This window comes from Hemibagrus wyckioides, linkage group LG02, assembly GCF_019097595.1.
Source record: "Hemibagrus wyckioides isolate EC202008001 linkage group LG02, SWU_Hwy_1.0, whole genome shotgun sequence".
In the NCBI taxonomy this organism is placed as follows: Eukaryota; Metazoa; Chordata; class Actinopteri; order Siluriformes; family Bagridae; genus Hemibagrus; species Hemibagrus wyckioides.
In genome coordinates, this window is record NC_080711.1 from 20,911,626 (window position 1) to 21,055,804 (window position 144,179).

At 37.4% G+C, this 144,179-nt stretch overlaps 2 pseudogenes and 16 gene segments (V, D, J or C); all 18 read left to right on the forward strand.

Annotated features, from left to right (window-relative positions):
* The first annotated feature begins 1,185 nt into the window (after positions 1-1,185).
* On the forward strand, positions 1,186-2,498 carry LOC131342777 (immunoglobulin heavy variable 3-74-like). The segment is given in 2 exon segments: positions 1,186-1,651; positions 1,744-2,498. Coding segments are annotated over 2 exon segments (363 nt in total).
* Positions 2,499-4,595: 2,097 nt separating this feature from the next.
* On the forward strand, positions 4,596-5,047 carry LOC131343171 (Ig heavy chain V region 914-like). The segment is given in 2 exon segments: positions 4,596-4,641; positions 4,731-5,047. Coding segments are annotated over 2 exon segments (363 nt in total).
* Positions 5,048-30,486: 25,439 nt separating this feature from the next.
* LOC131364174 (Ig heavy chain V region 5A-like) lies at positions 30,487-31,702 on the forward strand. The segment is given in 3 exon segments: positions 30,487-30,598; positions 30,692-30,983; positions 31,675-31,702. Coding segments are annotated over 3 exon segments (420 nt in total).
* Positions 31,703-31,813: 111 nt separating this feature from the next.
* Positions 31,814-33,096, forward strand: LOC131364181 (Ig heavy chain V region 914-like). The segment is given in 3 exon segments: positions 31,814-31,856; positions 31,966-32,295; positions 32,981-33,096. Coding segments are annotated over 3 exon segments (489 nt in total).
* Positions 33,097-33,929: 833 nt separating this feature from the next.
* LOC131364189 (immunoglobulin heavy variable 1-69-2-like) lies at positions 33,930-34,437 on the forward strand. The segment is given in 2 exon segments: positions 33,930-33,981; positions 34,073-34,437. Coding segments are annotated over 2 exon segments (417 nt in total).
* A 4,276-nt stretch (positions 34,438-38,713) lies between these two features.
* LOC131364200 (immunoglobulin heavy variable 3-23-like) lies at positions 38,714-41,202 on the forward strand. The segment is given in 4 exon segments: positions 38,714-38,825; positions 38,919-39,212; positions 39,501-39,611; positions 41,174-41,202. Coding segments are annotated over 4 exon segments (534 nt in total).
* A 966-nt stretch (positions 41,203-42,168) lies between these two features.
* Positions 42,169-42,733, forward strand: LOC131364210 (Ig heavy chain V region 914-like). The segment is given in 2 exon segments: positions 42,169-42,244; positions 42,366-42,733. Coding segments are annotated over 2 exon segments (411 nt in total).
* Positions 42,734-43,648: 915 nt separating this feature from the next.
* Positions 43,649-46,297, forward strand: LOC131342432 (Ig heavy chain V region 914-like). The segment is given in 2 exon segments: positions 43,649-43,691; positions 45,899-46,297. Coding segments are annotated over 2 exon segments (396 nt in total).
* A 5,770-nt stretch (positions 46,298-52,067) lies between these two features.
* On the forward strand, positions 52,068-52,676 carry LOC131342404 (Ig heavy chain V region 914-like; annotated as a pseudogene).
* A 6,009-nt stretch (positions 52,677-58,685) lies between these two features.
* LOC131364225 (immunoglobulin heavy variable 4-39-like) lies at positions 58,686-59,137 on the forward strand. The segment is given in 2 exon segments: positions 58,686-58,728; positions 58,812-59,137. Coding segments are annotated over 2 exon segments (369 nt in total).
* Positions 59,138-67,909: 8,772 nt separating this feature from the next.
* LOC131366130 (Ig heavy chain V region PJ14-like) lies at positions 67,910-68,349 on the forward strand (annotated as a pseudogene).
* A 10,180-nt stretch (positions 68,350-78,529) lies between these two features.
* LOC131371108 (Ig heavy chain V region 914-like) lies at positions 78,530-78,981 on the forward strand. The segment is given in 2 exon segments: positions 78,530-78,575; positions 78,665-78,981. Coding segments are annotated over 2 exon segments (363 nt in total).
* Positions 78,982-81,100: 2,119 nt separating this feature from the next.
* Positions 81,101-81,523, forward strand: LOC131363459 (Ig heavy chain V region 914-like; the record flags this gene model as incomplete). The annotated part of the segment is given in 2 exon segments: positions 81,101-81,140; positions 81,225-81,523. Coding segments are annotated over 2 exon segments (339 nt in total), but the record flags the coding sequence as incomplete, so codon positions are not given.
* A 5,857-nt stretch (positions 81,524-87,380) lies between these two features.
* On the forward strand, positions 87,381-88,002 carry LOC131344548 (immunoglobulin heavy variable 1-69-2-like). The segment is given in 2 exon segments: positions 87,381-87,530; positions 87,624-88,002. Coding segments are annotated over 2 exon segments (408 nt in total).
* A 1,091-nt stretch (positions 88,003-89,093) lies between these two features.
* On the forward strand, positions 89,094-89,609 carry LOC131367792 (immunoglobulin heavy variable 3-7-like). The segment is given in 2 exon segments: positions 89,094-89,199; positions 89,296-89,609. Coding segments are annotated over 2 exon segments (366 nt in total).
* Positions 89,610-105,323: 15,714 nt separating this feature from the next.
* Positions 105,324-105,848, forward strand: LOC131364241 (immunoglobulin heavy variable 5-10-1-like). The segment is given in 2 exon segments: positions 105,324-105,433; positions 105,532-105,848. Coding segments are annotated over 2 exon segments (360 nt in total).
* An 18,553-nt stretch (positions 105,849-124,401) lies between these two features.
* On the forward strand, positions 124,402-124,866 carry LOC131364256 (Ig heavy chain V region 914-like). The segment is given in 2 exon segments: positions 124,402-124,441; positions 124,547-124,866. Coding segments are annotated over 2 exon segments (360 nt in total).
* Positions 124,867-139,744: 14,878 nt separating this feature from the next.
* Positions 139,745-140,662, forward strand: LOC131367804 (Ig heavy chain V region 914-like). The segment is given in 2 exon segments: positions 139,745-139,790; positions 139,880-140,662. Coding segments are annotated over 2 exon segments (363 nt in total).
* Positions 140,663-144,179: the final 3,517 nt, after the last annotated feature.

Genomic DNA, 144,179 nt, shown 5'->3' on the forward strand with positions numbered 1-144,179 from the left:
AAAGAGTCCTAGAGTCATTAATTACATTGAATTAAGCTGCAGGTGACTGGCCACTACAAGGACATCAGTAGTGTTTAAAACCCATTGTCCATTTGCACAGTGGAGAGATTATGCTGGCTGTTTACAGAGTGTACTGACTTTAACAAGTGTAGTTATTTGTTTGCTTTTTAATTGAAGATCAGACATTTTACAGTTCATGCAGATGCCCTTATAATTCCAGAAGGTTGACAAACTTAAATACATTTATGAATATTATTTGCATTACAGTTTAATGATTGTTATACAAACAGGATGCACCTGTTCTTTTAGCTGCCCTGCTGCCTGTGGTTTCTTACAGTGAAACTACCATAAAATGATTTACAAAAGAAATATGAAAAACAAATTCATATATTTATATCATTTGTTTATTTTATTTAATTGCATCATTTTAATTTATTTTATTTAATTGCCTAGAACTAATTCTTATTACCTGTTCCAGCTTAGTCTTTTGAAAGTGACCTACAGCTCTGGAAAAAAGACACCACTACAAAATAATCAGTTTCTTATGTTTTTTTCTTACAGGGTCATGTATTGGTAAGATGAACAGGTTTGTTTCATTTTTTGTGAACTGCTGACAATATTTCTCCTAAATTCAAAATATAACTATTGTTATTTAGAGTGTATATTTAAAGGAAATGGCAACATATCAAAATAACTCATGCAGTATTTGCAGAGCTTTAATAACTCAAATAAAACAAAATGCAAATAATTTGTAAAAAAAAAAAGTGTTAATGCTTTGGCTAAATAACATTAAGAAATCAGAATTTGGTGGAATATCCCTGATTTGCATGCGTTTTGGCTCCATGCTCTCCACCAGTTTCTCACATTGCTGTTGGGGAACTTTATACCACTCTTTTTTTGCAAAAAAGCAAACAGCTCAGCTTTGCTTGATGGTTTATGACCATCCATCTTCCTCTTGATGACATTCCAGAGGTTTTCAGTAGGGTTCAAGGCAGTGGTATCTTATTTTTTTCAAGGGCTGTATAACAGATTAGGGGTTCTTAATAAGTAACTAAAGACAAATGCAGGTTATTAATGGCTGGAACAAGGCAACATGACACCCCACTGAGAGGAGGGGAGGGAACTCAATGCACCATCTCCTTCAGATGCACATGAATATATTAAACATGGAAACTCAGTCATTCATGGTCACCAGTTCACCAAATAACCCCATTAATATTGTCTTAGCTTCCCCATGGCTGGCTAACCCATTATTCCTTGGAAAAAAAGGTGAGGTTGTGTCTTAGAACCCAGCCTGCTTAAACCTTATCTGTCTCTTTCTTCTCAAGCCAATCATGTAGAAGGCCCTAAAACCCAGAACAAAGTGAAGATTTCAACACTTCACTTTCAAGACTGACCTCACAGAAGTTTTCAGTCAAGTCACTGTACCAAAGTTACCACCTCACTGACCCTGGAACTGCTCCAATGAGCTTCTGACAGAGAATGCTTATCAACGTCAATGGTTTCTGGCATCATGATGCAAATCCAGATTGCTGAGTGTCACTGCAGTATTTATGTGAAGCTGAGCCAAGTGGAGCAATTGAGTCTCATCAACACTCACCATGAATGAAGATCCCACTCTCTTTATTCCTGCTACTAATCAGCCTCATTGGTGAGTTTCTTAATTAACCTTTGATTAAGTTGTTTATTTGCAGGTATCTGTATTAAATATTGATTAATCTAATATTTTCCTTACTCTACTAGGTGTGAAATGTCAAAGTCTTGAGTCATTACAAACAACCATGCAGAAGAAACCTGGCGACACGCTGAGTCTCTCCTGCAGAGGATCTGGATTCACTTTTAGCAGCTACCAAATGCACTGGATCAGACAGCAGGCAAACAAACCACTGGTGTGGATGGGGTACATCTATACTGATGGCAGTAAAACTGGATATAGTACATCTTTTGAAGGGAGAACAGAAATCACCAGAGATAATTCCAACAGCATGGTGTATCTGAAACTCTCTGGGGTGACAGCAGAAGACACAGCTGTGTATTACTGTGCCCGAAGAGCACTGTAGCAGAAATGTGAGGAAACACTGTACAAAAACACTAGCATTGCTGCTGATTCATTTCATCTGGCCAATAGGTTTCAGAGACCAAACCATCTCTTCTATTTAAATAATGAATCTCCAGAGCAGCATTGTTTAAATAAGGGTTTATGATTTCCTCATTTATTTCATATAGATAATAAATGTTGCATAAATGCTTTTTCATGGAAGGATAATAAAAATGATCATTTAAAAATTAGATAAAAAATGTTTAGATTATTCATTTATTTCTTATTACTTTTAGTAATTATGACAGAATGCAAACATTTAGTAGTCTTTCATTAACATCAAATGCATTTTGTACTTTTGTCTTCCACTAAAACCTGAAGAGAACTGAATTTCTACAAATAGCTCAATAATGAAACTATGGGGTTTGATATGTGGCTTGATCTGGGGCTATCTCAGATATCTCTCACACACACATTTGTGGGTTTCAAGGCAGTGATGCAATTACTTCTCCATTGCAAGTTTCCTTAGAAAATTTTCATTGTGTCTTTAATTTAAACAATTTCAATATTAACATTGAAAAACTCTATTCAAACTATCAAACAGTAAGCAGCACTCTTATGTCTCTCCTGAAGCATCACACACTTCAATTTAATAAATATCATCAAACACTGAATCTCTTATAGTCAAATTCTCACAGAGGACCAACAAATGGAAAAAAATACGATAAATAAATAGTTTCAGTCACTGATTACTGAACATATCCAACACTACTGAAAACAAATCAGCAGTGGTGGGCCGTCAGGGTCAGCAAGTCCTTCTCTGCTGGCCTAAACAGCAGTGATCTGAATCACTGACTTGCATTTTAATATATTTAATATATTTTTCCATGAATGTGTATTAAATTATTCCCAATAGTCTATTCTCTACATTTCAGAGCTTTTCTCTTGGTTGCGCTGCTTCCAGTAGTGTATATTTATGATAAGAATATTTATCCAATCATATTTCAGCCAGTGGCTGACATCATGTGTTCCCAGAATGAAAATCTGCCTTAAGGCCTTCAGAATTAATAGTGCAGGCGCCTGGAGCTTAAAATAAGTGGCAATGAAATTGTTACGTTAACCAATCAGATTTTGAGTTGGCGTCACTGGGGCCATCTAGCAGGCATACGTTTACGTCAGCAATTTCCCGTCCTTTGATTGGATAATTGGAGTAGTCAGAGGCAGCGACCCGCCCATATACATTGTTTCTATATTCACTGTGTCTCATTTCGGATGCTGCGTCCTCCGGAGATTGCAGTTTGCTGCTTAAGGCATCAAGAATGTCTTTTTTGAGAAAAGTAACCGTAATAAAATTGACTATTCCTTGTGAGGTGTGAAATACTGTAGACTAATTTCTTTTTTACTTTGCTATTTAACAGTTCATTAGTATCTATTGCTGTGGCATCCAGGAGCGATTCTAGAATTTTCATTTAAGGGGGGCTGTAGGGTATAATAGTATTCCAGTATACAGCATTCCACTGTATTGCATAGATGTGTATCACATTTGAGTACTGAATAAGCCTGATCACACACACATACACACACACACTCACACACACATACACACACACACTTGTCCTCTGATCCTCGCTCTGCGACGCCGCGGTCTGCAAATGGAACGAGCTGAAAGACGGGGAAGAGCCGAAGTCTTTCGCCGTTTCATATGAAGTTTAAAGGGGACTGAGGCAATCAAGAATTTGTGTACAGTTTATGGAGAATCGCTGAATTTTAGGAGGGCTGAGTAGAAATGTTAGGGGGGCTAAAGCTCCCCTAAAATGGGCTAGCGATGTCCATGGTGGCGTCATAATGATGGTATAGAGGTGGATTAATTCAGGAAGGACACCAGTGAAGGCCTAGGTGTGAGATGCACGGCCCGCCACTGCAAATCAGTAATCAAATAAAAAAAAACATCAGTCAAGTTTTCAAGCACAACAAAGTGGAGAGCTTTGCTATTTGTGGATTCTCAATAACAAATTGTCTTATTAACTTCAAGAAAGAGAAAAGAGAGAGTCTAGTGAAGAAGCAACTGTATATAGCTGCTATAACATAAGTGATAATGGGAAATTAAATGTTTTACAGACATTTCACAATATAATAGAATATAATTATGAACAAAATAAATGTACAACATATTGTTCAGCACTTAATACAACTGGGATATTATAATTAAAGTAAAAACGCTGATTTAGGTTGTATTGTGAAAAAAAATAATAACTTCAAGGTGTGAGCTCTGACATCACGGCACTGTCACTGATCATTTTCTTGTAACAGCACACACCAAACTTTTTTTATCCCTTCTTTCTGTTATCTTATTTATACTATATTATGTGGTTTCCATACTTTTAGGTATTTAAAATAAGAAAGATTAGAAATGTTTAAGAAAAGCTTTTCTCCTATAAAAGAATTCAAAATCTTTTTAGCCTAAGATAAGGAGTGTCTCTATGCAAATGTCCTTCCCTGTTATATATTTAAGCAACAAAGACCAACAGCTTTTACTTCTTCTGCTTCAACACACACCATGATCTCTACATCCCTACTGCTGCTGCTGCTGGCAGCCGTACACTGTAAGTGTTTTTACATTTGACATGTAATACAGTTTTGATTCCTTAAAGCTTTTCACTTTTACATCATTAAAATAAGTTTTCTTTAACAGGTGTTCACTGTGTTGAGCTGATCCAGACCGGATCCAGAGTATTAACTCCTGGTCAGTCACTGACTCTGACCTGTAAAGTGTCTGGATATTCATTAACTGATAGCAGCTACTGTACAGGCTGGATACGACAACCTGCAGGAAAAACTCTGGAGTGGATCGGACGTATATGTTCTAGCGGTGGCACTGGCTACAGTGAGAAACTGAAAAGCAGGTTTCAGGTTTCCAGAGACACGTCCAGCAGCACAGTGACATTAACAGGACAGAACATGCAGACTGAAGACACAGCTGTGTATTACTGCGCTCGTGATCCACAGTGAGACAAATAAACAACATCCCTGTACAAAAACTCCTCATCCAGTGTTCATTATAACAGAATGTCCACAAGACACAACACTGATCTATAGAAGTCTTAATATAAAAACAATAATCCCACAAATGAGATCAAAGAGTTAGTAATGTTGTCAGTAATGTTGATTTAAAACCAATATTATCTCTAATATTGCTGCACATCATAAACACTAATATAATTATATCACTATCCTGAACTCTATATACTGTAGTGTCTTTGGCTAACAGTAATCACCTAAACAAATTAGAATTAGTGTGATCATGTGTAAAAGCATTTTGACATGACTTTTGAGATGTACAATTCTTCCATTATGATAATAATCCTCAAAGATAAATTTAGTATTTAATAAAAATAATAATATATAAATAATAAATACTATTTCCACTTTCCACATACGATCAACATGTCCTCCATCAGATGAATCTCTTATGAATTAAATATAGCTTTAAGGCCTGTGATGGTTGCTCTCTCTTTACTCACACACATCCACCCAACATTTTGAGGTTTAAAGGCTCAAATCCACAGCCTCTGGATTTGACTTTGGTGCCTCTTAGATGTCTTGGATCAGACAGGCACCTGGAAAAGGACTGGAATTGATTGCAAAAGGGATTCCAGTTTTGGGATGCTTCACCATCTCCAGAGACAACAGTAAGAAGCAGGTGTATCTCAGGATAAACAGCAAGAGGACAGAAAACACTGCAGTTTATTTTTGTAACCATGTACCACAGTGATACTTGCCCTTAGACATCAGGACAAAAACACATACTTGCTTTAGTCACATGACAAACCCACATTTTCAAAAGCAGTGGATTCATGGAAGTCAACAAGCCAAATGTTTACAGTGTCTTTGACTTACATGCTGACTTTTACTGGACTGCTGTGAACATTGTCTGGACTGTGATACAATACTTTTGTAAGATTATTTAATTCATGTCTGAATATACACAATACCACAGCACCATAATACACATGGGTTTGAAATTGACATTGATATTAAATTCTTTAAGTCTGTAATGAGCTTCTGTCAGTATTGAAGTTCTCCTTTCATACTGTTTTGAAGTGTGAGACCTATGCAAGTAGTTGTTCACAAAACTAAGAAAGAGAGCTCAATGTCATTATCAATGAGACTTATACTGATCTCTATGACTCGCCTCTGTGTTAAGAAGATCATCTGAAACAAGCAATATTTCCTGAATTTTTTTATTATATGGAGACTAATAAAAAGTATATGTAAAAAAACACTCTATCTTATGCAATTACAGTATATTGATCTGACTAAGACATTTAATAAGAAGATAAATGTTGAGGTCAGAAGGTAAACATTGTGACAATAATAAAAGGCACCAGGCTGATCTGAGGAGGTTTTTGTACAGGCCCTGCAGTTTTCTGTATCATTGTGTTATGGTAGCGCACACAATAATACACAGCTGTGTCTTCCATCTGCAGATTCTGACCATGGAGAGTCACCGTGTTACTGGAGGTGTCCTGTGCGATGCTGAACCTGTCTTTCAGTGACTCTGTGTACCCTGTGCTTCCACTGCTACAAATGACTCCAATCCACTGTATATTTTTCCCAGTGGCATGTCGAATCCATGACAATGGTCAAAGCCTGTCCATGCTGGACATTCACATGATCTGGCTGAGCAAAATTGATTGTGCCAAAAACAACTGCAATAAAAAATGTAAAAAGTACATATTAATCAAATTTCTCTAAAAAATCTCAAGAACAATTACACAAAGTACAACGATAGATGCTTTAAACAAATGTGTGAACTTACAAGATGCAGATATGCACAGCACCAGGAAATAAACAAGCAGCATGTTTGCTCTTGAGGCTGTACTGGTGGGATCTGCTCTTTGGTCATCAGGCTTTATTGAGGTGTAGTCAGGGACAGAGTTTATATAATGTTAGCGCACGCAAAATGGCTCTTTTCCTGTTTTGGTGTACAGGTTGAAGGGGCTGCTGGATATAGCTGTGATATTTCCTAATGTAATAGGTAGACTGTTTTTTTTTTACCTTAAACATCATGTGTATTATACAATAATTAGAATCAGGAATTTATTTAACATCAAAATATAACATTTAGATATCTGGTAGCATTTCGTTTGCATTTATCGAGAAGCCAAAATGCCAATGATCTTATGTTCATCATAATTTGTTGTCAAAGTTTGTAATTAGTTATAAATTCTTTTCATAGAGCATTTTTAGTTATTGTTAGCTAAGCAGGTGTGTTGTATTTCTGTTAAAATTATACAATGTCTGTAAAATCAGATTTACATTTTTTTTTTCAACGAAACCCTCATTCCAGGATACAGTATAAATTATTATTAAATTATAATTCTCTACTTGTTTGTTTTTATGCCTCTAGATGTCAGTCTTTGTAAAGAAGCCCTTCTCAGTATATTTTAACACATTCAGCATCTCTCTCTTTAAACACTCTAATCATTCTCCAGCTTCATTTAACTCAAATAACAGATAATTGCTTTTTTGGGACTCTGCAAAAGTGATCTATATTTAACAACAATATTCAGTTTATTTTATAAATTCTACAGTTATACTCACTTTTTGGGGTTTTATAAAATATTTAGAAAATAAATGATAAATGAGCAGGATCAGGAAAGTTTGTGTATTTATGCTTAGCATAGTGCAATAATAATTCAATACAAGCAGCAGGAGTGTTAGGGCACACTAGAAAATACCACAAGAATAACAGTTAATGACCTGAAAATGTGAAACATACAGTAAGCTTCGTCTCGGCTGTTCCTCTGTGAATGTTTTTATATCTCTAGTGGGCGTGTCATGCAAATGAAATCCTGCATTTGAACCATTTATGCTGAAACATTCAGCCCAACAACATACCAGCAGTTTGTGTTCATTTACAGCAGCAGGAATCATTTTAATTCTTTGAGATGGGACTAGGCAGTGTTCTGAGTTACTTTACTCTAGCAATGTTTATTCATTGTTAGTATTATTATTTATTTCATATAGAGAATCATTTTAAGGATTTTTCATATTTGCTTTTTTAACATGAACACAAATGTTTGTATGTTCTTGCAGATTCTTGCAGTCAGACACTGATCGAGTCTGATCCAGTGATCATCAAACCTGATCAGTCTCATAAACTGACCTGCACAGCCTCTGGATTAGACATTAGTGGCTATTACCTGGCTTGGATCAGACAGGCGCCTGGAAAAGGACTGGAATGGGTTGCAAGCATCTACAGTAGTAGCATATATTACTCCAGTGCAGTTCAGGGCCGCTTCACCATCTCCAGAGACGACAGTAAGAAGCAGGTGTATCTGCAGATGAACAGCATGAGGACAGAAGACACTGCAGTTTATTACTGCGCCCGACACACAGTGATACTTCCCCTTAGACATCACTACAAAAACACATACTTGCTATAGTCACATGACAAACCCACATTTTCATTTTCATGGAGGTCAAACAATCTAAATGTTTAATCTAAATGAGTCAGTTTACTGGATTACTGGATTGTTGTGAACATTGTCGGGACATTTACACTGATGCAAAGTTCCATACTTCAATTCAGAATTCATGCAATAAAAATATAAGCAACACACACAACAGTGTAGCTTTCCTGCATCCTTCAGGAGTCTGTGTAATGAGATCCAGTCAGTATAAATATTTTCCCTACATGCTGTTTAAACACAGAAATATTTCACAATATGACAGAGTGAGAACTATGTAAACAGTTTAGAGTTTAAAAGTCATTTACATCATGAGTTTAACTTTACTTATCCAGTTTTAAATAAATATAAAGTAACGTAAGCACCAAAGAACATTTTTCACTGTGATTATTAAAAGCTGTAGAACACCATCATAACAATATGTAAATGAATATGCAAAATCTTCCCCTTACAGCTACATATAGAGAAATATCAGCCACGGTCACTGTGGGCTAATAGCATTATATCATTATAAAATAACATTACCTAGTTCTACTCTCTTCCAGATTCTTATGGACAGTCCCTGACTTCCTCTGCTTCTGTGGTGAAGAGACCTGGAGAGTCGGTCACTCTGTCCTGTACTGTCTCTGGATTCTCAATGAGCTACTACATGAACTGGATCCGTCAGAAACCAGGACAAGGACTGGAGTGGATCGGATACATTGACAGTGGCACTAGCACTGGATTCGCTCAGTCACTGCAGGGCCAGTTCTCCATCACTAAAGACACCAGTAAAAACATGCTGTACCTAGAAGTGAAGAGTCTGAAAGCTGAAGACACGGCAGTTTATTACTGTGCACGAGACTCACACTGACACAACAGACTCCAGAGCTGTAAAAAAACTTACACAAGCACGTCCTCATGAGCTGTAAATATTCCCTCAGCAGGAAGCTGCACCCCAGAGACATTTATTATGCAGAACAACATCCATTCACACTCAGCACTCAGATCTTTCTCTCTATTCCAATCTTGTTTTTTTTTAGTAGTTATTAATATTAATAATAATAATCCCCATTGTAATCTATCACATTTACATGGACAATGCTCTAGGACAATGATTCTGATGACTAGTTGTGACTATATACTGTACTATTCATGATTTTATTCCTCCTATTTGTGATACCAGCTGCAGGAACACTACAGGTCAGTGGTTAATTTCCTGAATTTAGAAACACAGAGTCTGTTCAGCAGCACAGAACCTGACAAGAGATCACATGAAATGTACATGTTTTCTGCAGCATCATTACTACAAACTCCTAAATATAAAAATCATCTGTAGGGGGCAGCAGCACACTTGTTTTCAAGAAGGACTCCTGAAACTATGAAATCTAACAGCTGAAGGATGTTTATGCAAATTCACCCTATTATATAAAAAATCAGCCTCTTGCTCACCTGAAGTTTGTGTCACATGACTATATCAAAGATCTTTATCATGGAGCTGAGGGTCACTCAGTACCAGTGGCGGACCATCAGGGCCAGCAAACAGCAGTGATCTGATTCACTGACTTGCATGTTAATATATTTAATATATTTTTCCATGAATGTGTATTAAATTATTCCCAATAGTCTATTCTCTACATTTCATAGCTTTTCTCTTGGTTGCGCTGCTTCCAGTAGTGTATATTTATGATAAGAGTATTTATCCAATCATATTTCAGCCAGTGGCTGACATCATGTGTTGCCCAGCTCTAAGGCCTTCAGAATCAATAGTGCAGGCGCCCGTAGATTAAAATGAGTGGCAATGAAACTGCTCCATTAACCAATCAGATTTCGAGTTGGCGTCACGGGGTCATCTAGCAGGCATACGATTACGTCAGCAATTTCATGTCTTGTGATTGGATAATTGGAGTTGTCAGAGGCGGCGAACCACATAAACTAAATAAAATATATATATTTTATCTCACAATGGCTGACAGAGGAGAAGAAATCGATTTGGTCACGGACATCCTTACAAATACATTTTCAAGGCGGACATTTTAAGAAAATCCTTTTGATTCTTCAAAATAGTTGGTAAGCTTTTTCAGGAACCATTTATGCTTTTGGGTTTTCTTTTTTTCTGGGTTTTCAGTTTGCCTTCATTCCAGATCCCCGGGGTGGACTGTGGTTTTGTTTTTTTTTTGCTGCAGTGAAAGGAAACTTGTGAGACTGAATTGTGTTAATGTGTTTTTTTTGCTATATGTAATGTAATTTTATTCATGTTCTCTACAAGAGCCTGTGACACAGCGCACTGTTATACAGTGTTTCTATATTCACTGTGTCTCATTTCAGATGCTGCGTCCTCCGGAGATTGCAGTTTGCTGCATACGGCATCAAGAATGACTTTTTTGAGAAAAGTAACCCTAATAAAATTGACTATTCCTTGTGAGGTGTGAAATACTGTAGACTAATTTCTTTTTTACTTTGTTATTTAATAGTTGATTAGTATCTATAGTGATGCTATGAAGGTGGATTAATTCAGTTAGGACACCAGTGAAGGCCTAGGTCTGAAATGCACGGCCCGCCACTGTTTATATCAATGTTGTGCATGAAAGGGTTAAGAATTCTCTCCAATTCTGCATTATCCTCAGAGGGAATTTGGGGCATTTTAATGGAATTAAAAAAAGAATCAAGTTCAGAACAGTTATAATCAATTTCAGACGAATACAGGGCTGTATAGAATTGTTCAAAGACCGAAATGATTTCCAACTCATCTTTGGTGATCCTGCCATCATCCCTACGAATAGATGTTATAGTATTTGTAGTTAAGTACTGTCTTATTTGTTGAGCAAGAATTTTCCCACATTTGTCCGAAAGTTTCTATAATTTAGAGCGAGATTGGAGCAAAAGTCTTTCTGTCTGTTCAGATGTTATTAGATCACTCTCTGTCTGTAGCTTTGTTCTTTCCTTTAACATTCAAAGGTCCAAATCTGAATTTTCATCAATGTCCAAGTTCTGGAACAATTGGTTACCATAAAACTTGGTTTTAAAAAGCATGCATAACATGCATAACAAATCAACACTATTATTGAAAAAAGTGCCTTTTGCGTTCAAAATACATTAATAACAAATGGCAAAACAAATAATTTAAAGTGTTCACATTTGTTATGAACAAAACACAACAAGAGGCAGGCTAAAAATAACATAATAGAGAGCAGTCTAATGTGAGAAAAGGCTCTGTCTGTCTTCCATCAGCTGCCTAAACCATGGCACAAAAGGAGTGGTTACTAGACGGGGACACTGGCCTAAATATTAGTCAAGCTGCTGCGGTATGAATTCTTCACAACATTCATTACTGAGAATACAGACTCGCACTGATAGGTCGACCCAGAGTTCAGTCTGCAGAGATGCCATGCTTGCCCATGGGAAGATGCTCTCGTTTCTTTTGACAACTCCTCAACATTCTTGTCCAGGAATGGAGATGGAATGCAGAGCAGCACTAGTCTGCCTACACTGAAGCCCTCAAAGCGCTCCCTGAAATTTTCAGCTAGCTTCTCCAAAAAGGAAAGATGGTGATGATGGTGATTGCCATTAGTCTGCTGGAGAAGAGTTGGAAAGTGGATATGTGGCCATGTGATGTCACTCTTAAAGATCTCCAGCCGCCTTTCAGAGGAGAGTCCTGCTGCCATCAGATCACACATGTTGCCTTTGCCCTGGAGCCTCTGATTCAGTTCATTTAGCTGAGATGTTATGTCCACTAAAAAGGCCACAAGCTCTATGCTATCATCATTCCTCAGAAAATCCAAGTAAAGGCTGGCTTTGACAAATCCATGTCCAAAACTTTCCTGATGACCCAAACCTCTCCAAGACTCTTCCCTTACTCAGCCACCTGACATTGTTATGGAGGAGTAAGTGATTATAAGCAGCATTTACCTGGTAAGAGAAAGAAAAAATAAATAAATAAATAAACAAACAAACAAATAAATACGAGATCTTTTGTGTTGCAGAAATATTCATAAAGTGAACACAAACACCTTGTAAATGCTGTAAATGTAAATGGTTTAAGTCTGGTGAAAGTAGATTTTGTTAATACTAGAACTGTTCTACTGTAAGTAGAACTTCTAACTTCCAAATGCATATAATAACATTTTCTCCTACATTTTATTGACAATTGAAAATGATTATATGCATAAAAATTCATAATGTCTGTGTTTTGTTTCGTAGTGGCGTGTGACATTTCCACTCTTCACAACTCCAACTGTCTCATTACAAATCAAACAGAACGGTTTTGTGTTGGATTTGGGCAAAATGAATGCATACCTCTCTGTCCAATTACCTTTGAAAACTCTATTTTCTTCATCAACTTTTCTTTTCCTGGAAACTGACATCCTCACCCATCCAATCACTCACTGTGGTGAAGTGTCACCCGATTACGTCAAACGTCATACACACACTAGATGTCATGACAACAATGTCAAAAACAAAACTTTTAATATCTTGCCTTCGCTTTCATTTTGGAACATCTTTAAAAAGACATTAAAAAACTAAACAGATGATTTACAAGTCTGACATGCGTTTATCAAAGTAGGAAATCCACACTTTTATTCACCAGAGTCCAGACTTTGAGAAGTGATGTAGGGTGTTTTTGAAGACCGATCCATAGTGGGGTGGAGCACACAGTTAAAATCCCCTCCTGGGATTAGTTTAGGTGAAGTCAAATTAGAAAAACTAGTTAAGAAATTTTTTTTAAATAATACATAGTCCCTATTAGGGACATAAATATTGTCTAATATCAGGGGAACATTATATAATGAACCTGTTGCTATTACAAATCTACCCCCCACCCAGCCCCACCCCCCCTATCTTTTGAACATTACTTACACAGAATGGTGTGTTTTCTCTTATAAGAATCACAGTCCCTCTGGATCTCTGTACATTTGCCCCACCCAAGATTTTTGTAGTTTATAATGATCAGCTGGTATTGAACACACCTTAAATACTGTACCAGATGATGGTAGCTATGTAGAAACTAATGAATTATTACTGTTTAATGTTTACAAAATAAACAGTTTAATTGTATTGTGTGTGTGTGTGTGTGTGTGTGTGTTTAATTTCAGAGAAAAAAGAATAATTATATTTATTTGGACATTTATCAAAAGAAAATTAATACTTAAAAATATCCAACAGAAAACAATATAATAAAATCTACTTATTTAATTCACAACAGGAAATTCTACAGACATTTAAGATTTCCTTCATATGTGGATGAAAGTGATGTTTCTGTCTGTAAAAATTTGACTACTTAATTAGTTTAATTAAATATAATTTATGATATATTATGAATCATATATTATGATTTATATTAAATATAATTAAATATTTTATTTATTAATTTATTTTTATTGAGGTTTATTTGAAAAGGGACCATGTACAATTATAAACATAAATGTGTCCATTTAATGCACCGAATTTAGCCAAAAGGCTAATTTTCATCCGAAAAGATCTAGTAGATCTTAAAAAATCTGCAGAGCGGATGTGTACAAAAACACGAAGTATGGGAGGGGCCAAACCATTTAGAATTTTATATACCATACACAAATTTGTAAAAAGCCTAAAATTATCGAAACTCAAAAAATTATATTTCTCCAAAACCCTACAGTGGTGATACTGGTTAGGCTTTTTGTCCAAAGTTTTTAAAGTCTGTTTATAAAGAGATCTTAAAGGTTTAATAACTGTTTCTCCTGCTTGACCCCAACATGTCGCACAATATGACAAATGAGAAAAAATTGTAGCATGCATGAGAGTCGTAGCTACGTCAGTGGGAAGACATTGTCTAATTTGTCTGAAATTTATCAAGTTATATTTTATAGTCCTCACCATTTTCTTTACATGCTTTTTGAAACTAAGCTTTGAATCCAACGTTAAACCAAGATAATTAAACTCTGACAATTTTCTCCATTTATAGAGATCTACATATCTACAATACTTGATATCTTCATGAAGGTTATGTTTAGTGGTAAGTACATTTTACTTGATACTCCTAAGTGAGTTGTACTTGTTATTCCAGCAGAAATATTTACTTAAAAAGTGCTAGTGCACATCGCTATGAGGATTTTTTCAAGTAAACCCTAAAAGGTTTTTGTTAAGTGTATGAACAGGGTACTGTGATTAGTAATTAGTAATTAGTAATGCTCTAAATTCCCCAGTCTACCTTATCCCACTGATTCTTAAGATGTTTTATAAACATACTTAACATGATTTGTAGGTTTATTATTATTTATATATTGTATTCGACTTTAACACTTTTGCTCATTATTGAAGACAATATGAAATATGTTCAAATTTGAGATAAATGTATACTATAGATGTATATTCTCTCCTGTGGGTTGGACATTTAAAATATCCATATTTTTTAACCTATAATACAAGATCAAGTTCATTTCTGGCTATTACTCATTTGCTGGATTGAACGGTTGCCACACATGAATACAAAAACGACAGAAAAATCATCCTAGGCCAAAAATGAAAATGAAAGGTGCAGTCGCATATGCAATATGATTGTACAATGGGATTTGACTATTGTTTACCAGCTCTTCTATGTGGAATTAAGTTACATTAAACGTGCAGCTATCTTTTTGGGAAGCTGAGCTCACTCTTGTTGTTTGAAATACACAATATTGCCAAAAGTTTTGGGACACCCAAATGATTGTCTTTAGGTGTCTTTCTAATCGCTTTAGAACTTACAAAGAGAGTGTGTGTGGAAAATGAATGACTTTAACCGGTACAGAGGACAAACAGGATCAAATCTCCTGTGTAGTTTAGCTAACAGAGCTAGTCGAAAGCTAAGGCGCTAACATTAGCCGGCGAAGGAGCATGTCCAGGAGATGCTGAAGGCCATGAAGGGAGTCTGAGCAACACTCCTCTAACACACACACACACACCTCTCTATCTCAGCCAGCTTAGAGTGATCAGGACATTTTAGGAAATCTATTGTTGGCTATTCAGTGGTCATTAGAATATAAAACTAAGATTAAACTCTGCACTTTTGCCCATTCATTTGTAGAACTGCTTTTGCTCTCCATTTTGTTTGATGATAGATTACTTGTAACTAATTTATAAGATTAAGCAACCCCCAAAATTTGAATAAAGTAATAAATGTCCTGGTCATACTTTAAACACATCTCTTTTCTTTCCCTTTCTTTCTCTCTCTACTTGCTCAAGACCTCCACTCTCCATTGTTATGAAGCTAAGACATTACAGCTCCATTATATCAGTGTCTCATTAAACCAGGCTGCTTCATCCACACAGTTTGATAAACTACATATTAAATAAATAATAATTTGTGAATGTATATCTTTTTACATTTTCAGGAAATGCTTCATGTCTTCCTAACGCCTAAACACTTACATCTAAATCAAAGCACTTCAAATTAAAATTTTTATTTGTCACATACAGAACGATACACAGTGATACGCAGTGAAATGATTACACAACTGTTTGCCTTTGAAAAAAGTAAAAGGAGATAAGGAAGCAAAATGCCAATTGAAGAGATAAAATATAAGATATAAAAATATAAAATATAAAAAAAAAATATTTTACAATAAAATAAAAATAAAATAAAGTATAAATATGTAAAAATATATAAAAATGTAAAAAGTATAACTGTATAAAGAAACTGTATAACACAGTGAGACAGAATAGTGGATTCCTCTTACAAAAACCTTATGAGACATGTTACACACATCCTCTCAATGCAACTAATAAATCATCTCAGTCACACTTTCACTTTTTTATTTTTTAAATAAAAAAGAAAACATTATTGAAAGACTGTTCATTCTAAACCATTATTAAACCTTTAATTTTACAGGATTTTTAACCAACAGTTGAATCAGTGTTTACTGAGTGGATTCAGGAATAATACAGCATGTTTCCAGCAGTGTGTTGTGTTTAACACACAGTCTGTTCTCACAGTGTGAGGTGCAATAATTGAAACAACTGAAGGAGGCAGCAGAGTTTAACAAATAAAGTGAAAAAAGTGAATCCACAACTTGTATTCTGTATGAGAATCATTCACTATCACTCATTATCAGACAAATATTCATTTATTTTTCATAGTTTAGGATTATTTGTGTTACATATTTCCTGAGACAGCATTTTATACAAACAGAATAAAAATTCATTCTATCTTCCTTTATCCCTCAAATGATTAATTGTTTCAGTGAAATGTTTACAGGTTAGATTTGTGTTTATGTGAGACATTGAAGGCTAAGACATGTTAGAGAAATGCTAAGAAATTCACTCAAAGTCTTCTGGATGAAGGACTTTGCCCCTTGTCGTTTCTTCAAAAAGGAAAGAGAAAAAAGAGAAGCAGATGCTTTAAATTATTCTATCATTCACAAAAATTTAACAACAGACAGGTTGTTTGCATGAGCTCCTGACTGAATGAATTAATGATTTGTGACCTGAATAAGACACACAGATGAAAAATGACAGTTTCTGAACAGACCAGAATGTTCTTCTGGGTGTTACAGTGATACACAGTGATGGATTAAAAAGTCATGAGATCTAATGAGTAAAGAGCAGTGATGAACCTGACAGCATGAAACACACCCAGAGTCTTACAGGAAGCTTTTTCTCATCTCAGCTGTTCCTCTGTGAATGTTTTTATATCTCTAGTGGGCGTGTCATGCAAATGAAATCCTGTATTTGAACCATTTATGCTGAAACATTCAGCCCAACAACATACCAGCAGTTTGTGTTCATTTACAGCAGCAGGAATCATTTTAATTCTTTAAGATGGGACTAGGCAGTGTTTTGAGTTACTTTACTCTAGCAATCTTCATTCAATGTTAGTATTATTATTTTAAATATAGTGAAACGTTTTATGGATTTTTTTATACTTTTTTTTTTTTTTAATTTTAACACCTATCTTTGTGTGTTCTTGCAGATTCCTGCAGTCAGACACTGATCGAGTCTGATCCAGTGATCATCAAACCTGATCAGTCTCATAAACTGACCTGCACAGCCTCTGGATTTAACTTTGGTAGCTACGACATGGTTTGGGTCAGACAGGCGCCTGGAAAAGGACTGGAATGGGTTGCATACATCTCAAATGGTGGTGGTAGCAAATATTACTCCAGTGCAGTTCAGGGCCGCTTCACCATCTCCAGAGACAACAGTAAGATGCAGGTGTATCTGCAGATGAACAGCATGAGGACAGAAGACACTGCAGTTTATTACTGCGCCCGTGACACACAGTGATACTTCCCCTTAGACATCAGTACAAAAACACATACTTGCTATAGTCACATGACAAACCCACATTTTCAGAAGCTGTGGATTCATGGAGGTCAAAGAACCAAAATATTTTGATTCTCTTTGACTTACCTGTTACCACTTGCTGATTTTTACTGGATTGTTCTAAATATTCCCTTAATATACATTAACTAATATTAATTTCCAAATTGATTGATTAGTTAAACCAATAGATTTACTATTTTTACCACTGATACTGTATCTGAGTGCTTTCTGTCTTTTTTAAACTGATAAAAATGCTCCACTTCTGAATTCCTACTTTATGTTTTTTTTGTTGCTCCATGTCGGATGCTTTTTATTGACAGCCAGAAGATTATAAACTTTTTCTCATGAATAACTCATTCTAGTTATTGATCATTTGAAAAGAGGAATTTTGTGCCTCTAGAGGGCAGTCTGTACAAACTCAACCACACAATCATTACATAAAGTGTCTTAGTACCCTGTGTTGATCTATTGTCTAATTTTATACAAATAAATGCCTGATTAAACCTTTATACGAAATGTGAATTTCTCTGCATACTTTAGTTTTTTCTTTCATTTAGAGAAAGTATTATTAAAAATGATCTAAAGTAAAGTGGATAATTACGGCTTCTCCGATTCTAATAAATAGCGAGAGTGAAACATTTAGTTGTTGCTTTTCTACACAGAACCTTATAATCATCCACACATCTATACAGTGAGCAGCATGTGGTTGTGGATTGAACACCTCCATAGTGGTCATGGACACTCCCTATTCAAATAGAGTCGTGTATAAACAGCATGTTCTTGACTGCTCTAGTTTCCAGTGAGCTCTGTGATAGATAACACTCCCATACACTTTAAATCTGGGTGAAGCAGAACTCAGAGAAGGATGATTTAGGACAGTGTATTTTACTGGTACTCATTTCATGTAAGTTTATGTTTTTTTTTTCTGTTGTGACTAATAGCATTATATCATTATAAAATAACATTACCTAGTTCTACTCTTCTCTTCCAGATCCTTATGGACAGTCCCTGACCTCCTCTGCTTCTGTGGTGAAGAGACCTGGAGAGTCAGTCACTCTGTCCTGTACTGTCTCTGGATTCTCAATGAGCAGCTACTACATGAACTGGATCCGTCAGAAACCAGGACAAGGACTGGAGTGGATCAGATACATTGACACTGGCACTGTATATATATATATATATATTTTATCATATTCACTTTTTCCTTTCTCTAAAAAAACTCTAATCATTCTCCAGTTTCATTTAACTCATTTAATTTAATTTAATTTAAATTCTACAATTATACTCACTTTTTGTGGTTTTATAGAGGATTTAAATATCTGGCAATGAAAAATAAGTAGGATCAGGAAGGTTCATGTAGCAGGAGTGTTAGGGCATGCTAGCAAATACTACAAAAATAGAAGTTAATGACATGACAGTAAGCTTTTTCTCTGTATGGCTATTTTGGTGTGAAACTTTTTTCACAATCTCTAGTGGGCGTGTCATGCAAACAAAATCCTGCATTTGAACCATTTATGCTGAAACATTCAGCCCAACATCATACCAGCAGTTTGTGTTCATTTACAGCAGAAGCTTTTTTTTCCTTGCTTTGAGATGGGACTAGGCAGAGTATTCAGTTACTTTACTCTAGCAATCTTCATTCAATGTTAGTTTCATTATTTACATTTTATTATTTGTTGCATACTTTTATCAAAAATATCTTCTTTTATTATTTTTTTATATAACTTAATACCTATTTTTTTGTATTATTTTATTTCAGATTCCTGCAGTCAGACACTGATCGAGTCTGATCCAGTGATCATCAAACCTGATCAGTCTCATAAACTGACCTGCACAGCCTCTGGATTTGACTTCAGTAGCTACTGGATGGCTTGGATCAGACAGGCGCCTGGAAAAGGACTGGAATGGGTTGCAATTATCTCATGTGAATACCTCTCTGTCCAATTACCTTTGAAAACTCTATTTTCTTCTTCAACTTTTCTTTTCCTGGAAACTGACATCCTCACCCATCCAATCGCTCACTGTGGTGAAGTGTCACCCGATTACGTCAAACGTCATACACACACTAGATGTCATGACAACAATGTCACGCAGGAAAACTTTTAATATCTTGCCTTCGCTTTCATTTTGGAACATCTTTAAAAAGACATTAAAAAAAACTAAACAGATGATTTACAAGTCTGACATCCGTTTATCAAAGTAGGACATCCACACTTTTATTCACCAGAGTCCAGACTTTGAGAAGTGATGTAGTGTTTTTGAAGACTGATCCATAGTGGGGTGGAGCACACAGTTAAAATCCCCTCCTGGGATTAGTTTAGGTGAAGTCAAATTGGAAAAACTGGTTAAGAAATTTTTTAAAAATAATACATAGTCCATAGACATACAGTGAAGGAAAAAAATTATTTGATCCCCTGCTGATGTTGTACGTTTGCCCACTGACAAAGAAATGATCAGTCTGTAATTTTAATGGTAGGTTTATCTGAACAGTGAGAGACAGAATAACAACAAAAAAATCCAGAAAAACACATTTCAGAAAAGTTCTACATTGATTTGCATTTTAATAAGTGAAATACGTATTTGATCCCCTATCAATCAGAAAGATTTCTGGCTCCCAGGTGTCTTTTATACAGGTAATGAGCTGAGATTACAGTAGGAGCACTCTCAGGGAGTGCTCTTAATCTCAGCTTGTTTACTGTATGAAAGACACCTGTCCACAGAAGGAAGCAATCAATCTGATTCCAAACTCTCCATCATGGTCTAGACCAAAGAGCTGTCCATAGATGTCAGGGACAAGATTGTAGACCTACACAAGGCTGGAATGAGCTAGAAGACCATCGCCAAGCAGCTTGGTGAGAAGGTGACAACAGTTGGTGGTGCGATTATTCCCAAATGGAAGAAACACAAAAGGACTGTCAATCTTCCTCGGTCTGGGGCTCCATGCAAGATCTCACCTCATGGAGTTTCAATGATCATGAGAACGGCGAGGAATCAGCCCAGAATTATGCTGGAGGATTTTATCAATGATCTCAAGGCAGCTGGGACCATAGTCACCAAGAAAACAATTGGTAACACACTACGCTGTGAAAGACTGAAATCCAGTAGCGCCCGCAAGGTCCCCCTGCTGAAGAAAGCACATGTACAGGCTCATCTGAGGTTTGCCAGTAAACATCTGAATGATTCAGAGGAGAACTGGGTGAAAGTGTTGTGGTCAAATGAGACCAAAATCTAGCTCTTTGGCATGAACTCAACTCGCCGTGTTTGGAGGAGGAGGAATGCTGCCTATGACCCCAAGTACACCATCCCCAGGTGACAGGACAACTGCACCGCATCAAAGGGACGATGGACGGGGCCATGTACCGTTAAATCTTGGATGAGAACCTCCTTCCCTCAGCCAGGGCAATGAAAATGGGTCGTGGATTGATATTCCAGCCTGACAATGACCCAAAACACACGGCCCAGGCAACAAAGGAGTGGCTCAAAAAGAAGCACATTAAGGTCCTGTAGTGGCCTAGCCAGTCTCCAGACCTTAATCCCATAGAAAATCTGTGGAGGGAGCTGAAGGGTCAGCCACAAAACCTTAATGACTTGGAGAGGATCTGCAAAGAGGAGTGGGCCCAAATTCCTTGAGATGTGAGATGTGTGTAAACCTGGTGGCCAACTACAAGAAATGTCTGACGTCTGTGATTGCCACCAAGTACTAAGTCATGCTTTGCAAAGGGGTCAAATACTTATTTCACTCAATAAAATGTAAATCAATGTATAACTTTTCTGAAATGTGTTTTTCTGGATTTTTTGTTTTTATTCTGTCTCTCACTGTTCAGATAAACCTACCATTAAAATTACAGACTGATCATTTCTTTGTCAGTGGGCAAACGTACAAAATCAGCAGGGGGTCAAATAATTTTTTCCCTCACTGTATTCATTTTTCTGCAAATGTAGAGGGGTTTGAATGACTGCCATTCAAGTGGTTGCCTCAAACTCAGTGGAACTGGAGTTTTGCTTCGCATTTTAGAGCCTGAAATAGAATTCTGATTGAACTGTGAAAATTGAATTACTGATGTGTGTGGAAGTTTATATAAAGACCAGTTGAAGGCAATTATTTCAGTTGTCCACTACATATTGTTACTGTTGGGCCAGTTACAATTAATGTTCATCTACATGGAGTGACTAAAAAGAAATTAGAGAAATTGGAGAACATGGAGAAAACTCAAGACTGGTTAAGTATAGAATCATCTTACTGTGAGTGGAACACTTTCAGGCATAACCACTATTAAATCATGTATTGGAATTGATAAAATGGTGAAAAATTCTTGAAAATAACTCCAGTTTATGTGGAGGCAAGAAATCACATTTCAAAAATTCATTTTCAAAATACATTTGAAGAATCATTGTCTTCTTTCTTGTACTCCTTATAGATACCTGTTGTTTGAAAGATTTCTGAAGAGAGTATCCCTCAAGCCTTCTCAAGTCCCTGTGTGGCATGTATTGTACATGTTATGGACAATGAGAGCTGTTTTTGTTTTGATGTTTTGTTTTGTTTGCTTTCTATCATGGTTTTGATATAAAAACTTTTTATTTTGCAATTTACCCTTTTCTATTAAAGTTTTGAAAAAAAAAAAAACATTTGTTTCTATCATTTGTGTTGTACTGTATTCTAATAAGGAAATAAAGAATTTGCTCTAATCTCAGTTAATCAGTTTCTTATTCTTGCTTGACTACATGCTGGACTATTACAATGCACTGTTTTCTCAGCCATTACCTATACCTATTTTACTTTTGTCAGATTCATTAGTGTGTATATGCATTTAGTTACTGTGACATCACTAAATAGGTGTGGCCTGATCAACAACATGCCAGGAAGTGTCAGTCTGGAGATCACTGCAGTCTTTAAAAAAAACATGCGTTGGTGTAATGACAAAAGTTAACTAAATTTCTTTTTAAAATTACAGAGTTTGAATGTAGAAATAGACATACAACACATACACATACAAATGAGTTTTACTGTAAAATGAAGGCGGGAAATGTTAAAATGTTATTATGGGCATAAACATTTAATATAATAAGCTACCTGTTTAATTACAATTTATTATTGTAATTTTACGTAAATTGCTATGTAATTTAAGATAACAGAAAAAATACAGTTAAAATAATACAGTATTTTTTGTAAAAAAAAAAAAAGAGAATTACTGTATTTTTTCATTAATGGTATAATCCGTAAAATTGTAGTCAATTTGTTAATTTAAAGATAATATTGGTCATTTTACTGGTTTTTGAACATAATTTTAAATAACGGGAAACTATTGTAAAAAAATTAGAGTTATTTTCTGTAAAATTAGGATTATTTTTTTTTTTTTCAGTGTAAGCTTTTTGAAACTAATTCAAACTTTAAACCAAGATAATTAAACTCTGTGACAATTTCTATCTTTTCTCCATTTATAGAGATCTACATATCTACAATACTTGATATCTTCATGAAGGTTATGTTTAGTGGTAAGTACATTTTACTTCATACTCCTAAGTGAGTTGTACTTGTTATTCCAGCAGAAATATTTACTTAAAAAGTGCTAGTGCACATCGCTATGAGGATTTTTTCAAGTAAACCCTAAAAGGTTTTTGTTAAGTGTATGAACAGGGTACTGTGATTAGTAATTAGTAATTAGTAATGCTCTAAATTCCCCAGTCTACCTTATCCCACTGATTCTTAAGATGTTTTATAAACATAATTAACATGATTTGTAGGTTTATTATTATTTATATATTGTATTTGACTTTAAAACTTTTGCTCATTATTGAAGACAATATGAAATATGTTCAAATTTGAGATAAATGTATACTATAGATGTATATTCTCTCCTGTGGGTTGGACATTTAAAATATCCATATTTTTTAACCTATAATACAAGATCAAGTTCATTTCTGGCTATTACTCATTTGCTGGATTGAACGGTTGCCACACAAGAATACAAAAACGACAGAAAATCATCCTAGGCCAAAAATGAAAATGAAAGGTGCAGTCGTATATGAAATATGATTGTACAATGGGATTTGACTATTGTTTACCAGCTCTTCTGTGTGGAATTAAGTTACATTAAACGTGCAGCTATCTTTTTGGGAAGCTGAGCTCACTCTTGTTGTTTGAAATACACAATATTGCCAAAAGTTTTGGGACACCCCTTCAAACGATTGCGTTTAGGTGTTGTTTTTTAGTGGTTGGGCTCAGGCCTCTGAGAAATCTCACAGCTAAAATAATTAAGGAGATAAATCCTGTTGTAATTAAAACCAAGCTGTTAAGAGAAAAACTAAAAACAGCGGGAGTTACAACATGATTTCATGAGGGTCGACCATATACTGCATATAAAACCTCCGCTGGTTCCCAACAGAACGTCGACCCTTCCAACATGGCGGAGGAATTGACGTGTCTGTATACAAATCACAGCGGCGCCCTCTACTGCCTCCTGATATAAGTGAATATGACAAGCTGTTATAACAGGAAAGTGTATTTATTAACCATTTATTATCAGATTTAATTGAAACATAATCATCATGCATTATAACCTTAATTAATGCTTAAATAAAATATTAAGAATATAACACGCCATGTTGATGTTTTTTGAAAGTCCCGCCCCTTTTTGTGGTTTTCATTTAAATGTCCAGAGCGCGTGCTTGCGTCATCTAGAAGGCTTTTAAAAGAGATTTCAAAAGAAAACGACGGAGACAGCGACACTGCGGATTACCTGGAGATATTTCAAGGATAAACAGCAGATTTTCTTGGAGAGAAATGATGGATTTAGGTAAGTATCTTCCCTTCCTAGGTAGATGGACAGGCCGGGGCCTGGCCTGCGCCGCCGGGATGCTCGCGCTCACCTCCTCGGGATACTGCGCGTATCGCTGGCTGAAGAGGAGCAGCGATCTTCAAGCTGCTGAACTTCAAGCTGCTCACGGTGAGAAAAGCTCACTTTTTACTTAGTCTGTGTGTTTCTAATCGCTTTAGAACTTACAAAGAGAGTGTGTGTGGAAAATGAATGACTTTCATCGGTACAGAGGACAAACAGGATCAAATCTCCTGTGTAGTTTAGCTAACAGAGCTAGCCGAAAGCTAAGGCGCTAACATTAGCCGGCGATGCTACATGGCTCATATCAATAGCATTTTAAAGTATAAAAGTGATTATTTTGTGGATTAAAACATTTCGAGGAACCACATCATGACTTTTAGACTTTTAGAAATAGTCTTGAAGTTTTAGAAAAATAATCAAGTACAGGGCGGAGTCACGAAGCCTGACATGAAGCGGAGTTACTGTTAGCACCGGGATTATTATTATTATTATTATTACTATTATTATTATTATTATTATTATTATTATTATTATTATCGTTGAAGTGTTTTATTTCTCTTCTTGGTCTCGGCATTGTTTCTTCTGATGTGTTAATAGTTAGAGTGAATGTTGTGGTAATGAGTGAGTTCCTGTTAGCGCATCATTGTAGCAGCTGTAAAGAGTCAGTCCCTCACCAACTCGCCTTTTTATTTCCCTTCCTCTTCAATAAGACTCGTTTCTCCTTACTGATCACTAATATAACACTCTGATTAAAGACATGAAGGGGATGAGAGAGTGTCTTCTTGAAATATTTTCTTTCCTACATGAATGTCAGCTTCCACTGATGAAATTTGTCATCTCCGTGACATACTGATGTGGTTAAATGTGTCAAATGTTTTCCAGGATCTGTTGTTGATGATATGGAGGAAGCCGAGACCACCGAGGTATGTGTCAGGAAAAAAGGACTAGGATTAATATATTATATACTACAATATCAAATATATTAGTTTTTCATTTTTAACTGGTGTGTGTGTGTGTGTGTGTGTATTAAGGTCACTGATCCAAGCGTCCAGCTCCTTTGCTCTGAACACGACCCTCAGATGTCAGCTGATGCCCTGGTAATTTTATATTTCTGTTATTTTTAGTGTATTCTTTAGGTGCTTTTGGTTGAAACAGCAAATTTTAATCTTTGTGCTTTATTCAGGTCACTGAGATAAATATCCAGCTCCGGAGCACCAGCCTTGACCCTCAGAAGTCGGCTGTCATTCTGGTAATTTTATATTTCAGACATTTTTCAGTGAAATGTTTCTCGACCTTTTTGTTTTTGTTTTTGTTTGGCCTTGTCACTGTCCATGCTTGTAAATCCAAATATGAAGTAATTCTCGCTGGATAATCCTCCTCTTGGGAATTTCTTTTAAAGACGACGCTTGTAGCCACTCAGAATGTTTGAGTTAGTTTACAGTAATTTACATTTAACTCTCACATGCAGTGAACTCTATGAACTCATATCTCATGATATGAACCATTTAATCAGCTTGTATCACTTTTTTATTCGTGAAGTTACAGTAGTCACAGAGGTATGTGTCAGTAAAAAGTAGTACAGATAAAATACTATGTACAACAATTTAAAATATATTAGCTGTTCATTTCTAACAGGTGTGTGTGTGTGTGTGTGCACTGTATTAATGTCACAACTTCCTTCACTTCTGAGATTTTGCACAGAAGTTATGTGTAGAATTATGTGTCAGTTGAATTGTTTCTGTTAACATAATAATGAATAATTCCTAATAGACTCCTAAGTCATTACTAATCCAAGCCTTTGTACTGGAACATTTCTGTTTGTGAAGTGAAGGCTGTTTATATTTAATTCATTTCTGAAGATGTGCTTGCATTACATGTAGTCAAACATTAGGCATATCCAGTATGATAATAAATCATATTAATGACATGTGAATTAATTATGTACAATACTTTTTATGTACAGAACCCAGCAAATACTGAGGCACCTGCTCCTCAGTGTCCTCTTCTGGAGAGCATCATTACACCATGGGGTATGTTAGAATCCACCATTTCCAAAAATGTTGCTGTAATGTGTTGCTAGTGAATGTATAACTTGGTAAAAAATGTACTGTGGATTTTCTTATTTCAGCTTGATATGAATGATTGTCTGTCTGTTTAACAGCGGTGTTTGGGTCACTGTACACTCCGGGAGAGCTGCTGGGTGAAGGAGGCTTCGGGACAGTCTGTGCAGGAGTATGTAATGCTGATGGCAAGCAGGTCATATGACTGCACATGACATCTACAGGTCATTTACACTTAGTAACAAAATGCAGGAATTGTAAAGCATTAAAAATGATCAATGTCCCTGAGGTACAATCACAGGGTTAAGCAATAACACTTGCCTGATTATTTGGGGCAAAGGAAAACGCTATGTCAGAACAGCAGAATGAAAAAACATAGTTTTTGCAGGGAACTGTTTAGTAACTGAACAATGTAATTGATATCACTGTGATTTATTTTAATGTTTAATCTTCACCAAATGCTGAAAATTGGTCTAATTTTTCCCAGAATAGGAGTATGAGGCTAAGCAAGTCTGAAGCCTTATTCCCCAATGAAATAGTTTCATTTTATTTCTGATCATAACTGTGTACAAATTATGAATTGTATATGCTCTGTTCATGTTTTACAATAAGAATGTTCATGTGTTTTATATCTGAACAGGTTGCACTCAAATATGTGGGGAAAACTCCAGACGATAGATTCATCACCATTGTAAGTAAACTTCTACTTCTGAGATTCTGCAGAGAAGACATAGGGTCCAAATAACAACCACCTGATAGATCAAATGATGTGTCCATTTACTCAGTCCTACTAAAATAATCCTAAACAATTTACCTTCAAATTAGAGTTCACATTTAGATTGTATTCCCTATCATCCATAATCGATATCTGAATCATTACCAGTTCAACCCTTCGTATTGTATCATGTCTGATCCAGTAGTTTAGAAGAATTCACTCCAGTCCAGGGCTAACTAGTAAACAGTAGTGGCAGAAACACTGCTTAGATTCATGATACTGCGTTATTTACATGAGTCTCTGATTTACAGAATTATATTCCTTACTAAATCCATTTCAGATGCTACGAATCTGACACGACAGAAAGGCATTACAGAGGGTGATCAAGCTGATCCGGAAAATCCCAGGGACAGATCTCCCCTCACTGCATGACATCTACAATAAAAGGAAATGGGCTTGAAACATCATCAAGGACACCACCCATCCCATCCACAATTTCCTCACCTTAATGAAGTCTAGCAAGCGGTACCGGAGCACTGCGGCCAGAACATCCAGACTCCAGAACAGTTTATATCACCAGACCATTAGATTGATAAATAGTCCAAACCCACTGCCACTTCCACCTGTATCATCAGGGTCAGTTCAGTCTGTTCAGTGGCACTCTGCACTTTACCTGCTGAACCATCATGCACTCATAACGGATAATCATGGACAATTTAAACACTAGACTTTACACGGACACTTTATCACCACAAAGTAAGAATTTCATTGTACCAGTACATATGACAATAAAGCTCTTGAATTGAATTGATTAGTATCGTCATCTGTAACATTACAATCAATAGAATGAATTAAATGAGACGTAATTACAAGAACACAGTTTAGTTTAGTAAAATTTCCCTGGTGACAATGCTGTATGTTCTCTTTAATAAAAGTGAAAAAATGTAATGTAGGGGCCTTTGGGGGGAAAAAATTAGTATGCTTTCTAGTTAAGGTACAGAAAAATCATTTGTGTTTAGAAAAACAGTGCCTGCAGAAGGTGCCTTAAAAAATCTGAGCAAATTGGATCTTTTATATTAAGCATTCCCATGTGGAATGAAAAAGTATTCAACAAAACATTCTGAGGTTATTCATTCATTCATTTATTAAATAAAATACTTTGTGCTTATTAATAATTAATATCCATTATTAAAGTGACGCAAATGACTAAGTTACAAGAACTCTCAACTCTTGCTTGCATGTACACCAGTTATTAAACACAGCCACTAAGCTGAACTGATGAACTGTAAAAATGTGACAGCGTTTTCATCCTCAGCTCCTCCAAAACCAGCCTGTGGATGTCCAAAATACAGACCTGAGTCTGTTGGTTAAAAGGATGTGCAAAGGATGTCTTTTTGTTCTGCAGCATTCAGACTCTCTAAAGACCAAGTGATACCATTTCTGATCACCCATTATATCTGTACTTTTATACTGTAAGTTTGGCTTCAACAATGTTCATTTTCTGGTTCTCTAAATGACTAAATAAATTGCAGCTAAATTTCTCCATCTGCAGGCTTTATGTGTTCAGGAGTCCACAAGAGAACAAATGTCTGTGCTCTCATCAATAGAGAACCAAAACTACTGGAATTAGAGGTGTAAGGATATATATATATATACTGTAAATAAAAATATTGCTTAATCCACTTAATCCATTGCTTAAATATAATTGCTTAATATCATGAGACAATAATCATGATAATGTATTCAGTCACTCGTTCATCTTTTAGGAAGTGTGTTATTCGGGTCAGAGCGCTGGATCCAGAGTCCATTTCAGGAACACTGAGTGTACAGCCTGGACATGTTACACATGCCCTTTTAAACTGTGATTTATATGCTTTATTTATATGTTTCTTATATAGCTGTAGTTTTTGTTCTTAGCATTGCACTAGTAACTTCTGGTCAGTTATCACATTACCCTGTGTATACTGACTATATGTAAGATATACAGTGTGCAGTCTACAACCTGTCTTTATGTTACTGTCTCTATTTCTGCTGAATATCTATCTATCTATCTATCTATCTATCTATCTATCTATCTATCTATCTATCTATCTATCTATCTATCTATCTATCTATCTATCTATCTATCTATCTATCTATCTATCTATCTATCTATCACACCTAGGGGCAATTTAGTCACCTGTTTGATTCCTGATTCAATTTCTTGAAGAAGATCATTTTAAACTTTTGAATAAGAAAGAAGAAGAAGTACAGAGAATAGTTTCACTGTTGAGTTGTTGATAGATATTAGATTTTACATTTTCACAAGATCTGCAGGTGGCGCTAGAGCTTAACAAATATACTGTTACATTGTAGGTTTTTTTAAAGTGGTCATAAGTAGGTTGTAGGTGTTTTTTAAAGTGTTCTGTCAGACAATGAAAACTGAGACTCTTATAGTCTAATTCCCAAAGAGGACCAAAAAGGGAAATAATAACATTCACAGAAAAATTGTCAACTTCTAATCAGTGATTATTAAATACATACATTTCACAGAAGTTCCACAACATTAACTGTTAACTATAAACAAACAAAATGTTCACTGTATTCTTCTTTAATTAATAAATAAATCGTAACCGTTCACAGACTGCTGCTTTATAAGAGAAATTGTGATTATAATAATTAATGGTATTGAATATTGGAAAATAATTGTCTTCATGTTTGTAGCAGTAACTCCCTGACACAGTTCAGCCAAAGTATGCAGAACTACACAATGTCATTTTTTCTTTCTACTTCACACAATTAATCACCTTGACAAATTAGAATGTGTGATCATGTGTAATGCTCTCACACTTTCTCAAATATTGTTTAAATTAAAAATGTGAGAAGTGTGAGGGCATTTTTTCATGACTTCAGAGAGGTAGATTTTTTTCTATTACCATAATCCCAGTATCATCAATCATAGAAAATAGTTGTCAAAGTTGTCAAATCCGTGATGTCTGTTTCTACATATGATCCACTTATCCTCCATCAGATGAATCTCCTCCTCATGATTTAAATACATTCAGATACATTCTCCTCCCATCATCAGCAGATAAGCAAATCCAAGCATCAGAGCTGGATCTCACTCTATTTATATGATGTGATGGTGTCTGTTAAACTTTGGAGAACAGAGAAGACTCCAGTACAAACAACACACACCATGTTCTCTACATCTCTACTGCTCCTGCTGGCAGCTGCTTCTTGTGAGTGCTTTATCAAATTCATTCATTTACGAGATGAAGAATAAAGGTGCAGCAGATATTGTGTGAGATATCACCATGTGTTTTCCTCCACAGATGTACATGGTGAGGAACTGACTCAGCCTGCTTCCATGACAGTCCAGCCAGGCCAGAGTCTCTCCATCCACTGCAAGGTTTCATATTCAGTTACGAGCTATGCTACAGCTTGGATCCGACAACCTGCAGGAAAAGCTCTGGAGTGGATTGGAATCATCTATACTGGTGGGGGTACAGATTACAGTGACATACTGAAAAATAAGTTCAGCATCTCCAGAGACACTTCTACTAACACAATAACAATTGGAGGACAGAACATGCAGACTGAAGACACAGCTGTGTATTACTGCGCTCGTCACACACAGTGAGACAGAATAGTGGATTCCTCTTACAAAAACCTTATGAGACATGTTACACACATCCTCTCAATGCAACTAATAAATCATCTCAGTCACACATTCACTTTCTTCTATTGTAATAAAGTTGTAATAGTTTGCAGTGTTTTAAAACACAGTCACACAAAGTTATTTTTAAATAAAAAATAAAATATTAATGAAAGAGTTTATTATCAAACTTTTTTCAAAGAGTTTATAAAACTTTATTATCAGTTTATTCTGAACTATTATTAATCCCTTCATTTACAGGATTTTTAACCAACAGTTGAATCAGTGTTTACTGAGTGGATTCAGGAATAATACAGCATGTTTCCAGCAGTGTGTTGTGTTTAACACACAGTCTGTTCTCACAGTGTGAGGTGCAATAATTGAAACAACTGAAGGAGGCAGCAGAGTTTAACAAATAAAGTGAAAAAAGTGAATCCACAAACTGTATTCTGTATGAGACTCATTCACTATCATTCATTATCAGACAAACATCTGATTATTTTTCACAAATTAGGATTATTGAAATGAAAGCAAAATGATAATTAAATGGTGATAAAATTTTCTTTCCTTTGCAAGTGGGCTCAAAATATATTCTGGTTACATTTGTTAAATCATTTACTTGTTCTTTTGTTTACACAATTTGCTGAAAAATCTTTAAAGAAATTATGAAGACTGCCATAATAACTAGGAAAAAATACATAACCCATTCTGCATGCAAATTTCCCAGTTCCCAGGCAGATATAAATACACTGCATGTACATGGCAGCCTCTGTGTTTAGTTGCGTACAGCAGAGGAATCATGAGCTGGTCTTTTCTTCTTCTTTTGATATCCTTTGTTCCTTGTGAGTAAACATGTCTCTCACATCGTACTCAGATAAATATAGATATTAAATATAAATATAGATATGATAAATATTTCAGTCTGTGTTGAGTCCACTCTCCTCTTTTCAGATGTGTGTTGCATCAGTCTGACCTCGTCTCCTGATGAGGTTAAATCTCCCGGAGCCTCCGTGAAGTTGTCCTGTCAGATTTCTGGCTATGCCCTCACTGACTATGGAACAGTCTGGATCAAGCAAGCTCCAGGAAAAGCCTTCGAGTGGATCGGGATCATATGGGGTGGTGGAAGCATAGACTATGGAGCTTCCTTTAAAACTCGTTTCAGCATCTCCAGAGACACAAGCAACAATGTGCTTTACTTACATATCAGCAGCCTGGTGTCAGAGGACACGGCTGTTTACTACTGTGCAAAGACAGACACAGCTGTACAGCTCAGTGCTAGAGGTGTACAAAAACATCATCATCAATAAAAATGCAAGGATGATCAAATTAATAAGTAATACATTATTCTCTTTAATATTATTATTAATTTTATATAATTAATGTTTCTATACCTCTAGAAGTCAACACTGCAATATATTATACACACCTAACATTTTTTCTTTATTTTATTTTATTTTGTGCTTAATATAAAGATGTATGGAAATAATATTTGGTGTCTCATGAATTATTACATTGGCAAGATTAACTAAACTAAGCAACACGTCATGTCAGTTTTCATCCACTCCAAAACCTAATAAATAAAAATATACAAATACATTTTTATAAAATTAAAAGAGTCACACACCACTTGACACATTTCCCTCAGTAATTACACTGATTAGTGCATCTTTATCTTGAGTCTCAGGATTTATTGCCTCTATAGTGGTCATGGACACGCCCTATTCAAATAGATTCAGGTATAAACAGCATGTTCGTGGATGGTCTGGTCATCAGTGTGCTCTTTGATAACACTTATACATTTTAAAATTGTGTGTATGCGAACTGTGAGAATGATTTTAGGATACTGTATTTTATTTGCGCTAATATCATGTACGTTTCACATGATCCTCACTAGGAAATTTAAATATTTCTCAGTACTGTTTCTCTCAGCAATATAACATTTAATTCATAACTCCCTTCTTTTCAGATTCTTATGGACAGTCCCTGACCTCATCTGCTTCTGTGGTGAAGAAACCAGGAGAATCGGTCACTCTGTCCTGCACCATGTCTGGACTCTCCCTTAGCTGGCTGCACTGGATCTGACAGAAACCAGGACAAGGACTGGAATGGATCGGGTACATTGACAGTGGCACTGGCACTGGCACTACATTCGCTCAGTCACTGCAGGGCCAGTTCTCCATCACTAAAGACACCAGTAAAAACATGCTGTACCTAGAAGTGAAGAGTCTGAAAGCTGAAGACACGGCAGTTTATTACTGTGCACGAGACTCACACTGACACAACAGACTCCAGAGCTGTACAAAAACTTACACAAGCACGTCCTCATGAGCTGTAAATATTCCCTCAGCAGGAAGCTGCACCCCAGAGACATTTATTATAAAGAACATCATCCATTCACACTCAGCACTCAGATCTTCCTCTTTATTCCAATCTTTTTTAGCAGTTATTAATATTAATAATGCCCATGTTATGTATCACATTTACATTATGATGTCTTTACTTATTTGACTCGAGGCAAATCAGCTCTAGGACAATGATTCTGATGACTAGTTGTGACTATATACTGTACTATTCATGCTTTTACTCTTACTTACTTATTTGTGATGCCAGCTGCAGGAACACTACATGTAAATGGTTAATTCCTGAATTTAGAAACACAGAGTCTGTTTAGCAGCACAGAATCTGACGAGAGATTAAACGGAATGTACATGTTTTCTGCAGCATCATTACTACAAACTCCTAAATATAAAAGTCATCTGTAGGGGGCAGCAGCACATTTGTTTTCAAGAAGGATTTATGAAACTATGAAATCTAACAGCTGAAGGATGTTTATGCAAATTCATCCTGCTATATAAAAAATCAGCCTCTTGCTCACCAGACGTTTGTGTCACACGACTGAATCAAAGAGCTTGATGATGGAGCTGAGGGTCACTCAATACTACATCTTTGTTATAATGTTAACCAGAGGTACCTGAGACTTCTTTACTGTATATTTCTTCCCTCAGAATATCTTTCCTGTGTTGATGATGATCTTTGATTGTTATGTTTTATCTGCTAGGTGTCAGCAGTGATGAGATCAGACTGGACCAGTCTCCTGCTGTGGTAAAGAGACCTGGAGAAACTGTGAAGATCTCTTGTAAGATACATGGCTTTGATATGACTGAGTACTACATGCACTGGATATGACAGAAACCAGGGGAAGCTCTGGAATGGCTTGGCCGGATGAATGCTGGTAATAATCAAGCAATATATGCAGAGTCTGTGAAGAACCAGCTCACCTTAACAGAAGACGTCTCAACAAGCACACAGTACTTAGAGGCCAAGAGTCTGAGGACAGAGGACACTGCAGTTTATTACTGCGCCCGAAGAGCCACAGTGACTGGAGCTGAGGAAGCAGCTGTACTAAAACCAGACACACATTAAAACTGAACTAACTGAAGTTTGTTTGTAATTCATACACTGATGAAAACAGTCTGCATCTATTTCCTGCTCTAATTATCCATAGATGTATCTGGATATAACCCTAAAATGGGTGTGGCTTAATGTAGAATTTTTTTCTCACTTCTACTGAACTAAAACGTTCTTTTCTTTAGAATTCAAAACACATGACCTAGAACCTTCTCAGCTACTTCTCTCTGGATGCACCAGTTAAAGATCCTTTCAGGTCGTTGTGTCAACCTTCTCTTTTTCTGTGTTTTAGAATGGTTCAGTGTCATTTATTGTGATGGGGATATTTATCAGAATCATTCATTTAAAGACAAGTTTGTCATCTCTCGAGACACTGTGACCTTATGGGGACAGAACATGCAGACTGAAGACACAGCTGTGTATTACTGCACTCGTTACACACAGAGACACGACAAGCTGCAGTGCTGCACAAAAACCTCATCACTATTCACTTCTTTAATTAAATAAAAACTACATTTTACCTAGTAACTAATCCCCACATTACAAAGCCTAATGCTTAAATGCTTATTTAACCAATAACTAATACAAAAGTTTACTCACTGTAAAAAATAAAATGTTGAGAAAAAATTAAAAAACAAGGCAACTTGCTGCAGTAAGACCTTTGAGTTGTCTTAACAACTATTTTATAGTTCTACTGAGTAACAATACTTTGTTTAGCCAACCTAAATTTCTTTTCTCATGCAATGTTGATTGTCTTATTTTGCTAATAAAGACATTTTTGTCGCAGCGACTGAAACAACAATTACTGTTCTTGAGTCAATTTATTTATTTCGCTGTTTACTGGATGAAATTTTTTCAAAAAAATAAGGTATTACTAGTTGGCATATTATCCTTTTAAAAATTATTTTAAGTCTACTTACAAATGACAAACATGAACTTATTACTTATTTCAGTTGGAAGCAACAAATAAACAACCTTTTTTTTTATCATGCAACGAGTACACAATCAGGGTATCTGCAGGTTTCTAAGAGTTAGATTTAAGACATTTTAAGACCTTTTTAATACCATGCAGTATGAAAGACGAATAAAGTAGAAATAAAATAAAACATCACACAATAAAGCCAATTACCTTAACACACAGTTTATTGATATACAGAAAGAGTAAAACAAAAATAAATTGCAAAACATTGCCTTTATACTGACTAATCATTGACTGCCTGAGCCTATAAAGATTTTAAACAAACACTGCACAGCAGTAACATGAGGCATGTACACTGAACGTCATTAACCTGAACATTTGGTTTTTACTGCATTGATCTCAGTTCTTTGCCCTTTGTCTCCAACTCTGTCTCAATTTGCTGTAATTCACTTGTTTTTTCTTTATATCTCTTCCTCAGTGTGTTTACAATTAGCACACAATTAGCAATTAACACACAATTAGCTGTGTGCCAAACTGCTCATGATGCTCCAGTTGCAGGAGTTCTAAAAACCTCCAATTGAAATTTGGTCCTCACAGATCTGTTTATAACAAACAATTCAATCATATTAACAGTAATTAAATTTTCTGTAATTAATACTGAGTATATATTACATACTGTGATCTTATCTCATTACCTGTTCTTGGAAGAAGAGTGCAGGCTACCTCTCCTGAACCTCTACAACTATTGGCTGCTCTTGGACCATTTCTTTTCTTCTAAGGGAAAAGTTAGTTTCTCTGCATGACAGATGATTTTTAAGGTGAATGAAAAACCTTTTCTCAGTACAAATCTTTCGGAATTCACATTCTCTCGGTGTCAGTGTTGTGGTGTGATTTAGAAACTCTAAGTGGGATCTTAAAGAACCTGCAGTATTAAAGGCACAAACACACTCTGTATAAAGGCAAGGCCAGTTGGAAAGATGCAGCTGATAGTGCTTCAGAAGAACATCTTCGCTTGAAGTGCTGAATTTGCAGTTTTTACACTGCATTAAGTCTTTAGATCATTCTGCAAAATAGAAAATAATCAGTTAATCTAATATTGTTAAATCACAACCTTATATTAATTAAAATTATTACAAAAATATAGTTAAAAATCCATGCATTTAAAAGCTTAGATCATTTTTCAAGTTCATGCCCCGATATTTTAAATGATACATGAACCTTTACAGACCAAACATGTACATGGGAGCAGACAATGACAAAGAAATGTCTGTTAAAGTTTTTTTTTAAGAATAAATAAATATATATAAATAAATATATATATATATATATATATATATATATATATATATATATATATATATATATATATATATATATATAACTAACAATTAAAGACTTGATTTGCTTAAAGGAAACTATCTAAAATATCCACCTTTCAAATATATACCTTTCATGAGCTAATCCATGTCTAACCAGTGACTAAGTATCAAAAATGTTTGGCTTCAAGTCGTTTTAGTATTTACATCCAACGTTTTTAACTTTAAACGGTAAAGAAACGCTGTTTCAGTGATATTTTTCACTGCACCGTCATATGAGTTTGGACTTAAAAACCAGAGGCGGCTGGTCAATAGGGGGCGCCGGGGCACCGCCCCCTTAAAGTTAGCCAGAGAAGAATGCTGCTTTAACACAATAACAATAATTATATATTTTAATAACGAAATAAAATCAGTTAGTCGTACTATTCCACTGTTAGTCATATTATTAATAATTTAAAATAAAAAAATCAAACTGTATTTCGTTCGTGTGTGTGTGTGTGTGTGTGTGTGTGCGCACGCGCACGGCACCGGACACACGAGTGTGTAAGTAGGTTTCAAACTTTTGAAAAGGCTGAGCTCTGATTGTCATGTTTCATATTGTCCCCGCCCACTTTTGTTGTTAGCGAATCAATATTGTTTTTATATATTTGGCCTCATGTGATTGGACCATTCTCAACGAGTCTCATTACCGCTCAACAGATATTGACAGTACTAACGAGGCAGGTACTGAGTAACGTGGAAGCAGGCGAGAAAAAAATTCGGTTATATCTTTACACAAGACTCTCGGATGAAGAAAAGAAAAGAATCACGCAGGTTGGACCACATCGACTCAATTTGTAAATTCAGCAGCAGTCAGATGTTCACGGTCGAGCTTACACACTGTCAATGGAAAAGAGACTAGTGATTGAGATGACTGACTTTTAACCAGAAGGTCATTGAGAAATTTGCAAGCCAGAAAGAAAGAAAAGCAAAGTTTATGAATACTGTCTGGACATCTCATTCAAACTTTCATCTAAGTCTATTGGAATAATTTGCAGCATTTTAAAACACACTCACACAAAGTCATTTTTAAATAAAAACAGAAAACATTATTTAAAAAGTGTTCATTTTGAACCATTATTAATCCCATCATAACCAATATTTGAAATCAGTGTTTAATGAGTGTATTGGGAAATATCTGAAGGAGGCAGCAGAGCTCAACAAATTAAGTAGAAAAAAGGTGAATCCACAAACTGCATTCTGTATTCAGTATCACTCATTATCACACAAATATCTGTTTGCATAATTTATGATCTGGGTTGTTAAACACAGGTTGGACAAATGAAAACACTATCATTTATGTGACTACATCATCCTTTGGTTGTGAGGTTTCTCAGTAACATGACAAGATGTGTTTCATAATGCTGTTATAACACAAGTTTCCACATTAAACATAACTATTAATGAATAAAAATAAAAATTTCTTGTTCTTATTTTGCAAACAGGTCTTTTGTGCCTCTAGAGGGCAGTCTGTACAAACTCAACCATCTCAATGTGTTTCCATCTGTACATTTGGGCAATCTCTCTTTTCACATTCTGTTATGACTCCAGCATATGACACTCAGATTAAACTCAATTACATAAAGTCTCTTACTGACTTGTTTTGTATTGATCAGTAAATAAGGTTCTTAGTTATAGAAACACTGATTTCTGTGGAAAATTCATATGAAGTCAAACAAGCGAGACAATCGATTGTCTAATTTTATACAAATAAACACTTCATAAACTTTTAATTAATTTATAGCTTACACATGTCAATTTTCATAATCCCAGGATCCTCAAGCATACAGTACATAATAATTCTTATGATATATTTAATATTTATTCCTTGTTGCCTATTTCACTGAGACTTTGAGAGGAAATTAAAGTATTTGATGAAGCTTCTATTCCATTATAATCTCACATATCCTCCATCAGATGAATCTCCTCCTCATGATTTAAATACATTTCAGATACATTCTCCTCCCATCATCAGCAGATAAACAAATCCAAGCGTCAGAGCTGGATCTCACTCTATTTATATGATGTGATGGTGTCTGTTAAACTTTGGAGAACAGAGAAGACTCCAGTACAAACAACACACACCATGTTCTCTACATCTCTACTGCTCCTGCTGGCAGCTGCTTCTTGTGAGTGCTTTATCAAATTCATTCATTTACTAGATGAAGAATAAAGCTGCAGCATATATTGTGTGAGATATCACCATGTGTTTTCCTCCACAGATGTACATGGTGAGGAACTGACTCAGCCTGCTTCCATGACAGTCCAGCCAGGCCAGAGTCTCTCCATCCACTGCAAGGTTTCATATTCAGTTACAAGCTATGCTACAGCTTGGATCCGACAACCTGCAGGAAAAGCTCTGGAGTGGGTCTCACTTATGGGTTATAGTGGTAACACTTACTACAGTGAGAAACTGAAAAGCAGGTTTCAGGTTTCCAGAGACACGTCCAGCAACACAGTGACATTAACAGGACAGAACATGCAGACTGAAGACACAGCTGTGTATTACTGCGCTCGTGATCCACAGTGAGACAGATAAACAACATCCCTGTACAAAAACTCCTCATCCAGTGTTCATTACAATAGAATGTCCACAATACTGATCTATCCAATTCTCACAAATAATAATAATAATAATAATAATAATAATAAGTAGAAGAAAAAGAAATCACACAGATGAGATCAAAGAGTTTTAAATTAATACATTTTTTAAAAATATTTATATTGCTTTAACATTTCCACTCAGCTCCCCTAAAAATTCTGCAATTCTCCATAAACTATAGACAAATTGGTGATCTTCTCAGTCCCCTTCAAATTTCATATGGAAACTCCGGCAGTCTTGGGCTCCTCCCCGTCTTTCAGCACGTTCTTCAATCCGCAGACTGCGGCATCACAGAGTGAGGATCAGAGGACAAGTGTGTGTGTGTGTGTGAGAGAGAGAGAGAGAGAGAGAGAGAGAGAGAGAGAGAGATCAGGAAGACTCATATTTGGCTTGTTCAATACTCAAAGTTGATACTTAATACTCAAAGACACATCTATGCAATACAGTGGAATACTGCAATTAGTTTACCATTCTACTCTGTTAGTCAAACCTTTATTTTATTTTACTTTTTTATTTATTTTTTACTATTATACTATCATTGGGGGCTGAGCCCCCCTAAAATGGAAATCCTAGAATTGCCCCTGAACATTGCTGTAAATAATAAGCATTTTTATAATCAAATCAACAGTCTCCTGCGGTGGTAAAGAGACCTGGATCTCTTGTAAGATAAGTGGATATTCAATTATTATCATTTTCATGTATTTAACCTAGATTCTGATTTATTTGAGTGAACTAGAAATAGATCAGTTTTCATTCTGACCATCACAGGAACTGTTAATTACATCACAAAACATCCATGGTTAATACAGTAATAATAAGAAAAAACTGAATTATTTTCCACATTAAATTGATATTGAGACAAAACAGTGTGTGAGTGTGATTAACAGCTGCAGAGCTGCACTCAACACAGCCTCTCTGGAATGTTTATGCAAATCTGCATCTCCTCTTGTAATATTAGAGACAACAATAAAGAGCAGGTGTATCTGCAGATGACCAGCATGAGGACAGAAAACACTGCTACACACCACAATGATACTTCCGCTTGAACATTAATGCAAAAACACATACTTACTACAATCAATACAATAAAAACAATAAATAATATTGATGACAATCCTGTCTGCAGCACAGGAGCATCATGGACAATTTGACAGTCGGTATCTGATTACAAACTGAATTGATTAGGCTCATGTTCATTTCACTTTAACGCACAGCTATCAATATCTGACATTCACTGTGAGAGGAAATCACACTTATAGCAAGGTTTTACAAATCTTCAGACAGACTGACTGTTTGTTGAATTCACTCCTTACCCAAGATTTTTACAGGAACATAACTGAACCTGTATTACACATTCATTATAAACAGTTTCATGCATGGTTTCTTAACACTGATGTTAACTGCACCGTCACTGATGTTTCTGCAAAAATGTTTAAAAATTCATTTGAACAGTTGTGCAAATTATGTTCCATTTTTCCTGACAGTCAAACTGAAAAAGTTTACTCAACCTTTGGTCTTGAACTGTATATTGTATATTTAACCTGCACACACATTAGAAATGTTTAAACATTATACTTTTCTTTAAGCTTTAAGGCCTGTGTTGGTCGCTCTTTCTTTATTCACACAACATCTACCCAACATTTTGAGGCTTAAAGGACTGAGGGTGTGTCATAAATATGAGAACATGTTCTCCTGGGATTTACATCAAAGTCATAAACTCTAACTACAGCATTGTTATGAAGCTAAGACATTACAGCTCCATTATATCAGTGTCTCATTAAACCAGGCTGCTTCATCCACACTGGTTGATCAACTACATTAAATAAATAGTAAGTAACTAATATTTTGTGAATGTGTATGTTTTTACATTTGCAGGCAATGCCTCATGTCTTCTGAAAGCCTAAACACTTACATGCAAATCAAACCCCTTTATAAATGATTAGAGGTGTTCTCAGGAGAAGTGAGGTTCTGGGTTCAGGTTCTGCTCAAACCATGTTCTTTACACTTCTACTCCTGCTGTTAACAGCTACATCTGGTAAGTGTGTGGAGAATTTTGGAGAGATGCAGATCATTGTGTACATTTTTCCTGTTGATAGATTTCACCTGAATAATTGCATGATTGTTGTTCACAGGTATTAAATGTATTGAACTGGTAAAGTCTGCAGTCATGCTGGTTAAGCCTGGAGAATCATTTTCAGTCCCCTATCAGATCAAGTGATACTTCCAGTGTCTCATTAGTGTCTCATCAGTGTCTCATTAAACCAGGCTGCTTCATCCACACAGCTTGATCAATTACATAGTAAATAAATAGTAAGTAACTAATAATTTGTGAATGTGTATGTTTTTACATATTCGGGAAATGCCTCATGTCTTCCTAAAGCCTAAACACTTACATGCAAATCAAAGCAGTTAACTGGACTGCAAAGTTATAAGTGTTTTATAGAAACTATTCACTTCATGCAGTTGTGGTAGTTTCATGTAAATGTGTGCAATACGTGTCATAATTATATAATAATTATTATACTATTAATTTTTATAATTATATAAGTATTAAAAGGATTAATAGAAAACACTGCATCCTAAAGAGTATTATAGCAGAAAATATTGATTTCAAATCTGTGAATCTGGAGACTCTATATATGCTTTGGTTCGATCAGGTGTGTATAGAGTAGGGAAAACTCCAAACTGTTGAATAAAGTGAACAGAGACAACAAGTCCTCTTCTGTGCATGTGAATAAAAGAGTATGACGCTTATGATTAAAACATAATGTGAGAAATTTGCATGTTAGTCTGAGTCTCCTCCCTTTTTCACATCAAGTCTGAAGAACAGAGACATAATAAAAAGCTCTGTGAACTGTGGAGATCCAAGATCAGTAGCCGTAGCTGGTGGAAATCCAATCACCATGAGCTCCATCTGTCTCCTGCTGTTTCTGACAGCTGTGTCCTGTAAGTGCAGTTCTCACTCACTGAAATGACTTTTCTGTTTCATTCTGCATCTCTTACAGATATGAAAAAGTATTGACTGTGTTATAAAATACAGCATTTGATCTTGTGTTGCTCTTTACAGGTGTGGATTCAGTTGAATTTACTCAGTCAGATAATATAGTGGTACGACCTGGAGAGGTGTTTACCATCTCCTGTAAATTCTCTGGGTTTTCAATATCCAGCTACTGTCCGAATTGGATTCGACAAACACCATCCAAGACTTTGGAACATATTGGATATGTGTGTAGCAGCAGCTCGAATGTAAAGGACTCACTCAAGAACAAAATCAGTTTCTCTGCAGACGTCTCCAGCAGCACAGTGTTTTTAAAGGGACAAAACTTTCAGACGGAGGACACAGCTGTGTATTACTGCACACGAGAGCCACAGTCATTCAGAGTACTGGTGCAGCTGTACAAAAACCAGGGTCATACTGTGTGGAGCTCTCTTTAGTCTGCATTTAGACATATCCTACAAATAACATTGGACAAAGACCTGACTGAATATTGAATATTGTATTTTAGACCTTTGTGTGGTTGCTTAATTTAACAGGAAATAAAATAAAATTGATGAATTTCTGTATATCCAAACACATACAGTATAGATCCTGCACAAGTGATAATAACATTCTACTTAACTCACAGTCATTCTACTAAATTTAAGTTTGTAGTTTATTTATAATAAATGGCCTGTAATAGATTCTATATTCTTATTTCTGGTATAAATAAATATGAAAACTACAGATTTTCCTTTCCTGAAGTATATTTCTCTTTTGCATGTCTCTCAACTTCAATTAAAGTTTTAGATTTTCAAGGTTTTATTCTGTTTATGGTGCAGAAGATAATCGCAGACAATCGCAGACATTTGACATCCAGTATCAGATTACATACTGATCTGACCATATAAGAGTTTATCCAGATCACTAAACATACATGTGATAAATATTCTAATTTAAAACTTTACAGTATATGCTGTATTTTGTAGAAATCTATTCCATCCTAATCACATTATATACAGTTTGAGAGCATATAATGGATGGATGCATAAACAAAAAAAGCATGAACATTGTGGGAAGAAGAGAATGTTCCATATACAAAATATTGTTCTTAGTTAGGTTTATAAAGTTTATAAGGAAGACTTGTCATCTTTATAAGAGTTTTTCTCCCAATTCTAAACCCACACATACAGTACTTCATGAGATGAATCTCCTCCTGATGATTTAAATACATTTCAGATACATTCTCCTCCCATCATCAGCAGATAAGCAAATCCAAGCATCAGAGCTGGATCTCACTCTATTTATATGATGTGATGGTGTCTGTTAAACTTTGGAGAACAGAGAAGACTCCAGTACAAACAACACACACCATGTTCTCTACATCTCTACTGCTCCTGCTGGCAGCTGCTTCTTGTGAGTGCTTTATCAAATTCATTCATTTATTAGATGAAGAATAAAGGTGCAGCAGATATTGTGTGAGATATCACCATGTGTTTTCCTCCACAGATGTACATGGTGTGGAACTGACTCAGCCTGCTTCCATGACAGTCCAGCCAGGCCAGAGTCTCTCCATCCACTGCAAGGTTTCATATTCAGTTACAAGCGATGAAACAGCTTGGATCCGACAACCTGCAGGAAAAGCTCTGGAGTGGATTGGAATCATCTATAGTGGTGGGAGTACAGCTTACAGTGACAAACTGAAAAATAAGTTCAGCATCTCCAGAGACACTTCTACTAACACAATAACAATTGGAGGACAGAACATGCAGACTGAAGACACAGCTGTGTATTACTGCGCTCGTGAACCACAGTGAGACAGAATAGTGGATTCCTCTTACAAAAACCTTATGAGACATGTTACACACATCCTCTCAATGCAACTAATAAATCATCTCAGTCACACTTTCACTTTCTTTCACTGGAATAAAATTGTAATAATTTTCAGCATTTTAAAACAGTCATACAAAGTTGCATAAAAAAGAAAACATTATTGAAAGAGTTTTCATATTACAGGATTTTTAACCAACAGTTGGAATCAGTGTTTACTGAGTAGATTCAGGAATAATACAGCATGTTTCCAGCAGTGTGTTGTGTTTAACACACAGTCTGTTCTCACAATGTGAGGTGCAATAATTGAAACAACTGAAGGAGGCAGCAGAGTTTAACAAATAAAGTGAAAAAAGTGAATCCACAAACTGTATTCTGTATGAGACTCATTCACTATCACTCATTATCAGACAAATATCTGATTATTTTTCACAAATTAGGATTATTACATATTACCTGAGATTTACACCTACTCTGTAGCATTTTTTTTGCATGTGTGAAATGTTTACAGTTTATATTTATGTGTATAGTGAGTGCAGCCGTGTGAACTCGGTTACCCAGAATTCTCCGGGCTCATTAATTTGGATTGCCTGCACCTGCCCGGAAGGATAATTAAAGGCAGCCACTTGTCACATCCCCTTGTACAGGGGTGACTTGTATCGTATGTTGATATGCATTTGTTTAAAACTGGAACTGAAAACAAAAGCTGAAAGAAAGTGAAGGAATGAAGGGGGAAGAAGATTTTAGGCATGGCCAGGAAAAGAGAAAGAAAACAAGACAAAGAATTAATTGGAAAGTTTTCAAAATTACACAAAAACACTCAAACCCTTCTCTAAAGCTTGATCTTACCTGTATATTCTGAACTGTCCTGTAACAATGACAGCATGTCCCGATGTGTTTTACTCCTTTATCACAGCATTTTGAAAATAATGACATTTTTACGAATTCAATACAACATTTTGTACTTTTAATATTAAAGTAATATTATGAAACAACCACAAAACAAATTGGTTTCTTTTATCAGTTGTGCTCAGTGTCAGTGTCTGTTTCAGGAAGGGGCTTTAGCGGGCCATGTGCTCCAAGACGAGTTACTGTGACACAACAACCCAAATTTTAACCTGTTTATGTTCAGTGATGGACAGATATAACTGTCCACGACAGCCACACTGACACAAAAGACTTCAGAAACGTATACAAGCACATCCTCCTGAGCTGTAAATATTCCCTCAGCAGGGACCTGCACCCCAGAGACATTTATTAGATATTTTAGTTCTCAGTTTCTTTTCATCTTTTCTCAAACTTAACTAACTCTCAATAGTTCTCATTCAAAAATTCTCATCCATTTTCTTATAATTATCTCTGGCTGGTGATTAAGGCTGAAGACAAAAATGAAAGCAAAATGATAATAAATGGTGATAAACTTTTCTTTCCTTTGCAAGTGGGCTCAATATATTCTGGTTACATTTGTTAAATCATTTATTTGTTCATTTGTTTACACAATTTGATGAAAAATGTTTAAAGAAATTATGTACTATAGGAAGACTGCCATAATAACTAGGAAAAAAAACATAAAATTCATGCAAATTTCCCAGTTCCCAGGCAGATATAAATACACTGCATGTACATGGCAGCCTCTGTGTTTAGTTGCGTACAGCAGAGGAATCATGAGCTGGTCTTTTCTTCTTCTTCTGATATCTTTTGTTCCTTGTGAGTAAACATGTCTCTAACATCATACTCAGCTTTTTATATGATAAATATTTCAGTCTGTGTTGAGTCCACTCTCCTCTTTTCAGATGTGTGTTGCATCAGTCTGACCTCGTCTCCTGATGAGGCTAAATCTCCCGGAGCCTCCGTGAAGTTGTCCTGTCAGATTTCTGGCTATGCCCTCACTGACTATGGAACAGTCTGGATCAAGCAAGCTCCAGGAAAAGGCTTAGAGTGGATCGGGACCATATGGGGTGGTGGAAGCATAAACTATGGAGCTTCCTTTAAAACTCGTTTCAGCATCTCCAGAGACACGAGCAACAATGTGCTTTACTTAGATATCAGCAGCCTGGTGTCAGAGGACACGGCTGTTTACTACTGTGCAAAGACAGACACAGCTGTACAGCTCAGTGCTAGAGGTGTACAAAAACATCATCAATAAAAATGCAAGGATGATCAAATTAACAAGTAATACATTATAATGGGGAAAAACCCTCTCTTTCACCAAAACTCAGTCAAACAGATGTAAAGCCTCTAGAAGTCAACACTGCAATATATTATACACACCTAACATTTTTACTGTGTTTTATTTTGTGCTTAATATAAAGATGTTATGTATCTATATGAAGATGTTATGTATGTAAATAATATTTGGTGTCTCATGGATTATTACATTGGCAAGATTAACTAAACTAAGCAACACGTCATGTCAGTTTTCATCCACTCCAAAACCTAATAAATAAAAATATATAAACACATTTTTACAAAATTAAAAGAGTCACACACCACTTGACACATTTCCCTCAGTAATTCCACTGATTAGTGCATCTTTATCTTGAGTCTCAGGATTTATTGCCTCTATACTGGTCATGGACACGCCCTATTCAAATAGATTCAGGTATAAACAGCATGTTCGTGGATGGTCTGGTCATCAGTGTGCTCTTTGATAACACTTATACATTTTAAAATTGTGTGTATGTGAACTGTGAGAATGATTTTAGGATACTGTATTTTATTTGCGCTAATATCATGTACGTTTCACATGATCCTCACTAGGAAATTTAAATATTTTCTCAATACTGTTTCTCTCAGCAATATAACATTTAATTCATAACTCCCTTCTTTTCAGATTCTTATGGACAGTCCCTGACCTCATCTGCTTCTGTGGTGAAGAAACCAGGAGAATCGGTCACTCTGTCCTGCACCGTGTCTGGACTCTCCCTTAGCTGGTTGCACTGGATCCAAAACCAGGACATGGACTGCAGTGGATCCACTGGCCCCTCGTCTAGCGTAAATGCTCCCTGGCCCATGCAGGTCGTCTAGCACGCAGACCACGCTGATGTAAACGGTTTCGAATGGTCTGACGTGACACTTGGTTGCCTCTCACCTCCCTTAAATGTGCCTGGAGTTGAGTGACATTCATCATCTGGTTTCGCAGGGCACTGTTCACAATGAAGCGGTCATCAGCGTGGGATGTGGCCAAAGGACGTCCACTTCTATGACTTTCTGTGACTCTTCCAGTCAACAGTTGGACATGTGCATTCAAAAGTGTAGAGAAGGTCAAATTAAGTTCACCTGTAAAGGTTATAGTGCATTTTAGGTGCATCCTGAAATTTCACCCGAAAGCTGAATATCCTTAAGTTTTTGTGAGTAGTGTATGTGTGATGGTGGTGGCACTAATCTCAAAGACAAAATGAAGCGCAGGATCCAATTGTGCAAGTTGTTGAAGTGGATATTGGTATCAGTTGTAGAAGCTCCACACACTCAGCTCAGTACAAAACACAAAAATGAGAAACAAAAAAAGAGAAAACATTTTTATTATAATAGTTTTTGCACCTGTTGATGGCAGCAGCTCACTTCTACTGAAAACTCATCAACTTGATTTTACAGGAAACTTTTTCTGGAACAAGAAAAGACATGGGTTTTATCTAAAAAAAAAAAAAAAACTAGGAGCAGAGGAATCCTCTAAATAACAACAGCAATAACACACACAATATATCAGTTTGAACGATTTATGTAGACATAAAGAGCCTTTGAATTGATAACCTATACAGACGGTGCCTTAAAAAAATCTGAGCAAATTGGATCATTTATATTAAGCATTCCCATGTGGAATAAACGGTTAATCATTCACTGATCTATTCATTAAATAAAATACTTTCTGTTTATTAATAATTAAATAATTAATTAATTAATAATTAAATTTTCTATTTCTATTAATATTAATATTCAAAGTGACGCAAAAGTTACAAGAACTCTCATCTCTTACTTGCATGTACACCAGTTATTAAACACAGCCACTAAGCTGAACTGGCAAACTGTAAAAGGTGACAGCGTTTTTTTCCTCGGCTCCTCCAAAACCAGCCTGTGGATGTCCAGATTACAGATCTGACTCTATTGGTTAAGAAGATGTCGATGCAAATCTTATTTGCTCTGCAAAAAAATCAATATTATTTGCTCTGCATAAAAATCAGCTTGTTGCTCAGCCGAAGCTCAAGTGAATTACAGAACCATCACCAAGTTTGATTATGGGGCTCAGAATCATTCAGCAGAGCATTTTTATACTCCTCTTAACACAAGGTATCTGAGACTTACTCATACATTTTCCACTCAGTGTAAGATTTAATGCATTAATAATTACTTTTGATAGTTTTATACGGCAGGTTTTTGCAGTGATGAGATCAGACTGGACCAGTCTCCTGCTGTGGTAAAGAGACCTGGAGAAACTGTGAAGATCTCTTGTAAGATAAGTGGATATTCTATATTACTGTGCCCAAGAAGCCACAGTGACTGCATCTGAGGAAGCAGCTGTACTAAAACCAGACACACATTTTCACACAGTGCTTATTTTGAACAAGTCACATGTACTGTTATCATTTATCTATTATGTCCTAAGGTTATTGAAAAGCTCAGTTAGAGTTTGTTTACAACTGATTATATTACAATCCAGAAATAAATAAATGTGTATTATTCTTACCTACCATTCAGACTCTCTAAAGACAAAGTGATACAATTTCTGATCACCCATTATATCTGTACTTTTATACTGTAAGTTTAAATTTAACAATGTTCATATTCTGGTTCTCTAAATGACTCTAAATAATTTGCAGATAAATTTCTCCCTCTGCATCTGCAGGTTTTATGTGTTCAGGAGTCCACATGAGATCAAATGTCTCAGCTCTCATAAATAGAGAACCAAAACTACAGGAATTAGAGGTGTAAGGATATATATATACTGTAAATAAAAATATAATTGCTTAGTATCATGAGACAATAATCATGATTATATATTCACTCGTTCATATTTTAGGAACTGTGTTATTCGGGTCAGAGTGCTGGAGCCAGAGTCCATTTCAGGAACACTGAGTGTACAGCCTGGACATGTTACACATTCACACACTCATTCACACCTAGGGGCAATTTAGAGAAGACAAGTCACCTGTTTGATTACTGAATCAATTTCTTGAAGTAAATCATTTTAGTCTTTTGAATAATAAGAAGTATAGAAAACAGTTTCACTGTTGAGTTGTTGATGGATATTAGATTTCAGCTTTGTCTTCTGCTCACTAGAGATTACAATTCTTCTTTTTTAAAACACCTGATCTAGAATCTTCTCAGCTATTTCTCTCTGGATTCATCAGTTAAAGCCTCTAGAGGGCAGACTATACCAGAATGAACATCATGTTCTATTGAACGGTTTGATTATAATGTTAAATGTAGTTCATACTGTTCAGAAAACACTGCAGTATTTCACCACGTCAGAGTCAAATTTGACATGAGAATAATTTGTGTTAATGTAATTCTCTAGAGTGCAGCTTACACATGACTGATAACGACATAAAGGATTGTTTATCTAATTATTATTATTTTCATGTATTATGGCAGAGATTTTCAACCTGACCATCACAGAAACCAATAATTACAACACATATCATTAGTAATAATATCAAACAAATGAACCAATTTCCTTTATTAAATCCATTATTAAACATTAAACTGATATTGAGGCAAAACAGGGTGTGAGTGTGATTAACAGCTGCAATCAACACAGCCTCTCTGGAATGTTTATGCAAATCTGCATCTCCTCTTGTAATATTAGCAGCGTGCTGATCTAGAGAGGAAACACTTCTCATTAGTCTTCCTTCAACACAAACATGTTAGCTTCAGCTCCACTGCTGCTGCTGGCTCTCGCCCCCTGTGAGTGTTTGGATTGAAGCTTTATTTCATCTGATCCTTTCAGTTCGACATGTCAACCTTTTCTTTTTCTCTTTTCACAGATGTGTTCTGTGCTACTGAGCTCATCCAGCCAGACTCACTGCTTATAAAGCCAGGAGAGACTTTAACCATCACCTGTAAAGTGTCTGGAGCTTCTATCACTGATAGCAGCAGCCACTATGGAACAGCTTGGATTCGACAACCTGCAGGAAAAGCTTTAGAATGGATCAATTTAATTTATTATGATGGTGATATTCGTCAAAAAGATTCACTTAAAGAAGTTTGTCATCTCTCGAGACACTTCCAGTAACACTGTGACCTTACGGGGACAGAACATGCAGACTGAAGACACAGCTGTGTATTACTGCGCTCGTTACACACAGTGAGACGACAAGCTGCAGTGCTGCACAAAAACCTCATCACTATTCACTTCTTTAATTAAACAAACATTTACCTAGTAACAAATTCCCACATTACAAACACTTACAGTCTAAACACTCAGCTAATAATTTAACAAAAACTAATACAAAAGTTTACTCAGTTCATTGTTATGAAGAATATGTTGCTGTTTGAAATGAAAAGCGTCTGAATGTCCAGTTAACATTCCACCTGTTTCACATGTTTGAAAGCAGTTTTTACTTCATATAACTAAGTTCAAATGATACTCACAATAATTCCTCCAATAATGTTCAGTTAATAAACACACATGCTACTGTATCCCATCACTCTGTCCTTGATTATTTTCATATAGTAACATCATGCCTCCATGTGTTTTATTCCTTACCTATTGTCACTGAGGTCTTCTGCTTCTGCTGTATTTTTAGATAAAGGTGAAATTATTCTCAATACAGGACTGTTACTGATTTCTGATGCATAGAGAGGACAGTCTTTGTGAACGAAACCATCTTTAACTGCTCATTATTACACACTCAGCTTCAGTTACAATGATACACAGTGATGGACTAAAAATACATGAGATGTAAAGAGCAGTGATGAACCTGACAGCATGAAACACACCCAGAGTCTTACAGGAAGCTTTTTCTCATCTCAGCTGTTCCTCTGTGAATGTTTTTATATCTCTAGTGGGTGTGTCATGCAAATGAAGTCCTGCATTTGAACCATTTATGCTGAAACATTCAGCCCAACAACATACCAGCAGTTTGTGTTCATTTACAGCAGCAGGAATCATTTTAATTCTTTGAGATGGGACTAGGCAGTGTTTTGAGTTACTTTACTCTAGCAATCTTCATTCAATGTTAGTATTATTACATTATTTTAAAAAAAAAAATCTTTTTCTTTCATTCTTTTTTTAACGTTAATGTCTCCTATTCTTTTTCAGATTCCTGCAGTCAGACACTGATCCAGGGAACATCAAACCTGATCAGTCTCAAACTGACCTGCACAGCCTCTGGATTAGACATTAGTGGCTATTACATCTCTTGGCTCAGACAGGTGCCTGGAAAAGGACTGGAACTTGTTGCATATATCTCAAGTGGCAGTAGTCACATTACTCTAGCGCTGTTAAGGGACACTTCACCATCTCCAGAGACAACAGTAAGAAGCAGGTGTATCTGCAGATGAACAGCATGAGGACAGAAGACACTGCAGTTTATTACTGCACTTGATACACAGTGACACTTTACCCTTAGACATCAGTACAAAAACACATCCTTGCTACAGTCACATGACAAACCCACATTTTCATCGAGAATTCATCAAGGTCAAAGAACCAAACTATTTACAGTGTCTCTGACTGACACACACACACCAGTGTGACTTTAGAACTATGGAAACATTTTAAAATCATATGTTGAAAGTCATTTACCTACTATACACTAAACATTTAACTTAAATATTCATTCTTAAACAAATGCAAACTAATTTAAAAACAGAAGACCATTTCCACTGTGATTATTAAAACCTGCACAACACCATCATATGTAAATGAATATACAAAATGTTCCCCTTACAGCTCCATCTAGAGAAATATCAGCCACGGTCACTGTGGGCTCTGGAGAGTTTAGCACTGCTTTTAGATAAAAGATGTTCCTTCCAGTTCTGCTGCTGCTGGCAGCTTCATCCTGTGAGTTTCACTTCAGTAATGAACTCAGCTGCTAGTAAATTACTGCAGTTATAACCTACTGTACATACATTTTTACTGAAATTGTGACATCTCTTTTTTCAGATGTGGAATGTGCAGTAGAGCTCACTCAGGACACCTCAGTGATGTTAAAGCCTGGAGATTCTTTAACCCTCAGCTGTAAAGTATCCGGTTACTCAGTTACTGATAACAGCTACACCACAGGTTGGATTCGACAACCTGCAGGGAAAACTCTGGAATGGATAAATGACATTTGGGGGGGTGGAAGCATTATTCATAAAGAGTCTCTAAAAAGCAGGTTCAGTATTTCTAAAGATGCCTCCAGCAGCACGGTGACTGAGAGGACAGAACATGCAGACTGAAGACACAGCTGTGTATTACTGTGCACGGAGACCACACTGATGCATTTCCAAGACAAGTGTCATTACAAAAACACATGTAGTGTAATCATACACTGAGCTCATGTTTTCATAATCTATGTATTTGTACAAAAAACATTAAGACTGAAAAACATTCTCACCAGTTCACAATTAAACAGCATTTACTTATAAATTTAACTTAAGACCAAATTTAATTTTACACCAAAGAACATTTTAATAAGTATGTGAATTTATTAACTTCACATATACAGTATTTTTGGAAGAGGTTTAATTTTTCTCTTCAGATGACAGAGTTGGACACAGTAAACAACAACCTCCATCATAAAGACATGGTTATAAATGACTTAAATGACCACTGATTCATTTGATTAGCTGTTAGCCCTCAAAAGTGTCAGCTCACATAAGTTAAGGACTCCTAAGCATTTATTTACTGAAGTCAGATGTAAAGCACTGTGCTTTGTTTGTGAAATACAGATTGCTGTTTTTATAAATTACATTTTGAATTGTGACAATGCAACTAAACATGCAGAGAAACAAGAGCTTGACTGATGCAGATCAGCGATAGTGCGGTCAGTTAAAGGGCGGCCATAATCTAGCCCTTGTTTGCCATCATCTAAACCCTGTTTGCTATAATTTTCTGGAAAGAAAAATCAAAATGCAGACTTAAATATAATATAGTTCAGCTATACAGTGAGCAGTGTGTGGTTGTGGATTGAACACCTCCATAGTGGTCATGGACACTCCCTATTCAAATAGAGTCGTGTATAAACAGCATGTTCTTGGCTGCTCTAGTTTCCAGTGAGCTCTGTGATAGATAACACTCCCATACACTTTAAATCTGGGTGAAACAGAACTCAGAGAAGGATGATTTTAGGACAGTATTTTATTGATACTCATTTCATGTAAGTTTGTTTTTTCATGTGACGATTACTAGCATTAGAATCATTACAAGATAACATTACCTAGTTGTGCTCTTTTCTTCCAGATTCCTATGTACAGTCCCTGACGTCCTCAGCTTCTGTGGTAAAGAAACCTGGAGAGTCGGTCACTGTCATGTACTGTGTCTGGATTCTCAATGAGCAGCTACTACATGCACTGGATCCGTCAGAAACCAGGACAAGGACTGGAGTGGATCGGATACATTGACACTGGCTCTGGCACTACATTCGCTCAGTCACTGCAGGGCCAGTTCTCCATCACTAAAGACACCAGTAAAAACATGCTGTACCTAGAAGTGAAGAGTCTGAAAGCTGAAGACACGGCAGTTTATTACTGTGCACGAGACTCACACTGACAACAGACTCCAGAGCTGTACAAAAACTTACACAAGCACGTCCTCATGAGCTGTAAATATTCCCTCAGCAGGAAGCTGCACCCCAGAGACATTTATTATGAAGAATATCTTTTCACACTCAGATCTTCCTCTTTATTTCAATTTTTCTAGCAGTTATTAATTAATAATCCCCATGTTATACATCACATTATGATGTCTTTACTTATTTGACTCGAGGCAAATCAGCTCTAGGACAATGATTCTGATGACTAGTTGTGACTATATACTGTACTATTCATGCTTTTACTCCTCCTATAAGTGATACCAGCTGCAGGAACACTACAGGTCAATGGTTAATTCCTGAATTTAGAAACACAGAGTCTGTTCAGCAGCACAGAACCTGACAAGAGATCACATGAAATGTAACATGCATTCTGCAGCATCTCTACTACAAACTCCTAAATATAAAAATCATCTGTAGGGGGCAGCAGCACACTTGTTTTCAAGTAGGATTCATGATACTATGAAATCTAACAGCTGAAGGATGTTTATGCAAATTTACCCTGCTATCGGTTTCTTGCTCACCAGAAGTTTGTCACACACGACTGAATCAAAGAATTTGATGGAGCTGAGGGTCACTCAGTACCACATCTTTGTAATAATGATAACCAAAAGTACCTGAAACTTCTTTGTCTTTCTCTGTTGAGCTATATGTCCCACTCCCGAGCTCCAAGTGTTCCAAGTTCCAGTGTGACCACTGGCTCTACCCCTGGTCTGAGTCTCATCGCTTGGTGGTGCTCACTGTGGATGCTGTGGATGGATCTGCGTGGACAGCCTGTGACCAGGAGACAGCCGTGGACAGAGCCACCTGGGGACTTTCACACAGTCACGGATCTGCCGTTACATCTGTCAGGTTGCGACAAATATACCTGCGGCAACTGATGTAGAATTAATACAGCTCATTAACACTAAACTCTAAATATACATACAACTAGCAACAATTAAGCACATTATGTGACTTAGTCCGACATAAAAACATGTTGTCCACAGATATTAACCAAAACCTTAACTTAATCTGCTACATTTTAGCACTTTACTACAGAACCCATTTGCAACATACCTGCCTCGCTCATGTCCAAAGCTGTTCCGAGTGAGGGTGGGAATTAATTAAACAATTATGCAGGCTGAAACTCTCTTCCCAGTTGATCTAAGGAGGAGACGACATCACCGCCGAGGCAAGCGAGGAAGAGTGCTGGTAAGACTAAAATCTTACCCGAGATCGTCCTCATCGCTCTGCCCTCTAACACAGCTTCCAGGTGGATTGATACAGTGGGAGAAATTCATTCACCCCTCATCCCTAGGCTGTAGCTATCGTTGTCTTTAGCCTGTGCTGAGTGACTCGGATGCGCTTCCGCTGTGACTACAAAAGTGGTACAGCAACCGTGAGTCGTGAGTATGTGAGCTTTGAGCTGTTAGTTTCTGTCATTAATGATTCTTCTTGCTCTCATTTACCGGCCGCCTAAATATTCCTCCGATTTCATTCAGGAGTTTGTTGATTTTTGATCTAATGTAACTATAAATTATGATAAACTGATTATCTGTGGGGATTTTAATATTCTTGTATGCTGTCCGAATAATAGCTTTTCTGTTGATTTTAATAATTTATTGGACTCTTTCAACCTTACTGTAAGGGAAGCACTCGGTAGGCAGAGAGAAAATCAAAAGCCACTTCATTAAGACAACGCAGGCAGAAGGTAGAACGTAACTCAGGCAAAGACAAAACTAATGCAGCCAGGCAAAATGTGCCGTTTCGCAAAGGCAAGAAACTGACTTACGGCGCATACGTCTAACAGTCTTAATGCTCGCCGCTGACCACTGGCGGGTGAGGGCTTTAAATAGACGCCGGGAAGATTGGGTGCAGGTGGCACGCTTAATAGTCAGGTGACTGAGAGCGGGAAAGTGCTGCTGGGGCTGGCATGCCTGTTACACTAACTCAGTCTGTTAAAGTGCCAACATACGTAATGGGACACACCTTAGACCTAGTGACGTCGGTGTGGGGATGTGGGTGATTCCTGCTTTTCGGACCATTTCCCAGTTCTGTTCGATGTCATTTCTCACTTTGGCACAGTACCAGGATGCCGTAAAAACAGCAAAATCTGAGTATTTGTCGACAATGATCAACTGTAACTGTCACCGCCCACAAGTTCTTTTCAATTTAAAGAAGTTCTGTAATTCATCCTCAACTAACTCGTCCTGCCATGATTTCCAAAGATTCTCGTGAACATTTATGAAATATTTTGTTGACAAAATAGCATCAGTGAGAAAGGGCCTCATAGGACAGGTCCCTGAGAGCTCCAAGGCTCCTCTGTACTCAGCTGTTTTTGAACATTTCGATCTCGTTTCTCTCTCCACTCTCTCTGACATTGTTTCCTCCTTAAGGCCGACATCATCCCCTTTAGATGTTTTACTGTCCAGACTAATAAAAGAGGTTTATCGTTGCATGGATCCTTGCCTTGTAGGCTTTTTAATGATTGTCTTAGGTTGGGTGATGTGCCTGATGCTTTTAAACATGCTATTGTCACTACACTCTTAAAAAAAACCCATCTTGATAACCTCTAAATAACCCCATCTACAGTAAATAACCTGGTTGGAATCCGGGGTTCAGGGCTTCATTGGTTCAGGTCTTACACTTCAAACAGGAGTTTTTCTGTGAGATGGGGTGACATATAATCTTTGAGCATCCCTCAACTCTATGGTGTACCTCAGGGATCGATACTTGGCCCGGTGTTGTTCTCTCTATATATGCTACCTCTTGGTAATATCATCAGGAAATACAATATTTCATTTCACTTCTATGCTGATGACATCCAATTATGTTCCTTTAAAACCAGATTCACTTAGTGCAGTCCAGTCCTTGCCCAGCTGTTTATCTGACATTAAATATTAGCTGGTTAGTAATTTTCTAAGTCTTAATGAGAATAAGTATGAATGAATGCATATTATTTGGTTCGCATGAGCAGTCTGCAATCTTAACCTTTCACAACCTGGGTGTCATATTTGACAACAATTTGCATTTTGTGAAGCAAGTAACCTCAGTTGTCAAAACAAGCTTCTTCACACTTTTATAAGCTCCAGATTGGATTACTGTAACGCTCTTTATTTACACATTACCTAGCCTTCATCGCCTACAACTGGTTCAGAATGCTGCAGCACGGCTTTTAACTGGTACCAATAAGCGTGCACACATCACCCCGGTCCTTTCTTCTCTCCACTGGCTCCCAGTACCTTACAGAATTCAATATAAAATCTTGAATCGTGGGGCGACTGCTTTCTCTGTGGCAGCTCCTAATCTTTGGAATTCCCTCCCTCCTGCTCTTACTTCTGAAAGGGATTTCTTGAACTTCAAATCTAAACTAAAGACATATTTATTCACCAAAGCCTTTGTTTTGTAGTAGAGGGTCTACTTAGTCTCCTGTTTCCTGCTTTTTAGTGCTTTCTTTTTATTTACTACTTTTGTTATCTGAAAATTTATTACTATAATTTGTAATTTGCACTTTGTTCAGCACATGGTAGTTGTTAGGTACTATATAATACATTTTGAATTGAATTGATTTGGAATGTACACCAGTTATTAAACACAGCCACTAAGCTCCTCAGCTCATGCAAAATCAGCCTGTGGATGTCCAAAATACAGACCTGAGTCTATTGGTTAAAAGGATGTCTATTTGTTCTGCATAAAAATCAGCTTCTTGCTCAGCTGAAGCTCTTAATCACCTAAGAAAATTACAGAACTATCACCAGGTTTTGGGGCTCAGTGTCATTCAGCAGTGCATTTTATACTCCTTTTAACACAAGGTATCTGAGACTTACTCATACACCCACTCAGTGTAAGATTTAATGCATTAATGACTATTTTTTATCATTCTATATGGCAGGTGCTGAGATGAGACTGGACCAGTCTTCTGCTGTGGTGAAGAGACCTGGAGAAACTGTGAAGATCTCTTGTATGATAAGTGGATATACAATGACAAGCCGCAATCTTTGCTGCAGCATTCAGACTGTGATACCATTTCTGATCACCCATTATATCTGTACTTTTATACTGTAAGTTTGGCTTTAACAGCTTCAACAATGTTCATATTTGGGTTCTCTAAATGACTCTAAATAAATTGCAGCTAAATTTCTCCGTCTGCATCTGCAGGTTTTATGTGTTCAGGAGTCCACAAGAGAACAAATGTCTGTGTTCTCATAAATAGAGAACCAAAACTACTGGAATTAGAGGTGTAAGGATATATATACTGTAAATAATAATCTAATTGCTTGATATGAGACAATCATGATAATGTATTCAGTCACTTGTTCAGCTTTAGGAAGTTTTTTGGTTCTGAACATCATGTTCTGTTGAACGGTTTGATTATAATGTTTGATTATAATGTTAAATGTAGTTCATGCTGTTCAGAAAACACTGCAATATTTCACCATGGGAGAGTTAAATTTGACCTGAGAATCATTTCTGTGTTAATGTTATTCTATAGAGTGCAGCCTACACATGACTGATAATGACAAAGGATTGTTTTTCTAATTATTATTTTCATGTATTATGGCACAGATTCAGATTAATTTGAATGAACTGGAAATAGATCAGTTTTCATTCTGACCATCACAGGAACTGTTAATTACATCACAAAACATCCATATCATTAATAATACAAAGAAAAAACTGAATTATTTTCCACATTAAATTGATATTGTTTAAACCAGGGTGTGAGTGTGATTAACAGCTGCAGAGCTGCACTCAACACAGCCTCTCTGGAATGTTTATGCAAATCTGCATCTCCTCTTGTAATATTAGCAGCGTGCTGATCTAGAGAGGAAACATTTCTCATTAGTCTTCCTTCAACACAAACATGTTAGCTTCAGCTCCACTGCTGCTGCTGGCTCTCGCCCCCTGTGAGTGTTTGGATTGAAGCTTTATTATTTCATCTGATCCTTTCAGTTCGACATGTCAACCTTTTCTTTTTCTCTTTTCACAGATGTGTTCTGTGCTACTGAGCTCATCCAGCCAGACTCACTGCTTATAAAGCCAGGAGAGACTTTAACCATCACCTGTAAAGTGTCTGGAGCTTCTATCACTGATAGCAGCAGCCACTATGGAACAGCTTGGATTCGACAACCTGCAGGAAAAGCTTTAGAATGGATCAACAACATTTTCTATGATGGAAATATTGAGAAGAAAGATTCACTTAAAGACAAGTTTGTTGTCTCTCGAGACACTTCCAGTAACACTGTGACCTTACGGGGACAGAACATGCAGACTGAAGACACAGCTGTGTATTACTGCACTCGTTACACACAGTGACACGACAAGCTGCAGTGCTGCACAAAAACCTCATCACTATTCATTTCTTTAATTAAATAACATTTTACCAAGTAACTAATCCTCACCTTACAAACACTTACAGTCTAAACTTTACAGTCTAAACTAAGTTTAGATGATAATTAAACAAAAAACAAATACAAGTTTACTCAATTCATAACACTATGTAACAATTTTTGTTCCTGGGTAGTGAATGACATTTTCCAATTACAGCTTCATGGAAAATAATAATAATAATAATAATAAAAATAGCCATTAAGCCCCTTGAAGTTTGGGTTTGGGCTTTTAAGAGAACGAAAACCTCAAAATTAGCCCATTAGCCCAAGTTACAGAAATTAATAGAAAATTCTGGAATATTCTGTCCAGAACATTCCAAATAATCTAGAAAGTTCTTGAAAAATCTAAATTGCTCTAAAAAAATGTTCAAAGTTCTAGAATATTCCAGAAAAAGGAAATTTCTTGTTTATTCCAAGAACTTCCTCAATGGATGATTCTAGAAAAATGGGTGGCTATCAGAAACATTCCATAGAGTTTTACCTCATTATAAAGGTAGTTATAGTACATTTAAAATTTCATTGCAATTCAAGAGGTTTTTTGGAAAGTATAATTTAGCTCTTCACATGTTTAGAGAAATATGAGAATTTGAGAATCCCATTGCCCAGGGTTCAAACCAAAACTTTCATGGCTAAGATAGGATTTTTCTCATTATGGGTTACAAAGAATGGGGAAATAACACTTATTTCCCAGGAACAAGAAATAAGTAAAAAATTTGTTACATAGTGTAATTATTATGAATATGTTGCTGTTAGAAATGAAAAGCGTTTGAATGTCCAGTTAACATTCCACCTGTTTCACATGTTTGGAAGCAGTTTATACTTCACATAACTGAGTTCAAATGATACTCACAATAATTCCTCCAATAATGTTGAGTCAATAAACAACACGACACAGAGAACCTGATCACTCTCATAAACTGACCTGCACAACCTCTGAAATTAATTTTGGTGCCTCTTGGATCAGACAGGCTCCTGGAAAAGGGCTGGAATGGATTGCAACTATAACATGACAGTGGTAGCAAATATTACTCCAGTGCAGTTCAGGGCCGGGTCACCATCTCCAGAGACAACAGTAAAGAGCAGGTGTATCTGCAGATGACCAGCATGAGGACAGAAGACACTGCTACACACCACAATGATACTTCCATTAGACATCAATTCAAAAACACATATTTACTACAATCACATGACAAACCCACTTTTTCAGAAGCAGTGGATACATGGAGGTGAAAGAAAGAAAATATTTCAGTTCTCTTTGACTTACATGTTACCACTTGTTACAATTTATTCACAAATGTTGTGAACATTGTCTGGGTATCTCAGTCACACTTTCATTTTCTTCCATTGGAATGAAGTCATAGTAGTTTGCAGCATTTTAAACACAGTCACACAGTCATTTTTAAATAAAAAAGAAAACATTATTAAAAGATTTTATAGTTTATTCTGAACTATAATTAATCCCCAATATTTCAAATCAGTGTTTACTGAGTGGATTCAGGAATAATACAGCATGTTTCCAGCAGTGTGTTGTGTTTAACACACAGTCTGTTCTCACAGTGTGAGGTACAATAATTGAAACAACTGAAGGAGGCAGCAGAGTTTAACAAATAAAGTGGAAATAGTGAATCCACAAACTGCATTCTGTATGAGACTCATTCACTATCACTCATTATCAGACAAGTATTGATTTATCTTTCATAATTTAGGATAATTTGTGCTACATATTACCATATTTACACTAGATATGAAGTATTTTATAAAAACAGAATAAAAAAATACATTCTATCCTCCTCTGTTCATCATGATGTGAAACCTCTGCTAGATTTGAGTTTTACAGATTAATTGATTATGTGAATGCTTTAATTTCTTTTGCAGGTGTTAAATGTTGACATTTCATATTATGGGTTTATTTGAAACATTGAAGGCCAAAACATATTAGAGAAATCCTGTCAAAGTCTACTGGATAAAGGGTTTTGCTCCTTTTGGAATATTGAAAACAAAAAAAAAAAAAAAAAAGAGAAGCAGATGCTTATTCCATCATTCACAAAGATTTAATAACAGACATGTTGTTGGCATGAGATCCTGACTAAATGAATCAGTGATAATTTGTGACCTGAATTATTTCTTTAATTAATTTCAGTTTCTATTAGACAGTTGTCATTTATATACAAAATTTAACTTACCTATTTAGTTTTAAATATATATAACTTAAATAAAAAACTTAATAAAAAGTAACTTAAGCACCAAAGAACATTGTAATTATTTTCAATGTGATTATTAAAACCTGTAGAACACCATCATAATATGTAAGTGAATATGCAAAATGTTTCCCTTACAGCTACATATAGAGAAATATCAGCCACTGTCACTGAGAGTTTAGCACTGCTTTTAGATAAAATGTTCCGTCCAGTTCTGCTGCTGCTGGCAGCTTCATCCTGTGAGTTTCACTTCAGTAATGAGCTCAGAGCTGACATTTGTTCAGGATCAGTATGCTTAATTCGTGTATTCACAGTTGAGAACTTTTACAACAAATTACTGTTTAAAAAAAGAGACAGATTGTAAACCTGTTTACGGTAAACTACTGTAAAATAAATACTGTAAACCTAATTACAGTCTCAGATAAAAACCACAACCATATATCATTATGGTATTTTATTGTAAAGTTCAAATTTACAGTAAATTACTGGCAGCTGTGGATGCTGGAATTTTACCATAAAAACACAGTACAACACAATGCATTACAGTTGGTTTGCTTAGATTTTACTGTCAACAACTTATGATAAATTACTAAGTGAATAAGGTCCACTGTAAACCAAGGCACAAATATTGTCAGACTAAAGCAAGACATGTACATATTCAGTGTTGTAAACAGTTTAAATTGATCAAATACCTTGTCCAATACTCACAAATTAGTAATGAAATCTTGAAAAAACAGCACATGTCCATATGATGGATAATCCATGGTGAAAAACATTATGTATCAGGGCTTACTTGCCCTGGCTGAACAAGAGGAATAAGTCTCCGAGTCCAGACTTGTGTGAAGACGTGGGATAGACTTGGACATGACAGTCAAGAAACTGGAAGCTACAGCATGTACGGTCACTAGTTCAGCTTGAGGACTTGCATGTTGTCCACTGTGGGCTAACATGATCCTCTCTGCAGACAGAAAACATACACAAAGCAAAGGTTAGATTGATGCAGTGTTTGAGCATGATGCCTATACAGAGAAACAGCCTTAGTTGTCCAATAAGTGGTGCAAATATGTTCAACTTTGCTCCAATGAATTATACATTAACGAAGGCAATATTTATTATAGTTTTACAGGTCATTTTTATAACTGATGGTCTCAAGGAGAAAGTTCTCATTTCATAAACATTTCATACAAGTCATCATAAGCATTTATTTTGTCTGTTGACATGAAGTCTAAACACAGTTGCCTCCACTGAAGCAATCAATAATCGAATTTACTCCAAACACTGACCAGTAACCTGTCAAATGTACAACCATTTTATCCTGGACAAGACCAGCATCTGATCAAAAGGGATGATTTGGAGAACAGGAAAGAGATTGATGAGGTCTATTTCAAGAACAACTGCTGGCAGATGAGAGCAACAAAGACAGTAAGAAATATATTGCCTTAATTGAAAGTAAAATCATCAAGCATATCGATGTAGGGTGTAAACTACAATCAAATAACTATATTAAATAAATAAATGGCTAATCAAGTGCCTCACCTGGTAGAACACGTACCTCATACTGTACTGTTATTCAGGCAGTCAAGCATCAGTTCCAGCTCAGGCCCTTTGCTGCAAATCATCCCATCTCTCTCCACTGTGTTTTTACTGCCACTGGCCAAAAAAAACAAAAATGCCAAAAAAAATAAATAAATGGTTTGCTTCTTGTATAAAGAGTTTAGAATCTCACCATGTTCCTGGTCATCACAGCGGGCAGCACGTTGTTTCCTCCAACTCTATAACCGCTCAGGAGTTTAAATGTATACATGAAATGTTGCAGAAATGAAATGCTTCAAATTCTTTTTATTTTAACAACTTCTTTAAAATAAAAAAACAAAACTATGTTCCGTTGACGTGTGTGTGCGCGCGACACCGGACAAACGAGTGTTTTGGTCCGTGAAATTTTGAAAAGCACGTGACTTGAGGCTGCGCTCCGATTGGCTTGTTTTAAATCGTCCTTGAACACTCCCAGTGTCGTTAGCGAATCAAGTTTGTTTTTATATATTTGGCCTCTCATGTGATTGGAGCATTCTCAACGAGTCTCATTAGTACTCAGCAGATTGTTAACAGCCGCCACTGATTGTGATTCTTCTCCATTCACCGGGTGGGAAACAACTTCAACTAGCACTTTAAAAGATAATAGAGCATTTCACCTAACACTTCCTTAAATGAACTCAGGCTTTAATGGGCATTAAACGATAGATATCTACAAGATATGTTTGTAACCATCTCCAAAACACTTAAATCAACAATGTGGTTCATTTCTGTGAAGCCTTCAATGAAGTACAAGTTGCAGCAATAAAAATAAACCTGGGCAAAATCAGACCCAAATAAACACAAAACAACCACAAACACCCAAACAATTACAGCCTATAATCATTTTCATTGGATATAGCACATTAATTATCAGATTCAACCCATATTTAAACATATTTTAATTTAAAATCAACCTAATTTAACAAACACATTCCATATTTTTAACATCTTGTTTCTGTAGAAATGAAGGTATATTTTTGCTGAATGGGGAAAGGTTTTATATCATAAATTTAAATAAACATATCAGCAAAATCTGTAATTTAGACAGAGTAATACCTTTGATTTTAGGGTAATTACTTGTTTATGAAGTTACAGCACTTTACCGTTAATTTTACCAAAATTTTCTATTTTCACAGTAACAATGTGTATTTTTTACATATTAGGACAGTAAAAATGAAAGTACATACTGTTTCTTTTTTTACGGTAATCTGATGTATGTACTACGGTGATATACTATTTTTGACTTTACAGTCTTTTACCGTTGCTATTTCACAGTATTTTACTGTAATTTTCACATACATTTTTTACAGTGTGGGAGCTACTTTAAACTATTTAAATGACGATTTAAAAAAATATATTGTGGAATTAAGTTACATTAAACGTGCAACTTTCTTTTTGGGAAGCTGACCTCACTCTTGTATGAAATACACAATATTGCCAAAAGTTCTGGGACACCCCTTCAAATGGTTTTGGTGTTGTTTTTTAGTGGTTGGGCTCAGGCCTGTAAGAAGTCTGACAGCTAAAATAACTAAGTAGATAAATCCTGCTGTAATTAAAACCAAGCTGTTAAAGGAAAAACTAATCTAAAAACAGAGCGAGTTACAGCATAATTTTATGAGGGTCGACCATATACTGCATATAAAACCTCTGCTGGTTTCCAACAGAACGTCGACCTTTCCAACATGGCGGAGGAATTGACGTGTCTGTATAATATCACAGCGGCGCCCTCTACTGCCTCCTGATATAAGTGAATATGACAAGCTGTTATGACAGGAAAGTGTATTTATTAACCATTTATTATCAGATTTTATTGAAACATAATCATCATGCATTATAGCCTTAATTAATGCTTAAATAGAATATTAAGAAATGTATATAAAAAATATAACGCGCCATGTTGTTGTTTTTTGAAAGTCCCGCGCCTTTTGTGGTTTTCATTTAAAAGTCCAGAGCGCGTGCTTGCGTCATCTAGAAGGCTTTTAAAAGAGATTTCAAAAGAAAACGACGGAGACAGCGACACTGCGGATTACCTGGAGATATTTCAAGGATAAACAGCAGATTTTCTTGGAGAGAAATGATGGATTTAGGTAAGTATCTTCCCTTCCTAGGTAGATGGACAGGCCGGGGCCTGGCCTGCGCCGCCGGGATGCTCGCGCTCACCTCCGCGGGATACTGCGCGTATCGCTGGCTGAAGAGGAGCAGCGATCTTCAAGCTGCTGAACTTCAAGCTGCTCACGGTGAGAAAAGCTCACTTTTTACTCAGTCTGTGTGTTTCTAATCGCTTTAGAACTTACAAAGAGAGTGTGTGTGGAAAATGAATGACTTTAATCGGTACAGAGGACAAACAGGATCAAATCTCCTGTGTAGTTTAGCTAACAGAGCTAGTCGAAAGCTAAGGCGCGTGACTGAGCTAACATTAGCCGGCGATGCTACATGGCTCATATCAAGAGCATTTTAAAGTATAAAAGTGATAATTGTGTGGATTAAAACATTTCGAGGCACAACATCATGACTTTTAGAAATAGTCTTGAAGTTCTAGGAAAATAATCAAGTACAGGGCGGAGTCACGAAGCCTGACATGAAGCGGAGTTACTGTTAGCACCGGGATTATTATTATTATTATTATTATTATTATTATTATTATTATTATTATTGTTCTCGTTGAAGTGTTTTATTTCTCTTCTTGGTCTCGGCATTGTTTCTTCTGATGTGTTAATAGTTAGAGTGAATGTTGTGGTAATGAGTGAGTTCCTGTTAGCGCATCATTGTAGCAGCTGTAAAGAGTCAGTCCCTCACCAACTCGCCTTTTTATTTCCCTTCCTCTTCAATAAGACTCGTTTCTCCTTACTGATCACTAATATAACACTCTGATTAAAGACATGAAGGGGATGAGAGAGTGTCTTCTTGAAATATTTTCTTTCCTACATGAATGTCAGTTTCCACTGATGAAATTTGTCATCTCCGTGACATACTGATGTGGTTAAATGTGTCAAATGTTTTCCAGGATCTGTTGTTGATGATGTGGAGGAAGCCGAGACCACCGAGGTATGTGTCAGGAAAAAAGGACTAGGATTAATATATTATATACTACAATATCAAATATATTAGTTTTTCATTTTTAACTTGTGTGTGTGTATTAAGGTCACTGATCCAAGCGTCCAGCTCCTTTGCTCTGAACACGACCCTCAGATGTCAGCTGATGCCCTGGTAATTTTATATTTGTTATTTTTAAAACAATAAAGTGCAATAAAAACACCAAGGCTGACGCTCTTTCCCGGATGTACTCACCGGACCCCCCAACCAGAGGAACATGAACCAGTACTCCCACCAGACTTATTTGTATGTCCCATCCTTTGGGTGCTGGATGAGGACATTCGTGCCACCACCACCGCAGAACCTGCTCTGCTGGGAGGTCCAGAAGACAAAACGTATGTTCCACCATCACTTCGTCTTGCTCTCCTGGACTTGGTACACGCTTCACCAGGCTCTGGCCATCCAGGCAGACAGCGCACCGTCTCACTCCTCCAAAACAGGTATTGGTGGCCAAACATGATCAGTGACATTAACCGGTTCATGAAAGGATGCTCCGTTTGCGCCGTCATTTCCAAGCCGTGCCATCTACCGGAAGGGAAACTCATGCCACTCCCGATTCCCCACCGACCATGGTCTCACCTAGGAGTTGACTTCATCAGCGATCTACCCAAATCAGACGGCTTCACCACCATCCTCGTTGTGGTAGATCGGTTCTCTAAGGCATGCAAGCTCATACCCGTTAAGGGCCTCCCCACAGCCATGGAGACAGCTAAAGCCCTCTTCCACCAAGTGTTCAAACATTTTGGCATCCCTGAGGACATTGTTTCGGACAGAGGGCCCCAATTCACCTCCAGGGTGTGGCGTGGGTTCCTAAAACAGCTAGGGGTATCAGTGAGCTTATCTTCAGGTTACCATCTGCAATCTAACGGCCAAACAGAGAGAAAGATCCAAGAGATTGGGCACTAGGGTTAGAGAGCATACCTCAGAGCGTACTGCCGTGACCACCAACATGATTGGAACCAATACCTGCCGGGCGATCGAGTCTGGCTTTTACGCAGGACCTCCGCCTCAAACTCCCATGTAGAAAGCTTAGTCCCCGCTACATCGGTCCCTTCGATGTCTGGAGGCGTATTAATGACGTCTTGTATGAGCTCGTCCTCCCTGCGCGCTACCGGATCTCTCCCACGTTCCATGTTTCTCTTCTCAAACCTTATTCTAACCCTGTTCTCTCTCCTCCCACAGAGCCCGAGATCTCGTCGCCGCCCGAGATCGACGCAGACAGCTCTGTCTACCAGGTCCGAGAGGTTATGAACTCCAGGCAACGTGGCGGCTGTCTGCAATATCTAATCGACTGGGAGGGGTATGGTCCCGAGGAAAGATCTTGGGTGGACCGAGGGAACATCCTCGATCCAGTGCTGCTCGCCGAGTTCCATCAGCACTGCCCAGATCCACCCGCTCCCAGAGGCCGCGTTCGCCCCCGTCGTTGCTCTTGGATGTCTGGAGACGCCCGTGGGGGGGTACGGTCATGGGCACTCCAACCTCAACCACGCTCCCGTGCTCACAATCACCTGACTTTTAATCACCTCAACCTGCACTCTATCTCACAGCACATATTTAAAGCACTTACTCGCCGAGGACAGCGGCGAGTATTAACACTATTTAGTAGTGACGTGCGTGTTTCAGTTCTGTCTGCCTGCGTCTCCTGTTGCCTGTTATGTTACCTGCCTACCTATTTGCCTGAGTTTATGTTTGTGTTTCGTTTCTTCCTCTGCAACCTCAGTTATTTAAAGAAATAAAGAGGAGATTTTGTATTCTCTCTGCCTCCCGAGTCTGTGGATACAATATTTAAGCAACAAAGACCAAGAGCTTTTACTTCTTCTGCTTCAACACACACCATGATCTCTACATCCCTACTGCTGCTGCTGCTGGCAGCCGTACACTGTAAGTGTTTTTACATTTGACATGGAATACTGTTTTGGTTCCTTAAAGCTTTTGCTTTTACATCATTAAAATAACTTTTCTTTAACAGGTGTTCACTGTGTTGAGCTGATCCAGACCGGATCCACAGTATTAACTCCTGATCAGTCACTGACTCTGACCTGTAAAGTGTCTGGATATTCATTAACTGATAGCTACTGTACAGACTGGATACGACAACCTGCAGGAAAAACTCTGGAGTGGGTCGGATGTATATGTGGTAGCGGTAACATTTACTACAGTGAGAAAAAACATTTACTACAGTGAGAAAAGTAGGTTTCAGGTTTCCAGAGACACGTCCAGCAGCACAGTGACATTAACAGGACAGAACATGCAGACTGAAGACACAGCTGTGTATTACTGCGCTCGTGAACCACAGTGAGACAAATAAACAACATCCCTGTACAAAAACTCCTCATCCAGTGTTCATTATAACAGAATGTCCAAAAGACACAACACTGATCTATCCAAGTCAAAATAACACAAAATATACCACAAATGAGAAGAAAGTGTTTCAATCTAGTTATTTTTTAGTCAATAGTGTTGATTTAAAACCATAATATTTTATCTGTAATATTGCTCCACATCATGAACACTATTATAGTCATATCACTATCCAGAACTTTATCTAGTGTAGTGTCTTTGACTAACAATAATCACCTTGACAAATTAGAATGTGTGATCATGTGTAATGCTCTCACACTTTCTCACATATTGTTTAAATTAAAAATGTGTGAGAAAGTGTGATGGCATTTTTTCATGACTTCAGAGAGGTAGATTTTTTCTATTATCATGATCCCAGTATCATCAATCATAGAAAATAATTGTCAAAGTTGTCAAATCCTAATCACATTATATACAGATTGAGAGCATATAATGGATGGATGGATAAAAAAAAGCATGAAGATTGTGGGAAGAAGAAAATGTTCCAAATATAAAATCTTGTTTTGAGGTAGGTTTATAAAAAAGTCTTCTTTGTAAGAATTTTTCTCCCCACTATAAATCCCCCACTGAGTGCTTTCTTCTTTTTTTTTTTTTTTTAATTAACATCAAGAAAATGATCTTTTTCTCATAGATTCTAGGTCTGGATCATTTGGAAACAGGTATTTTGTGCCTCTAGAGGGCAGTCTGTACAAACACAACCATCTCAATCTGTTTCCATCTGTAGATCTCTCTTCACATTCTGCTCTGAATGCATCCAGCATCATGACACTCAAATTATACTCAATTGCATAAAGTATCTTAGCGACCTGTGTTGTGTTGATCTGGAAATAAAGCTCTTTTATTATGGAAAACCTGATTTCATGGAAAATTCTTGAGTGAAACATTGCTTGTCTATACAAATAAACATGATTACATTTTTTATTTAGAGCTTACACATATAATTGATCATAATCCCAGGATCCTGAAGCATGCATAATTATGAAAAATTTACATAGTTGGCTTCACTGAGACTAGAAAAAGATAGTATTTGATGAAGAGGCTTCTGTTCCATTATAAACCCACATATCCTCCATCAGATGAATCTCCTCCTCATGATTTAAATACATTTCAGATACATTCTCCTCCCATCATCAGCAGATAAGCAAATCCAAGCATCAGAGCTGGATCTCACTCTATTTATATGATGTGATGGTGTCTGTTAAACATTGGAGAACAGAGAAGACTCCAGTACAAACAACACACACCATGTTCTCTACATCTCTACTGCTCCTGCTGGCAGCTGCTTCTTGTGAGTGCTTTATCAAATTCATTCATTTACTAGATGAAGAATAAAGGTGCAGCAGATATTGTGTGAGATATCACCATGTGTTTTCCTCCACAGATGTACATGGTGTGGAACTGACTCAGCCTGCTTCCATGACAGTCCAGCCAGGCCAGAGTCTCTCCATCCACTGCAAGGTTTCATATTCAGTTACAAGCTATGAAACAGCTTGGATCCGACAACCTGCAGGAAAAGCTCTGGAGTGGATTGGACTCATCGATAGTGGTGGGAGTACAGCTTACAGTGACAAACTGAAAAATAAGTTCAGCATCTCCAGAGACACTTCTACTAACACAATAACAATTGGAGGACAGAACATGCAGACTGAAGACACAGCTGTGTATTACTGCGCTGGTTACACACAGTGAGACAGAATAGTGGATTCCTCTTACAAAAACCTTATGAGACATGTTACACACATCCTCTCAATGCAACTAATAAATCATCTCAGTCACACTTTCACTTTCTTCCACTGGAATGAAGTCAGAATCGTTGGTAGTGTTTTAAATCAGTCGTACAAACACATTTTTAAATAAAAAATAAAACATTACTGAAAGAATGTTGATTCTGAACTACTATTAATCCTTTCATTTTACAGGATTATAAACAAAAAGTTGGAATCAGTGTTTAATGAGTTGATTCAATAATAATACAGTCTGTTCTCACAGTGTGAGGTGCAGTAATTGAAACAACTGAAGGAGGCGGCAGAGCTCAACAAATAAAGTTTAAAAAAAGTGAATACACAAACTATATTCTGTATGAGACTATCACTCATTATCAAATATCAAACACTCATTATAAATATTTGTGTTGAATATTACCAAATTTACACCTGATATGTAGTATTTTATAAAAAAAAGAATAAAAATGCATTATATCCTATGTTATCCTCAGTCATTATCGTGGTGATGTGAAACCTCTGGTAGGTTTGAGTTTCACTGATTAATTCATTAAGGGAATGCTTTAATTTCTTTAGCAGGTGTGAAATGTTTACATTTCATATAATAGGTTTATGTGAAATACTGAAGGCTAAAACATATTAGAGAAATCCTCTCAAAGTCTACTGGATTAAGGGTTTTGCTCCTTGTGGTTTATTCAAAAAGGATACGTAAAAAAGAGAAGCAGATGCTTTATTCCATCATTCACACAAAATTCAATTTTTTTTATTTATTTATTTATTTATTTTTCGATTTAACAACAGACAGGTTGTTGACATGAGCTCCTGACTAAATGAGTTAGTGATTTGTGACCTCAATTATTTCTTTAATTAAATTCAGTTTCTATTAGACACAGAGATGAAAAATGACAGTTTCTGAACAAACCAGAATGTTCTTCTGGGTGTTACAGTGATACACAGTGATGGACTAAAAAGACATGAGATCTAATGAGTAAAGAGCAGTGATGAACCTGACAGCATGAAACACACCCAGAGTCTTACAGGAAGCTTTTTCTCGTCTCAGCTGTTCCTCTGTGAATGTTTTTATATCTCTAGTGGGCGTGTCATGCAAATGAAATCCTGCATTTGAACCATTTATACTGAAACATTCAGCCCAACAACATACCAGCAGTTTGTGTTCATTTACAGCAGCAGGAATCATTTTAATTCTATGAGATGGGACTAGGCAGTGTTCTGAGTTACTTTACTCTAGCAATCTTCATTCAATGTTAGTATTATTATTTATTTATTATAGAGAAACATAAGGATTTTTCTTACTTGCTTTTTTAACATAAACACATATTTGTGTGTTCTTACAGATTCCTGCAGTCAGACACTGATCCAGTCTGATCCAGTGATCATCAAACCTGATCAGTCTCATAAACTGACCTGCACAGCCTCTGGATTAGACTTTAGTAGCTACTGGATGGCTTGGATCAGACAGGCGCCTGGAAAAGGACTGGAATTTGTTGCAAGCATCTACGATAGTAGTAACATATATTACTCCAGTGCAGTTCAGGGCCGCTTCACCATCTCCAGAGACGACAGTAAGAAGCAGGTGTATCTGCAGATGAACAGCATGAGGACAGAAGACACTGCAGTTTATTACTGTGCCCGTGACACACAGTGATACTTCCCCTTAGACATCAGTACAAAAACACATACTTGCTATAGTCACATGACAAACCCACATTTTCAGATTCATGGAGGTCAAAGAATGAAACTGTTTACTGTGTCTCTGACTTATGTTACCACTTGCTGACTTTTGCTGACTGGATTGTTGTGAACATTGTCTGGACATTTATACTGATGTCAGATTACTTAATTCACTTAAAAATAAACATATCAACACACACAACAGTGTGACTTTCCTACACTCCTTCAGGAGTCTGTGTAATGAGATTCAATCAGTATGAAATTTTTCACAATGTATTTTTTTCAAACACAGAAATATTTCACAGTGTAACAGAGTCAGAACCACGGAAACATTTCAAAATCAGAGGATGAAAGTCATTTACATACTATACACTAACATTTTACTTAAATATTCGGTCTTAAATGAATACAAAATAATTTAAACACCAAAGAACATTTTTAACTGTCAATATTAAAATGTGTTAAAGATCAGCATGACAATATCTACAGTGAGGGAAAAAATTATTTGATCCCCTGCTGATTTTGTACGTTTGCCCACTGACAAAGAAATGATCAGTCTGTAATTTTAATGGTTTATCTGAACAGTGAGAGACAGAATAACAACAAAAAAATCCAGAAAAACACATTTCAAAAAAAGTTATACATTGATTTACATTTTATTGAGTGAAATAAGTATTTGACCCCTTTGCAAAACATGACTTAGTTCTTGGTGGCAAACCCTTGTTGGCAATCACAGACGTCAGACATTTCTTGTAGTTGGCCACCAGGTTTACACACATCTCACATCTCAAGGAATTTGGGCCCACTCCTCTTTGCAGATCCTCTCCAAGTCATTAAGGTTTTGTGGCTGACCCTTCAGCTCCCTCCACAGATTTTCTATGGGATTAAGGTCTGGAGACTGGCTAGGCCACTACAGGACCTTAATGTGCTTCTTTTTGAGCCACTACTTTGTTGCCTTGGCCGTGTGTTCTGGGTCATTGTCAGGCTGGAATATCCATCCACGACCCATTTTCAATGCCCTGGCTGAGGGAAGGAGGTTCTCATCCAAGATTTAACGGTACATGGCCCCGTCCATTGTCCCTTTGATGCGATGCAGTTGTCCTGTCACCTGGGGATGGTGTACTTGGGGTCATAGGCAGCATTCCTCCTCCTCCAAACACAGCGAGTTGAGTTGATGCCAAAGAGCTGGATTTTGGTCTCATTTGACCACAACACTTTCACCCAGTTCTCCTCTGAATCATTCAGCTGTTCACTGGCAAACTTCAGATGAGCCTGTACATGTGCTTTCTTCAGCAGGGGGACCTTGCGGGCGCTACAGGATTTCAGTCTTTCACGGTGTAGTGTGTTACCAATTGTTTACTTGGTGACTATGGTCCCAGCTGCCTTGAGATCATTGATAAAATCCTCCAGTGTAATTCTGGGCTGATTCCTCACCGTTCTCATGATCATTGAAACTCCATGAGGTGAGATCTTGCATGGAGCCCCAGACCGAGGAAGATTGACAGTCCTTTTGTGTTTCTTCCATTTGGGAATAATCGCACCACCAACTGTTGTCACCTTCTCACCAAGCTGCTTGGCGATGGTCTTGTAGCTCATTCCAGCCTTGTGTAGGACAGCTCTTTGGTCTTGGCCATGATGGAGAGTTTGGAATCAGATTGATTGCTTCCTTCTGTGGACAGGTGACTTTCATACAGTAAACAAGCTGAGATTAAGAGCACTCCCCGAGAGTGCTCCTACTGTAATCTCAGCTCGTTACCTGTATAAAAGACACCTGGGAGCCAGAAATCTTTCTGATTGATAGGGGATCAAATACTTATTTCACTCATTAAAATGCAAATCAATGTAGAACTTTTCTGAAATGCATTTTTCTGGATTTTTTTTGTTGTTGTTATTCTGCCTCTCACTGTTCGGATAAACCTACCATTAAAATTACAGACTGATCATTTCTTTGTCAGTGGGCAAACGTACAAAATCAGCAGGGGATCAAATAATTCCCTCACTGTATGTATATATATATATATATATATATATATATATATATATATATATATATATATATATATATATATACACTATATTGCCAAAAGTATTCTCTCACCTGCCTTGACTTGCATATGAACTTAAGTGACATCCCATTCCTAATCCAAAAGGTTCAATATGATGTCGGTCCACCCTTTGCAGCTATAACAGCTTCAACTCTCCTGGGGAGGCTGTCCACAAGGTTTAGGAGTGTGTTTATGGGAATTTTTGACCATTCTTCCAGAAGCGCATTTGTGAGGTCACACACTGATGTTGGACGAGAAGGCCTGGCTCTCAGTCTCCGCTCTAATTTATCCCAAAGGTGTTCTATCGGGTTGAGGTCAGGACTCTGTGCAGGCCAGTCAAGTTCATCCACACCAGACTCTGTCATGTTGGAAGAGGAAGGGGCCAGCTCCAAACTGTTCCCACAAAGTTGGGAGCATGGAATTGTCCAAAATGTCTTGGTATGCTGAAGCATTCAGAGTTCCTTTCACTGGAACTAAGGGGCCAAGCCCAGCTCCTGAAAAACAACCCCACACCATAATCCCCCCTCCACCAAACTTTACACTTGGCACAATGCAGTCAGACAAGTACCGTTCTCCTGGCAACCGCCAAACCCAGACTCGTCTATCAGATTGCCAGATGGAGAAGCGCGATTCGTCACTCCAGAGAACGCGTCTCCACTGCTCTAGAGTCCAGTGGCGGCGTGCTTTACACCACTGCATCCGACGCTTTGCATTGCACTTGGTGATGTATGGCTTGGATGCAGCTGCTCGGCCATGGAAACCCATTCCATGAAGCTCTCTGTGCACTGTTCTTGAGCTCATCTGAAGGCCACATGAAGTTTGGAGGTCTGTAGCGATTGACTCTGCAGAAAGTTGGCGACCTCTTCGCACTATGCGCCTCAGCATCCGCTGACCCCGCTCCGTCAGTTTACGTGGCCTACCACTTCGTGGCTGAGTTGCTGTCGTTCCCAAACACTTCCACGTTCTTATAATACAGCTGAGAGTTGACTGTGGAATATTTAGGAGTGAGGAAATTTCACGACTGGATTTGTTGCACAGGTGGCATCCTATCATAGTTCCACGCTGGAATTCACTGAGCTCCTGAGAGCGACCCATTCTTTCACAAATGTTTGTAAAAACAGTCTGCATGCCTAGGTGCTTGATTTTATACACCTGTGGCCATGGAAGTGATTGGAACACCTGATTCTGATTATTTGGATGGGTGAGCGAATACTTTTGGCAATATAGTGTATATATATACACACACACAACATACCAGCAGTTTGTGTTCATTTACAGCAGCAGGAATCATTTTAATTCTTTGAGATGGGACTAGGCAGTGTTTTGTGTTACTTTACTCTAGCAATCTTCACTCATAGTATCATTTATTACATTATTTAAAAAAAAAACATTTTTCTTTTGGTCTTTTTTTAAAGTTAATATCCCCTATTCTTTTACAGATTCCTGCAGTCAGACACTGATCCTGTGACCATCAAACCTGATCCGTCTCATAAACTGACCTGCACAGCCTCTGGATTTGACTTTAGTAGGTATGACATGTTTTGGAACAGACAGCTTGCTATAGTCACATGAGAAGCTCACATTGTCTGGGCATTCATCCTGATGGAATATATTTAATTCCCTGAATATATGTAATATATATTTCATAAATTCACAATGTCACAGACAGATAACTATGGAAGCTGTTGTTTACAAAGCTAGGAAATTGAGCTTACATTGACTATCACTGAATGCATCCAGCATCATGACACTCAGATTAAACTGAATTACATAAAGCATCTTAGCAACCTGTGTTGTGTGAATAACTCTCTCTTTTTTTTTGGAAAACCTGATTTCACAGAAAATTCTTAGGGAGTTGAATGAGCAAGATCAGTTGTCAAGTTTTATACAAATAATCACCTGATTAAATTCAGAACTTACACATATCAATCATCATAATCCAAAGATCCGCAAGCATACATAATTATTATTATGCTAAATCTAATGTTTTTTCCTTTTTGGCTTCACTGAGACTTTAACATTTGCTTTGGAAAAAGATAAGAGCATTTGATGAAGAGGCTTCTGCTCCATTATAAACCCACAGATCCTCCATCAGATGAATCTCCTCCTCATGATTTAAATACATTTCAGAAACATTCTCCTCCCATCATCAGCAGAGGTACGAGCTATGCTACAGGTTGGATCCGACAACCTGCAGGAAAAGCTCTGGAGTGGACTGGAATAATCCATAGTGGTGGGGATACAGCTTACAGTGACAAACTGAAAAATAAGTTCAGCATCTCCAGAGACACTTCTACTAACACAATAACAATTGGAGGACAGAACATGCAGACTGAAGACACAGCTGTGTATTACTGCGCTCGTTACACACAGTGGGACGAATGCACAACATCCCTGTACAAAAACTCCTCATCCAGTGTTCATTATAACAGAATGCCCACAAGATACATGTAATGAACGGGGACGAATCGGCTGATGGCAGAGATCAAACCCAAATCATTGCCATAAGCTCTGTCACCCACAGTAGCAGATCAGACCCAAACGCAGGGATCCAGTACGTGCACTGCTTTTATTTCACAAAACTAAATACATCTACATTAAACATAAATATGACATGGAAAATTAAATAACCGCAACAAAACATGACTATAACATAAAAGCCTAAATAACACAGTGTCCGGCCTTACAGCACACATACACCGCTACGTCAACACATATATAAACATAATGACAGAAGGACAAAGGAATATAAAGCAGCACATCAGTGGAAAACAAGGGACAGGTGAGAAAGCAGGAAAACACATTAGGAAAGGGCGTGGCACCGCCCACACAGGAATAACACAATAATAAATAAACCACTTGCCAATACCCAAGGAACTGTCCCAATATCTCTTGACTATACAACACACACAACAATAAATAAATAAATAAATAAATAAATATTGTAGTGTAGATTTTAAACCAAAATACCATCTCTAACATTACTGCACATGATAAACACTATAATAATCATATCACTAACAAGAACTTATTATAATGTAGTATATTTGGCTGAAAATAATCACATCAGCAGATTAGACAGATTAGATCAAGGTTTAGTTGCTGTTCCTCTCTGTTACAGCATCATGACTCCCACATGTTTTCTATCATGACATCATGATGCAAATCCAGATTGCTGTGTGTCCATGCAGTATTTATGTGCAGCTGAGCTGAGTGGAGCGATCGAGTCTCATCAACACTCACCATGAAGATCCCACTCTCCTTATTCCTGCTACTTATCAGCCTCATTGATGAGTTTTCATGCTGAATCTCAAATATCTTTTGCACTGTTTATTGTACACTAATATTTTCTTGTTTATGTTGCAGGTATTCAGTGTCAAAGTCTTGAGTCTATCCCCACTGGTTCAGTAATAAAAAAACCTGGAGAAACTCTGAGTCTTTCCTGTAAAGGATCTGGGTTTAACTTTGGTGGCTATGGCATGAACTGGATCAGACAACAAGCTAGAAAAGCTCTGGAATGGATTGGGGTTATCTGGTATGATGCCAGTAAAACTATATATGCCAAACACATTGAGGGACGTTTGGAAATTACCAGAGACAACTCCAAAAACATGGTGTATCTGCAGCTGACTGGTTTGAGTACACAGGACTCTGCTGTGTATTACTGTGCTAGACACCACAGTGGTACAAACATCTTAATCAGCCGTCCAAAATCCTCCCACAGATGTGGTGAAAGAGAAAAGTGCATTCAATATACAGGGCATTTTCACAAGATCTGCAGGTGGCGCTAGAGCTTAACAAATATACTGTACCATTTTATGTTTCTTTAAAGTGGTCATAAGTACAACATATTCTCATATCCTCAGTCAGAGCTAGATAGTCCATCATTTTTATGTCTTTCTGTGAGACATTGAAAACTCTTTCAAGTCAAATTCCTACAGAGAAACAAAGAGGGAAATAATAACATTTACAGAAAAATTGCCAACTTTTATCCAGTGATTACTGAATACATACATTTCACAAAAGTTCCACAACATTAATTGTAACTATAAACAAACACAGAGTTCACCATATTCTTCTTTAATTAATAAATAAATTGTAACAGTAACAGGCTGCTGCTGTATAAGAGGAATAATGATCAAAATCAATGGCATTATTTATTGGAAAATAATCATCTAAAATATAATAATCTACAATATAAAAATAATTATCTTCAGGTTTGTAGCAGTAACTCCATGACACTGTTGAACCAAAGTGAGTAGAACTACACGATGCTTAATTATTGTCACCTACATCCACCACCTTTTATGATTCCTGACATCACAACACCTGGTCCTTGATTATTTTCCTATAAAACCAAACCTCCAAGTGTTTTAATCCTTACTGAATATGCTGATATGAAGAGTGTATTCTCTTCAGATAAATTTACCTGAAAAAGTATCTTAATGTTCCAAATTTTATAGATTTATAATCACAGATAAAACATGGTCATGAGATGAGGAGGATTTCCTGTGTACAGGAATCCATCCCATTCTGACCCTAAGATAAGGAGTGTCTTTATGTAAATGTCCTTCCCTGTTATATATTTAAGCAACAAAGACAAAGAGCTTTTACTTCTTCTGCTTCAACACACACCATGATCTCTACATCCCTACTGCTGCTGCTGCTGGCAGCCGTACACTGTAAGTGTTTTTACATTTGACATGTAATACAGTTTTGATTCCTTAAAGCTTTTCACTTTTACATCATTAAAATAACTTTTCTTTAACAGGTGTTCACTGTGTTGAGCTGATCCAGACCGGATCCACAGTATTAACTCCTGGTCAGTCACTGACTCTGACCTGTAAAGTGTCTGGATATTCATTAACTGATAACAGCTACTGTACAGGCTGGATACGACAACCTGCAGGAAAAACTCTGGAGTGGATCGGATGTATATGTGGTGATGGTAACACTTACTACAGTGAGAAACTGAAAAGCAGGTTTCAGGTTTCCAGAGACACGTCCAGCAGCACAGTGACATTAACAGGACAGAACATGCAGACTGAAGACACAGCTGTGTATTACTGCGCTCGTGATCCACAGTGAGACAAATAAACAACATCCCTGTACAAAAACTCCAAGTAAACTGAAACAGTGCTAGCTCCCAACATTCTCCTTCATTAAAAGATAATTAATAATGATAACAATTCTGATTGCAGCACCAGAGCATCATGGGCAATTTGACAGTCGGTATCTGATTACAAACTGAATTGATTAGGCTCATGTTCATTTCACTCTGATGCACAGCTATCAATATCTGGCATTCACTCTGTGAGGAAATCACACTTACAGCAAGGTTTTACAAATCTTCAGGCAGACTGACTGTTTGTTGAATTCCCTTCTTACACACGATTTTTACAGGATCATATCCGAATCCAGATTACACAGTTAATAGAAACATTTCGATTTATGGTTTATTAGCACTGGGGCGAAATTTGGCTTCACCTGCATACTGTATGATGAGTTTTCACAGACAAGCACACGCATCAATTTTCATTTTCCATCATGTTTAATAAAATGTGTAATAAAATATTACAAAGAAAAATAAAAAGTAGATGCTTTATTCCATCATTCACACAAATTTCACAAGATTTAAGATTGAGATGTAATGAGTAAAGAGCAGTGATGAACCTGACAGCATGAAACACACCCAGAGTCTTACAGGAAGCTTTTTCTCATCTCAGCTGTTCCTGTGTGTTTATATCTCTAGTGGGCGTGTCATGCAAATGAAATCCTGCATTTGAACCATTTATGCTGAAACATTCAGCCCAACAACATACCAGCAGTTTGTGTTCATTTACAGCAGCAGGAATCATTTTAATTCTTTGAGATGGGACTAGGCAGTGTTTTGAGTTACTTTACTCTAGCAATCTTCATTCAATGTTAGTATTATTTATTTCATATAGGCAAAAATATTGATATATTTTTCATACTTTTATTTTTACTTTGTGTGTTCTTGCAGATTCCTGCAGTCAGACACTGATCCAGTCTGATCCAGTGATCATCAAACCTGATCAGTCTCATAAACTGACCTGCACAGCCTCTGGATTTGACTTTAGTAACTATTACATGGCTTGGATCAGACAGGCGCCTGGAAAAGGACTGGAATGGGTTGCAAGCATCTACAGTAGTAGTTACATATATTACTCCAGTGCAGTTCAGGGCCGCTTCACCATCTCCAGAGACAACAGTAAGAAGCAGGTGTATCTGCAGATGAACAGCATGAGGACAGAAGACACTGCAGTTTATTACTGCGCCCGTGACACACAGTGATACTTCCCCTTAGACATCAGTACAAAAACACTTGCTATAGTCACATGACAAACCCACATTTTCAGAAGCTGTGGATTTATGGAGGTCAAAGAACCAAAATATTTTGATTATCTCTGACTTTTCCTTAATATATCTTAACTAATATTGATTTGCAAATTGATTGATTAGTTAAACCAATAGAGTTACTATTTTTACCACTGATACTGTATCTGAGTGCTTTCTCTCTTTTTTAAACTGTACTGATAAAAATGCTCCACTTCTGAATTCCTAATATTTTTTTTTCTGTTCCAAGTGAGATGATTTTTATTGACATTTATAGTGATTATAATCTTTTTCTCATGAATAACGTATTCTAGTTATTGATCATTTGAAAAGAGGAATTTTATGCCTCTAGAGGGCAGTCTGTACAAACTCAACCACACAATCATTACATAAAGTGTCTGAGTACCCTGTGTTGATCAATAAATTCTGTTGTCTAATTGTATATTAAATGCCGGAATATTACATTAATGCCTGTTTCAAAATGTGAATTTGTATGATGTTAAGGTGTATAAACACATACTTTAGTCTTTTCTTTCATTTAGAGAAAGTATTATTAAAAATGATTTAAATTACATTTAAATACAGTGGCTTCTCCGATTCTAATAAATAGCGAGAGTGAAACATTTAGTTGTTGCTTTTCTACACAGAACCTTATAATCATCCACTCATCTATACAGTGAGCAGCATGTGGTTGTGGATTGAACACCTCCATAGTGGTCATGGACACTCCCTATTCAAATAGAGTCGTGTATAAACAGCATGTTCTTGACTGCTCTAGTTTCCAGTGAGCTCTGTGATAGATAACACTCCCATACACTTTAAATCTGGGTGAAGCAGAACTCAGAGAAGGATGATTTTAGGACAGTGTATTTTACTGGTACTCATTTCATGTAAGTTTATGTTTTTTTCTGTTGTGACTAATAGCATTATATCATTATAAAATAACATTACCTAGTTCTACTCTTTTCTTCCAGATTCTTATGGACAGTCCCTGACCTCCTCAGCTTCTGTGGTGAAGAGACCTGGAGAGTCGTTCACTCTGTCCTGTACTGTCTCTGGATTCTCAATGAGCAGCTACTACATGCACTGGATCCGTCAGAAACCAGGACAAGGACTGGAGTGGATCGGGCGTATTGAAGGTGGCACTAGCACTATATTCGCTCAGTCACTGCAGGGCCAGTTCTCCATCACTAAAGACACCAGTAAAAACATGCTGTACCTAGAAGTGAAGAGTCTGAAAGCTGAAGACACGGCAGTTTATTACTGTGCACGAGACTCACACTGACACAACAGACTCCAGAGCTGTACAAAAACTTACACAAGCACGTCCTCATGAGCTGTAAATATTCCCTCAGCAGGAAGCTGCACCCTAGTGGCAATAGCTGCTATCGTCAAGCTATATCCAAACAGATTCAAAAATAATATATATACATATACATATATATATATATATATATATATATATATATATATATATATGTATATATATAATTAATTCTTCTAATTCCATGGTCTTTCCTGATGTTTATTTCTTTCTACATTGTAAAACGATGCTGAAGGCGGCCGAAATCCACAATAATGTCCTTTGAACAGCTGATATTGAGATATGTCTGCTACTGATGCTCTGTAAAGCCTTCATAATGGCTCTAATCTGAGGTGCTGTTAATTGGTGATTTCTGAGGCTGGTAACTCTAAATGAACTTCTCCTCTGCAGCAGAGGTCAGTTTTGGTCTTGCTTTACTGGGATGGTCTTCATGTGAGCCAGTTTCATCATGGTGCTTGATGGGTTTTGCAAATGCACTTGACAATACTGTTCCTGCAAGAACTATTCCAGAACACCTGACCTTCGTGTCTTAAAATAACAACTGACTGTTTTTTGTTGTCATTACATATGGATTACTTAAGTCCAGTCATTTCATAGTTTTGAAATCTCCAGTATTGTTCTAGAATGCAGAAAATAAGTCACTAAACAAAAAACATTGAATTAAAAGGTGTGTCCAAACTTTTGACTGGTAGTGTACATCAGTAAATAAGTCGGTCAGTATGTGCAAAGAGAAGTATGTGCAAGTTGTATTTACAGCAGATAAAGTGTTAAGAAGAGTAATTAAATATTTGTGCAAAAGTCTGCATTATGTACATTGTATGTACAACAGTAACAGAGATAATAAACAGTGGATAGACAGATCGATAGATAGACAGATAGACAGATAGATAGATAGATAGATAGATAGATAGATAGATAGATAGATAGATAGATAGATAGATAGATAGATAGATAGACAGATAGGTATAATCTATGAATTAACAATATCCACATTTTAATTATATTATACAGAGAAAATGTAAATGTACAGCATGAAGCAGAACTGTAACGTGGTGAAGTGTAGTGAGACATGAGTGTCCTAGCAGTGTAGTGTAGAGTTCAGAATATTTATGGTTGTGGGGAAAAATCTGGACCTGCTGGTTCTGGTGCAGATGGTCCTGCATCTCCTCCTGGACAGGAGGAGGTTGAACAGTTTGTGACTAGAGTGGGAGGAGTCTTTGATGATTTTGTGTGCTCTGTGCAGACATCTACTGTGGTGAAGAGACTCAGTGGTAATTGGGTGTCGATGATGCATTGGGCGGTTTTCACAACCCTTTGCAGTGATTTCTTTTCATACACTGTGGAGCTGCCATTCCACACTGTGATGGAGCTTGTCAAGATGCTCTCAATAATGCAGCAGTAAAAATTGGTCAGGATCTTGGGGGATAGGTGAACTTTTTTTAATCTTCTCAGGAAGTAAGGACACTGTTGTGCCTTCCTATCCAGAGGTGAAGTGTTCAAATGCCAAGACAGATCTTCAGAGATGTGGACGCCCAGGAACTGAAAGCTGGAGACTTCAGACCCGTTGATGTAGATGGGGGAGTGTCTGCTTCTGTTAGATGTCCAGAAGTCCACAATGAGCTCTTTGGTCTTCTTGGCATTGTGGGTGAGGTTGTTCATGGAACACCATGCTGACAGGCTTTGGATCTCCTCCCTGTAGGCCAATTCCTCAGTGTTGCTGATTCGGCCAATAACTGTAGTATCATCTGCATATTTGATGAACATGTTGGAGTTATGCCATGGAACACAGTCATGGGTAAACAGGGAGTAGAGCAGTGGGCTCAGCACGCAGCCTTGTGGGATGCCGGTGTTCAGGATGAGGGTTGAGGATATGTGATTCCAACCTTACAGACTGAGGTCTATTTGTTAGGAATAAAAATATAATCATTTAATATCACAAGACAATAATCACTATAATGTATTCAGTCACTTGTTCATCTTTAGGAAGTGTTTTATTCGGGTCAGAGTGCTGGATCCAGAGTCCATCCCAGGAACACTGAGAGTACAACCTGGACATGTTACAAATTCACACACTCATTCACACCTAGGGGCAATTTAATGAAGATCACTGATCTTGATCACTGTTGGGTGTAATGCATTACTTAGTAGCAGGAGCAAGTGGCTGTTTTGGAACTATTCCAAATGGAACTATTCCAATTACTTCTCTTTTTTGGCCCAGGTAGACAAGAACATTAACGTGAAATGTAAGCTATGTCCTGGTGAAAAAACTATCGGCCCCTGTCAATACCACGAGTAATTTACTGAAGCACTTGACAAGGCAGCATCGACAAACACTTTTGAGTGATCCATGTTCATCGACAGTACAAATGTTAAGCAGGCAAAACTTGATTTTACATCAGGAGTGTAGAAAATGTCCAAAGGTGAGCTAAAAAAATGATTGCAGGCTACCAGTCAAGGTTTATAGGGATTTTAGGAAGTAATTAATAATGAGTTAAATTACTTATTGAGTAATTAAATTACTTTTCAGACAGAGTAATTAGTAAAGCATTTTAAATACAACACTGATGGTGCAATTACTAATTAATAACTTTTTTTGTAACTTATCCAACACTGCTGCTGATTCAATTTCTCAAAGAAGATCAATTTAAACTTTTGAATAATAAAGTAGATGAAGTATAGAGAATAGTTTCACTGTTGAGTTGTTGATAGATATTAGATTTCAGCTTTGCCTTCTGCTCACTAGAGATTACAATTCTTCTTCAGAATTTAAAAACACCTGATCTAGAATCTTCTCAGCTATTTCTCTCTGGATTCATCAGTTAAAGCCTCTAGAGTGCAGACTTAAATAAATTCAGAGACCTAAGAAAGTCTCTTAATGTTCCAAATTTTATAGATTTATAATCACAGATTAGAGACGTTCATGAGAAGGGGAGATTTTCACGTGTAGAGGAATCCATCCCATTTTGTCCCTAAGATAAGGAGTGTCTCTATGCAAATATCCTTCCCTGTTATATATTTAAGCAACGAAGACCAAGAGCTTTTACTTCTTCTGCTTTAACACACACCATGATCTCTACATCCCTACTGCTGCTGCTGCTGGCAGCCGTACACTGTAAGTGTTTTTACATTTGACTTTTAATACAGTTTTGGTTCCTTGAAGCTTTTCACTTTTACATCATTAAAATAACTTTTCTTTAACAGGTGTTCACTGTGTTGAGCTGATCCAGACTGGATCCACAGTATTAACTCCTGGTCAGTCACTGACTCTGACCTGTAAAGTGTCTGGATATTCATTAACTGATAGCTACTGTACATACTGGATACGACAACCTGCAGGAAAACCTCTGGAGTGGGTCGGAGGTATATGTGGTAGCGGTAACACTTACTACAGTGAGAAACTGAAAAGCAGGTTTCAGTCTTCAAGAGACACGTCCAGCAGCACAGTGACATTAACAGGACAGAACATGCAGACTGAAGACACAGCTGTGTATTACTGCGCTCGTGAACCACACAGTGAGACAAATAAACAACATCCCTGTACAAAAACTCCAAGTAAACTGAAACAGTGCTAGCTCCCAACATTCTCCTTCATTAAAAAATATATAATAATGATAGCAGTTCTGACTACAGCACCGGAGCCTCATGAACAATTTGACAGTCAGTTTCTGATTATGAACTGAATTGATTAGGCTCATGTTCATTTCACTCTGATGCACAGCTATCAATATCTGACATACACTGTGTGAGTAAATCACACTTACAGCAAGGTTTTACAAATCTTCAGACAGACTGACTGTTTGTTGAATTCACTCCTTACACACATTTTCATGCATGGTTTCTTCACACTGTGGTGTTTTGCCAGACCAGCACACACATCCATTTTATTTTCCATCACGTTTAATAACTTCCATAATGAAATAATAAATGATTACAGACAAAAATGGAAGGAAAAATGTTTCAAAATTCTAAACATTTGAACAGTTGTGCAAATTATGTTCCATTTTTATGTTACTCTCTTTTGCATGTCCCTCAACCTTGAGTAAAATTCTAGCATTTCAAGTGTTCATTCTGATTGTGGTGCAGAAGCATCACAGGCATTTTGACTTCCAATATCAGTGATCGACTGATTAGGATGATGTCCATTTCACTCTGACTATATAACTATGTTGTACCATATACAGTGAGGGAAAAATTATTTGATCCCCTGCTGATTTTGTACGTTTGCCCATTGACAAAGAAATGATCTGTAATTTTAATGGTAGGTTTATCTGAACAGTGAGAGACAGAATAACAACAAAAAAATCCAGAAAAACACATTTCAAAAAAGTTATACATTGATTTGCATTTTATTGAGTGAAATAAGTATTTGATCCCTTTGCAAAACATGACTTAGTACTTGGTGGCAAACCCTTGTTGGCAATCACAGTCGTCAGACATTTCTTGTAGTTGGCCACCAGGTTTTTGCACACATCTCACATCTCAAGGAATTTGGGCCCACTCCTCTTTGCATCCACGACCCATTTTCAATGCCCTGGCTGAGGGAAGGAGGTTCTCACTCAAGATGTGACGGTACATGGCTCCATCCATCGTCCCTTTGATGCAGTGCGGTTGTCCTGTCCCCTCAGCAGAAAAACACCCCCAAAGCATAATGTTTCCACCTCCATGTTTGACGGTGGGGATGGTCTTCTTGGGGTCATAGGCAGCATTCCTCCTCCTCCAAACACAGCGAGTTGAGTTGATGCCAAAGAGTTGGATTTTGGTCTCATTTGACCACATGACCTCTGAATCATTCAGCTGTTCAGTGGCAAACCTCAGATGAGCCTGTACATGTTCTTTCTTTAGCAGGGGGACCTTGCGGGCGCTACAGGATTTCAGTCTTTCACGGTGTAGTGTGTTACCAATTGTTTTCTTGGTGACTATGGTCCCAGCTGCCCTGAGATCATTGACAAAATCCTCCAGAGTAATTCTGGGCTGATTCCTCGCCGTTCTCATGATCATTGAAACTAAAATGAGGTGAGATCTTGCATGGAGCCCCAGACCGAGGAAGATTGACAGTCCTTTTGTGTTTCTTCCATTTGGGAACAATCACACCAACTGTTGTCACCTTCTCACCAAGCTGCTTGGCGATGGCCTTGTAGCTCATTCCAGCCTTGTGTAGGTCTACAATCTTGTCCCTGACATCTATGGACAGCTCTTTGGTCTTGGCCATGATGGAGAGTTTGGAATCAGATTGATTGCTTCCTTCTGTGGACAGGTGTCTTTCATACAGTAAACAAGCTGAGATTAAGAGCACTCCCTGAGAGTGCTCCTACTGTAATCTCAGCTCGTTACCTGTATAAAAGACACCTGGGAGCCAGAAATCTTTCTGATTGATAGGGGATCAAATACTTATTTCACTCATTAAAATGCAAATCAATGTAGAACTTTTCTGAAATGCGTTTTTCTGGATTTTTTTTGTTGTTATTCTGCATCTCACTGTTCAAATACACCTACCATTGAAATTACAGACTGATCATTTCTTTCAGTGGGCAAACGTACAACATCAGCAGGGGATCAAATAATTTTTTCCCTCACTGTAAGAGTTTAGCCATATCATACGTGTGATAGATATTCTAATTTAAAACTTTACAGATTATACTGTACTTCATAGAAATCGATCCCATCCTAATCACATTATATACATGACTTCTGTCTTCTTTATAAGAATTTTTTTCCCCACTATAAACCCACATATCCTCCATCAGATGAATCTCCTCCTCAAGATTTAAATACATTTCAGATACATTCTCCTCCCATCATCAGCAGATAAGCAAATCCAAGCGTCAGAGCTGGATCTCACTCTATTTATATGATGTGATGGTGTCTGTTAAACTTTGGAGAACAGAGAAGACTCCAGTACAAACAACACACACCATGTTCTCTACATCTCTACTGCTCCTGCTGGCAGCTGCTTCTTGTGAGTGCTTTATCAAATTCATTCATTTACTAGATGAAGAATAAAGGTGCAGCAGATATTGTGTGAGATATCACCATGTGTTTTCCTCCACAGATGTACATGGTGAGGAACTGACTCAGCCTGCTTCCATGACAGTCCAGCCAGGCCAGAGTCTCTCCATCCACTGCAAGGTTTCATATTCAGTTACAAGCTATCATACAGCTTGGATACGACAACCTGCAGGAAAAGCTCTGGAGTGGATTGGACTCATCGATAGTGATGGGGATACAGATTACAGTGACAAACTGAAAAATAAGTTCAGCATCTCCAGAGACACTTCTACTAACACAATAACAATTGGAGGACAGAACATGCAGACTGAAGACACAGCTGTGTATTACTGCGCTCGTGAACCACAGTGAGACAGAATAGTGGATTCCTCTTACAAAAACCTTATGAGACATGTTACACACATCCTCTCAATGCAACTAATAAATCATCTCAGTCACACTTTCACTTTCTTCTATTGTAATAAAGTCATAATAGTTTGCAGTGTTTTAAAACACAGTCACACAAAGTCATTTTTAAATAAAAAATAAAACATTAATGAAAGAGTGTTTATCCTGAACTATTATTAATCCCTTCATTTACAGGATTTTTAACCAACAGTTGAATCAGTGTTTACTGAGTGGATTCAGGAATAATACAGCATGTTTCCAGCAGTGTGTTGTGTTTAACACACAGTCTGTTCTCACAGTGTGAGGTGCAATAATTGAATCAACTGAAGGAGGCAGCAGAGTTTAACAAATAAAGTGAAAAAAGTGAATCCACAAACTGTATTCTGTATGAGACTCATTCACTATCACTCGTATCTAATTTATTTTTTAAATAAAATATTTAATACAATAGTAATTTAATTTTAATTTATTTATTTGTGTTATGTATTACCTGAGATTTATACCGGATATGTAGCATTTTAGAAAAACAGAATAAAAAAAATACATTCTATCATCTTTTATCCCTGAGTAGATTAATTCATACAGTGAAATGTTTAGTTTATATTTTTGCGTTTATGTGAGACATTGAAGGCTAGGACATGTTCGATAAATCTACTCAAAGTCTTCTGGTTGAAGGGCTTTGCTCCTTGTTGTTTCATAAAAAAGACAGGAGAAAACAGATAGCAGATGCTTTAAATTATTCCATCATCCACAAAGATTTAACAACAGACAAGTTGTTGACATGAGCTCCTGACTGAATGAGTCAGTAATGATTTGTGACCTGAATTATATATTTAATAAAATTCAGTTTCCATTAGACAAACAGATGAAAAATGAGTTTCTGAACAGACCAGAATGTTCTTCTGGGTGTTACAGTGATACACAGTGATGGAATAAAAAGTCATGAGATCTAATGAGTAAAGAGCAGTGATGAACCTGACAGCATGAAACACACCCAGAGTCTTACAGGAAGCTTTTTCTCATCTCAGCTGTTCCTCTGTGAATGTTTTTATATCTCTAGTGGGCGTGTCATGCAAATGAAATCCTGCATTTGAACCATTTATGCTGAAACATTCAGCCCAACAACATACCAGCAGTTTGTGTTCATTTACAGCAGCAGGAATCATTTTAATTCTTTGAGATGGGACTAGGCAGTGTTTTGAGTTACTTTTCTTTGGCAGTGTTTGTTCACTGTTAGTATTATTATTTATTTTATAGAGAAAAACATTTTATCGATTTTTCATACTTTCTTTTATAACTTCAACAATTATCTTTGTGTGTTCTTGCAGATTCCTGCAGTCAGACACTGACCGAGTCTGATCCAGTGATCATCAAACCTGATCAGTCTCATAAACTGACCTGCACAGCCTCTGGATTAGATATTAGTAGCTACTGGATGGCTTGGATCAGACAGGCGCCTGGAAAAGGACTGGAATTTGTTGCAATTATCGAGGGTGATAGTGATAGGAAATATTACTCCAGTGCAGTTCAGGGCCGCTTCACCATCTCCAGAGACAACAGTAAGAAGCAGGTGTATCTGCAGATGAACAGCATGAGGACAGAAGACACTGCAGTTTATTACTGCGCTCGTGACACACAGTGATACTTCCCCTTAGACATCAGTACAAAAACACATACTTGCTATAGTCACATGAGAAGCTCACATTGTCTGGACATTTATCCTGATGTAATATTTTTTTATTCTCTGAATATATGTAATATATATTGCATAAATTCACATTGTCACAGCCAGATAACTATGGAAGCTGTTATTCATAAAGCTAGGAAATTGAGCTCAGTACCATAATCATTGAGATTAATATTGATTTCTCAATTGATTACTTTTGATTTAACTGATTGGAAAACCGCTAGATTTACTATTTTACCACTGATACTGTATCTGAGTGCTTGATACTGTATTTGACTGGATCCTCAAGCATACATAACAATTATTTTGATGTATTAAATATTTATTCCTTGTTGCCTATTTCACTGAGACTCTGAGTTTTTTGAAAAGGAAATTTAAGAATTTGATAAAGAAGCTTCTATTCTATTATAAACCCACATATCCTCCATCAGATGAATCTCCTCCTCATGATTTAAATACATTTCAGATACATTCTCCTCCCATCATCAGCAGATAAGCAAATCCAAGCATCAGAGCTGGATCTCACTCTATTTATATGATGTGATGGTGTCTGTTAAACTTTGGAGAACAGAGAAGACTCCAGTACAAACAACACACACCATGTTCTCTACATCTCTACTGCTCCTGCTGGCAGCTGCTTCTTGTGAGTGCTTTATCAAATTCATTCATTTACGAGATGAAGAATAAAGGTGCAGCAGATATTGTGTGAGATATCACCATGTGTTTTCCTCCACAGATGTACATGGTGAGGAACTGACTCAGCCTGCTTCCATGACAGTCCAGCCAGGCCAGAGTCTCTCCATCCACTGCAAGGTTTCATATTCAGTTACGAGCTATTGTACAGATTGGATTCGACAACCTGCAGGAAAAGCTCTGGAGTGGATTGGATACATCTGTAGCAGTGGGGGTACAGGTTACAGTGACAAACTGAAAAATAAGTTCAGCATCTCCAGAGACACTTCTACTAACACAATAACAATTGGAGGACAGAACATGCAGACTGAAGACACAGCTGTGTATTATTGTGCTCGTAACTCACAGTGAGACAGATCAACAAAGACACTGTACAAAAACACCTGTTAGAGGCATAAACAGTGTCTCACCTCAGCGTTTTACCTTTTAAGTTTCTCGGTAGTATGAGAAGATGACATCAGCTAGCTTTCAGTCAGTTTATTTGATGAGATTGTAGTGTTAACTTTTAAACTACAAATAGATTTTATATTTTTACTTTTTAAATCTACTAAATAAACCAGGACATCTCTACATTACATTAGAATTGAATTAGGATTCAGAAGGATATTACTGTCCTGCAGGTGGTCGACTCAAGATGGTGGCATGAATAGTTGTATTTACATGACTGCGTAAAATAACTTTGGGTATATCTTACTAATGTTGATATAAGAAATAAGTCGCACTGGTCTTATGTGTTACTGAGATTCTAGCATAAATTCATGTTGTTTACTGCGTGTTCTGTGGTTTACTTAATTCTACAGAAGAGCTTGAGTTAACTTACTATGAATTTGACAGTTCCCGAAGTGATGTATGTGGAGGTTCGAAAGATGATGGAAAAAAGACTTATTGACGACACACAATCCTACACTTGCTGAAGCAAAAAAGGAGGTGAATGTGACTCTTTTCCAAACACACCGTCCAAAGCACATCCGCTGAAGAAGCTTGCAATGGGAGATGCATCAGACGACTTGACCTTAAGTCAGGTACAGCATAGCTTCATTCAAATAATCAAACAGACGTCCGAGGAAATAAAAGTAATGGTGAAAGAAAACTCGACCAGCATCAACCTCTTGAAAGAAGCACTGGAAGTTGTACATTCTGAAATATTTGACATTCGGAAAGAAAACAAAGATTTGAAAAACAAAAATGAAGAGATTGTGAAGCGGGTCTCTGAGTTGGAGAATAAATTGAATGATCAAGATCGATACTGTCGGAGATGGAATCTTTGTTTGGAGGGGCTGACTGAGCATACTGAGGATAATGTCAAGTCTCGGGTGAGTGAGATCTGTAGAGCAGTGGTTGTCGAGGAGGAGCGTAACTTCGTGGGGAACAATGTGGACATTGCTCATCGAGTTGGAAGACTTAGTGTGGATGCCGGCAAGGGAAAGAAACCGAGGCCAATAATGATAAGGTTTGCTTCCAGAACAGCTCGAGACCTTACATGGAAAGGAGCGAAGGGAAATTAATTTCTCAAAAAGAACAAGATGTTCTTCAAAGAAGATTTCACGGTCAAAGGTAGAGCTACGCGGAGTCTCCTCTGGCCTAAGATTGAGCAAGCACGTAAAGAAGGCAAAAGGGCCTTCTATGTGGGAGTCACAGCAATGGTGGATGGTAAAGAAATCAAACATTTCTCAAATTATGCTTCTATATGTCATTGGTCTAGAATCATAGTACGATCTGATACAAAAGATTTGTTTGCTGCAGTAATACATAATTAGGATATTATTTTTTACTTATTATTATTTTCTACTTCTAATGTAACTTAAACTTTATATGGATGTTATTGTTTATGGGTCCTGTGACATAAGACCTAGGTAAGGATATTACTTGACTTGTTTTTTTGTGATACTGGGACTATATAACAATGTCACTTTAATTTGTTTTTGTTACACTCAGGCAAACAGGATCTCAACATTTGAATCTGAAGTGTGACTGGTGTATGAAAAGTTGGAAATAAGAGTACCCTTTATACTCTCTCAACACTTACATTCCATTCTATTCATTGTTCAATTCATTGTTCTATCAAGGTTTTTTTTATTTTTTATTTCTCTTTAAAGTTCATGTCAATAAGTATTTTCTCAGTTAATGCCAGGGGTCTACGAAACATTCTAAAAAGAAAAGCTCTTTTGTTGTTTTGTAAAGGAAAACATGCTGATTTTTGTTTCATACAAGAAACTCATGCCTGCAAAGATGATACGCTTTTCTGGAAGAATCAATGGGGTTCTGACATTTGGTTCTCTTTTGGTGCCTCAAATAGAACAGCAGGTGTCGCCATTTTAAAGGACAGGTTTTCAGGGAAAGTTCTAAATCACAAAGCAGATAATCAAGGTCATTGGATCGCTCTACTTATTTATATAAACCAAGTTAAAATTATTATAATAAATATATATGCCACCAGTAATAAAAAAACAAATGAGTTAATCCTTCAAGATATTGAAGGCCATATTAATCAGTTCCATTCAAAATTTCCCTCTGCGCAAGTGATTTGGGGTGGTGACTTTAATACAGTGTTTCATGGAAAACAAGATCGACGGCCACCTAGAACTGACAATACGGCACGTGAATTAAACAATGTCTGTTTACGACTGAACATAATTGACATATGGAGATGTAAAAATCCACAACTGCTTTTGAATACATGGAGTAATAAGGACAGGTCTCAACAATCACGTATTGATTTTTGGCTCATTTCAGAACATATAAAAGAGAAAGTTGAACTTGTTACTATAGAACCATCAGTTTTAACAGATCACAAAGGCATATTTATTAAAATTAATGTCTTAGTGTGTAAGAGAGGATATTGGAAGTTAAATAATAGTCTATTGAATCATGATAAATTTTGTGACCAAATTAAGAATATAATTGTTAAGTATTGGCAGCAGGCTTCTTTGATTCAAACTTATGGGAAGTTATGGGAACAAACAAAATTTGAAATTAGGGAATTCACAATATTGTATGGAAAATTTACTAAGAAAAATAAAAATTAAAAAATAAAATGAAAACAAAATAATTAATGAAATAATATCTATCACCTGTAAAAATAACCAAAATATGTCAAGCACTGATTTATTCGAACTTGCTACACTGCAGGATGAGCTGGATAATATTTATGAAGAGAAAGCTAGGGGTGTGTTTGTTAGGTCAAGACAAAAATGGATGGAAGCAGGAGAAAAAATACTAAATATTTCTTCCGTTTAGAAAAAAGAAATAGAGAAACAACCTCTGTAAACAAATTAATAATAAATGGACTTATTAATGATAATCCCAAGGATATATCTCGTTTTGTTAATCAATTTCTATAGTAAATTGTATAATTCAAATAATCTACTAAATGATGCAGACTTTTTTCTTTAAAATTTATCAACCAATATTAATAAGATTACTTCAGATTACAAAGAGTTATGCGATAAAGAATTAAATATTCAGGAAATCACTAACTGTATAAATAGTCTTAAATAAAATAAGTCTCCTGGAAATAATGGCCTGACAGGGGAGTTTTATAAAACTTTTTGTAATGACCTTGCACCCTTTTTATTGGCAGTCTTTGAAGAAGCAATTGGTTTGGGAGAAATGCCAACATCACTAAAACAAGGGGTAATTACACTCATACCGAAGCCTAACAAAGACAAATTGCTCTTGGAAAATTAGAGACCAATTAGTCTGTTAAATAATGACACTAAAATTTTTCCATTAATTTTTGCAAAATGACTTAAGAAAAATTTAAACTCAATAATTGATGAAGAGCAGTCAGGTTTTCTGAAAGGTCGTTATATTGGAAATAATATCAGACTAATTTTGGACTTAATTGCTTATAGACACCTTATTTCAGATGATTCGTTTATATTATTTATTGATTTCTATAAAGCATTTGACACTATTGAACATTCATTTATGTTCAAAGTTATTGACTTTTTTGGTTTTGGTAAATTCTTTCAAAAAGCAATTTGTACGCTTTATAATGATGCAAATAGCTCAGTCCAGTTGTCTTACGGTACCTGTCAGAGATTTGATATGGGCCGTGGGATAAGACAAGGATGTCCTATATCACCTTTTCTCTTTATATTGGTTACTCAGGTCATGGCTGCTCATATCAAAAAAGCGGGTTTTCAAGGAATTTCAGTGTTTGGTAAAGAAATTAAACTTAGCCAATTAGCAGATGATACCACAATTTTTGTCAAAAATAGTGATGAAATGGATAAAGTTATTAAATGTATTGAAGAATTTTTTGGAGTCTATGGATTGAAAATGAACAACAATAAGTCCACATTATTCTCTCTTAAAGATTGTCTCCTGAAAGAAATTTGTGGGATTCCAATTAAAGACAATGTCACATACCTTGGGATAAAGGTGTGTAAAGATTTGAATCAGAGAAGCCGTTTAAATTTTGACCCTATTATTGAGAAAATTAGTAACAGGTTCAATGTGTGGCTGATGAGAGATCTGTCCCTATTTGGACGTATTCTACTCTCAAAAGCAGAAGGGATCTCAAGGTCTGTTTATATATCTATGTCAGCAGATGTTCCAAACAATGTTGTCAGGGAATTAGATACTTTATGATTTTATTTGGAGGAAGAAAATTCATTATTTACAGAAGAATATTATTAATAATAATAGAGACTTTGGTGTCCTTGAAGTTTTAAGTTTTACAGACCTTAATAATGTGTTCAAGATAAAATGGATAATTGAATTTATTAAAAATAAAGATAATATATGGAATATCTTCCCCAATTAAATATTTAACTCTTTGGGTGGCATTAATTTCCTGTTAAAATGTAATTTTTCGGTTGGAAAAGTCCCAGTTAAATTGGCAAATTTTCATAAGCAGGCACTGCTGGCTTGGCAATTAATCTATAAACATAACTTCTCACTGCATCGATGTTTTATATGGAATAATAAAGATATCTTGTACAAAAAAAGTCAATCTTTAATCAGGCATGGTACGACAATGGAATTCTTACTGTCAGTCAGTTGCTTAATGAACAGGGCCTACTTTTAACATATTCTGAATTTCTCAATAAATTTATGATTCCTGTGACACCAAAAGAATATTCTATTATTTTTGATGCAATTCCTGGCAAAATCTGATCTTTGTTACGTAATCCTGGATTTTCTCCTGTGGACGCTGATTTTCATATCAGTTTTTGTAGTGATGATATTTTTATTGGGGATATTAATATAGTAATAGATAGATGTAGTAACAAATATATTAGAAATATTTTAAAAACAAACTATTTGCCTTGCTCAATAATGTTCTGGTCTGCTAGATATGAGAATGTCAACTGGAAAAAAGTATGGTCTATAACAAATAAGTTTTTTATTAATAATAAAAATAAAGAAGTATCCTATAAAATATTACACAGAATCTACCCTGTCAAGGAGTTGTTAGAACGTTTCAATTTGAATCTTAATAACTTATGTGAATTTTGTAGCAATGCCAAAGAATCTGTCACTCATCTTTTTTTTGACCGTGTATACTCACAAATGTTTTGGTTGGATGTCTCTAATTTCATTTCTAGCTTATTTGGAACATGTATAAAAATTGATTTGTATGATGTTGTTTTTTTCTTTGTACAGGATGATGTTAATTCCAAAAGTACAATTTGTTTTATTATACAACTTTTTATTTTACTTGGGAAGTATCACAAAAATGGACTAAAGCTAAGCCAAACTTTAATCATTTTATAAAAGAGATTAAACAATATGGTACCACATTAGACAAGATTAAGAACAAAAAAGCAAGAAAGACCTATGAAGCATTCTGTCACGTTAAATTGTTGTAATTTTAACCCCTGGCTTGAAAGTTTCCTTTGTTTGTTTGTTTGTTTTTTGTTTGTTTTTATTCTTTTATTTCTTTCTCTTCATTATTTCTCACTTCCACAACGTGGAAGTGTTTGGGAATGACAGCAACTCAGCCACGAAGTGGTAGGCCACGTAAACTGACGGAGCGGGGTCAGCGGATGCTGAGGCGCATAGTGCGAAGAGGTCGCCAACTTTCTGCAGAGTCAATCGCTACAGACCTCCAAACTTCATGTGGCCTTCAGATTAGCTCAAGACCAGTGCGCAGAGAGCTTCATGGAATGGGTTTCCATGGCCGAGCAGCTGCATCCAAGCCATACATCACCAAGTGCAATGCAAAGCGTCGGATGCAGTGGTGTAAAGCACGCCGCCACTGGACTCTAGAGCAGTGGAGACGCATTCTCTGGAGTGACGAATCGCGCTTCTCCATCTGGCAATCTGATGGACGAGTCTGGGTTTGGCGGTTGCCAGGAGAACGGTACTTGTCTGACTGCATTGTGCCAAGTGTAAAGTTTGGTGGAGGGGGGATTATGGTGTGGGGTTGTTTTTCAGGAGCTGGGCTTGGCCCCTTAGTTCCAGTGAAAGGAACTCTGAATGCTTCAGCATACCAAGACATTTTGGACAATTCCATGCTCCCAACTTTGTGGGAACAGTTTGGAGCTGGCCCCTTCCTCTTCCAACATGACTGTGCACCAGTGCACAAAGCAAGGTCCATAAAGACATGGATGACAGAGTCTGGTGTGGATGAACTTGACTGGCCTGCACAGAGTCCTGACCTCAACCCGATAGAACACCTTTGGGATGAATCAGAGCGGAGACTGAGAGCCAGGCCTTCTCGTCCAACATCAGTGTGTGACCTCACAAATGCGCTTCTGGAAGAATGGTCAAAAATTCCCATAAACACACTCCTAAACCTTGTGGACAGCCTTCCCAGAAGAGTTGAAGCTGTTATAGCTGCAAAGGGTGGACCGACGTCATATTGAACCCTATGGATTAGGAATGGGATGTCACTTAAGTTCATATGCGAGTCAATGCAGGTGAGCGAATACTTTTGGCAATATAGTGTAGTTATGGGTAACCCATATGGGAATAAGGGCTACTAATGTGGTGTAGTTTTGCATCCCGAAAAAGGGGGCGCTGTGAGTCTCAGTAGAGTGGAATCTCTAAATTGCCAGCATTTTTCCTGACCTGCAGTTTTTTCCTCTCTGTGGATGTTCGTGAGACAAGCGCTTAAAATTCGAAACAAAAACAGATGAAAGCGAGAAACTGGGGCAACTCTGCTGGGTTTATGTATCAGAACTCCGGTGAGTAAAAGAGTAAAAACACGTCTTTGCTAATGGTGCTAGCCAGCACGTTATGTTAGCTTTCTCTTCGGAAGTTGAGTTTTCTAGGAAGGAAAACCAGTAGGAGTTTGAGAACACTGTATAAAGGGAAAAAAGGGGCAAATAAACGTTGGCACATGTAGTCTGTTCACGGGAATGTTACTGTTCGGTCGCGAGTGATAATGTTTAACCCACTTTAGTACCTGTATCATTGTCTTATTATATTAACTGATGGCTAATGCTAGCAATTCGTTAGCATGATGTGCTAGCCTGGCAAAGGAACAGTGTAGTGCAGGATGGTGTTGTGAGACGCATGGCACTTGTTTTAATTCCTTTATATATTCAATATACGGTATGACATAATACCGAGTGATTTGGTATAAGAGAGGTACTTTGCAAGTGTATTAATTATAAGTTCAAACGGTATGTTTTGCATAAGCTAGTAACGATATTTGAATTTATGTCCATGTTAAACTGTTTAAAATGTTAAACTGCATTAAAAGGGGTGAGTTGGAATATATTACAGAATATAAGAAGTAATTTACGTATTACTGTTAAAATCTTTATGTATAAAAAATTTCATGGTGATATAATTGTTATATTGCAAATAATTCATTTGTTAAAATGTCAGTAACTGTTGATGTCAATAATCCAATTGTTGTGTTAGAAATGCATCTTTGTGAAATTGGTTACATGCATTATGATTGGAACAAAAATGAAGTTAATGAGGTCTCATGTCAGAAAAGAAGAGAAAAGGAGGACAGAATATTCATTGTCTGCCCTATTTGTGCAGATTGGTTTTCGAAGTACTAGATCATTCTGGATGAACCGAGATGGCGAGCCTAGCCCAACTGGACTGGTAGACGATCTTTGAACGGAGTGGCCAACCGAGATCTGTTGCCAGATCGCATCGGAACATCAGTCAGATAAGACAGTATTGAACCCTTCTAAGCACAACTGAACCCTTTATTGAACTTGCACACATTCACAGAACCGAATTTTGGATCCACATATAGCACACACGAAGACGGAACTAAAAGGGGGCATCCTCTTTATTTTTCTTTTTGGTTATTTTGAAGAGCTCTTCCATTATTCTATTTTCTTTCTAAATACAATTTGAAGTGTGTCATTTTTTTTTATTGTGTTGAAGAGCAATAAAATTGTCAACTGTTCAGCTCAATTGTAATTGTCCTTGTGCATCAGGGATAGCCTACCTCTCTCCGAACCTGGGTAGATGTTGGCGTCTTTTCATAGTTACCATTGGTCTGGTAGTACAGGCGCTACATATGCATTTCACTATTAAATGTTTCAGTTTAGTAATATCAAAGTTTTGTCTTGATTTGTATTGACATTGTTAAATCAAATTTATTCTTTATAAGTGCCATAAAATAAAACTATTAACATTTTATATTTATTTAGATTTTTTCATTGATTTGCTGCAAATGTTGAGGTTTGTTAATTATTTTACAGTGGACACATGTCAGGAATTACTGGGACAACTCCTGCCAGTTCACAGTTAGCAGAAGAGGAACAAGAGACTGGTGATCCCCTTTCTTTTGTACTCTGCCCCTGACTTAGATATCCCCATTTCAGTTTCGGGAGCTTGCTCTGCGACTTCTCCTGACCCAGATTAGGATATGTTGTCTGAATCGGGCTCTAAAGAGGTTGTTCTAGGGCATGTAAATCAGGAAGCAGACTTCCTGTAGAGGCAGGTGCTGAGACCCAGGGAATAGTGCCTTCACCCACAGGTGGTGGAACGCATTTGACAGATTTTCGCTCAGGTAAAAGTGGACCTGTTTGCCTCAGAGGAGTTAACTCACTGTCCCCTGTGGTTTTCCCTCTCTCACCCAGTCATAATGGAGGCTATGGGTCTGGCACCGGAGAAGGATCAGGTCCTAGAAGCTGGCCTCTCCAACGACATTGTGTGGACTATTTTGAATGTTAGGGCTCCTTAAACTAGAAGGTTGATTGCACTGAAGTGAGGGATGTGACTTAGATGCCCTATTATGGCCTTGCTGGCATGCAATCACTTCATCACATGACCCATCAGAGCCAGTAAATTGGCTTGTATGCACACACAGCTTCAGATACAACTGCCCCAATGGAGCATTCCAATAGTGTCAGTTATGACACAGCATCTCATTCTCTTCTCAGGGAACCGGGTTACATATGTTATCTGATGTGGTGTCTTTTTCTATCATGACTTCATGACTTCAATCCAGATTGCTGTATGTTCATGCAGTATTTATGTGCAGCTGAGCTGAGTGGAGCGTTTGAGTTTCATCAACACTCACCATGAAGACCCCACTCTCCTTATACTTGCAACTAATCAGCCTCATCGCTGAGTTCTAATGCTGAATCACAAATATATTTTACATTAATTTTTATTTATTTATTATTTCAATGCACTAATGTTTTTTGTTTTATGTGGCAGGTATTCATGGTCAAATCCTTGAGTCTATTCCCACTGGTTCAGTGGTGAAAAAACTAGAGAAACTCTGAGTCTTTTCTGTAAAGGATCTGGGTTTAACTTTGGTAACTCTGGCATGCACTGGATCAGACAACAAGCTGGAAAAGCTCTGGAATGGATTGGGGTTATTTAGTTTGATGCCAGTAAAACTACTCTATTTATTTGTTTGTGAGACACTGAAAAAAAGACATACTAGAGACTTCTTCTCAAAGCCTTCTGGATGAAGAGCTTTGCTCCTTAGGGGACAAAAGAGAAGCAGATGCTTTAAATTATTTCATCATTTACAAAACAGACAAGTTCATGAACTCCTGACTGATTGAGTCAGTGATTATTGGTGACCTGAATTATTTCTTTAAATAATCTCAGTTTCAATTAGACACACAGATGAAAAATGACAGTTTCTAAACAGACCAGAATGGTCACCTGGGTGTTACAGTGATACACAGTGATGGATTAAAAAATCATGAGATCTAATGAGTAAAGAGCAGTGATGAACCTGACAGCATGAAACACACCCAGAGTCTTACAGGAAGCTTTTTCTCATCTCAGCTGTTCCTCTGTGAATGTTTTTATATCTCTAGTGGGCGTCATGCAAATGAAATCCTGCATTTGAACCATTTATACTGAAACATTCAGCCCAACAACATACCAGCAGTTTGTGTTCATTTACAGCAGCAGGAATCATTTTTATTTTTTTAAGATGGGACTCGGCAGTGTTTTGAGCTGCTTTACTATAGCAATCTTCATTCAATGTTAGTATTATTATTTATTTCACATAAATATTTTAAGGACTTTTCTTACTTTCTTTTTTAACTTAACACCTATCTTTGTATGTTTTTGCAGATTCCTGCAGTCAGACACTGATCGAGTCTGATCCAATGGTCATCAAACCTGGTCAGTCTCATAAACTGACCTGCACAGCCTCTGGATTAGACTTTAGTAGCTTCTGGATGGCTTGGATCAGATAGGCACCTGGAAAAGGACTGGAATTTGTTGCAAGAATCCACAGTGGTAGCAAATATTACTCCAGTGATGTTCAGGGCCACTTCACCATCTCCAGAGATGACAGTAAGAAGCAGGTGTATCTGCAGATGAACAGCATGAGGACAGAAGACACTGCAGTTTATTACTGCACCCGAGAACCACAGTGATACTTCCTCTTAGACATCAAAAACACATACTTACTATAGTCACATGAGAAGCTAAATTCACTTCTGAATTTAGGCACAAAAAAAAAAAAATAAAAAAAATATATATATATATATATACATAAAAAAAATACACAACAACAAAACACATGAAATCCAGTGAGTATAAAAGTTTTCCCTATATGCTGTTTTAAACACAGAAATATTTCAGTGTGACAGAGTGAGAACTATGAAAACATTTTAAAATCAGAGGATGAAAGTCATTTACATACTATACACTAACATTTAACTTAAATATTCAGTCTTAAATATGAACTAATTTAAGCACCAAAGAACATTTTCACAATGATTATTAAAACCTGCAGAACACCATCATAACAATATGTAAATGAATATGCAAAATGTTCTCCTTACAGCTACATATAGAGAAATATCAGCCACGGTCACTGTGGGCTCTGGAGAGTTTAGCACTGCTTTTAGATAAAAGATGTTCCTTCCAGTTCTGCTGCTGCTGGCAGCTTCATCCTGTGAGTTTCACTTCAGTAATGAACTCAGAGCTGCTAGTAAATTACTGCAGTTATAACCTACTGTACATACATTTTTACTGAAATTGTGACATCTCTTTTTTCAGATGTGGAATGTGCAGTAGAGCTCACTCAGGACACCTCAGTGATGTTAAAGCCTGGAGATTCTTTAACCCTCACCTGTAAAGTATCCGGTTACTCAGTTACTGATGACAGCTACGCTACAGGTTGGATTCGACAACCTGCAGGGAAAACTCTGGAATGGATAAACTACATTTACGGGGGTGGAAGCATGTATCATAAAGAGTCTCTCAAAAGCAAGTTCAGTATTTCTAAAGATGCCTCCAGCAGCACGGTGACTCTGAGAGGACAGAACATGCAGACTGAAGACACAGCTGTGTATTACTGTGCTCGTATACCACACAGTGACACAACAAGCTGCAGTGCTGCACAAAAACCTCATCTTCACAGTTCACTTCTTTGATGAAATAACAACTACATTTTACACAATAACTAATCCCCACATTACAATAAATTCAGCTTAGACACCCAGATCAGCATTTATCAAAAAATAATACTTAGTATTTACTTAGTTCATAGTTAATAATAAAATATTATCTTTTAATTTTTTGTACTTCATGTATTATTTCAAATGTTCTCAAATAATTGCTAAAAATTTGAATTATAAATTACATTTTAATATAAAAAGCAGACATAAACTGCCACTTTCACTGTCTCTAGTATCAGAGCTGGGTCAGGGTTAAAGGTGACTTCATTCTCAGTATGGGAAAGTCTTCAGGACAGAGGAGTTTTTCTCAGTAACAGGACAGGTGGTGAGGGAAGGACTGTTTCTAGTTGTAATAATGTGCATAGTCACAGGAAATAACTTGTTTGACTTTAAATGAAAAAAGAAAAAAAAAAACAAGAAATAAAAATAGTGATGATTCATAAAGACTTGAGGAAATGTTGTAGGAAAACCTGTGATGAAACCTGGAACTCTGCTTTGATTCATTGTTGATTATTTTATAACCTCCCCAATGTTTTATTCCTTACTTACTGGCACTGAGCTTCTCCACTTGTGTTTGTTTATGTAAAGCTCCAAGTAAGTAAACAGCAATTTATTCTTAATACAGAATGACTAGAATGCAGTCTGAGTGAATAAACCATTCAAATTTTAATTTTATTTGTTACATACACAATCATACATCATTATGACACAAAGTGAAATGATTTTTATGACTGTCTTTGATATAAAAATAGAGCCAATTAACACTACCATAAAACAATAAAGACAAGACAAATAAAATACAATAAAATAGAAAATATAGGGAATATAGAGGGGAACTTTGATGGAAATGTACATAAAAGTACAGAAATATCTGAATACAGTGATGTGGTATGAATGGAATGATGAATATAAATATAGAATGTTGTATCTATTGGTAAAGCACATGTGCAATTTTACTATTGTGCAATTGTGCTTTAGTCCAGCTGGGGTCATTGATGTTATGGTATAAGTCTAGAAAAGTCCAGGCTCTAGGTGTTCTCCTGGTTGAGGGCCTGAGTGACCTGCAGGATGAAGCTGCTCCTCATTCTCACTGTGTTAGGGAGCTCAGTGTACACTCAGCTGATTGCACCACCCTCTGTAGAGATGTCAGGTTCCGTATGATGTGAACATCTAGGTACCGGAAACTGTCCACTCTCTCCACTTGGCTCCTGTTGATCATGAGTGACTGGTAGTTCCCCTCCTGCTTTGTGCTGAAGTTCTCTATCAACTTCTTTGTCTTGCTGACATTCAGGAGATTGTTCTCCTGATTTTTAATCTCCTCTAGGTAAACCGTCTTACTGTTGTAATCTACCACACAATGATTCCTATGAATTTGTAGAGTATAAAAATTAAAAAGCTACATTTAGTAAAATAGGTTCTTGAACGTTTCCTAATGTGTTCATTAGATAAGTAAGGTATCTTCTAGAAATTATTTGACTTGGTTCCCTTTCTGATAGAGAAACATTCTGTTGTAGGGATTTACAAAATACCTTATTATAAACTCATCTATACAGTGAGCAGCATGTGGTTGTGGATTGAACACCTCCATAGTGGTCATGGCCACTCCCTATTCAAATAGAGTCGTGTATAAACAGCATGTTCTTGACTGCTCTAGTTTCCAGTGAGCTCTGTGATAACACTCCCATACACTTTAAATCTGGGTGAAGCAGAACTCAGAGAAGGATGATTTTAGGACAGTGTATTTTACTGGTACTCATTTCATGTAAGTTTATGTTTTTTTTTGTGAAGATTATTAGCATTAAAATCATTATAAAATAACATTACCTAGTTCTACTCTTTTCTTCCAGATTCTTATGGACAATCCCTGATCTCCTCAGCTTCTGTGGTAAAGAAACCTGGAGAGTCGGTCACTCTGTCCTGTACTGTCTCTGGATTCTCAATGAGCAGCTACTACATGCACTGGATCCGTCAGCAACCAGGACAAGGACTGGAGTGGATCGGGCGTATTGACACTGGCACTATATTCACTCAGTCACTGCAGGGCCAGTTCTCCATCACTAAATACACCAGTAAAAACATGCTGAACCTAGAAGTGAAGAGTCTGAAAGCTGAAGACACGGCAGTTTATTACTGTGCACGAGAGTCACACTGACAACAGACTCCAGAGCTGTACAAAAACTTACACAAGCACGTCCTCATGAGCTGTAAATATTCCCTCAGCAGGAAGCTGCACCCCAGAGACATTCATTATGAAGAACATCTATTCACACTCAGCACTCTGATCTTCATCTTTATTCCAATAGTTTTTTTTAGCAGTTATTAATATTAATAATCCCCATGTTATATATCACATTTACAAATCCGCTCTATAATAATGATTCTGATGACTAGTTGTGACTATATACTGTATTATTCATACTTTTACTCCTCCTATAAGTGATACCAGCTGCAGGAACACTACAGGTAAACGGTTAATTCCTGAATTTAGAAACACAGAGTCTGTTCAGCAGCACAGAATCTGACGAGAGATCAAACGAAATGTAACATGCATTTTGCAGCATCTCTACTACAAACTCCTAAATATAAAAATCATCTATAGGGGGCAGCAGCTTGCTTGTTTTCAAGAAGGATTCATGAAACTATGAAATCTAACAGCTGAAGGCTGTTTATGCAAATTCATCCTGTTATATAAAAAATCACCAGAAGTTTGTGTCACACGACTGAATGAGTTTGATGATGGAACTGAGGGTCACTCAGTACTACATATTTGTTATAATGATAACCAAGGTACCTGAGACATCACTCAAATATAAAACTCAATGTATTATTTTAAAACAAAAATACAATTACCCACAATATTATAATGACATCAACAGCAATTTACACAAACAAACAAAAATATAATTAAAATAAATATAATCAATTCCCATGGAAAATTACTTAAAGTTTGCTGGAATAGTCACATGACCTAAAACACTACATAAACATTTAATAAAACAGATAAAAAATGTATCTGGATATAACCCTAAAGTGGGTGTGGCCTTAACTAGAATTGTTTCTTAAAAATATACATGAAACCTATCACTGGAAACAGTGGAAAAAAGCCCACAGGTAGAATTTTATGCAAATCCTCCACTCATGTCTCTTACATTAGGGAGGTCTGTGTGTGTGTGTGTGGTGAGGAGGAGGAGAGCAGCTGAGCATTTTACTTCACCTCACTTTTAAATCAAACAACAATGCTCTCATTATCGGTGCTGCTGCTGCTTTCAGCTGCATTCTGTAAGTCTCCTTGTCAGTTGAATGAATTTAGATTTTATTCCATGTTTGTGAAAACGACTTGATGACTTTTGATGATGTTCTGTTGTTGTTATTTACAGGTGGTGTTAGCGGTGTGGAGCTCACTCAGACAGCCTCTGTGCTCGTGAAGCCTGGAGAGTCGTTCTCCATCTCTTGTAAGATCTCAGTGTCGAGTTATTGTATTACCTGGATACGGCAACCTGCTGGAAAAGCTCTGGAATGGCTCGGATATCTCTGTAGTAGCAGTAGCACTGATCTCAAAGACACAATGAAGAGCAAGATCAGTCTCAGCCAGGACAAATCCATCAGCACGGTTTATTTAAGAGGACAAAACTTTCAGGTCGAGGACACGGCTGTGTATTACTGTGCCAGAGACACAACACGACAAACTCACTGAAGCCCTGTACAAAAACATCCCTGCTCATTTTCCTCTCTCTGCTGTACACTTGTCCCCCGGGACTGTAGTATATTTGAGCTAGCAGAGCTAAGACCCATCTTTATCTCAACAATACATTAAATTATTGTTAATTAAGTGAATACACAGTTTATCCATCATTAATACTACACCAATCCAGTTGTGCAGGTTGTTGAAGTGGATGCTGGTATCAGTGATAGAAGCTCCACACACTCAGCTCAGTACAAAACACAAAAAAGAGAAAAAAAAGAGAAACAACGTGTAAATATTTTTTTGCACCTATTGAGAGCAGCAGTTCACTTCTACTGAAGTAAAACTCATCAAAAAAAAAAATCTGAGCAAACAGTAAAATTTATATTAAGCATTCCGATGTGGAATAAAAAAGTGTTCAGCAAAACATTCTGAGGTTACTCATTCATTGATTTATTCATTAAATAAAATACTTTATGTTCATTAATAATTAATATCCATCATTAATGACTAAGTTATAAGAACTCTCAACTCTTGCTTGCATGTGAAAAAGGTGATCACGGATTCCAAGATGGTGCCACTGCATCAGGCCTGCCGTCTATACCTGCGTCTGTGTCCGTTTTTCCTCACGTTGCTGCTTCATACACTTCTTTTTCTTTTTATTCATCTAGTCGACTCTCTAATAATATACGACTGGCTAACCCTGCTAAATATTCGCTCTACCATAGAGTATTTTCCACCGGCTCTCACACATCTGTGTTCAGGAACACTGCCGCCACTATTCACAGACCTGCCGGTTCACCGCTTGCATCCTTCTGCAGTTGATCTAAGGAGGAGATGACATCACCGCCGAGGCAAGCAAGGAGGAGTCTTACCTGAGATCGTCCTCATCGCTCTGCCCTCTAACACAGCTTCCAGGTGGATTGATACAGTGGGAGAAATTCATTCACCCCTGATCCCTAGGCTGTAGCTATCGTTGTCTTTAGCCTGTGCTGAGTGACTCAGATGCGCTACCGCTGTGGCTACAAAAGTGGTACAGCAACCGTGAGTCGTGAGTATGTGAGCTTTGAGCTGTTAGTTTCTGTCATTAATGATTCTTCTTGCTCTCATTTACTGGCCGCCTAAATATTCCTCCGATTTCATTCAGGAGTTTGCTGGTTTTATATCTAATGTAACTATAAATTATGATAAACTGATTATCTGTGAGGATTTTAATATTCATGTATGCTGTCCGAATAATAGCTTTTCTGTTGATTTTAATAATTTATTGGACTCTTTCAACCTTATTCAGTCAGTTAAAGTGCCAACATATGTAATTGGACACACCTTGGACCTAGTGATTTCATTAGGCCTCCTTCCCACTATCAGGGATGTGGGTAATTCATGTTTTTCGGACCATTTCCCAGTTCATTTCTCACTCTTCACCCAGCATGTCGACTCTACCTGCTCAATACGGCCGTATTATTTCATCACAAACTCCAGGTGGTTTCTCAGATGCCTTTATGAACAACTCTTTGACTCATTACACTAGCTTGGATTTGTACTTGAATCCAGATGATTTTATATCATTTTACTCTACATGCTCTAACATTCTGGACAAAATTGCACCCATGAAATTAAAGACAAAGAGATCATCACATGACCCATGGATGAATGACAATCTTCGTACCCTAAGGAGACACTGCAGGAAAGCAGAACGTAAATGGAGAAAAGACAAGCTTCATATCTCTCTGGAAATGCTTCGGAATTCTTTGGCACAGTACCAGGATGCTGTAAAAACAGCAAAATCAGAGTATTTGTTGACAATGATCAACTGTAACTGTCACCACCCACAAGTGCTTTTCAATGTAATACATTCTGTAATTCACCCTCAACTATTTGAGGTATTAAGGTATTTTCACCCTTTCTGAACATTTCAATCTGATTTCTCTCTCCACTCTCTCTGACATTGTTTCCTCCTTAAGGCCGACATCATCCCCTCTAGATGTAGTACTGACCAGACTACTAAAAGAGGTTTTTTGTTGCATGGGTCCTTGCCTCGTAGCCTTTTTTAATGATTGTCTTAGGTTGGGTGATGTGCCTGATGCTTTTAAACATGCTACTGTCACTCCACTCTTAAAAAAACCCATCTTGATAACCTCTAAATAACCCCATCTAAATAACCTGGTAGGAATCTGGGGTACAATGCTTGATTGGTTCAAGTCTTACATTTCAAACGCCCCCTGTGAGTGTTTGGATTGAAGCTTTATTACTTCATCTGATCCTTTCAGTTCGACATGTCAACCTTTTCTTTTTCTCTTTTCACAGATGTGTTCTGTGCTACTGAGCTCATCCAGCCAGACTCACTGCTTATAAAGCCAGGAGAGACTTTAACCATCACCTGTAAAGTGTCTGGAGCTTCTATCACTGATAGCAGCAGCCACTATGGAACAGCTTGGATTCGACAACCTGCAGGAAAAGCTTTAGAATGGATCAATTTAATTTATTATGATGGGACTATTCGTCAAAAAGATTCGCTCAAAAACAAGTTTGTTGTCTCTCGAGACACTTCCAGTAACACAGGGGACAGAACATGCAGACTGAAGACACAGCTGTGTATTACTGCGCTCACTTACACACAGTGACACTGCATTCTTCTTGATTTAATAAATCGTAACCGTTCACAGACTGCTGCTGTATAAGAGGAATAATGATTATAATTAGTGGCATTGAATATTGTAAAATAATAATCTTCAGGTTTGTAGCAGTAACTCCCTGACACATCCAAAGTACACAGTACGGTGACCGAGAAGTGCAAAATAAAATAACAAATCAGAAAACAAACACAATAACAAATCCAAAAACACAATAACAAATCCGAATACACAATAACAAATCAGATAACAAAATAACAAATCAGATAACGAAATAACAAATCAATTCAAGAAGCCTTTATTTTCATTTCAACCACATATAGCTGACGCAGTACATAGTGAAATGAAACAACGTTTCTCCAGGACCTGGTGCTACATAAACATACAACATAGAGTTCAAACACAAAAAAACACCACAGAGCTAGGACCGAAGTTTGTCCAAGCCACATAAAGTGCAAAGTGTGCAGCTAGGTGCAGACCGAGCAACGACAAGACAGAGCAAAAACAATAAGTACAAAAAAGACAACACAAAAACACAGGACACTTAGTGCCGAAAAAAGAAAAAGAACATGTGCAATGAAATGTAAATGAAATGAAATAAAATGAGATGATGTACAACTTTGAGACCTGACAACATGTATTGTGCAAAAATACAATAGCAGCGGTTGAGGTAGTGAGAAATAGAAATAAACATAAATATAAATATAGCAGCAGATGAAATAAACACAAGGGTTGAGGTAGTGTGTGTGTGTGTCGACACAGGTGAAGAGAGTGAGAGAGAGAGAGAGTGTGTGGGTGTGTGTGTGAGAGAGAGACAGAGAGTTCAGTCCTGAGTGTGTGTGTGTGCGAGAGAGTTTTGTACAGTTCAGTCCTGGGTGTGTGTGTGTGTGTGAAAGAGAGAGAGTTTTGTACAGTTCAGTCCTGGGTGTGTGTGTGTGTGTGTGTGTGTGTGAAAGAGAGAGAGTTTTGTACAGTTCAGTCCTGGGTGTTGAGGAGCCTGATGGCTCCTCAACAAAATTTCATTTTTTTTCAAAAATGAAAAGCATCTGAATATCCAGGTAACATTCCATCTGTTTTACATTTTTGAAAGCAGTTTTTACTTCAGATAACTGAGTTCAAATGATACTCACAATAATTCCTCCAATAATTTTGATTCAATACACGACACAGAGAGAGGTATTAGAGGAACAAAACACATCCACACATGCTACTGTATCCCATCACCCTGTCATTGATTAGTTTCCTATATCATGCCTCCAAGTGTTTTATTCCTGACTCAATCTGTCACTGAGCTCTTCTGCTTCTGTTGTATTTTAGATAAAAGACCTAGTTTCTAATGTTTGTTGCATTGAGAGGGCAGTCTGTGTGAATGAAACCATCTTTAACTGCTCATTATCACACACTCAGCTTCAGTTACAGTGATACACAGTGATGGATTAAAAAGACATGAGATGTAATGAGTAAAGAGCAGTGATGAACCTGACAGCATGAAACACACCCAGAGTCTTACAGGAAGCTTTTTCTCATCTCAGCTGTTCCTCTGTGAATGTTTTTATATCTCTAGTGGGCGTGTCATGCAAATGAAATCCTGCATTTGAACCATTTATGCTGAAACATTCAGCCCAACAACATACCAGCAGTTTGTGTTCATTTACAGCAGCAGGAATCATTTTAATTCTTTGAGATGGGACTAGGCAGTGTTTTGAGTTACTTTACTCTAGCAATCTTCATTCAATGTTAGTATTATTATTTATTTTATTTATATAGAGAAGCGTTTCATGGATTTTTTCTACTTTTTTTTTTAACTTAACACATATCTTTGTGTGTTCTTGCAGATTCCTGCAGTCAGACACTGATCGAGTCTGATCCAGTGATCATCAAACCTGATCAGTCTCATAAACTGACCTGCACAGCCTCTGGATTAGACATTAGTGGCTACTGGATGAATTGGATCAGACAGGCGCCTGGAAAAGGACTGGAATTTGTTGCAACTATAAGATATGATAGTGGTGAGATATATTACTCCAGTGCTGTTAAGGGCCGCTTCACCATCTCCAGAGACAACAGTAAGAAGCAGGTGTATCTGCAGATGAACAGCATGAGGACAGAAGACACTGCAGTTTATTATTGCGCCCGTGACACACAGTGATACTTCCCCTTAGACATCAGTACAAAAACACATACTTGCTATAATCACATGACAAACCCACGTTTTTAGATTCATGGAGGTCAAAGAACCAAACTATTTACAGTGTCTCTGACTTTTATTACCACTTGCTGACTTTTACTGGATTGATGTGAACATTGTCTAGACATTTATACTGATGTTAGATTACTTAAATTACTTCTAAATTTAAGCAAGGAAAACATAACACACAACATGAGATCCACTCAGTATAAAATTGTTCCCTATATGCTGTTTTAAACACAGAAATATTTAACAGTGTGACAAAGTGAGGACTATGGAAACATTTAAAAATCAGAGAGTAATTTGCATACTATACAATAACATTTAACTTAGATTCAGGTACTAGGTCAGGCTCAGGTTCAGGTTCCGTTTCAGGTACAGGTACAGGTTCAGGTGGCTGAAAGGTGTTGGCTCTCTTGCATAAAGCACAGTCTGGCAGAGAAACAGGCCCAGAGTAGCTACCATCTTCCTTATGCCTATATATAAACAAGGCTATGACATGGATGACGCAGACTGGGACATGTTTAGGCGCAGCTTTAGGCGCAACGTTACGTTGATATCATCAGAGCTGTGCCTAAACATGTCCCAGTCTGCGTCATCCAAAGCGTCTTGTAGAGCGGCCACTGATTGGTCCGTCCATCACATGACCTCCTGCTGAACCAGGTCTTCCTGCTTTAGCCTTGTTTATATATAGGCATAAGGAAGATGGTAAACACATTGATATCATCAGAGCTGCGCCTAAACATGTCCCAGTCTGCGTCATCCAAAGTGTCTTGTAGAGCGGCCACTGATTGGTCCGTCCATCACATGACCTCCTGCTGAACCAGGTCTTCCTGCTTTAGCCTTGTTTATATATAGGCATAAGGAAGATGGTAGCTACTCTGGGCCTGTTTCTCTGCCAGACTGTGCTTTGTGCAAGAGAGCCAACAAGCTGTTGTGGGATTTATCGAGAAACTAGCGTGTGACACAGTTCACAAGACTATCATCAGAATGTTTCCCAATCACTAGCAGTGGGTGGATAATCTGCGATGCCCTGAGATCCCACTCTGCCACGTATAACACAGGGCTTGCCAGTGGAAACATGGATGACTATAAAGTTGCATCCTACAGTGTGCAAAGAGTGGTGAAGGAGGCAAAGAGTCACAATTTCATCAAAGTAGCTCTAGGAGTCTGTGGCAGGGACTAAGAACAATAACGGACTACAGAACACCATCTTCCAGAATGGTGAATGCAGATGCTTTTCTGGCAAACAAGCAAAACACTTTTTATGCTCATTTTGAGGCTGCAGCTCACAGTGCTAATGGCATCAGCAGCGCTAACAGTGCGATAAGCAGCACGCATGCAGAGAACACTGAAGAGAAAAACGCCTTCATCATCTCAGAGCACAACGTGAGAAAGGCATTCAGGAAAGTGAACACCAGGAAAGCAGAAAGACTAGATGGCATCGGTCCTGAAGGCCTGTGCCAACCAGCTTGCATCTGTGTTCACTGAAATATTCAACCGTTCCCTGGAACTGTCTATAATCCCGACGTGCTTCAAACAGTCCACCATTGTTTCTGTCTTCAAGGAACCCCAGTCCTCCTGCCTCAGCAACTACTCCCAGTAGCCCTAATCAGAGACTTCATCACTTTTTCCCTACCTGACACCCTGGAACTGCTACATTTCACATACCAGCCCAACCGATCTACTGAGGACGCCATCGCACACCTCCATCACACAGCCCTGAGCCACCTGGACAGCAGTAACAGGAATTATGTTAAAATACTGTTTGTTGACTACAGTTCAGTGTTTAACACCACAATTCCCTCCATACTCACCACTAAGTTGGAGATCCTGGGCCTCAGCCCGTCTGTGTGGCCAATTCCAGCTCCACCAACATCACTAAGTTTGCAGATAATACCGTGGGGGTGGGTCTGATCTCCAACAACTATGAGACAGCCTACCAAGAGGAGACTGAAAACTTGGAGACATGGAGCCAGGACAACAATCTCCTCCTGAACATCAGCAAGACTAATGAGCCGATAGTGGACTTCAGTACAAAGCAGGAGAGGAATTACCAGCCCCTCACTATTAATGGGACCCCAGTGGAGAGAATGGACTGTTTCTGGTACCTAGGTGTTCACATAACGCAGGGCCTGTCATGTTCTTGTCACATTAACACCCTGGTGAAGAAGGCCCGGTAGCGTATGTAGAATCTCAGATGCCTAAAGGACTTTAAATTGCCCTCAAAGGTGTTAAAGACATTCTACACCTGCACCATTGAGAGCATTCTGATGGGAAGCATCACAGTCTGGTATGGAAACAGCACCAAGCAGGACAAGCAAGCTCTCCAGAGGGTGAAGCAATCAGCTGAGCATTCCATCTGCACAAAGCTCCCTAACCTGCAGACTATATACATTAAGTGGTGCTGGACCAAGGCCAGGAAGATAATGAAGGACCTCAGCCATCCCAACAATGGACTCTTCTCTCTGTTGTGGTCAGGGAAATGAGAGAATGAGGAGGAGCTTCTTCCTGCAGGCCATTCAGGCCCTCAACCAGAATACCTAGACCTGGACTTTCTGGACTTTTCACTGGACATCCTCATACATGTCATTCTACCTCAGCAGATTGTTGCACACACATAACTGCACTACTCTGCATAGGTCACACATTTTTTGCACTGTCACTTTACCGTTTACATTTACATTTACTGTTAAATTGGATATTCATATTTATGTCTATATATATATTTATATATAATGGTGTATTTTATCAATATAAAGTCACCTAAAATAAAATATAAAATCACTCATTATTGCCTACATTAAGCTTCGTATTAGTTCAATAATTGGTTCAAACATAAACTCAAGCTGCAATGATAGTTATCGCCAGTGAAGGCTGGTCAATATGGGGTGCCACCCTCTTAAAGTTAGCCAGAGAAGACTGCTACCGTAACACGTTAACAATAATTATATATTTTAATCCCAAAATAATTTAGTTGTACTATTCCACTCTTAAATTCCATTTATTTAAAATAATAAAAATCTAAACTCTATTTTGTACATTTATGTGTGTGGGTGGGGGGGTGTGGGGGCTTGAGACCTGAGGCTGAGCTCTAATTTTCTAGCACTTCTTATTAAATGCATTAGCCATGCTGTCAATGGAAAAGAGACTGGTCACTAAAATGACTGACTTTAACCAGAAGCTTATTGAGAAATTGGCAAGCCAAAAAGAATGTAGACCTGTAATTAGGCAACTTTAACCCCTGTTCCGTCACTGACTCTGACCTGTAAAGTGTTTGGATATTCATTAACTGATACCAGCTACTGTACACACTGGATACGACAACCTGCAGGAAAAGCTCTGGAGTGGGTCGGATGTATATGTGCTAGCGGTAGCACTTACATTTACATTTCAGGCATTTGGTAGATGCTCTTATCCAGAGCGACATACAAAAGTGCTTTAAGTCTCTTTTAATGAATACATTAACACTGGTTCAGTAGGTTACAGATTTAGGATACCATTAGCCTAAAATTGGGTGGGGCTTTTTTTTAAAAAAAACATATAACAATACATAAACAGGGAAAGATAAGAGCTAGTTTAAGTGCTTCAGGAAAAGGTAGGTCTTCAGACATCGTGTGAAGATAGTCAGTGACTCGGCTGTACAGTCATCTAGAGGGAAGTTCATTCCACCACCTTGGTGCCAGAACAAAGAACAGTCTAAATGAATACCTACCTTTCACCCTGAGAGATGGTGGGACCAGTCGGGCAGTGCTAGTGGATCGGAGTGAGCGAGGTGCAGTGCGAGGAGTAATAAGATCTTTAAGGTAAGATGGTGCTGGTCCATTCTTGGCTTTGTAGGCAAGCATCAGTGCTTTGAATCTGATGCGTGCAGCTCCCGGAAGCCAGTGGAGGGAAAGCAGCAGTGGGATGGTGTGGGAGAATTTAGGCAGGTTGAAAACAAGCCGTGCAGCTGCATTTTGGATCATTTGCAGTGAACGAATTGAACAGTTGCAGTAGTCCATTCTCGAAATAACAAGAGACTGAACAAGCACTTGAGTAGCCTGTGTGGATAGGAATGGTCGAATCCTTCTAATGTAGTACAGAAGAAACCAACACAAGCGTGTCACATTAGCAACATGGGAGGAAAAGGACAGTTGATTGTCTATGGTTACCCCAAGGTTGCGAGCAGAGGCTGAAGTTGTTCAGAGATAATGCAAGATCCTGGGCTGGGGATGAATCACCTGGGATGACCAGCAGTTCAGTTTTGCTGGGATTAAGTTTCAGCTGATGAGCTGTCATCCAAGATGAAATGTCCGCCAGACATGCTGAGATCCGAGCAGAAGCCGTGGTATCTGAGGGAGGGAAGGAGAAGATAAGTTGGGTGTCATCAGCATAGCAGTGGTGTGAAAAGTCATGTGAGGATATAACTTTGCCAAGAGAGTGGGTGTAGAGGGAGAAAAGGAGAGGACCAAGTACTGAGCCTTGTGAGACACCAGTAGAGAGTCTGCATGGGGCAGATGTCAATCCCTTCCATGTTACCTGATATGAGTGTCCATCCAGGTAGGAAGTAATTCCCATGCTGTTCCACAAATTCCAAGACTCCTGAGGGTGGACAAAAGAGGCTTGTGGTTAACTGCTGAAAGATCGAGGAGGATGAGGACTGATGACAGCCTGGCTGATCTAGCAGCATGTAATTTCTCAGTGACTGCCAAAAGGGCAGTCTCTGTGGAATGTGCTGCTTTGAAGCCAGACAGGTTGGGATCATGGAGGTTATTATAAACTGATTAGAGCTGATATAGAGCTGATTATAAACAATTCGTTCGAGAATTTTTGAAAGAAAGGAGAGAAGTGATACCGGTCTGTAATTACTGATGTCGGAGGGATCCAAAGCAGGTTTCTTCAGTATAGGGATAACTCTTGCTTGCTTAAAGGCAGTTGGTCCCTGTCCAGATGTTATGGATCCATTGAGGACTGTGGTGATGAAGGGCAGGAGGTTAGGTGAGATGGTCTGTAGCATAGTGGAAGGGATTGGATCCATTGGGCAGGTGTTAGGATTGAAGGAGTGGATGATTTGCAAAACCTCTTTTGCTGCTATGGTTGAGAGATGCTTCAGTTAAGGAGTAGCTGAGTCTTGGCTGTGTAACGTGGATGAAGTTGGGGCAGACGTGAAGGTCTGGCAGATCTTCTCAATCTTCTCTGTGTAAAAAGTGGCATCTTCAGCGGTCAGGGGATGGAGCAGGTGGAGATGGAGATGGCTGATTAGTGCAGAGAGGATGTTGTGGAGCTTTCGGGGATCTTGTGCAGAGGCTTCAAGCTTTTCCTTATAGAAGGAAGTCTTGGCAGAAGTCACTTCTGAAGAGAATCTGGACAGAAGCATATGATAAGAGGTGAGATCTGCATCCAGTCAAGATTTCTTCCTCTCTGCTGTTTGTAGTTCTCTCCAATTGTTGCAAAGCACATCTGACAGCCAAGGAGCAGAACAAGAAGTCTTCGTGCGTTTAGTGGGTAAAGGGCAGAGAATGATGGCCATGGTTGATGAAAGAGAGGAGAGAATAGTATCTGTAGCTAAGTCTAGGGGTAGGGAGGAAAAGGAGTCATAGTCAGGAAGAGATGAAAGAGTGCAGGAAGCTACAGAGGAAGGAGAGATAGAGTGAAGGTTCCACCAGATGAGAGAGGGATGCTGGGAGTTACGTTTGGGTAGGACAGGGAGAATGATAGTGAGGGATACCAAGTGATGATCTGAGATGTGAAGTGGGGTAGCAGTCATGTCTGTAGCTGGGGAAGGGAGATGAAGACCAAGTCCAGGATATTTTCTTCCTTGTGTGTTGGAGGGCAGCTGTTGAATGACAAGGAGAATTAATTCAGAAGAGTCAGAAGGCCAGCAGATATGGGTTTGAGGCAAATGTCTGTGGTTTGGTCAAAATGAGGTTAAGTACGAGTTACAAACGTAACAGAACAAGAAAAGTATGAGAGTAGACACTTACTTTTTAAGATATTAACAGGTCTTGGCAGAGCCTTCAGTATAAATTAGTAAGCCCTGCCCACAATTCACACCTTAAGGGAGATTGAAATTACTCTTGATTAATCACCTGACACAACTAAGAAGCATAGACCAACACTAAAGGACCAACAAGCTATACAATATAACACAGTTCAAATAACTCTAGAACCAACCAAGTTAAACAAATAGTTCGCAAAAGTCAGAATCCTACCTTACTAGATGGAATAGATTCAAATGAAGAGCTAAAGCACACACTGACTACAGTGAGAAACTGAAAAGCAGGTTTCAGGAGACACGTCCAGCAGCACAGTAACATTAACAGGGCAGAACATGCAGACTGAAGACACAGCTTTGTATTACTGCGCTCGTGACCCAAAGTGAGACAAATAAACAACATCCCTGTACAAAAACTCATCTAGTGTTCATTATAACAGAGGGTCCACAAGACACAGCACTGATCTATAGAAGTCTAAATAAAAAACAATAATCCCACAAATGAGATCAACGAGTTTCAAGTTAAATATTTTTTTAAGTCAGTAGTGTTGATTTAAAACCAAAATATTGTATCTCTAATATTGCTGCACATCATGAACACTATTATTATCACATCACTATCCTGAACTCTAGATACTGTAGTGTCTTGGGTAACAATAATCTCCTCAGCAAATTAGAATTTGTGTAATCATGGGTGAGAAAGTGTGAGAACGTTATTGTATGACATCTGAGGTAGATTTTTTCTGTTGTCATGATTCCAGTATCCTCAATCACTGATAATAATCCTCAATGTTAAATTTCCAAATATGATCCACAAAGCCTCCATCAAATGAATCTCCTCCTCATGATTTAAATACATTTCAGATACATTCTCCTCCCATCATCAGCAGATAAGCAAATACAGTTACGAGCTATCATACAGGTTGGATCCGACAACCTGCAGGAAAAGCTCTGGAGTGGATTGAATACATCGATAGTGATGGGGATACAGCTTACAGTGACAGACTGAAAAATAAGTTCAGCATCTCCAGAGACACTTCTACTAACACAATAACAATTGGAGGACAGAACATGCAGACTGAAGACACAGCTGTGTATTACTGCGCTCATTACACACAGTGAGACAGAATAGTGGATTCCTCTTACAAAAACCTTATGAGACATGTTACACACATCCTCTCAATGCAACTAATAAATCATCTCAGTCACACTTTAATTTACTTCTACTGGAATGAAGTCGTAATCATTTTCAGCATTTTAAAACAGTCACACAAAGTCATTTTTAAATAAAAAAGAAAACATTATTGAAAGAGTTTTCATTTTACAGGATTTTTAACCAACAATTAGAATCAGTGTATAATGAGTGGATTCAGGAATAATACAGCATGTTTCCAGCAGTGTGTTGTGTTTAACACACAGTCTGTTCTCACAGTGTGAGGTGCAATAATTGAAACAACTGAAGGAGGCAGCAGAGTTTAACAAATAAAGTCGAGAAAAAAGGCAAATCCACAAAATGCATTCTGTATGAGACTCATTCAGTATCACTCATTATCAGACAAATATCTGATTATATTTCACAATATATAACAATATATCTGATTATATTGTTTACAGTTTATATTTATGTGTTCACGTGAGACAGTGAAGGCTAAGACATACTAGAGACATCTTCTCAAAGGCTTCTGGATGAAGAAGTAGATGAAGTAGATTCTTTAAATTTAACAACTTTATGTTGTTATATGTTTTTGACTTTTTTATTGATAGCAAGAAAATTATCTTTTTTTTTTCCTCCTAAATGACTCTCGATCTGGATCATTTGGAAACAGGCCTTTTGTGCCTCTAGAGCGCAGTCTGTACAAACTCAACCATCTCAATCTGTTTCCATCTGTACATTTAGGCAATCTCCCTTTTCACATTTTGTTATGACTCCAGAATCCAGCATCAAGACACTCAGATTAAACTCAGTTACATTGTGTTGATCTGTTAATACAGTTGCTTGTTTTGGAAAACCTGATTTCTTGGAAAATTCTTAGGCAACTGAATGAGCAATAATAATTTTATACAAATAAACACCTTATTAAACTTTTGATAAATGTTTAGCCTACACATAGCAATTATAATAATCTGAAGATCCCCAAGTGTTTTCCTCCACAGATGTACATGGTGAGGAACTGACTCAGCCTGCTTCCATGACAGTCCAGCCAGGCCAGAGTCTCTCCATCCACTGCAAGGTTTCATATTCAGTTACGAGCGATAAAACAGCCTGGATCTGACAACCTGCAGGAAAAGCTCTGGAGTGGATTGGAATCATCTATTCTAATAGGAAGACAGCATACAGTGACAAACTGAAAAATAAGTTCAGCATCTCCAGAGACATTTCTACTAACACAATAACAATTGGAGGACAGAACATGCAGACTGAAGACACAGCTGTGTATTACTGCGCTCATGATCCACACAGTGACAAGACAAGTAACTAATACCCACATTACAAACACTTCAGCATAGACACCTAAATTTGCATTTATCCAAAAATAATGCAAAAGATTACTTCAAGTCAAGTCAAGAAGTTTTTATTGTAATTTCGACCATAAATAGCTGAAACAGTACACAGTGAAATGAAACAATGTTTCTCCATGGTGCTACATAAAACAACATAGAGCTACATCTGACAACGCAGAGCTAAGGACCTAAAGTAAGTTGTCCTAGCCATGTAAACTCACTCTCTGTGTGCACACTCATCGTTCTTGCTGATGAGACCCACCATGGTCATGTCATCGGCGAACTTGATTATGTGGTTCAAGCTGTGCATTGCTACACAGTCGTGTGTCAGCAGTGAACAGCAGTGGACTGAGCACACAGCCCTGAGGTGCCCCAGTGCTCATCACGGTGGTGCTGGAGATGCTGTTCCCGATCCAGACTGACTGAGGTCTCCCACTATTACTGCGCTCGTGACTCACAGTGAGACAGAATAGTGGATTCCTCTTACAAAAACCTTATGAGACATGTTACACACATCCTCTCAATGCAACTAATAAATCATCTCAGTCACACTTTCACTTTCTTCCACTGGAATGAAGTTGTAATCATTTGCAGCATTTAAAAAAAAGTTACACAAAGTCATTTTTAAATAAAAAAGAGAACATATATATAATCAATGGTCTTAGGCCTTCTCTGCTGGCCTAAACAGCAGTGATCTGAATCATTGATTTGCATTTAATATATTTAATATTTTTTTCCATGAATGTGTATTAACTTATTCCCAATAGTCTATTCTCTACATTTCATAGCTTTTCTCTTGGTTGCGCTACTTCCAGTAGTGTATATTTATGATAAGAGTATTTATCCAATCATATTTCAGCCAGTGGCTGACATCATGTGTTGCCTGGCCTTAAGGCCTTCAGAATCAATAGTGCAGGCACCATAGCTTAAAAAAAGTGGCAATGAAATTGTTCCATTAACCAATCAGATTTCGAGTTGGTGTCACTGGGGCCATCTGGAAGGCATACGATTATGTCAGTAATTTCCTGTCCTTTGACTGGATAATTGGAGTAGACAGAGGCAGCAAACCGCAAAAACTAAATAAAATATATATATATTTTAACTCACAATGGCTGATAGAGGCGAAGAAATCAATTTGGTTGCAGACATCCTTACAAATACATTTTCAACTAGTCAACTAGTCATTTGACTATTCCGTGTGAGGTGTGAAATACTGTAGCCTAATTTCTTTTTCACTTTCCTATTTAATAGTTGATTAGTATCTATTGCCGTGGGATCAGAATGATGGTATAGAGATGGATTAATTCAGGAAGGACACCAGTGAAGGCCTAGGTGTGAAATGCATGGCCCGCCACTGAGATAGATATATATATATACATATATATATATATATATATATATATATATATATATATATATATATATATATATATATATGTATATATATATATATATATGTATATATATATGTATCAAGTCATGTCATCATGAGGAAGATAGATGGTCACAAACCATCAAGCAAAGCTGAGCTGTTTGCTTTTTTGCAAAAAGAGTGGTATAAAGTTCCCCAACAGCAATGTGAAAAACTGGTGTAGATCAGGGAGCTAAAATGCATGCAAATCAGGGTTATTCCACCAAATACTGATTTCTTAATATTATTTAGCCAAAGCATTAACACAGTTTGTTTACAAATTATTTGCATTTTGTTTTTGTTTTTTTAATTTTTAAAGCTCTGCAAATACTGTATGATCTTGGGTTATTTTAATGTGTTTTCATTTCCTTTAAATATACATGCTAAATAACAATAAGAATAGTTCTATTTGGAATTTAGAAGAAATATTGTCAGTAGTTCACAAAAAATGAAACAAAACATAAGAAACTGATTATTTTGCAGTGGTCTCTCTATTTTTTTCCAGAGCTGTTTATACATACATACAGTGGGGCAAATAAGTATTTGATACACTGCTGATTTTTCAAGTTTTCCCACTTACAAAGAATAGAGAGATCTGTAATGTTCATCATAGGTACACCTCAACTATGAGAGACAGAATGTAAAAAAAATCCAGAAAATCACATCGTATGATTTTTAAATAATTAATTTCCATTTTATTGCATGAAAAAAGTATTTGATCACCTATCAACCAGCAAGAATTCTGGCTCTCACAGACCTGTTAGTTTGTCTTTAAGAAGCCCTCCTATCCTCCACTCATTACCTGTATTAATTGCACCTGTTTGAACTCGTTACCTGTATAAAAGACACCTGCCCACACTCTCAATCAATCAGACTCCAACCTCTCCACTATGGGGAAGACCAAAGAGCTGTGTAAGGACACCAGGGACAAAATTGTAGACCTGCACAAGGCTGGGATGGGCTACAGGACAATAGGCAAACAGCTTGGTGAGAAGGCAACAACTGTTGGTGCAATGATTAGAAAATAGAAGAAATTCAAAGTGACTGTCAATCTCCCTCGGACTGGGGCTCCATGCAAGATCTCGCCTCATGGAGTATCAATGATCCTGACAAAGGTGAGAGATCAGCCTAGAAGTACACGGGAGGACCTGATCAATGACCTGAAGAGAGCTGGGACCACAGTCTCAAAGGTTACCATTAATAACACACTACACCGTCATGGATTAAAATCCTGCAGCATGCGCAAGGTCCCCCTGCTCAAGCCAGCACATGTCCAGGCCCGTCTGAAGTTTGCCAAAGATCATCTGGATGATCCAGAGGAGGCATGGGAGGAGGTCATGTGGTCAGATGAGATCAAAATAGAACTTTTTGGTATAAACTCCACTCGCCGTGTTTGGAGGAAGAAGAAGGATGAGTACAATCCCAAAAACACCATCCCAACCGTGAAGCATGGGGGTGGAAACATCATGCTTTGGGGGTGCTTTTCTGCAAAGGGGACAGGACGACTGCACCGTATTGAGAAGAGGATGGATGGGGCCATGTATCGCAAGATTTTGGGCAACAACCTCCTTCCCTCAGTAAGAGCATTGAATATGGGTCGTGGCTGGGTCTTCCAACATGACAATTACCCCAAACACACAGCTAAGGCAACTCAGGAGTGGCTTCGTAAGAAGCATTTCAAGGTCCTGGAGTGGCCTAGCCAGTCTCCAGACCTAAACCCAACAATAGAAAATCTATGGAGGGAGCTGAAACTCTGTGTTGCCCAGCGACAGCCCCAAAACCTGAAAGATCTGGAGAAGACCTGTATGGAGGAGTGTGCCAAAATCTCTGCTGCAGTGTGTGGAAACCTGGTCAAGAACTACAGGAAACGTCTGACCTCTGTAAATGTAAACAAAGGATTCTGTACCAAATATTAAGTTCTATTTTTCTAGTTTTCATAGTTGAGGTGTACCTATGATGAAAATTACATATCTCTCTATTCTTTGTAAGTGGGAAAAATTATATATACAAAATATTGCCAAAAGTATTCGCTCACCCATCCAAATAATCAGAATCAGGTGTTCCAATCACTTCCATAGCCACAGGTGTATAAAATCAAGCACCTAGGCATGCAGACTGTTTTTACAAACATGGGACCCATGTGAAAGAATGGGTCGCTCTCAGGAGCTCAGTGAATTCCAGCGTGGAACTGTGATAGGATGCCACCTGTGCAACAAATCCAGTCGTGAAATTTCCTCGCTCCTAAATATTCCACAGTCAACTTTCAGCTGTATTATAAGAACATGGAAGTGTTTGGGAATGACAGCAACTCAGCCACGAAGTGGTAGGCCACGTAAACTGACGGAGCGGGGTCAGCGGATGCTGAGGCGCATAATGCGAAGAGGTTGCCAACTTTCTGCAGAGTCAATCGCTACAGACCTCCAAACTTCATGTGGCCTTCAGATTAGCTCAAGAACAGTGCGCAGAGAGCTTCATGGAATGGGTTTCCATGGCCGAGCAGCTGCATCCAAGCCATACATCACCAAGTGCAATGCAAAGCTTCGGATGCAGTGGTGTAAAGCACGCCACCACTGGACTCTAGAGCAGTGGAGACGCGTTCCCTGGAGTGACGAATCGCGCTTCTCCATCTGGCAATCTGATGGACGAGTCTGGGTTTGGCGGTTGCCAGGAGAATGGTACTTGTCTGACTGCATTGTGCCAAGTGTTGGTGGAAGGGGGATTATGGTGTGGGGTTGTTTTTCAGGAGCTGGGCTTGGCCCCTTAGTTCCAGTGAAAGGAACTCTGAATGCTTCAGCATACCAAGACAATTCCATGCTCCCAACTTTGTGGGAACAGTTTGGAGCTGGCCCCTTCCTCTTCCAACATGACTGTGCACCAGTGCACAAAGCAAGGTCCATAAAGACATGGATGACAGAGTCTGGTGTGGATGAACTTGACTGGCCTGCACAGAGTCCTGACCTCAACCCGATAGAACACCTTTGGGATGAATTAGAGCGGAGACTGAGAGCCAGGCCTTCTCGTCCAACATCAGTGTGTGACCTCACAAATGCGCTTCTGGAAGAATGGCCAAAAATTCCCATAAACACACTCCTAAACCTTGTGGACAGCCTTCCCAGAAGAGTTGAAGCTGTTATAGCTGCAAAGGGTGGACCGACGTCATATTGAACCCTATGGATTAGGAATGGGATGTCACTTAAGTTCATATGCGAGTCAAGGCAGGTGAGAGAATATAGTGTGTGTGTATATATGTATATGTATATGTATATGTATATGTATATGTATATGTATATATATACACATACACACACACATATATATATATATATATATATATATATATATATATATATATATATATATATATATATATATATATATATATATATATATATATAAAACCAACAGTTGGAATCAGCATTTACTGAGTGGATTCAGGAATAATACAGCATGTTTCCAGCAGTGTGTTGTGTTTAACACACAGTCTGTTCTCACAGTGTGAGGTGCAATAATTGAAACAACTGAAGGAGGCAGCAGAGTTTAACAAATAAAGTGAACAAAAGTGAATCCACAAACTGTATTCTGTATGAGACTCATTTGGTATCACTCATTATCAGACAAATATTGATTTATTCAGGATATTTTTAGGAGTATTTTTTACTTTTCAGTCTTAAAGAAATGCAAACTAATTTAAACACCGAAGACCATTTCCATTGTGATTATTAAAACCTGTTGAAGATCAGCATAACAATATGCAAATAAATATGCAAAATGTTCCCCTTACAGCTACATATAGAGAAATATCAGCCACGGTCACTGTGGGCTCTGGAGAGTTTAGCACTGCTTTTAGATAAAAGATGTTCCTTCCAGTTCTGCTGCTGCTGGCAGCTTCATCCTGTGAGTTTCACTTCAGTAATGAACTCAGAGCTGCTAGTAAATTACTGCAGTTATAACCTACTGTACATACATTTTTACTGAAATTGTGACATCTCTTTTTTTCAGATGTGGAATGTGCAGTAGAGCTCACTCAGGACACCTCAGTGATGTTAAAGCCTGGAGATTCTTTAACCCTCAGCTGTAAAGTATCCGGTTACTCAGTTACTGATAACAGCTACGCTACAGCTTGGATTCGACAACCTGCAGGGAAAACTCTGGAATGGATAAATGACATTTGGGGGGGTGGAACCATGTATCATAAAGAGTCTCTAAAAAGCAAGTTCAGTATTTCTAAAGATGCCTCCAGCAGCACGGTGACTCTGAGAGGACAGAACATGCAGACTGAAGACACAGCTGTGTATTACTGTGCACGAAGGCCACACTGATGCATTTCCTTAAATATCATTACAAAAACACATGTGTACTGTAATCATACATTGAGCTCATATTTTCATAATCTAGGTATTTGCACTGAAGAGAGATTTCTTATCATTTGACAATTAAACAGCATTTACTTAAATAAAAACTAATTTAAGCACCACAAAACATTTTAAGAAATATGTGAATTTATTAACTTATATATATTATCATATATACTTATATTTATTAACACATACTGTATATTTTTGGAAGAGTCTTAATTTTTTTTCTTCAAATGACCTTTGAGTTGGACAATGAGAGTAAAGAACAACCTCCATCATAAAGACCTGGTTATAAATGATATAACTGATACCACTGATTCATTTGATTAAAACAGTTGCCATCACCCAACTCCCTTTTACCATACAACTGCATTGCTTTTATTTTTAAGGTGACTGCTTTTCAATTTTAATTTTATGTATGTGTGTGTCTATACACCTTCTCAGATGCTGAGTTAGCTTTTAGCCTGTAAAAGTGTCAGGTCACATAATAAGTATTTATTTACTGAAGTCAGATGTAAAGCATTGTGCTTTGTTTGTGAAACACAGATTGCTGTTTTTAAAGATTACAGTTTACCACTACGCAACTAAACATGCAGAGAAACACAAGAACTTGACTGATGCAGAGCAGCGACAGTGCAGGCCATAATCTAGCCCCTGTTTGCCATCATCTAAACCCTGCTTGCTATCATTTTCTGGGCAGAAAAATCTTCTTGTAGTTTGGTTAATCATCTAAAAAGTGTGTGTTTAAAACTGTTTTTATACATTTCAAATTTGATTTTAAGGTGATTTAGGAGAGAGGATGACATGTTATATCAATTGAAATTGGTCCTTCAAAACTCTCTAAACATTTGTGAAACCCTGATTACTTTCTACACCAAATACTCAAAATGCAGACTTAAATATAATATAGATCATCTATACAGTGAGCAGCGTGTGGTTGTGGATTGAACACCTCCATAGTGGTCATGGACACTCCCTATTCAAATAGAGTCGTGTATAAACAGCATGTTCTTGGCTGCTCTAGTTTCCAGTGAGCTCTGTGATAGATAACACTCCCATACACTTTAAATCTGGGTGAAGCAGAACTCAGAGAAGGATGATTTTAGGACAGTGTATTTTATTGATACTCATTTCATGTAAGTTTATGTTTTTTCATATGAAGGTTATTAGTATTCTAATCATTATAACATAACATTACCTAGTTCTACTCTTCTCTTCCAGATTCTTATGGACAGTCCCTGACCTCCTCAGCTTCTGTGGTGAAGAGACCTGGAGAGTCGGTCACTCTGTCCTGTACTGTCTCTGGATTCTCAGTGGGAAGCAACTACATGCACTGGATCCGTCAGAAACCAGGACAAGGACTGGAGTGGATTGTCAATGTATTGACAATGGCACTATGGCACTATATTCACTCTGTCACTGCAGGGCCAGTTCTCCATCACTAAAGACACCAATAAAAAACATGCTGTACCTAGAAGTGAAGAGTCTGAAAGCTGAAGACACGGCAGTTTATTACTGTGCACTGACACAACAGACTCCAGAGCTGTACAAAAACTTACACAAGCACGTCCTCATGAGCTGCAAATATTCCCTCAGCAGGAAGCTGCAGAGACATTTATTATGCAGAACAACATCCATTCACACTCAGCTCTCCCTCTTTATTCCAATCTCTTCTAGCAGATATTAATATTAATAATAACATTAATAATCCCTATGTTATGTATCACATTTACATTATGATGGCTTCACATGTTTAACTTGAGGCAAATTAGGGCTTGGACAATGATTCTGATGACTATTTGTGACTATATACTGTACTATTCATGCTTGTATTCCTCCTATTTATGATATCAGATCAAGACACTCTACAGGTCAGTGGTTAATTTCCTGAATTTAGAAACACAGAGTCTCTTCAGCAGCACAGAATCTGATGAGAGATCAAATGATATGTACATGTTTTCTGCAGCATCATTACTACAAACTCATAAATATAAAAATCATCTGTAGGGGGCAGCAGCACACTTGTTTTCAAGAAACATTTATGAAACTATTAAATCTAATAGATGAAGGATTTTTATGCAAATTCATCCTGTTATATAAAAAAAAATCAGCCTCTTGCTCACCAGAAGATTGTGTCACACGACTGAAAAAAATAAGAGCCACAGTGACTGGAGCTGAGGAAGCAGCTGTACTAAAACCAGACACTTTTTACACTGCGTTTATTTTGAACAAGTCACATGTACTGTTATCATTTATCTATTATGTTCTATGGTTATTAATATCCTCAATTAGATTTTGTTTACAATTGATTATATTAAATTTTATTTAATACTCATTTTGTATTTTGGTCAGAGTGCAGCCTGGACATGTTACACATTCACACACTCATTCACACCTAGGGGCAATTTAGTGAAGATGAGTCACCTGCTTCTTTCCTGATTTGATAACAATCATAACAAACAAATGAAATATTTTCCACGTTAAATTGATATTGAGACAAAACAGGGTGTGAGTGTGATTAACAGCTGCAGATCTTCACTCAACACAGCCTCTCTGGAATGTTTATGCAAATCTGCATCTCCTCTTGTAATATTAGCAGCGTGCTGATCTAGAGAGGAAACACTTCTCATTAGTCTTCCTTCAACACAAACATGTTAGCTTCAGCTCCACTGCTGCTGCTGGCTCTCGCCCCCTGTGAGTGTTTGGATTGAAGCTTTATTATTTCATCTGATCCTTTCAGTTCAACATGTCAACCTTTTCTTTTTCTCTTTTCACAGATGTGTTCTGTGCTACTGAGCTCATCCAGCCAGACTCACTGCTTATAAAGCCAGGAGAGACTTTAACCATCACCTGTAAAGTGTCTGGAGCTTCTATCACTGATAGCAGCAGCCACTATGGAACAGCTTGGATTCGACAACCTGCAGGAAAAGCTTTAGAATGGATCAACAGCATTTATTAAGAAGGGAGTATTCATCAAAACGTTTCGCTTAAAGACAAGTTTGTCATCTCTCGAGACACTTCCAGTAACACTGTGACCTTAGGGGGACAGAACATGCAGACTGAAGACACAGCTGTGTATTACTGCGCTCGTGATCCACACAGTGACACGACAAGCTGCAGTGCTGCACAAAAACTTCATCACTATTCACTTCTTTAATTAAATAACAAACAACATTTTACCAAGTAACTAATCCCTACATTATCACTTCAGCCCAAATACTTAGATAAGTAATTAAGAAAAACAACAAAAGTTTACTCAGTTCATAGTTATTAAGAATATGTTGCTGTTTGAATTGAAAAGCATCTGAATGTCCAGTTAACATTCTATCTGCTTCACATGTTTGAAAGCAGTTTTTACTTTATATAACTGAGTTCAAATGATTCTCATAATAATTCATTCAGTAATGTTGATTGAATACACAGCATGACACAGAAAGAAGTATTAGAGGAACACATGCTGCTGTATACCATCACCCTGCCCTTGATTATTTTCCTTTAACTTCATTCCTCAGTGTGTTTTATTTCTTTTTCAATCTGTCACTGAAAATGCCCTTGATTATTTTTCTAAAATATCATGCCTTCATGTGTTTTTTTCCCTTACTCAATCGGTCACTGAGCTCTCCTCTTTCAGTTTTATTTTAGATAAAGGTTCAGGTCTTCATGTATTTTAGCAGAAATGTGAAATTATTCGCAATAGTTACCTAGTTACTGATGTGTGAAAGCCTCGAGAGGGCAGTCTGTGTGAAATAGACCATTTTTAACTGCTCATTAATACAAATTCAGCTTCATTTACAGAGATATACAATGATGTACTAAAAAGTCATGAGATCTAATGAGTAAAGAGCAGTGATGAACCTGACAGCATGAAACACACCCAGAGTCTTACAGGAAGCTTTTTCTCATCTCAGCTGTTCCTCTGTGAATGTTTTTATATCTCTAGTGGGCGTGTCATGCAAATGAAATCCTGTATTTGAACCATTTATGCTGAAACATTCAGCCCAACAACATACCAGCAGTTTGTGTTCATTTACAGCAGCAGGAATCATTTTAATTCTTTGAGATGGGACTAGGCAGTGTTTTGAGTTACTTTACTCTAGCAATCTTCATTCAATGTTAGTATTATTTATTACATTATTTAAAAAAAAACATCTTTTTCTTTCGTTCTTTTTTTAATGTTAATGTCTCCTATTCTGTTTCAGATTCCTGCAGTCAGACACTGATCCAGTGATCATCAAACCTGATCAGTCTCATAAACTGACCTGCACAGCCTCTGGATTAGACATTAGTGGCTATTACATGTCTTGGATCAGACAGGTATCTGGAAAAGGACTGGAATGGGTTGCATATATCTCAAGTAGCAGTAGTGACATACGTTACTCCAGCGCTGTTCAGGGTCGCTTCACCATCTCCAGAGACAACAGTAAGAAGCAGGTGTATCTGCAGATGAACAGCATGAGGACAGAAGACACTGCAGTTTATTACTGCACCCGACACACAGTGATACTTCCCCTTAGACATCAGTACAAAAACACATACTTGCTACAGTCACATGACAAACCTACATTTTCAGAACCTGTGGATTCATGGAGGTCAAAGAACCAAAATATTTCGATATATTATCACTTGGTGACTTTTACTGCATCTAGATTGTTGTGATCTTTATCAGGACATTCATACTGATAAAAGATAATGAAATTATTTCACAATAATATACTGTACTATGTTTTCAGTCATATGAAAAAGAAAGTACAGACTCTTGAACCCTGTGGGTTTATGTATTATGCTAAAATAAAAAAATCATCTTGTCCTTAGCAGATCTTAAAATTAGGTAAATACAACCTCATCATCACATGACAAATTACACCAAGTCATTATTTATTTAACAAAAGTGAATGTAATCTGTAGAAACCATGTGTAAAGAACTAAATATGCCCTCACTGCTTCCATAGGGATTAATATGGTAAGTAGCAGCCAGGTGCTGCTAATCAAAAGCCCTTAAATAACTTATCATCAGCATCTCTATAGAAGTAGAAGTTTTGTCAGTTTGCTTTTCTGGAGCATTCATGTGTGTGTTAACACAACAGCAAGAAGAAAAGACGTCAGCAGTGATGTTGCTGCCCATCAATCTGAGAAGAGTTATAAGAGCGTTTCCAAACAATTTGAAATACCAGTTTTATTCCATGCATAACATGTCTATTAGAATGAACGATATATCACCAGTAAATACACACAGTTCATTCATTGGTTAGTAAGCAGAAGAAAAACTCCAGTCATTCTTTATGTTCATGGTGGCAGATGAATGCTGTAAATCCCAATTTTAGGGGATTAAACCCGAATATCTGCCATAAGCTTGATCGCCCGAAGTAGCAGATCAGACCCAAACACAGGGATGCAGTACATGCACTGGTTTAATTTAACAAAACAAAACACAACTACATTAAACGTAACAGCAATAAACCATAATTATGACATGGAAAATTAAATAACCTCAACAAAACATGACTATAACATAAAAACATAAATTACATGGCGTCCGGCCTTATGGCACACATACACCGTTACCTCGACACATATGAGTATAATGACCGACACTGACCAATACAGAAGGACAAAGATATATAGAGCAGCACATCAAGGGAAAACAAGGGATAGGTGAGAAAGCAGGAAAATACATTAGGAAAGGGCGTGGCAACGCCCACACAGGAATAACACAGTAATAAATAAACCACTTGCCAGGACCCCTAGGAGTCTGCCAAGGAACTGTCCCAATAACTCCTGACTATACAACACTGACAAAAATAAATTAATAAATAAATAAATAAATAATGACAACCAAGTGTTTCAAGTTATTTTATTTTTGAAATAGTTGTAGTATAGATTTCTAACATTACTGCACACGATAAACACTATAATAATATCACTAACAAGAACTTATTATAATGTAGTAGCTTATTATTATAATGTAGTATGTAATATAATCACCTTAACAGATTAGAATTTGTGTGAGAAGGTTGAAGGTTTAGTTCCTGTTCCTCTCTGTTACATCATCATGACTCCCTCATGTTTTCTATCATGAAATCATGATGCAAATCCAGATTGCTGTGTGTCCATGCAGTATTTATGTGTAGCTGAGCTGAGTGGAGCGATCGAGTTTCATCAACACTCACCATGAAGATCCCACTCTCCTCATTCCTGCTACTTATCAGCCTCATTGATGAGTTTTCATGCTGAATCTCAAATATCTTTTTCATTGTTTATTATACACTAATATTTTCTTGTTTATATTGCAGGTATTCAGTGTCAAAGTCTTGAGTCTATTCCCACTGGTTCAGTAATAAAAACCCTGGAGAAACTCTGAGTCTTTCCTGTAAAGGATCTGGGTTTAACTTTGGTGGCTATGGCATGAACTGGATCAGACAACAAACTGGAAAAGCTCTGGAATGGATTGGGGTTATCTGGTATGATGCCAGTAAAACTATATATGCCAAACACATTGAGGGACGTTTGGAAATTACCAGAGACAACTCCAAAAACATGGTGTATCTGCAGCTGACTGGTTTGAGTACACAGGACTCTGCTGTGTATTACTGTGCTAGACACCACAGTGGTACAAACATCTTAATCAGCCGTCCAAAATCCTCCCACAGATGTGGTGAAAGAGAAAAGTGCATTCAATATACAGGGCATTTTCACAAGATCTGCAGGTGGCGCTAGAGCTTAACAAATATACTGTACCATTTTATGTTTCCTTAAAGTGGTCATAAGTACAACATATTCTCATATCCTCAGTCGGAGTTAGATACTCCATCATTTTTATGTCTTTGAGACACTGAACACTGAGACTGTCTCTTAAAATCAAATTTCCAAAGAGGACCAAAAAGGGAAATAATAACATTTACAGAAAAAATGCCAACTTTTAATCAGTGAGTATTAAATACATACATTTCACAAAGGTTCCACAACATTAACTGTTAACTATAAACAAAGAGTTTATACCGTATTCTTCTTTAATTAATTAATAAATAAATTGTAACCGTTCACAGACTGCTGCTGTATAAGAGGAATTGTGATTATAATAATTAGTCACACTGAATATTGGAAAATAATTATCTTCAGGTTTGTAGCAGTAACTCCCTGACACAGTTCAGCCAAAGTATGCAGAACTACACAATGTTTTTTGTTGTTTTCTTTGTACTTTACACAATTAATTATTGGCACATACACCCACCACCTCTACAATTCCTGACATCACACCACCTGCTCCTTGATTATTGTCCTATAAAAACACCTCCCCAAGTGTTTTACTCCTTACTGAATATGTGTATATGAAGAGTGAGTTCTCTTAACAGACCTGAGGAATTCCTGCGAACCTGTCTCCCTATCCTCTTTAATGTGCTCTGAACTTCCAATGCCTGAACCTGTCTCTCGCTATTCCTCTAATCTTATAAATCCTAAAGATTTGGAATCAATTTAGAAAATCATTTGCCCTTCATAGTCTCTCCTTACATGCCCCCTTAAGTAAAAACCATATGTTCACTCCTTCAATAATGGACAATGCCTTTGATATTTGGGTTTTTGATATTTGAAGAGTGGGATATATACATTACAAGATCTTTATATAAATAATACTTTTGCGTCTTTTGATGAATTAGTTAACAGATTTAAGATTCCCTGGTCCCATTTCTTTAGATATCTGCAAGTATGAAACTTTCTGGTTACACATATTGATTGTTTTCCTTCATAACTTTCTGCATCCCTATTAGACTCTATTTTTAAGGTAGGAAAAGATTCCAATCTAATCATTGGCAAAATTTATAACCTCCTCAATCAGCATAACCTGGCGTATTTAGATTGCTTAAAAAAGCCATGGAAGAGGATCTGAATGAACAAATTTCAGAGATAACTTGGCAGAATATTATTAAACAGATCTGTTTGTCATCTATATGTCAACGACATATGATTGTGAAATTTAAGGTGGTACACCGACTCCACTGGTCAAAGGTGAGGCTATCTAAATTCTGGCCAGAGCTAGACCCTATTTGTGACAGATGTAGGCAAGCTCCTGCAAGCCTTCTATATATGTTTTGGACATGCCTGTGTTTGTATAATTTCTGGAAATTGATTTTTGGTGCATTCTCAGAAATAATAGTTTTGCCAATAGACCCATCTCCTTTTATAGCGGTATTTGGTGTTGTAACACAAAACCTGTGCAGACGTAGCTATAATTGTGAAATATTGGCCTTTTGCACACTCCTTGCTAGACCCCCACCCCCCTACTTTCCCTCACTGGATTAAAGAGACCATGAAATATCTTAAACTGGAAAAAATAAGATACTCTCTGCAAGGATCTTCCCAAAAATTCTATGCAAACTGGCAACCTTTTTTGTCATTTGTTGAAAAGCACAAGTAGGGAACACAGCCCCAAGAAGAGGCTTTTTTTTTAAAGTTATTCATTTACTGTTATTTATTTGTTTATTTTATTTTATTTATTTAATTTATTAATTAATTTATTTATTTTTTTATTGTTTTTTTTGTTGTTGTTGTTCTCATGTCTTCTTTGTACAATGTAATTGATGCTTTATGTCTGATGGGTAGAGGGTTGGGTTGGGCTATGTTGTATTTCTTCTGTTTTTTGTTTGTATCTTGTAAAATTATAAATAAAGAGATCTTGTTCAAAAAATTAAGAGACCTGATAAAGTCTCTTAATGTTCCATATTTTATAGATTTATATTCACAGATTACAGAGGTTCATTAGATGAGAAGATTTTCATGTGTACAGGAATCCATCCCATTTTGTCCCTAAGATAAGAAGTGTCTCTATGCAAATGTCCCTGTTATATATTTAAGCAACAAAGACCAAGAGCTTTTACTTCTTCTGCTTCAACACACACCATGATCTCTACATCCCTACTGCTGTTGCTGCAGCAACACTTTTGTTTTTGCCCCCATTTTTCATGAGCTGAACTCAAAGACTTTTTCTATGTACACAAAAGGCCTATTTCTCTCAAATATTGTTCACAAATCTGTCTAAATGTGTGTTAGTGAGCACTTCTCCTTTGCTGAGATAATCCATCCACCTCACAGGTGTGGCATATCAAGACGCTGATTAGACAGCATGATTATTGCACAGGTATGCCTTAGGCTGGCCACAATAAAGAGTTAAATTCAGAGTTAAATGTTACTTAACTCACAGTCATTCTACTAAATTTAAGTTTTGCAGTTTATTCATTATTACATTAAAAATAAATGTGTTGACCTGGAAAAGACTTCATGTGTTCAACATTGTCTAGTATAAATAAATCTGAAAGCTTTAATTTCTCTTTTGCATGTCTCTCAACCTCAAATAAAGTTCTAGCTTTTCAAGATATCATTCTGATTATGGTGCAGAAGCATCGCAGACTTGATCACAGTGTGCCATCACGGTGGAAAGAAATGACATTGTCTGACACGTTGTACCATATAAGAGTTTAGACCACTAAACATGTGTGTAATATTTATTCCAATTTTATAGGTATACTGTATTTTGTATAAATTCATCTGTCGTGATCACATTACAGACAGTTTGAGAGCATATAATGGATAAACAAAAAAAATGGACAGTTTTAGGTAAATTATATCATGAACTTTGTTTGAAAAAAAGAATGTACCAAATATAAAATCTTTTTATAATGGGGTTTATAAAATTTATAAAAGTGTCTTTCTCAAACAAAAGAGTTTTTCTCCCCATTATAAACCCACATATCCTCCATCAGATGAATCTCCTCCTGATGATTTAAATACATTTCAGATACATTCTCCTCCCATCATCAGCAGATAAGCAAATCCAAGCATCAGAGCTGGATCTCACTCTATTTATATGATGTGATGGTGTCTGTTAAACTTTGGAGAACAGAGAAGACTCCAGTACAAACAACACACACCATGTTCTCTACATCTCTACTGCTCCTGCTGGCAGCTGCTTCTTGTGAGTGCTTTATCAAATTCATTCATTTACTAGATGAAGAATAAAGGTGCAGCAGATATTGTGTGAGATATCACCATGTGTTTTCCTCCACAGATGTACATGGTGTGGAACTGACTCAGCCTGCTTCCATGACAGTCCAGCCAGGCCAGAGTCTCTCCATCCACTGCAAGGTTTCATATTCAGTTACGAGCTATTGGACAGCTTGGATCCGACAACCTGCAGGAAAAGCTCTGGAGTGGATTGGAATCATCAGTAGTGGTGGGAGTACTTATTACAGTGACAAACTGAAAAATAAGTTCAGCATCTCCAGAGACACTTCTACTAACACAATAACAATTGGAGGACAGAACATGCAGACTGAAGACACAGCTGTGTATTACTGCGCTCGTGAACCACAGTGAGACAGAATAGTGGATTCCTCTTACAAAAACCTTATGAGACATGTTACACACATCCTCTCAATGCAACTAATAAATCATCTCAGTCACACTTTCACGTTCTTCCACTGTAATAAAGTCATAATGATTTGTAGTGTTTTAAAACAGTCACACAAAGTAATATTTAAATAAAAAAGAAAAAATAAAAAAAAACATTATTGAAAGAGTGTTCATTCTGAACTATTATTAATCCCTTCATTTTACAGGATTTTTAACCAGCAGTTGGAATCAGTTTCATAAAAAAGACAGGAGAAAACAGATAGCAGATGCTTTAAATTATTCCATCATCCACAAAGATTTAACAACAGACAAGTTGTTGACATGAGCTCCTGACTGAATGAGTCAGTGATGATTTGTGACCTGAATTATATATTTAATAAAATTCAGTTTCTATTAGACAAACAGATGAAAAATGACAGTTTCTGAACAGACCAGAATGTTCTTCTGGGTGTTACAGTGACACACAGTGATGGAATAAAAAGTCATGATATCTAATGAGTAAAGAGCAGTGATGAACCTGACAGCATGAAACAAACCCAGAGTCTGTTTTGAGTTACTTTACTCTAGCATTGTTCATTCACTGTTAGTATTATTATTTATTTTATATTGAGAAACATTTTACGGATTTTTCATACTTTCTTTTTTAACTTCAACAATTATCTTTGTGTGTTCTTGCAGATTCCTGCAGTCAGACACTGATCCAGTCTGATCCAGTGATCATCAAACCTGATCAGTCTCATAAACTGACCTGCACAGCCTCTGGATTTGACTTCAGTGGCTACTGGATGGCTTGGATCAGACAGGCGCCTGGAAAAGGACTTGAATTTGTTGCAATTATTGAGAGTAATAGTAACAGGAAGTTTTAGTCCAGTGCAGATCAGGGCCGCTTCACCATCTCCAGAGACAACAGTAAGAAGCAGGTGTATCTGCAGATGAACAGCATGAGGACAGAAGACACTGCAGTTTATTACTGCGCCCGTGACACACAGTGATACTTCCCCTTAGACATCAGTACAAAACACTTGCTATAGTCACATGACAAACCCACATTTTCAGAAGCTGTGGATTCATGGAGGTCAAAGAACCAAAATATTTTGATTATCTCTGACTTTTCCTTAATATATCGTAACTAATATTGATTTCCAAATTGATTGATTAGTTAAACCAATAGAGTTACTATTTTTACCACTGATACTGTATCTGAGTGCTTTCTCTCTTTTTTAAACTGTACTGATAAAAATGCTCCACTTCTGAATTCCTAATATTTTTTTTTCTGTTCCAAGTGAGATGATTTTTATTGACATTTATAGTGATTATAATCTTTTTCATGAATAACGTATTCTAGTTATTGATCATTTGAAAAGAGGAATTTTATGCCTCTAGAGGGCAGTCTGTACAAACTCAACCACACAATCATTACATAAAGTGTCTGAGTACCCTGTGTTGATCAATAAATTCTGTTGTCTAATTGTATTTTAAATGCCTGAATATTACATTAATGCCTGTTTAAAAATGTGAATTTGTATGATGTTAAGGTGTATAAACACATACTTTAGTCTTTTCTTTCATTTAGAGAAAGTATTATTAAAAATGATTTAAATTACATTTAAATACAGTGGCTTCTCCGATTCTAATAAATAGCGAGAGTGAAACATTTAGTTGTTGCTTTTCTACACAGAACCTTATAATCATCCACTCATCTATACAGTGAGCAGCATGTGGTTGTGGATTGAACACCTCCATAGTGGTCATGGACACTCCCTATTCAAATAGAGTCGTGTATAAACAGCATGTTCTTGACTGCTCTAGTTTCCAGTGAGCTCTGTGATAGATAACACTCCCATACACTTTAAATCTGGGTGAAGCAGAACTCAGAGAAGGATGATTTTAGGACAGTGTATTTTATTGGTACTCATTTCATGTAAGTTTATGTTTTTTTCTGTTGTGACTAATAGCATTATATCATTATAAAATAACATTACCTAGTTCTACTCTTCTCTTCCAGATTCTTATGGACAGTCCCTGACCTCCTCTGCTTCTGTGGTGAAGAGACCTGGAGAGTCGGTCACTCTGTCCTGTACTGTCTCTGGATTCTCAATGAGCAGCTACTACATGAACTGGATCCGTCAGAATCTGCATCTCCTCCTGGACAGAAGGAGGTTGTACAGTTTGTGACTAGAGTGGGAGGAGTCTTTGATGATTTTGTGTGCTCTGTGCAGACATCTACTGTGGTGAAGAGACTCAGTGGTAGTGGGTGTCGATGATGCATTGGGCGCTTTTCACAACCCTTTGCAGTGATTTCTTTTCATACACTGTGGAGCTGCCATACCACACTGTGATGGAGCTTGTCAAGATGCTCTCAATAATCCAGCGGTAAAAATTGGTCAGGATCTTGGGGGAAATGGTGAACTTTTTTTAATCTTCTCAGGAAGTAAGGACATTGTTGCGCCTTCCTATCCAGAGTTGAAGTGTTCAAATGCCAAGACAGATCTTCAGAGATGTGGACGCCCAGGAACTGAAAGCTGGAGACTTCAGACCCGTTGATGTAGATAGATGAGTGTCTGCTTCTGTTAGATGTCCAGAAGTCCGCAATGAGCTCTTTGGTCTTCTTGGCATTGAGGGTGAGGTTGTTCATGGAACACCATGCTGACAAGCTTTGGATCTCCTCTCTGTAGGCCAATTCCTCAATGTTGCTGATTTGCCCAATAACTGTGGTATCATCTGCATATTTGATGAACATGTTGGAGTTATGCCATGGAACATAGTCACGGATAAACAGGGAGTAGAGCAGTGGGCTCAGCACGCAGCCTTGTGGGATGCCGGTGTTCAGGATGAGGGTTGAGGATATGTGATTACCCAACCTTACAGACTGAGGTCTAATTGTTAGGAATAAAAATATAATCATTTAATATCACAAGACAATAATCACTATAATGTATTCAGTCACTTGTTCATCTTTAGGAAGTGTTTTATTCGGGTCAGAGTGCTGGATCCAGAGTCCATCCCAGGAACACTGAGAGTACAACCTGGACATGTTACAAATTCACACACTCATTCACACCTAGGGGCAATTTTAATGAAGATCACTGATCTTGATCACTGTTGGGTGTAATGCATTACTTAGTAGCAGGAGCAAGTGGCTGTTTTGTAACTACTCCAAATGGAACTATTCCAATTACTTCTCTATTTTGGCCCAGGTAGACAAGAACATTAACGTGAAATGTAAGCTATGTCCTGGTGAAAAAACTATCGGCCCCTGTCAATACCACGAGTAATTTACTGAAGCACTTGACAAGGCAGCATCGACAAACACTTTTGAGTGATCCATGTTCATCGACAGTACAAATGTTAAGCAGGCAAAACTTGATTTTACATCAGGAGTGTAGAAAATGTCCAAAGGTGAGCTAAAAAAATGATTGCAGGCTACCAGTCAAGGTTTATAGGGATTTTAGGAAGTAATTAATAATGAGTTAAATTACTTATTGAGTAATTAAATTACTTTTCAGACAGAGTAATTAGAAACACATTTTAAATACCACACTGATGGTGCAATTACTAATTAATAACTTTTTTTGTAACTTATCCAACACTGCTGCTGATTCAATTTCTCAAAGAAGATTAATTTAAACTTTTGAATAATAAAGAAGATGAAGTATAGAGAATAGTTTCACTGTTGAGTTGTTGATAGATATTAGATTTCAGCTTTGCCTTCTGCTCACTAGAGATTACAATTCTTCTTCAGAATTTAAAAACACCTGATCTAGAATCTTCTCAGCTATTTCTCTCTGGATTCATCAGTTAAAGCCTCTAGAGTGCAGACTATACCAGAATGAACATCATGTTCTATTGAACGGTTTGATTATAATGTTAAATGTAGTTCATACTGTTCAGAAAACACTGCAGTATTTCACCATGTCAGAGTCAAATATGGAAGCAGTTATTCACACTGTTATTTTAACACAGAAACCAGGAAATTTGTAGACATGAGAATAATTTCTGTGTTAATGTAATTATCTACATTGCAGCATACATATGACTGATAATTATTATTATTTTCATGTATTATGAATGAACTCTTGGAGCTGGGGGTCATCCCCCCAGTGTTATGCAGTGAATGGGCCATGCCTGTCATGCCAGTGGTTAAGAGGAACGGGGTTGTGAGGATTTTCAGTGAATCCGGCTCTGTGAATATGCTCATATGAAGAGTGCGTTCTCTTCACATAAATTCAGAGACCTAAGAAAGTCTCTTAATGTTCCAAATTTTATAGATTTATAATCACAGATTAGAGACGTTCATGAGAAGGGGAGATTTTCACGTGTAGAGGAATCCATCCCATTTTGTCCCTAAGATAAGGAGTGTCTCTATGCAAATGTCCTTCCCTGTTATATATTTAAGCAAAGAAGACCAAGAGCTTTTACTTCTTCTGCTTCAACACACACCATGATCTCTACATCCCTACTGCTGCTGCTGCTGGCAGCCGTACACTGTAAGTGTTTTTACATTTGACTTTTAATACAATTTTGGTTCCTTAAAGTTTTTTGTTTTTACATCATTAAAATAACTTTTCTTTAACAGGTGTTCACTGTGTTGAGCTGATCCAGACCGGATCCACAGTATTAACTCCTGGTCAGTCACTGACTCTGACCTGTAAAGTGTCTGGATATTCATTAACTGATAGCAGCTACTGTACAGACTGGATACGACAACCTGCAGGAAAAACTCTGGAGTGGATCGGAGAGATATGTGGTAGCGGTAACACTTTCTACAGTGAGAAACTGAAAAGCAGGTTTCAGGTTTCCAGAGACACGTCCAGCAGCACAGTGACATTAACAGGGCAGAACATGCAGACTGAAGACACAGCTGTGTATTACTGCGCTCGTTACACACAGTGAGACAGATAAACAACGTCCCTGTACAAAAACTCCAAGTACACTGAAACAGTGCTAGCTCCCAACATCCTCCTTCATTAAAAAAGAAATAATAATGATACCAGTTCTGACTACAGCACCGGAGCCTCATGAACAATTCGACAGTCGGTTTCTGATTACATTGAATTGATTAGGCTCATGTTCATTTCACTCATGTTCATTTCAGCTATCAATATCTGACATTCACCTGTGTGTGAGTAAATCACACTTACAGCAAGGTTTTACAAATCTTCAGACAGACTGACTGTTTGTTGAATTTGCTTCTTACACACATTTTCATGCATGGTTTCTTCACACTGTGGAGTTTTTTAACCTCCAAAATTGTCCTTCACCTGCATCTGATGAGTTTTCCCAGACCGGCACACACATCCATTTTATTTTCCATTACGTTTAATAGCCTCCGTAATGAAATAATAAATGATTACATACAAAAATAGAAGGAAAAATGTTTAAAAATTCTAAACATTTGAACAGTTGTGCAAATTATGTTCCATTTTTACTGACAATTCACCTGAAAAAGTTTACTCAACCTCTTGAACTGTATACTGTATAATTAACCTGCACACACTTTAGAAATATTTGAACATTATACTTTTCTTTAAGATTTAAGGCCTGTGATGGTCGCTCTTTCTTTATTCACACAACATCTACCCAACATTTTGAGGTTTAAAGGACTGAAGGTGTGTCATAAATATGAGAACATGTTCTCCTGGGATTTACATCAAAGTCATAAACTCTAACTACAGCATTGTTATGAAGCTAAGACATTACAGCTCCATTATATCAGTGTCTCATTAAACCAGGCTGCTTCATCCACACAGCTTGATCAATTACATAGTAAATAAATAGTAAGTAACTAATATTTTGTGAATGTGTATGTTTTTACATTTGCAGGCAATGCCTCTTCTGAAAGCCTAAACACTTATATGCAAATCAACAAATCAAACCCCTTTATAAATGATTAGAGGTGTTTTCAGGAGAAGTGAGGATCTGGGTTCAGGTTCTGCTCAAACCATGTTCTTTACACTTCTACTCCTGCTGTTAACAGCTACATCTGGTAAGTGTGTGGAGAATTTTGGAGAGATGCAGATCATTGTGTACATTTTTCCTGTTGATAGATTTCACCTGAATAATTGCATGATTGTTGTTCACAGGTATTAAATGTATTGAACTGGTAAAGTCTGCAGTCATGCTGGTTAAGCCTGGAGAATCATTTTCAGTCCCCTGTAAGATCACTGGATACTCAGCCACTAGTTACTGTACTAACTGGATACAACAATTAGGAAATGTGCTGGAATGCAGTGGCAGACCGTCAGGGCCAGCAAGGCCTTCTCTGCTGTGATCTGAATCACTGACTTGCATTTTAATATATTTAATATATTTTTCCATGAATGTGTATTAAATTATTCCCAATAGTCTATTCTCTACATTTCATAGCTTTTCTCTTGGTTGCGCTGCTTCCAGTAGTGTATATTTATGATAAGAGTATTTATCCAATCATATTTCAGCCAGTGGCTGACATCATGTGTTGCCCAGCTCTAAGGCCTTAGTAGTCAGAGGCAGCGACCCGCCCATATACAGTGTTTCTATATTCACTGTGTCTCATTTTAGATGCTGCGTTCTCCGGAGATTGCAGTTTGCTGCGTACGTCATCAAGAATGTCTTTTTTGAGAAAAGTAACCGTAATAAAATTGACTGTTCCTTGTGAGGTGTGAAATACTGTAGCCTATTTTCTTTTTTACTTTGTTTTTAATTAACGGTTGATTAGTATCTATTGCCGTGGTGTCCAGTTGCAATTCTAGAATTTTCATTTAAGTGGGGCTCAGCAACCAGTGAGGGTATAATAGTAATAAATAAATGAATAAATAAATAAAATAAAGGTTTGACTAACAGGGTAGGATGGTAAACTTATTGCATAATTCCAGTGTATTGCATAGATGTGTATAACATTTGAGTACTGAACAAGCCAAATACGAGTCTTCCTGATCACACACTCACACACACTCACACACACACACACACACACACACACACACATACACACACACACTTACACAGACACACACACACACACACACACACACACACACACTTGTCCTCTGATCCTCGGTCTGTGGATTGAAGAACGTGCTGAAAGACGGGGAGGAGCTGAAGTCTGCCGCTGTTTTCATATGAAATTTAAAGGGGACTGAGGAGATCACCAATTTGTGTAGAGTTTATGGAGAATCGCAGAATTTTAGGAGGGCTGAGTAGAAAATGGCCTAGTGACGCCCATGGTGGCGTCATAATGATGGTATAGAGGTGGATTAATTCAGGAAGGACACCAGTGAAGGCCTAGATCTGAAATGCACAGCCCGCCACTGCTGGAATGGATCGGCTGGTACTGCAGCTCAAGTGATACTGCCAGCATAAATTCACTAAAAAACAAGATCACTTTCTCAACTGAAGCCTCTAACAACACTGTGACTTTACACGGACAAATCTTTCAGACTGAAGAGATTGTTGTGTATTACTGCACTCGTAACTCACAGTGAGACAGATCAACAAAGACGCTTTAAAAAAACACCCAGTACAGAAGACTGTTAGAAGACTGTTAGTGTCTTATCTCCATGTTTTACCTTCTGTGTTTCTCAGAAGTGTGAGCAGACAACACCAGATTAAATCTACTAAATAAAGCATGACATCTCTACATCTCATTAGAACTGAGTTATGATTCAGATTGGATCATGACCATATTATTGTCCTGCAGGCCACTGAATCATTGTTCCTTGTCCAGTGGGATTGACTTTTAAATAACTTTAGGAAATGATAAATCAGTATATAGTTAAACATTTCAATATTAAACCCTTTCAGTTTAGTAAAATTAGAGTTTTTTTTCCTAATTTGTATTGACCTTATTAAACAAGATTTATTTTTTTAAATTGTCATACAATTAAAATGATTTATATTTAGACATTTTCAATGATTTGCTGTGAATGTTGAGGTTTTCTGAATGTCTTTTTATTGGACTTTGAATTTGCCTGCTCTCAGTATGTTCACTATTACTTTACTTGTTTAAAAAAAGTGTTGCTATCTAACAGGTGAAGGGATATACACAGGAAAATGATGTACTTGTTATTTATAGAGTATAATGATTGCAATATTTATTAAGCAGTTAACCAGATTTTTGCATATTTGTGAAAAATGTTTCATAGAAAGTGTTTTCCTCGATATGAAGTTTTATATATATGTGTGTTATAACACATAGAAAACGGGTCTGGGCCAGATCTGGCATTAAGCTGGCACTGCTGGCTGAGTGATGGCATGGCAAGTGGTATGTCAACCAGATGCAGACCAGGTCTGACAATGATGGCACTCTTTATATGATGGCATGCCAGATGTGGCCCAATTATGTTTTCTGTGGGCCAAATCTGGGTCAGCAGTATGGCCCAGTGCTGTCCCTGTTCTGAGCAAACAGTGTGGCCCAGTGCTGGCCTTGTGCTGGCCCATGCGTGGCCCACCTGTGGCAAACCAGATATGGGCCACCCAAGGGTGATCATTCTTTGTGGTATGTGGGCCGAGTGTAAGTGCACTGTGTGGGCCAGATTTGGGCCAGACCTATTTTGCTGTCTGGCACACGTCTCCAGCAGCACAGTGTTTTTAAAGGGGCAAAACTTTCAGACAGAGGATACAGCTGTGTATTACTGTGCACAAAAGTGACATTCATTCAGATTACTGAAAAAAATGAACATTGTGGTTAAAAGAGAAAGTTCCAAATATAAAATCTTTTTGTAATTGGGGTTTATTAAATTCATAAAAAAGACTTTTAAACAAAATAGTTTTTCGCCTGTTATAAACCCACATATCCTCCATCAGATGAATCTCCTCCTCATGATTTAAATACATTTCAGATACATTCTCCTCCCATCATCAGCAGATAAGCAAATCCAAGCGTCAGAGCTGGATCT